This window comes from Crocodylus siamensis, chromosome 2 (assembly GCF_052110815.1).
Source record: "Crocodylus siamensis isolate JL-2025a chromosome 2, ASM5211081v1, whole genome shotgun sequence".
Lineage (NCBI taxonomy): Eukaryota > Metazoa > Chordata > Crocodylia > Crocodylidae > Crocodylus > Crocodylus siamensis.
Window position 1 is genome coordinate 210,653,756 of NC_143396.1, and position 115,009 is coordinate 210,768,764.

The following is a 115,009-nucleotide window of genomic DNA, read 5'->3' on the forward strand; positions in this document are numbered from 1 at the left end:
TGGGAACAAAAGGTTGATAGAAGTAGAATCTGGTGCCCAGCTTCACAAGGGAGTGCTTTGCCCTCTAGCCAAAGAAGAAGTTTTCTGGCTCAAACCAGTGCAAACTGTTATACCCTTCCTGTCAGCTCTTGGAGCCTAAGAGAAGGTGAATTACTCCAGGATTTGCTAGAGTGAAACATTTACAACTATTTCCATTACAAAACCCTGCTAAAAGTCAGTCATGAACATTATATCTGGGCTGACACTTGGCAAACAACATTTCAGTTCTAGAACATGAAGACAAATTAGATTAAAATGTACCCTGCCATGATTAAAGTTTAGTGTGAAAAAGGTGTTGCAAATAAATCCCTGTTACTTGCGCATCACAGAGCATAGACCCTCCTTATTACAAATTGAAGTTTACTTACAAATTGCATATTGCTTCACACTTAAATAAGGTGAAAATATGAAACTTTCATTCCACATTCAATAGAGTTTTACTTTATCCAGAGTTACTGAATGCAAGTTCCACTGTGTATATGAATAGAGAGGTTACTAGCTGTCTGAAGTCAAGCAGAAGGCAAGGCTAGGTTAATCTCTCAGGGTACATACCAGTGCTGCCCAGTTTTAAATATGAAATTACTGTATTGGAAGATCAAAATTATTGTATTTTCTGAAAAACTATCATATGCTGAAAAAAATGTGCAAATACGTCATCTTTTTTAAGTAACATCATGTTACCTTATACTGTTATCGTCACATCCTGTGCCACTCTACTTGATACTGCCCAGTATGATGTTTTCACTTTTCTCCTACTGATTAAACTGAATTTATTACTATGCTTATTTTTTTCTCTTTGTTTTATGGTTCAGGTCTGTGTATTGTAAATCATTATGTATTTACTTTATATTGCTCACTGTCAATGTCCAGTGAGTGACTGACAACTGGGTCATCGAAGTTGAAGCATTTCTTTATTCTGAAGCAAGTATTCATAAGAAAGTGCTGATAGTGAATCTGAAAGTTGGTTAAAGTTCCCTGAGAGTGACTTGGGTTTTTCATATGTTACATCAATTAACTGTCTAAAAAATTATCATACATTTTGAGCACGTTTAATATGATCTATTGTACATCATATAAGGCTTGAAATTATCTTACAAATATAATTATTGTATACCTGGCAATAGTGATATGTACAAGCATAACCAAGGTTAGGGCAATCTAAATGCCTGGGTATGCATTTTTAGGTTGCCTTAAAAATATTGTGTCTGTTCTAAAGTTAGTTCTTGTCATACATGAATTAACTTTAGATTGGTATGGACTTAATCTGAGATAGTAAGGGCTAACCAGGCCTTGTGAATGCGTGTATACATTCCCAGGAGAGCCCCAATGGTTGGGAAAGCCCAGCCACTCTTCAGAGGTTATATTTACACCCCTGACTAGCCCTCCCCCAGACTGGGAAGCCTCTCCCAGACCTGCCAGCACCTCCCCACTTACTTAATTGCTTCTGGCTGCCTGCACCTCCTCCCGGCAAGCAGTGAAAGCTTGCACACACAGATCTCAATTCAGATTTAGGTGGCTTAAACTAAACTGCCTAAACCTGATCCAGGTTCCATGAACTCAGGTTTGCACCATCAGGGTGTGGATACATGAATGCTTGGGGCCCTTTCAGAGGCAGCAGCTGGTATGTTGTAATTGTTATATGTAACCAAGCTGGGAATGTTTTAAAATCAGCAAAACCTGCTCCATTTTTAACCATGGACAAAGCAGTGTTAAAGTTGGAATGGTTTTGCTGCATTTGAATCGTTCTCAGCTTGTTGATCCCTACCAATTAGAATACCAGCTACTGCCCTTTTGAAAAATCCTCTTTTTGAAAGGGCTGCCAGAGTTCATATGATCACACCCTAATGAGCCATTCTGCCCTGCTTTCTGCCCATGGATATGCTATGCGTGTCTCCATTGTATCACAACTAAGAAATATTGAAACAAAAGATTTTTTGACTTCAAAATATTTTAATTTTTTTTGGTTGATAATCAGAAAACTTGTAGTGTTTTAAGTATAAAGCTTTCTGTTTTAAATGTTTGCTTCTTCAGAAAAAAAAGATTGACAGAAAGAGATTTTTTCCTGCTAAAAAATACTTCCTTTAATTAGGAAATTCCAGAAGTACTGCATGTCCTACAAAAAAGCTACTGAATTCCTTTCCCCAAGAAAACTCTATTTTCAAAGATTCATAGATTGTAAGGCCAGAAGGGACCTTGGAAGATCATTGGGTCCAGCCCCCTGCATCAAGCAGGAAAGATAACTGGGGGTCAGGTGACCCCAGCAAGGTGACTGTCTAGTCTCCTCTTAAAGATTTCTTGGGTAGGTGATTGCACCACCCCTTGATGAAGCTTATTCCACCGTCTGGACACACTGACTGTGAAGAAATTTTTCCTAATTTTGAGCCTGCATCCATCTTCCAGGAGTTTGTGGCCATTACTCCCTGGTTTCCTCCTGGGGTGCCCTGGTGAACAGTTGTTCACTGACCCCTAGATGTACTCCCCTAGTGTAGTAGTAAGCTGCTACCAGGTCCCCTCTCAGCCTTCTTTTCTTCAGGCTGAAAAGTCCCAGATCCCTCAGCCTTTCCTTTTAAGACTCTGATCATATGGGTGGCTCTTCTTTGGACTCTCTCAAGCTTGTCCTTGTCCTCATTAGTGTGGTGCCCAGAACTGGACACAGTACTCCAGATGCAGTCCCACCAGTGCTGAGCAGAGTGGAAGAATCACCTCCTTGGTTTTACTGGAGCTGCATCGATTAATGCATGCCACACTATTATTTGTCCTACTGGCTACAGCATCGCATTGCTGGCTCATATTCATACTGTGGTCTATTATTACCCCCAGGCCCCTTTCATTCATGGTGCTAGTCAGTTTGGTGCTGCCAAGCCTGTAGGTGTGTTGGGGGGTTGCTCGTCCCAAGGTGCAGCACTTTACATTTCTCGACATTGAACTTCATCAGATTCCAATCCGCCCAAGTTGCTAGCCTGTCTAAGTCTGCCTGTATCTGTAGCCTATCTTCAAGCGTGACCACTCTCCCCCATAACTTGGTGGTGTCCATGAACTTGGCCAGTGAGCTCTTCACCCCCACATTCAGCTTGTTAATAAAGAAGTTGAAAAGTACTGGACTGAGCACCAACCCCTGTGGAACACCGCTGCTCGCTTCTTGCCAGGATGAAACAGATCCGTTCACTACGACTCTGGGTCCCATCCTGCAGCCAGTTTCTCACCCACCTGACTGCTTCTGAGTTAAGCCCACAATCCTCTGATTTTCTCACAAGGACATTGTGGAATACTAGATCAAAGGCCTTTTGGAAGTCAAGGTATACAATTTCAACCTGCTGTCTTGTATCCAGGTGACGAGTTACCTGGACATAGAAGTAGATGAGGTTGGTAAGGCAAGATCTGCCTACGATGAAGCTATGCTGGCTGTCATTCAGAATTTTACCTTCTACAAGCTTATTGCAGATAGACACCTTGATGAACTTTTCTAGGATTTTCCCTAGGATGGAAGTTAGGCTGATTGGCCTATAGTTACCCAGGTCCTCCCTCCTTTCCGTCTTGTGGATAGGTATGATGTTGGCCCTCTTCCAGTCCTCAGGGACTTCTCCAGAGTGCCACAAATTGTGGAAGAGTTTTACCAAGGATTTTGCACGACTTTGGCCATCTCCTTCAGTGCTCTCAGATGAAGATCGTTCGGTCCTGCTGACTTGTATATCTCTAATTTTTTTACACCAATTCTACGGCAATAGTAGGAAGGCGATTATTCCTACTGTGTTCATCCTCTACTCTACCTGGTGTGGTTTTCCCCTTGGTCCAGTGAAAGACCAAGGCAAAAAAGTCATTCAGGAGTTCAGCTTTCTCCTGGGTACCGGTAACCTTGCTTCTCTGAGTTGTTAATGATCCCACACTCCATTTGTTTTCCTCCTGTTTCTTATGTACCTAAAGACGGACTTCTTTTTGTCCTTGATTCCTGTTGCTAATTTAAATTCTATCACTGCTTTAGTCTGTCTTATCAGTTCCCTGCAAATGCAGGCCATTGTGGAATAGTTCTCCTTGGGGCCTGCCCTGAGCTTCCATTATTTATAAGCCTCTTTCTTCTTTCTTAAGAGGACCGTGACTTCCCTGTATAACCAAGAGGGCTTCCCAGCCCTTCTGTTACCTTTTCTCCACATGGGAATGGACTTCCTTTGTGCTTCAAAGATTGTGTCCTTAGAGGAGTAACCATTCTTTGTGCACATCTTTTGCCTTCAGTCCCTGTTCCTGCAGCACTTGTCCTACTAGTGACCTAAGCTTGTCGAAATTTGCATTTTTGAAGTCCAAGACTTCAATCCTGCTATCTGATTTGTCTGCCTTGTGTTGGACAGTGAACATGATGGTTTCATGGTTGCTGTTGCCCAGACTCCCTTCTATATTTAAGTTGGTCACCAGGTTGCCTCCTTTGGCCAGGACCAAATCTAGCAGAGCATCACCTCTTGCCCCATGCACCTCCTGAGTCAGGAACTGCTCCTCAGCACAGGTCAGGAAGGATTGTGACTGATCTAACTTGGCTGAGTGTTCCTCCCAGGAGACGTCTGGATAATTAAAATCACCCATGATGACCATGTCGTGTGCACATGTGGCCTCAGTTAATTCTCAGGTGAACTCCAGATTGAGTTCTTCCCCCTGGTTTGGTGGTCTGTAGTATACACCTAAAGTTAAGTCTCTCTTGCCATACCCCGCCCCCCCCTCCCCTGCCTACCCCCACATCTTGACCCAGAGGGTTGCAAGCTGTCTATTTTTGGAGCCGATGTCGGCCTCCAAGGAGGTGAATACTCTTTCACATAGAGATCAATGCCTCCACCTTTCTTCCCCACCTGGTCCCTTCTATGCAGAGTATAGCCCTCTATAGCTATGCTCCAGTTGGGTGAAGAGTCCCACCAGGTCTCTGTTATCCCTACTAGAACATAATGCACACTGGAGAGTAGGAAGGCTAGCTCTTCCTGCTTGTTCCTCATGCTCCTAGTGTTAGTACATAGGCACAGAGTCCTCCTAGTAAGGCCCCCATCTTCCTGTCCTTCTGATGGAGAACTATTCCCTCAGTTCCCACAAAAACGGTATTCCCAGTGTCCCTATCTACAGGGTTTTCTTGTATGTTGGTCCCAGGATATTTGAATTTGTGTATCCCTGTCTCCCAGCAACCTTAGTTTAAAGCCCTGTCCAGAAGATTGGCCATCCTGGCTGCAAACAGGGAATTACCTTTCCTCATGAGGTGGATGCCATCCCTTCCCAGGAGTCTTCTCTCCCTGAAGTGTGCTCCATGGTCGAAGAATCTAAAGCCTTCTTGGTAGCACCAGCATTGGCTGGTTCACTTCCTCGATGCATCCTTCCCTTCTGGGACCGTGACCTGAAACGGAGCACAGAACAAGACACTACCTGGGTCTCCTTGATCCTAGCCTCCAGAGCCCTGCAGTCACTCATGACCCAGTCTGGATTACCCCTGGCTGTGTCATTAGTTCCCAGGTGGATGAGGAGCATGGGGTAGTAGTCGGAGGGCCGGATGATGCTAGGAATCCTCTTTGCTACGTCTCAGATGTGAGCTCCTGGGAAGCAGAAGACCTCACAGGCTAGGGGGTCCATATGGCAGATGGGTCCCTCAGTGCCCTGCAGGAGGGAGTCCCCCACCACCACCACCTTGCGCCTCCTCTTGCGGGTGGCAGCAAGCTGCTTACCTTCCTTCTCTACTGGTGTCACTCTATCTCTCTTAAATATTGAGATAATGGCCTCTAAATCCTAGCTAAATTGTGACTGCAAAAAATTCAGCCCAGTATACTTTTTGGGAGAAATTCCACACTTGAGTGGGGAAAGAGGAAATATTTTTGTTTCAGGTATTTATTTTTATTTTTCTTAATGGTAGCTATTTGAAGCTACTTTGTAGACTGGAATTTTAGAATAAGTCCAAGGAAAATGAATTAGTGGACAGGTAAGGTAGACAAAATTGCATGTGAAATGCAATTTATTGCATGGCTTTACAATATATCAGGTAAGATGACATACGTGTGATCAGTTGAATTACTACATACCTCTGGCTGACTCTCGTGAACTATGCACGCATCTGTCTACAATCCTGGAGTGCTTGTAATATTCCAAATCTCTGCACAAGTTTATATAACAATATGCTGAGAAATAGTTTCCAGCCAATGTCCATGCCTATGTGGAATTTTCCCTAAAATTATGATCCAGGATCCAGGTTTTCTGTTTGCCACAGAAAAATACACTAAAACCTGGACTTTTAAGGGCAAAAGCCCAGATTTTCTCAATTTAAGGAGAAAAACAAAGTTTTTTCTCCTTTAAAAGAGAAAAATGCGTGGAATGGTGGGTTTCCCCTTGCAGGCTGGCAGAGTTCCAACCTGCGAGGGGCTGGAGGAAGTGGAAGAAGGGTGATCAGGTACGGGGCGCCATGTGTATGTGCGCGTGTACACATGTACATGGCTGCCAGGCAGCTTGGAGAGCAGCTCCCTGCAGGTATGTCTGGTGGGGGGGGTGGAAATTGAGGCCCCCATTGTGAGGGAGGGAGTTGGGTAGGGCTGGGGCTGAGGCTGCTGCCCAGCCCGGGTGGTGCATGGGGCTTGGGACCTGAAGTTGGAAAGTGCAGCTGTAGGGCCTGGGTGGGGAGTAGGATAAAGTCCCAAGTGGCTCATGCTGTGGGAAGCTGTCTCCCTGCTGCTGAATGCATTCCCAGGGGAGGGCATGGGGGCATACGCTCCCCAGATCTGTGTGTGGGGCGGGTTGCCTGTTATGAACTCAGGCTCCCTGCCCTGCTGCCCTCCCCGCAGGGCCTCCGCAGTCCAGTGGGTGGGACCTGGCATGGCAGGGCAAAGTGGGGTGAGAAAATAGTGGGGGTGACAGCATGGAGTTCTTCCCCTTGCTATTGCCCAACAGGCAGGTGGTGCTTTGCCATGGTGGTGTGGGGCTTGCAGTGGTGGCATTGAGCTTCCCCACCCCGCCCTGCTGGGTCCTGGCCCCTGGGCTGTGGAGGCCCTGGTGGGAAGGCAGCAGGATGAGTAGTCCCAAGTCAGGGTGGCTAGGAGCTGGAACCAACTTCCAAGGGAAGTGGTGCTTGGTCTACCCTGGGGGTCTTCAAAAGGAGGCTAGACATTCACCTAGCCAGTGTCGTTTGACCCCAGTATTCTTTCCTGTCCATGGCGGGGGGTCAGACTTGATGATCTGATTAGATCCCTTTCAATACTACCAACTATGAAACTAAGTCTGCAGCCGGCAGCCTGCCCCCAGTGTGCAGCCCATGGGGAAGGGGGAGCCAGGATCTGTGCTCTGCTCTTCTGTAGCGGCCACCACCTCCTGAAGGCAGCAGCCAGGGCTTGGGCACTGCTGTGGGGGGGCAGGTGGCTGTGGACCCAGGTCCCTGGCCCCATAACTCTGGCAGCTGGGGGCCCCCTCTGGCAAGGCTGTAGGGGCTGGGGGGCTATGGGTGGGGAGTGAAGGGCACCATCAGGGGCAGGGGTCTGTGGGTGGGAAGTGAGGGGCAGTGGTAGAGCTGGGGAGCTGTGGGTGAGGAGTGAGGGGCACTAGCAGGGGTGGGGGGGCTGTGGATGGGGAGAGTGGGGCTGTGGATGGGATGAGTGGGACAGGGCACCGGCATATCAAAGCTACTCAGCACCACAAAGCAGTGGCCAGCTGCAGCTGCACCCACATCCTGGTGAGGAAGCGGGGCAGGAGGAACTCATATTTTCCATGATAAAACCCCCCAAAATCAAGGGGCAATATGTATAGGTATTTAGAATGTATTTTATTATAGTGATTGGGGCACTGGTAGGCTTCCAGATTGCTTTAAATTTGTAAATGTATCAATAAAACATTGTGTTCAACTGATACCTGTATATGTAAAGGCATTTCATTTTAATCATGGGAAATTGCAGATTTTGGAGGGTTTTAATGAGAGAATTTATGATGTTTTTCAGGGTTTTTTTAATCAGAGAGTTTGTGATTTTTAAACAGAGAAAACCGGGATCCCTGATTATGATAATCTGAGATGCAGGACAAACAATATTCAGGTCTGGGTGATTAATGGAGTTTTGATTTGATGATATCAAGAATAGGACTGGGAGTTAGGCCATTAAAAAGTCAAGGACCCCATTTCTAATAGAATAAGGCAGTGGGACAGATGGATCTTTCAGCTGCTGGGAAATCAATGTATTGCCAATGAAGTCAGTGGAATTCTCCATTTTACATTACCTATGAACTGGGTCTTTTGTTTCTAACATGGGGAAACTGAGATTTAGGACATTAAAAATGATAATTCAACTGTCTAAGAAAATATGTCATGTCATTTCAGAGGGTTCTAAAATTAATTAGGTAATTTTCCCTTCTTCTGAGTCTAATCTAGTTAGCTAGGTAGTGCCATCTTGAAAAAAGGTAGATAATATGTGAAGGTGCAGATATAACTAATTTACTCCAAGTGATATTAAGTGCGTACCTACTTTTGAAAATCCCACTATGTTCCTATCTGAATTCTTAATTACCTTTGAATATTTGACCTGTTATTTAAATTTAGAGGTAGAAGAATATGAAAATTATTGTAAGACCTATAAGAAATCCTTTTTTTTCCCCTATTGAAACAATTAACTTAAATATGTGACCAAATTAACAGAATAAAATAGATTTATTGTATAAGATGCATCAGAAAAAACTTTGGTGTTTGAAGGAAGACATCCACTTTTACATTACCCCACCAGATACTCTAGATCTGTTAAAACAGAAGGAAGAAACTAAAAATTGCTAAACTTATGGAAAGTTGGGAGGGGGGCCAATGAAGAGTTAGCCAGCTATGTTTAAGTCAAAAGTCAAAGAAAAGTCAAAGTCCTGAAATGCTCTTTGTGTAAAATTCTTATGCTTGTGGCTGGGGGAGGCCATGTTCTTTATTTTTCCATTGCTGGTATTACAAGTTAATTAAAAATATTTTTAAAGTGTGGAATTGCTGGTTCATTGGATTGGTAATATGATATAGAATCTTTCATCTCTAAGGGGCTGACTGAATTCCAGCTCAGATCACTAATGAACAAAAGTCATTGCCATCTCCTGATTGTTAAGGTGATAGATATATTCTTGGTGGTCAAAGTGTAGTTCCAAGAAGACAGAAGTTTTCTTTGCAGTAGCCAGTAGTATAAATCACATCTCAGAATAGAGATCAAGGTATGGATAAACTGTAGCAAATTGTTAGGGTAGAGTGGTGGTGGTATATGCTCTTAATACCCGTGTTGTACTTCTCCCTTGTATAATGATCTCCAGGCCTTTCCCTGCATTAAATTATAAATGAACATGTGAACTTCAAAAGCTGCTGTACTTTCACTGACTTTTCTATTGTCTTTAGGGAATGAGAAATAAATAATCCCTTCCTTTCTACCCATACAAGTAATGAATCACCCCAACACAATTCCTAGATGTCAGTGGCACCAAAAAGCTCTCTGTTGTAGCTGGCAGTAAATATCAACTTTGTAAGAGCAGCTTCAGCCCAGAGGCTAAGTCGATAATGGGCCCTGGAGAGACTGACTGTTCCCCTTGTACCTGGAGATCAGAATGGAGACACATAGGCTAGGGACAGACATTGCACATAAACTGGTTTAAGTGATCAGAAACTGGTTTAAACTTGTAACAGAGCATACATTCAGTGCACATAAACCAGTTTCAAAATGGCTGAAACCAGTTTCAGATTAACTTGGTTGAAAGTAGTATCAGACTTAACTGATTTGGCTCCAACTGGTTTATGCAATGTCTGTCCCAGAGCTCTTCCTGGTTTAACTTAAACCAGAGTCCCCCAGCATCCTGGCATGCTCTCTGGGCTGGGTTCTGTGTTTAAGCTCAGCAGTGTTGTCCCTGCCCCTCTGCTCCCCAGTTGGAGCAGACAGGCAAGGATGGGCAGGGTCGGAGGTCTGGTCAGAGAGGGTATCATTCCCCCTCCCTTTCCCACCAGCAGGGTCCCAGGGCAGAGAAGCTTCTGCCCCATGTGTGGAGCTCCAGCTGCAGCTCCCAGATGCCTTGGAAGGTGGAAGGCACCAGGGTGGGGGGCTTCAGTCTGGGGGCTGCTGCTCTGGCCAGTTCAGCCAGGGCTGGCCGTGCCCCCCCAGCACAGCTTCCCTGCAGTTGAGGGTGGGCTCTAGCACCCCCAGCTCCTGGTCTAAGCAACTGCAGGCATGTGCCCGTATGTCTGTGCAGTTACAAAGCGGTTCAGCCTAGCCAGGTTTGACTAACCCACAAAGGTTGAATCAGTTCAGGCTCCGGCTTTTTGAATGTCTGTCCCTAGCCATATAAAGGGATCAATGAGCATGTCTACCCAAAACATTTACTGCCTAATTAACTGCTCAGTAAATGCCTCAGCCTCTACACATGCAGAGCTATTAGGGTGGAGTAAACTAATTAACTCCACCTCAGGTTAGTACTTGCAAACACAAGTACTAACCTACAGCAGAGTTTTTTATTCCGCAGCAACACATGTATAGATGCTGTTGCAGTTGGCTGGGGCATGAGGGTGCTTCAGCGTGGGGGCTGCCTGCCAACTAGCTCTTCAGTGGAGCACCCTCATGCCCCAGCCAACCCCTCCGCAGCATGTTGAGCTGGGTCATAGCAGCCCTGGACTGGCAGGCTGACCCCCCTGCCAGCCGGAGCTGCTTTGACCCAGCTCAACGTGCTGCAGTCTTGGGTGCACGTGAAGATGTGGCACCCTGGAGCAATAAATTCTGGCACCCTATGCACTGGAGTTTATTGCTGCACATTACTAATGTATGTAGATGTACCTAGTGTGAAGAAAACCCATGACCTGTGCCCCACATCACTATGAGAGATTAGTGCTTTTTCATCAGTGATGAAATGAGAGCTGGGTGAAAGAAAAAAGTGTTATTTAGAAATATTCAGAGAGTTGTAGACATTTTTATGGGTTTTGGTCACACAGATATGTTTTTATTTTCTTATTTTTTAATCTAGATGGTAGAAGTGGAAGATGATAACACAGTTGCTTTCTGAGCTGATTCAAGAAAGATTGTAAAACAATTTCTACCAGAGAAGCACTAAGCTGACTTTTACTTGTACTGCTCTGAGTAAAAGTGATTTGGTGCCTCTAGAAGTCAGCTTTTGCTGCTTACTCAGAAGTAGTAGCCTCCCTTTGCTCAGTCACTTTTTCTTTTTTGTTGCAGCATGGGTGTGACTTTCAGCTCCCCCTCCCTGTTATGTCACTACTTGAACTCTTTGGAATCAGAATAAAAACTGCAGCAAACTTCCGAGTCATTGACTGCAGGCTCAACAAGAGTTAGGGCTTTTTGTCTTTGTGCAGCTTGCAAGGATCTGTCGAGTTTTTTGCAAAAGTAACTCTGAGGAGACAATGGTTAAGTTACTGTTGTGGGCAACTTTTGGATTATGTTTTCTTAAACTTTGTGAAGCACAGACACGTAAGTACTGTATGAATGAAAATGCTAACGTCTGCTATTAAGTTTTATGCTTAGGACAGCGGCAACCATCCAGCCAGCTGGTTAGCAGCCTCTTTGCCACATGAGCATGTCTCTTTGAATCAAGTTTTATTGTTTTTAAGTTATTCTCCGGTGAAACTGAGACAGAAATGTAAGCTGTGCTGTTTTTCTTTTTACTTAAAAGCTAACCAGTATTTGGTAGCATACAGCTGCTACAAGTACTTTGAAAACTAAACTGTTACTCAAAGTTTATACTAACAAGTATGATAAGGAATTGATCTTTAGCAGAGCTGTTCAAATTCAACAATAGAAACTACCATCATGTATGTACATTGCTGTACCGTTCTTGTAAAACCGACAGTTTGTAGGAGGTGGGGGGGAACCCCTCTTGGCATACAATAGCTGTATTCTTAGGATCACACAAGCTGAACTAAAAGCTATTACATACTGGATTTTAATGCAAAAGCTAGGACAGGCAGGAAATTCAACTTCTATGATGAAATGTGAAGAGGTTTTTATAGTAATGCTCCATGTTTCTAAACTATATTTAAAGAATTGAGGGTTTTTTGCTTTCAGGTTTTTGGGGAGGGCTTTTTTTCCTTTTCCTTTTTTCTCTTCTTTTTATTTTGGCCCTAACTGGTAAGGTTTTCAAGCAAACAACAGAGTTTGATGGAGCTGGGCAATTCAGTTGTTTCGGTATCAGCTTTCTATAGTTCTGATGTCTGCCTGAAAATATGGGAATAAATCCCTTGTTTTCACAAATGAAAGCACATCACATATGACAAAATAAAAATCACATGCCCATAATGACAAAATGCTCTTAATTTTTTATGTGGTGCAGGCACAACAGTGTTTGGGGGAAATTGCTACGCCTTTAATAGTCTCATAGTAACAGAAACTGCCTTGAGGTGCTTTGGCAGAGAATCAATTATTCTTCTACCTTTTTCCATTAACCAGTTCCTAGGAATCTATCAAAACACATATTTTTATAGACATTGCCAACGCAATTTTTTTTCTTATACTGAACCTCCTGCTTATTTCAATAAGTAAGTATTAGAATGGTTCCTATGGCGCAAGATCTATGAATGGGTGTGTCAGATCGAACAGTTCCAGACTCATCCCTGACTTCTGGAAAAGTCACGTTGTATTACAGTCTGAAGTATTCTTCCCATGATACTAAACGTAAGCTTCATGCTGCAGTTAGATACCTAGACAATGCATGTATATTCAGGGAGGAGCGATACACTTGTAAGGTATATCTGAGGTGTGGCTAGAGCCTTGCTTAATGTTTATATAGCATACGCATGTTCAGTCAGATTTTGTTATCACTTGCTCAATTCATTTTTCCTTTTATGAACTGCTGTAAACAGGAGTGCCATAAATAGTCACCGTTTGAAGTTACTGTAAGGCTAATATTTTTACAGTAGGAGAGATAAGGGGAAAAAAATCTAGTCCTCGGTATAGTTAACACAAAAACATACCAAGCTTAACATATACCCGACAGAGAATTTTCTTTCTAGGCTTAGCAAGATATTAGATTAGAGCGGTGGTATATTTTAACTTATATGCAGTGCATTCCAAACTGACTCTGTAGCCGCTACAGACTTCACAACTACAGTTGATATTTTAAGGTGTCCTTTTTTACAGTGCATCACAAAGTACTGGAAATTGCACTTGGAGCTTGATTTAAAGGGATGGGCCCGAAGCACAAAATTCAGTTCTTGTCCTGATTTTTTTTTTAATTCTTCAAATTTTTGGAATGATTCCTCCCAGGAATATTGGTTTCGACTCACCTGGGACATTCCAGGTTGTTTGGAAGGTCTCAGATGCAAGTTACAGAAGGTTCAGCCATTCAGTTGGGAAACTATTAAGCAGGGGGCTGATTGACCGTGGAGCAGAATTAGAATCCAGTTAGAGGTATATATGTTGGTGAGGCCATGAAAATGCTCTAAATGACAAGGCTAAAGGACAGGTGAGGGTCATGAGTGATACCTGCTGAGAAGCAGGGTCAGTGGTGTCGCTAGACTGCTACTGAGATCTGAGCTGGGTATGACTTTAGCTGTGCCCTTAGCTAGCTGCCTTACACTTGATCCAATTTCCAGAACTAGGAGGAACGGATGTGGGCGTCACAGTTTGGGATTCTATGGCATGAACTGCCACTCCCATTGTGCCCATATAACGCTATTACCTTTACGTTTTTGGCTGTAGTTGAGTAACATAGATGTAAGTGATGACAGAATTTAATGCAGTAAGTTAGGGAGATCTATGAAGGCATCAGTGAGGGAGATTTCAAGGGAACTGAAGGGATGAAAATGGAAGCCTGTGAATGCCACTGAGGGAGAGAGCATGCCCATCCACATAGAAATGCTGGCCAGAGTGGCAGCCCAGGCTGAGATGACAAGATGGGGATGACATACTGCCTATGAACTCAAGAGAAAGGGATTGTGTTCTGTCTGTTGCATCTTTTATACAAACTTACAGAAAACAATGTGAACAAACCCTTTGTGCTAGTTTATTTTCATAAGGATGTTACACTATGTATATTGGCTCTTCTCCCAAAGGTTGGAAGTAACACCATTTTAATGAAGTTGGGCTGGCATTATTTAACAGGAAAGGTTCAAAACTGCTATTGAGCTGTTCCTAGCAAGCTGGTGAGCCATGGCTTGTGATGGCACAGTAGTCTGGAGGGAGGTTATTGTTGGTCCATTGGTGATGGCAGGTCTCACACCCAGTTTTGGTGGTGTGGACACTGGGGTAAGTGGCTGAAAGCCTAGAGGTCATAGCAGAATTATTCACAGTGCGGCCATGTCAGATGCTAACAAATCTGTGAATTCTGCTAAATACCTTGTCACAAGCACAAGGAAGGAAGTCTGTTACTACAATGCCGTGGCAGCACATGGTAGGAGTGGAAAAGGGGCTCAATGAGGAGGTGAAAATGGCATTATAGAAAGGGCCAAAGGCCCTTTAAACATTATTAGGAGGGAACTGAGCAAGTTAGCTAAGCCTAAACAAAGTGACAAAACAGTATCCTCGGTAGGGGACTGTTCCAGTGTTTTTAAGTGCCAAGAGTAGAAGAATTAACACTTTTGCTATTGTTCTAGCACTACAAATGCACAGCAGCTTCTACAATAGTGAAAGGGTGCTAAACAAAGATCAGATACCTTGTCCTGAAAAGTTTCTAGACCAGAGGGAACAACAGCATGTGGAGAAGTGTGGGTGGCTATCAGCAGCTACCCAGAACCTGGGCCGGCTGAAGCTGGGAGGGTGCAAACAGCTCCTGCCTCCCCGCCCTGGCCCCGTCTGTCTCCTGGCCCTGGGTTCCGGGAATGCAGCAGGTGCCAGCACTGCACCCGTCAGGGCCGGGGCAGGGAGGCAGCAGCTGTTTGCGGCCTCCCAAACAGCTGGCCCAGGCTCTGGGGTAGCTGCTGCCAGCCATGGTGCCCGGGCTACTTGCAACAGGGCTTGCAGCCTCCCAGCTACCTGCTGGGAGCAGCCTGAGCTCCTGGCTGGCACCAGCTGCCTAGAGCCCAGGCTGGTGGTGGCATGCTGAGCAAAATGGCCTCACATGCCATGCTCGGCACGCATGCTGTGGATTGCCGACCCCTACCCTAGGGGGTACGTATGGGCAGGCAGTGATGGAGCACTGCCACCCACCACCCCACGCCACCGCCTCCCAGGGCAGGGCCAGGGTGAGGGCAGTGGTGCCCCCCTGTGGGCCACTCAGGCACTGCCTGCGCAGTCAGACAAGGGTGGTGCGGGGGAGAAGCTTGCACATGGCGGCAGCTGCCACCACCATCCACCACCCCACGCTGCTGCTCCGCGTCTGGCCACGTGCTACCCTCGCCTTGTTCCACATCCAGCCATGTGCCACAACCTCCTCTTTGCGCCCCCTCCCCCCCTCCGGCTCCATGACCAGCCACTGGGGCTACACTTATTTAAAACGGTTGAAAACTCCTGCACTATAGGATGAATTGTAGCAGTAATCAAATTAAATTATAGGTAGCCTATATCGTAATCAGTAAGAATAGAAAAGAGGGGGTGGATTTTGGTTCATCATAGAAAACATGTTGCTAGGATTTAATAATGTGCAGAAGACTAACAGATTAAGGCAACAGCCAAGCCAGGAACAAGTTGCAGTGTTTTTTTCCAGAGACAAGTGAGTATAGATAAAAAGATAGTACACTTAGTTCTGAATGTGTTGAGTATGATATGGTGGTAGGATATCCAAAAGGAGACATAAAAGAAATGGGTAGACTTAATAGAGACAAGGAAATGAGGACTTAAAAATCATCAACTGAGCCCATGTATTTGAAAGATGTGTTAATGGTTTTGTCCATTAACAGAAAAATTGACTAACAGGAATAGAGTAACTGTAAATGGAAATACCCTATCAGAAAATCTCATGTTCCTTTTGTTCACTGTTTATGGTCTTTTGTTAATGAAAACCCATCTGAAAATGCAGTCAGGATTGGAAAAAGTAAATCTAAACCTTATACTTTTAAAAATTCACAGTGAAAAGGCAGTTTTCTAAGAGCTGCAATCAGATATGAAGCACTAAGCAAGATATTCCATCAAAACTTCCTTTAAATTACTTTATTCAGGACCACAAATGAAGTTGTATAAATGCTTATTGTGAACTGCAATTTCACAGAGAAGATGGTTGTGGAGCAAGCACTGCCACCAGCAAAAGTTTCCCCCACATTAAGAAAAAACCACTCAGACACTGGTCCTAGAAATCAATGCCAAGGTCCAAATGCAGCATAAAAAGACAGTGGTGTTCTTTATTGTAATCTACCATCAACCAGCCACTTTATACAGTTAATTTAATGATGGCCATAGCAAATAACTTTCAAAGATCAGCACTGCATGTCTGTAAACTGGTTCAGAGATAAGCATTCCAAGTTTCCTAACACATTTCAGTACACAAGAATGTTTTACCAGCTTTAATCAGATATGTTTTCAATTTCCAGCACTAAATTGATTTCTTAGATCTGAAGTTTAAGATCTAACTTCACTGTGAAAGTCAGCAAGAGAGTTGACTAATTAATGGAGTTGGACAGAGGACCTGGAGTGATTTCTCTGTAGCTCTATTTTAAATGTAGCCATGGTACATAGTATAGCAGTACAAAAGATAATTTAGGTCTCCTGTTTAAAGATTTGATGTCTTGGTCACAAGACTCTCCTTTCTCCACAATACATCTGGTTATTGCAGTTCATAAAGATTCTCTAAAGATTACTGGCAGTTGGTATCACCAAACCATCAGTGGGGTAGGGGATGGGGTTGCTATAGTCATTTCTCACATAAGTCCAGCAGTTCACTGGACTATTAAAATACAGTTGCCTGTCACACCTAGAGAAGCAGTAATCATTTCAAAGCAAGGCTTGCAGCAATGGATGCAATACTGATGGCACAGAAGAAATTGACAATTTTGAGTGCTTGTCAATTCCTTAGCCTGCAAATCACAGTTGGTTTCAGCTCTGTCGGTAGCAGTTGGCTGAGATTTTCCCTTCTGCTGCTGGAACTGATCCCACCCAATGCTCTAAAGCAGCTCCAGTCTGAATGAATCTGTGTAGAGCAACAAGGGACACATGACACAGATTGGGGGGGTTTCTTAGAGAATCTTCTCTGTCAGATGGAAATTCCAGCTAATTTCAGTGTTGGCTGATGTAGTCCATGACACATTTTTTTTCTAATGAAGTCTATTGATATTTTTTTTAACTCTGTGTCCCATTAACAAGGTAATAGAACTCTCTCTTGCAGTTATTAGATGAAGATCTGGTTTTGAAGTTTTTCCAGTCCTATGTTATGTCTCTGGTTGTGCTATGTAACGTGATACAATTTATTTCTGCACTCTTTCCACCCGTGAAGCAGAGAAAAGCCGTACTGAAAACAGGGTAGAAGGTAGATTACAGCATAAAAAATATCTGCAATTAAGTTAAGGCAACCGTGCCGATTCAAAGTAAAAGTCATAGGGAATGCCTGGATTTTTAAGTATGAGTTTGCTTTTCTTCTTTTCTTCCCAGCTCATGAGCAAACTATATTCAGTAGACTTTGAAGCTCTGTGATCATTGGAACTCTGTGAACTACCAAATCAGCGGGTTGCGACATTGTTTTGTGAGTTTGCAAAAATAATATCAGGAATGCAGTGGCTGAAGCAAACTTCCACCTCTGTTTCTGCAAGGGACGTTGTTCCAAAAGCAGTGTGAGATGGTTATAAAAGAGACTACCATTGTGCAGGCTGACAGCTAACTTGGAAGAGACTATTAAACAGCCATTGTCAAATACCCCATTAACATCTGGCTTTGTAAATAAACATTAAAAAAGCCCAACCCTAAGATACAGAATCACAAGCAAGGGCCTGTTTTTACATTGTTTCTGGAGACAATATACACATCCACTTTTGGGAACTGCTAACTGGCTGAAGTCCTTGGGGGAAAACAAATTACTAGCACTGGGTTTACCCAAAGTTGGGGTTTTTTTTGAGGGTTTAGGGTGTTTTTGATTTTGGTTTTCTTTTTAGCAGTGGTTGGATGTCTTTAGTGCAGTAGGATGTGATATGTGTGAGTAGGTGTGCTAAATGGTTTGTTACAGGATATTCCCATGCAGAAGTAGATATTTCCACAAGACCAACAGATGAGGCAAATGAAGCCCTGATATATTTAGTGGGTATAATGGTTAATTATACCTGTGTGTGTTTATTGTCAGATTTCAAACCACTTTATAAAAAAATCTCCAATTTCTTCAAAAATTCTTTAGTTCTGTAAGCATCAATTTCTGCACCCTGGGCAGCAATGGCAGCTGGGTCAGAGGTGGCTGCCATTCTTATGCTCCCTCTGAATTGGCACCTGAAGCTAGTGCTTCCCTTGCATAGTTACATTACTGACAGTCCTCATTTATAGATGAGTAAAGTAATGTAGGGAGATGTGAAATGCTACCACAAGTTAATGTGAGAACCAGATGTGGGAATGCAGGTGCCGTGACCCCTGTGCTCTGTCTACTGGATGAAGCTGCTGTATTAGGAATATAAATAGCTAACAGGGGCGGGGTTGAAGGGAAAATATTACTTTCCAGTCTCTAAATAAAAATGATTCGTTACCAATAAATGTATCTAGGGTGGGGCCGCATTTGTCTCCCCTTCCCATTTTACTTTAACGGATTTCCCCATTCCGCCTCCTCCTCCCGCATTGCTTTTGGATGTCTTCCATAAATAGGTTCATAGTTGGTAGGGTTGGAAGGGACCTGAGCAGATCATCAAGTCTGACCCCCTGCCATGGGCAGGAAAGGATGCTGGGGTCAAATGACCCCGGCTAGGTGTCTATCTAGCCTCCTTTTGAAGACCCCCAGGGTAGGAGCCAGCACCACTTCCCTTGGAAGTTGGTTCCAGATCCTAGCCACCCTGACTATGAAGTAGTGCCTCCTTATGTCTACTGTGAATCTACTCTCAGTCAACTTATGGCCATTATTCCTTGTTACCCCCGATAGTGGTAGAGGGAACAGGGACTTTCCCATAGTCTGCTGGTCTCCCTTGGCTAGTTTATAGATGGTCACCAGATCCCCTCTTAGCCTTCTCTTGTGGAGGCTGAACAAGTTCAGGTCTTGTAGCCTCTCCTTGTAGGGCCTGCCTTGCTGCCCCCTGATAATGTGAGTGGCCCTCCTCTGTACCCTCTCTATGCTGTCCACATCCCTCCTGAAGTGCGGTGCCCAGAACTGGACACAGGACTCCAACTGTGGTCTGACCAGTGTTGCATAGAGGGGGAGGATCACCTCCTTGGACTTGCTTGAGATGCATCTGTGGATGCATGACAAGGTGCAGTTAGCCTTACTGACTGCATGTACACATTGCTGGCCCATGTTCATCTTGGAGTCTATAATGATTCCAAGATCTTTTTCTGCCTCTGTGCTGACGAGAAGGGAGTTCCCCAGCCTGTAGGTATGCTGCTGGTTCTTTTTCCCTAGGTGCAGTACACTGCACTTGTCAGTATTGAATCCCATCTTATTCTCATCCACCCACCACTGTAACCTGTCCAGATCCAATTGCAGCCTGTCCCTCCCTTCTAGTGTGCCCACTTCTCCCCACATCATAGTGTCATCTGCGAATTTGAACAAGGTGCTTTTCACCCTCTTGTCCAAGTCGCTGATGAAGATGTTGAACGGTGCAGGTCCAAAGACCAAGCCCTCGGGGGGGCCCCACTGCCCACATCCCTCCAGGTCGAAAAAGACCCATCCACCACCACTCTCTGGGTGCAGGCCTCTAGCCAACTGGTGACCTATCTGACTGTAGGCATCGACACCACAATCTCCTAATTTTTTAATGAGAATGTTTCTCTGTTTTCCCTTTCTTGCAGTTTATCTGGCTTCTTAGTACAGAGCCACTCCTCTGCTTGCTGAAACTTCTTCAAAGCTGCTATCACTGGGATTTCCTTCCCTTTTTCTTTAAGGCTGCTTATCGCAGAAGGCTGACTTAAAACAAAGAGAATATTCATTGGAAACAGACAGGGAACTGTTTAGATTGTGAAAGCAATTCAGGAGAACTACTTCTGCACAGATTTATTATAAACATGCCAATTAAACTATTCTCCTGCATGAAACCAGCCTGTCCAGTTTCCTGCTTTATTGCACGTGATAATAATACACATCACTAGCACCCTTCAGCTATTTTCCAGTCACAATCATTGGATACAGGGACCCAAGAGGTAATATCCTAAAAGTATTCTGATCCAGAATAGTCATTTTTCTTTCTAGCAAAAGCTAGAGCGTTAAACTGTAGCTTCCTATAGCAATCCAGGTTGTAGCTGTATTGGTCTAGCGGCAAAAGCAATCAGAACTATACTGTTTGGTACTCTTTTCTGCGTGCGCCTAGAATATTAAAATATTGACTCTTCCATAAATAAAATAAAAATTGCCAATATTGACCCTCCCAAATTGCATACCCTGAACTCTATTGCTATCAGTTTGAAACATTTTAAAACTTTCATGACTTCTTCAGGGAGACTTGTGGCTGCTCCTTGGAATTGCTCTTAGCTGGTGGCTTTGCCATGAATAGGGTTCTACGTGACTAAATCTAGAAGTCTGTTCTCCTATTTATATTGCCTGCGTTCTGATCCTTTCCTTTTTTTCAGTCTCTCTCTTTCTTTCTTCCCCCTTTGCATGTGTATTAACCTGAAGCAGTCTGATACATCTAGTAGGTTGTTATATGTCATGGTAGTTAACAGAGGACTAAATCCAACCAAGTCAAATTGAGGTTTTGGTTAGCATCTTAACTCTATTTTCAGGGGAAGTACAAATTGATCAGGCTGAGTACTCTCAAAGAATAACCCTTCAAGGACACTAGAACTGCAGGAAGGCCTACTGGTCAAATAGGTTTTGTAATGTGTCCTTTTTGTCTCTTAACCATTATTTCTGTTTCTTTGAATTTTAATCAGTTTGTACATGCAGCTTTGACTGTGGAGGCTGTAAGACATATATATGTCTCCTTATATGTCTTATAGGCTGTGGTTTCCTGTGCCATATAAGATGGATGATAGTGACATATCTGAGTGCAACACAGGAACAAGACCTGTTTTGGACATTTTATGACATGAAATCTTAAAGCTTTCAATTTTTAGCAAAGGAAACAAAATCTCTACCACGAACTATTACTGACTGTTATCATAGCCAGTGTGTAGCCATTTCATGTAATCATTTACAGTGAGCAGCTGCCTGGAAACTACAGTTAATCAGTGGATGTCTGCAGGTGGCATTTAGTTCTGATAAGCTCGCAAGCCACTTCTATGATTGAAGGCATACACAGAGAACTGCGTAACAGTCACAGCGTGGCTTTCCTCTATGCTTCTGCAAGGTGTGTGTTTTAACTCCACGATACATTGAATCTAGTTGTCTGGCATCAATCAGCATGTTACACAGTAATGATGTTGTTTCCTTGAATTTCCTTTTGATATAATATCCCCTTTCTCTCTTTTCCCCTGTTCCCTGGCTCTTGGCAGATAGGAAAGGGTCTCCAGTCTGTTTTCTTAGTGCATCTCCCAACCATGAGTCCACCCACATTTTGAAGAGCAGGGCCTTGTTTTCTCCCTGAGTGACTCATTCACAGGAGCACCCGGCAGACTTGAGACTTCTAAGCAAGCTGCATAGAGACCTCTGAGGAGTTACATGCCACAGACTATGATGTCTATCGCAGCTCTTCACAATATCAGAATACTATGGCTTTTACTCTGGACATAGAACCATTGCTAACCATTCTCTGCTTCCTGTCTAAAGACTCCAGTGCGCAGGATAAGGAAAATAATGCTTGGCTGGTCCTCTATTAGGTGGCATACTGCATACTGCAGGACTTGAACACTGTCAAGATCTAAAATATTTATAACAAATATTGTATCTGGTTTGTTCTTTGCTAACCTTTTGCTGAGGATACAGTTTTGCCAGCAGGTTTACTTTTTGGGTAAAGTGTATTTTAATCCACGAGTGTTGCTGAGTCTTTTAGATGCTATTCACTAGAACTGAGGGGACGTGTCTATATATACCTTAATGTGCCATAATTATTAATGACATGAATTACCTAAACGTGCCATACTTGGTGCTGCATATTAGCGCCAGCACATGCTTTCTTTGGCGATGCTGATGTGCAGTAGACTAATTCTGTTGTGCATTTGTGCAGTAGCATGTGTTTTGCCTGCCACACTAGTGCACCATAGAATTAGTCTATTGGGCTCTAAGCATCTCGTGTAGATGCACCCAGGCAGGGGGAGTCAATTGAAGATTAGGCTCTGTCTTCCTTTATGCATATATAACCCTTCTTCATTCTGCCTTTCAAAAACATGGTGTGATTATATTCCAGGGTGTGTTGTATGCAAGAAAAGATGTTATTATTTGGGTGCCTCTCAGTATAGGATATAGGCAACACTGAGTTTCCTAGATTCTTCTAAGCCAGGGGCAGGCAATTATTTCCAAATGGAGAGCTGCTTAATGAGTTTTGGTGAGTTGTTGAGGCCTGCAAAGGTAGCCCTGGCCCTTGACAGATGCCCTGCCCTCTGGTCACCATCTTGAGACCAGACGTCCTGCCCCTAACCCCTGACCTTTGCCATCAGAAGTGCCTCCCCTTGCCCCCCAGAAGTACTCCTTTTGGGAGAGGAATATTGCCATCTTGGAACCAGAAAAAAGTCAAAGCATACACTAAAAGTCAAACACCTACTATAAAATATTTTAATTTTATTACAAAAAACATTTTTGTTATGATTTGTGTTTACATACTGTATCTAGAGGTGACTGCATAACAACTCAAAAATAAGGTCTAACTCTGTATGGGGGATGTGGTTGGGGGTGTATGCAGGGGGTATGTGGGGAGATGTGGCTGTGTGTGTGTGGAGAGACAATAGGGTATTCTATGGGGGGTGTATATGTGGTGGGGTTATAGGGGCAGGATGTGGGTGTGTGGCATTAGTGGGTGTAAGGGAGGGTGTGAGACATGTAGGGACCCACCACACCCCCTCCCATGGTGCACAGCCCTCACTGCATGCAGCAGCAACAGGAGACAGGGGTGCATGGGGTGCTTGTGGCCTGTGCAGGCACTGTTGTCTGGTGGTGTGTGGTCCCAGTGGCAGGCTGCACATGGCAGCTAGGAGCACAGCTAACTACCCTGCCTCTATTGCTCAGGGCTTCATGTGGTGCATGTGCAGCTCTTTTACTCATGCACTACTGAGGGAGGCCCTGTGATGGAGCTGACTGCTTTTCCTGCCCCCTGCTTTGCAGGTCCCAGGACTTCACTGGAAGTGGAGGGGAGCCCCAACCCCTGCTTCCTGGCAGAGTCCCAAGACCTACACAGCAGAGGGCGGAGAAGGCAGCCAGCTCCATCGTGGAGCTTCCCCCAGTGGTACACGAGTGTGGGAGCTGCACGTGTGCCTCATAGCATTGCGCACAATAGAGGCAGGCTACCTGGCTGTGCTGCATCCCACTCAAGTGTCTGTCTAACCTGCACTTAAAAACATCCAGTGATGGAGATGCCACAACCTCTCAGGGTAGCCTATTCCAATGCTTTACCACCTTTATAGTGAGAGAGTTTTTTCTAAGCTCCAACTTAAATTTCCACTGCTGCAGTTTGAAACCATTGGGTGTCTATACACAAGCTGTGGGGTAGAGGTTAGGGTGATGTTTCAATAAAAGCAGCTCCTGGAGAGCTGCTCTAATTAAAATGCCACAGCGTCGTGTGTATTAAATATCCTATGTTTCAAAATGGTCACAGGGCATTTTAACTAAAGCTCATTTGATGAGTTTTAGTTAAATTGTCCTGCAGTCATTTTGAAATGTGAGACACTTAATACACATGATAGTGAGGCACACTGGAGAATTCTAATTATTCTATTTGGATTAATTGAGTCTGCTCCAACACATTCTAATTAGAATGGGTAAAGCACATGTATAGGCACCCATTGTTCCTAGTCTTGTCCCCTCTCCTATGGCCATGAAGAATAGTCTACCTCCATTCTTTTTATGATTGCTAGGAATGGGCCAGAAAGCTCTTGGTGTTTTAGCAAATAACCCAATGAAGAACCAAAACTTCTTCAGAAGTATCCCACTTCACCAAGAAAAATTAAACTGCGCACTAATATATGCATGATATATACCAGGGCTGTGCAAAGCTTTGGGTGCTGATTCAGAAGAGATTTGGCCCAATTCAGTGGCCAACTCTCTGAACCTGAATCTAACCAGGAGACCAATTAAAACTAATTTCAGAAAAGATTTGGAGAGCTTCGGCAATTTGCGCAGTTCCCATTCACTGCAGCAGAGAGTTGGACCTGGAATCTGAACTGGTAAGTAGATGACTGGAGGAGCAGAGAGGGGACCACCGGGGGACCCCCCCCCCAGACCCCCTGAGCACTCCCCAACCCCTGCTTGTTCTCCCAGACCACACCCCATGGCTGCCTACCCCACGGGCTCTTTTAAAAAAAAAAAAAAACAACTCACTGGCTGCTGCAGTAGCCTTAGAGCTTCTTGGGGCTCATGGCAGAGCCCCCCGCACAGCACAGGGCAGTGGGGATCACCCCCCTGCTGAACAGGAGCCGGTGAGTGGGGGCTTTTTTTTCCCCCTAAAGGGCCAGGAGCTGGGGTGGGCAGGGAAGCTATATCAGAGCTGGGAAACTGGACAGGGGTTGGGAGGTTTGTGGCAGAGCCTGCATGCAGCGTGGGGCAGCAGGGGGCAGCGGGGATCACTCCCCCCACCTGGTAGCAGCCAGTAATTGGGGGCTTTTTTTTTTTTTTTTAAGAGCCAGGAGCTGGGGCTGGGAAAGTGGATGGGGGCTCATGACAGAGCCCCTCAGGCAGTGCAGGGCAGTGGGGGGTAGCAGGGATCACCCCCCACTTGGCAGGATCTCATGAGTTTGGGACTTTTTTTTCTTTTTAAAGAGCCAGGAGCTGGGGCCGTGTGGGGCAGCCATTGATGGGGCTGGGACAGCAGGCATGGGATGAGGCTTGTCTGATTTGGAGATTCAGCCAATTCAGCAGCAGACGAATCTCCAAATCAGATTCGGCCAAATCGATTCGGGACAGTAATTCAAATCACTGAATTGAATCACTGTCCCCTGAATTGGCTGAATCTGAATCCAAATCCAAATCTGAAGTGAATACTAGCTGCTTTGCACAGGCCTAAAATGTACTTGCCTATGACCTTCACTTACTTCAGTCCTTCCTGGCTGAAGGAAGAACTTAAGTTCCTATACTTTCTCAAGGCTTGCTGCAGCTACCCTCAGTAATGGCTATGATTTTCCTGTTTGTTCAGTTGATGAACTTTCCTTTCTTTTCCTTAATGTTGTAGTTTAAAGTAACTATTACATCAGGTGAGTCAGAAGGGAACTTCTGTGATCAAAAGCTGGGTTGAGGACAGCCTGTAGGTGTATAAATTACCAGGGAGCTTGGAATTTCATCATTAGTTCAAAGTATGGGGGATTTGTTGTAACTATCTAGAGGGAGTAAAAGTTTAGATGGAGAAAAGTGAATGAGTTGAAAAAGTATTGAATAAGGGCAAAAAAGCATTTTTTATCAATAGAATACAAAGAACTTTCTAGTGGAGGTCACCATCATTATCCCCATTCTACACATGAGGAAGCCAGGGGGCAGATATGGAAAGTGATGTCACACACTGGGCACATCTACATGTGTGCATTTACTATACAATAACCAAAATTACAGCACAGTATGGGCTCATGTCAACATATACATGCCCATACTGTGCAGTAAGTATGGGGACTTAATGCCTACTTTAGTGTAAATTTGATACCTGCATCATGCCCAATTCGTTACTGCACAGTAACATGTGTAGATGCCTTACTGTGCAGTAACACTGTGTGTGGACTGACTTTGGACTACCTGAGCAGTAAATTTAAGCTGGTGTAAATGCACGTGTAGACACACCCAGTAACAAGTACAAGAATAGATCCCAGGTCTCCTGACTGGGGTTTAGTGCTCTGTGCATTAGCTTACACTCCCGTTTTCAATGAGAATAGAAGCTAGAACTTCAAACATCAGCAATATAGGAAGGCCTTGAGCATGCCTATTAGTGCTGTGGAAACTAATGTAATTAAGATAGAACCAGGGATATTTTCTGGGCTGTGCTGTCCTTGAATTCAAACTAGAAAGGAATCCAAGAAACAGAGCTATGTGGACCAGATTTATGTAAACTATCCTTGGGTCTTACTTATGGATATCGGTGGGACAATCCAAATGAGAAAGTGCTCTCCAAAACAAGTGTGTACTTCAGAAATAAATTGCAAGAGTGTGTCTACAAGCAGCAGTACAATAAATGCTGGTTGCAAACCTCTACTTGAATTGTTAGCAATACCAGGCAGCTAAACTGTTGACAGATTTTGTTACTCACGTAGGGGAGCTCAGGTTGTTCTTTTATCAGCACTGCAGCTCACAGTTGTCTAACCGCTGATTCACAGGAAGTTCAGCCATTTCAGGAAGACATCACATTTTTCACTAAGAGATGTACTTGTGAGACAAACAAACCCTACAAACAAAAGTAACCATGGCAATGCTTGAAGGTACTGATGTGACTCAGTCTCTCACCCTTTTAATAAACTGGTTTTATAACTTAAGTTCATGATAGCTCTTTGAGTAGCTTCCACTTTTGCCAACTAAGCACAGTCAGTGTCACTTGAACTAACAATTTTGTCAGGCAGCACCAGTGGTAAAATACCATCAGTGACATACTTTCAGCTTGCACAGTGTCTTGTTGGAAAGGCAAATGTTTCCCCTTTACAATTACTAATACTGGATCCTCTGTAGAAATTGTTTCATTCTGAAATACCGGTATTAATTAAATGGTAATCGTAACTGGTCAATTACTTTGTGTTCATTTTATACTTAAGGAGATTTATTTGAAGGTGGCTTTGGTCAGGTACCCCTGACAATTGTTTTCTTTTAGTTTAAATTTTCTAACTGTAATCATTCTGCTAAGCAGAAGGTTTAAAAATTATACAGATATTCAGTTTTCTTTGGACCAAGAGTCCTGCTGATGTTTTGCCACTTTGGGGACTTGTTCCTACATAGCTCAGTATTATTTGGCATGGATTCTTATTAATATCTAGTGATTGTTATGCATAAAGATATTATTCATGCTGGATTCAGTTGGTTCATTTCATTGTAGCTAGGAGTAAGCTTGAGTGCCTGTTTTAATATCACTTTACAAGTTCAGGAAATCTCGTGTATGATCTATCACCACTGTTTGTATGCCATTCAAAAAAGGACTTTATTGCATATGTCAACTATTTTGCTGATGTGTCTGTCATTCAATGTAATGCTTCCTAGGGGGATAAAACAGGATTCAAAAACACCCACAAAAAGTTCTTTCCCCTCAAGATGAAATTGGTTGATCCTACTCTTTGCTGGGGATAATAATGGGTTACTGCTGACTGATTATTAGATAAAGGCCCTTGTAATAGCTTTAATTTATGGCTCATGAAAGCAAAGGGTGCCTGTAGATTCATGGGATATCTGCTCCTGAATGCTGTAATAATAGCACATTGGCGCAGACTTGATTAATCAAGTCTGGAGTGTGGTAATTAGCACAATCCAGCAGCCTTGGTGTCTCGTTTATTCAGTGTCCCTGCATTTCAAAATGGTGGCAGGGGTGCTTTAACTAAAGCTCATTCAATAAGCTTTAGTTAAAGTGCCTCCACTGTCATTTTGAAGCTTGAGACGCTGAATACATGGGATGCTGCAGGTGCTTTAATTAGAGCAGCTTCCAAGAGCACACGTAAAGATGCCCTGAATTTCCAATTCTAATCCACCTGTTTTAATACCAGTCTTCTTAGTTAAGCAGTTCCCATCTCAGTTGAATTATGATCTGAACATCTAAACAGAATATCATCATCCCATACTTTTCCTCATGATGAGAAGAGTTAGCTGAAGTGCCAGTTTGTTTCTACAGGTATTTCTGCTTTTCTTGATCGGGGTAAAAGCATAGAACCTATTGTCTGTTATATTAGGCCCTGTCTACACATGTTGGTAATGGTGCAGTAGGTTCTAATGCACAATCCATACAACCACATCCTCTGTTGTGCATGGCAGGAGGTGTGATTGTGCCTTATTGCTGGTGCTAGCTGACAGTCTTCTCTGTTGCAAGTCCCAGCCCCATCTGAGGGTGGCGCAGCCCCAACAGCTTGTTGCCAATGTAGGCTGAGCTGGAGGGGAGACCCTGCTATATGTGCAAATTAAAGCTGGATAGCAACCAGCTATAAAGTTAGTACATATTTTTGAGGTCCAACTTTATAGCTGGTTGGAGTTTTTTATGGTGTGATAACTACTTTGCACATGCAGCTGGTCGTAAGGTAATCACTCAATTAACCGGTTAATTGTGTGATACCTGTAACATGTACAGGGGCCTTAGTGTTATCTCTTTTTTCTTCCATTTCCCCATAAGTGAGATTTTGGACTTGCTTTCTTTTTAACTGCTATATACATTTACATATATAACATATACTGTATATTAATGTATGTATGCAGTTTTTACTACAAAGCTTATATGAACTTAAACATTAGATAAAATGACCCAGGTTAAAAATAAACATTATTCAAATAAAAGCATATAATTATTTTTGCCAGGTTTGTAGTAGTAATTTCCTAGTAAAATTTTTGTTAACATTTTCTAATTATTATAAAAGCTTTAATCCTGAAACAATTTTAGAAAACAGCTAAACTAGGAATATAAGGAGTCTTCATGACATCTAATTCAGTCTGTTCTGTGGATGACAAAAAGGCTACAACTTTCTTAGCAAAGTGTCTTGCTTGATAGCATTTTCAACACCAGTCTTTGGAATCTTGGAGGCATACCCTGTATAAGATTAGTGTTAGTGCTACTTTCTGGCTGCTTAGCACCACTGAGCAGAGGCTTGCTGAGTGGTGCTAAGCTGGGAGGTCCCTCAAGATAGTGGAGAGATACATTCAGAAGGATCTGTCCTTATACTTGCTGTCTTTTAGTGCTAGGTATGTGTTAGGGGAAGAAGTGGTAACAGCTCTGCTTCAGTATGAGAAATCTGAGCTGAGTTAGAGCACTACAAGAATTTTCCCATTGACTTCAATAGACTCTGAATAAGGCTTTTTTTTCCAGCATATTGTGCCAACAGTCTTATGTGAAATTGCATGTTCCCAAATGCCTTTTTTTCTTTGACTTTCTTTGGTTTTAGTTCCAGCAACAGCAGCTCAGCTCAGGTCTCCAAGCGGGTAAAAAGCTCAGGCTTCACTATTCAGCTGCTGTGCTCATCCAAATGCTTCTATAGTTCATTTCATGGTCTACAGCAGACAACACTTAAACATGTGTATTTCATATGTTTCATGTTTGTGTGGTACATACACTGTGTGCTTCCAGTTTTCCAATGAAATTACCATTGATGCCATTCCTGAATTGAAAGCATTCTTATGCCTTAGTACCTCAGATATTTTGGTCTATTGTGCTTAAAATCAGCATAACTATCAGCTCGCTTTCTGGTTGTTGAGTACAATGATCCATAGGTCATAGATCAATAGGTGCACATGGAAATACATCTCAGTTTTCCCTCAGGCCCCTTCAAGATTGTTTGTGTATTTGAGTGCTGGGGGTGGGGGGCAGTAGGTAGGAAAGTGGTGGTGGGTGGGCTGGGGGGTGGGGAACTGCAGCTGGGCAGGAGCATGGGGCTGGGTGGGTGCACAGAGCTTGCACTCGGGGTGGGAGGGGCGGCGGGAGCACAGAGTTCAGGTAGGCAGGGTTTAGGTGTGTGGAGTTATGGGGCCTGAAGGAGGGTAGGGGGGTGTGGGGACCTCCCCACACACTCCCCTTCATGGTGCACAGCCCCCATGGTGCACTTGGGGTGTTCATAGCCCACACAGATGCTGCCACCCAATGGTGTGCAGCTCCAGCCAGTTCTGGGAGATGCACGTGGCAGCAAGGAGTAGAGCCAGGCTGGCCCACCTCTATTGCATGGGACCCCCCACAGGTCACATGCAGCTCCTGGCACTCATGCACCACTCCGGGGAATCCCCGTGTGATGGAGCCAGCTGCCTTCCCCACTCCCTGCTGCAACATGCAGCTGCTGGGACTCCACTGGGAAGCAGGGGGGATCCCTTCCACTTCCGGTGGAGGTCAGCATGGACTGTTTGTCCTTGAGTATGTTTTTCTTTCTCAGACATATTGGTTAGGTACAGATGTTACACATAACATGTGTTAAGTGCACAGAAAGGACTTTAAAGCTGTAACAGAACAGATGTTCACAGCAGTTAAAATATTGAAAAATGGCAGACCCCACTCTAAGGGTGCATACAGACATTTAGGCAGCCTGTTGGGGAGGCACTCTAACTATGGCACTTTACACAAAAGCACCATAGTTAGAGTGCCATTGAACCCAACAGGCACTTGCCTGTTGCCTGTTGAGTGGGGGTGCTTGGAGCCTACCTGCACTGGCCCTAGCCAGCAGGTGGGAGCACTCCAGCAACCTCCAAGGAGGCTGCCAGACAGCCCCTCTCCTCAGCCCCAGCCCCCCTCACCAGCTGGCAACTGTCAGCAGTGGCTGGGGCAGAAAGTGGGTGGGTTCAGAGCCCCCTGCTGTGCACCCCTCTCCAACTACCCCTGCTGGGCTCTTGGAGGGAACTGGGCCAGGCTGGGCCCATAAGGTGTGGGCTCTGTTCCCCGTCTGCCCCAGTACCAGCTGTGTGCTGCCGCTGTCAAGAGGCTAGGGAGGGGTGTGAAAGAACAGAGGCCCCCCTCCTGCATAAGTCCTGCCTGCCTCCCCCCAATACCCCAGCCAGGGTAGCTGAGTGGGGCCTGTGAGATGGAGGGACTCCCTTCCCCCACACTCCCACCTGAGCCTCTTGACAGTGGCAGCATGCAGCTGTTGGCTTGGCTTGGCTTGGCTTTCCCATGCCTGGAGCAGGGGTGGTGGGGGGAATGGAGCTTCCCTACTAGACAGGCCTGGCCCAGCTCTCCCAAATACCCCAGCAGGCGTAGCTGAGGGGAGTGCGTGTGTGAATGGGGTGACTGACGTCTGCACCCCACCCCTTCCACCTCGCTGTGTAGAGAGGAGACATAAATTTTTCTGTCTCCTCTTTGTGACAGCCCTGGAAGTGGGGTTGAGCTGGTCGTCACCTATGAGCACCAGCCCAGCCCTACCAAAGCCCCTGGGATGCAGGCAGAATTGCCTGAAATTAACCTTCAAAGTGAACGTGTATACTAGTTTGCTAAGGCACTCTGCCTAGAGTGCCGTCATGTGATACTACATCAGATGAGGGTTAACTTTGTGTGCAATCCACCATTTTTAAAGCACTGTGCAGCCCTGAATTTCTGTTATGTTATGGCTACAAAGCACTTTTGGTAGCCTCATCTTGTGAAAAGTGTGACTTCTATACACACCCTAAATTACCCCTTGATGGATGTGGTATTAGACTAATGCACTTTAGGTTAGTGTGCTTTTTTTAAATGTCTATAGTACATCCTCCATGCATCTATGTAGGTCACATTCTGCCACTATCCTAGGGGTCCCTCCCTGGGCAGCTTGCTGGCTCATCTGCTCTGGGTGACCAGTCTAGCCCCTTCCCTAGGCTGTCACAGATAGGGAACAGAAAAGGCTCTCTCTCTTTCCCATGGGTGACTGGTGCTGCCTTAGTCCGGGGCGGGTACATGACCTGTGACCAGTCCCACCGACTGGGGGGGTGGGTCCCCTGTGGCTGATCTTGTCAATGGGAGGGAGTCCCCCTATGGCCAGTTTTTCTGCCTGGGGGGGGGGTCCCCCTGCAGCCAATCTTGCTGTCTGGGGGGGACCCCCACAGCCAATCCTGCTATGGCCGATCACTGTGGCCAGTCGCTGCAGCCACTTCCAGGTATGGCTGCGGCTGCTTCTAGGAGTGGCTGCAGTGATTGGCTGACACTTGCAGGCGGGGCACTGGTGCTCCCTCTTGCCCATAACCTAAGTGGTGAGTGCAGCCAGTCAGGGGGGTGCACTAATGCTCTCAGAGAGTGCAGATACACTCCCGTGCATGCCCTACTTGTTGCCACTGCTCTTCCCAATGCAACCTCTCTGCCATGCAGATTATTTTCCACTAAGCTTGCAGGTTTGGGGCTTGGTGGAGACCAGATCAGGTCTGCACAGCAGAAGAGGTTCTATTTTCTCCCCATCCCCAGCCCCAGTTCCAGGAGCAGAAAAAAGCTGGGTCAGACATCCCTATACTGCATGTTTGAGACCAGCATGTTTCTGTAGTGCAGTGGTTATCGAGTTTGTTTCACATGTGAAAGGCCCCTGGTTCAAAACCAAATCTTTAGTGCAAACAGCTAAAGTTATGGGGTTGGACTAGATGAGCTCCTGAGGTCTCTTCCTACCCTAATTTTCTATGATTCTGAATGCCGTTACATTAGCAGGAGGCTAGGGTGGGGGGGTCGCCCCCCAGGGTCGCCCCTCCCCAGCTTGCTGGCTGGGTTCACATAGCAGGGTGGCTTTCTTCCATCTCCATTTGATTCTCCTGACAGCTGCAGCCAGGAGCTGCAGTGTGAGGCTTCCTGGCCCAGCTTTTTGCCACACCAGGAAGTGAGGCTGGGGAGGGGTTTGGGAGTCCCCCAGCCATGTGGACCCAGCCTGGCCCCCTACTGAGACCCCAGCCAGCAAGCTGTGGGGTGGTCATCATGGTGGAGGGGCTCCATTCATCACCCTCCCCCCCCATAGCTTGTTGGCTGGTGTGTTGGTGGGCTGGGCAGGTCTTCATGGGTGGGGGGCTGTCTTTCCACCCCACCCCTAGGCTCAATTCCCAGAGTGGTGGAAAGCTGGGCCAGGCAGCCCCATGCTGCAGCTCCTGGCTGCAGCTGCCAAGAAGCCGGTGTGAGGGGGGAAGGGAGCCCCCTCTGCCATGCAGATCACCCCTGAGACCCCAGCCAGCAAGCTGTGGAGGGACCCTTCAGTGGCGGAGGCTCCATTCTCCCCTTCTCCCCCCAAACACTTCTGACAGTTACTAGCTGGCAGGACGCCCCCAGCCTGCTGGTCTTGGCCAGTGCAGGCAGGCACTAAACCTTCCACCAGGGGCTTTCTGACCATCTGTACTTAGCCATTATCAGCAGTCTTGTTCATTTTAATGAGCTGTTTAGGCTAAGCTTGTATATCTCTGGCTGTTCTTCAAATTGTTAAAAGGAGATTCCTTGAGTGCCCTTTTGCTTTTTTTAGTTTGTAGAAAAATGGCTTTTAATGTTGCTAAAGCCAATATATGTTTCTTTGTAGTCATTTTTAAAAAAACTTTTTACCACTGTCTAGTTTTCCTTTAAAAACTTTCTTTTCCTGAAAACATTGACAATACTTTTTAGAAGGCTTCATATAGAACTTGGAGGAAGCTATGTACAAACTGATCCCATCTTTTTTCAAATTTACGTTGTAATGTTATTGGAAATAATTCCCAGTGTCATCAATTATATCATGTTGTAAAGATTTAAAATGGAAAATCTGTTTTACGTTTATGGTTGATCACTGATATTTCCAGTTGCACATCTGGGCCACTTGACTCAAAAACCCAGAGAAGAGGATGATAATTATGCTGCTTTTAACCACAGTTTAAAAAAAAGATTTGTTGTATTACCTGGTTTGGTCTTCTTGAATGAGCATAACTCAGCTGTTTTCCTATGTGATCACCTGTATCACTTTTGCGTCCAGTTTCCAGGTATGGGAACATCAAGAAGCAAAAGAAAGCTACCACTTAAGTCTTTTATAACATTTTTCTTTATTAGATTTCAAAAGACTTTATGAAGGAATTCATTATCATTATTCCCATTCAACAGATGGGAAAGCTGAGGCACAGAGGCAAAATGATTTTCTCAACATAGCCCAACAGGACAGTGGTAGAGCTAGAAAGGGAACTCAGAATTTATGATCCCCAGTTCTGAGATCTAACCATTGGAAACACTGCCTTCCCCTTCCCCCTCACCAAAAAAGAAGTTGTTTTAAAACGCCAATAAGTGTGGACAGATGTTCTCCGCATCATTGTTCACTCACTTCTGAATTTGTGTCAGTACCTCCACCCGGAGCTAATGGAATCAAGCCTGACAAAAATTTAGAAGTCTGCATGGGTTACTTGTCCGTACTCCCTTATTCAGTCTTTGGGATTACACTAACTATGTGTTGTGGAGTTTTTCTTGTGTCAGCCTTGGTCATTATGTTTTCACCATCTCAAGGGGACATATTTGATAACTGTCTAATTCCAGGACTATGATTTCATCGCCTTGAGCTTTTCACTTTCCCATTGAAGTATTTGTCTCAGCTGCACAGCTGCTCCATGTTCCGATGCAGCCTGTATATTGTCATTCTAAGTCTGTCTGAAGCCATTACAAATAAAATAATATTTAATACAGCCAACAAGGAAGTTTACCATAAGTGATGACACTACATAGGCTTGCTCAGGATGTTTACTAGAGCAACTGTTGCCAAGCAGATAAAGCATGGTTAGAAGTTCCATTAACAGCATATTTCTTTGCAGCAGCTGCTAAGGAATGAAATAAATTTCTTGTCCTTACTTGCAGTGACTCAGTGGTTGCTTGGCTTAATGATATTCATTTCATTCCTATTTTTAATAAAGCTATTTTAAAAGTCATTACTGTTGCCAGATTAAAAGACCAAAGCATTTTGTCTACCCACAGAACAGATATAAAACCAATGACTTTGGAAGCCTGAAGTCAGATTCACCAACAAGGACAGTCCATAAAAACAGCTCTGTGCTCAGGTCACATTCCACATCAGCATTTTCAGTGTGGAGCTATTAAACAAGAGACTAAACAGCAGGCTCAGAATAGTACAAAACTGTTAAAAATACTCCAGGCAAGTATTTCTGAGTTCTCTGGGCAAATCTGGAGTTATTTGGGCATATAATGTATTTACTTAAACACAAGCTGAGTTCCCCTCCCCGTTCTCCTTCCCCACCCCCAGCATAGGGGAAAAAAACCCTTTGTCTTACATTTGCATAGAAAGACACACCACTAAGTACACTGTCTAGCTTTGAACTGCTGCTGAAAGCAGCATGTGCTCAGTAATGGGAACCAACTATGAAGCTGATTAAATGCAGCCAGTGCTGGGCATGACTATAAAACACATGGCCTACATTGGGTGAACATGCCTACGGGAACCTTTTTTTTTGGCCCTTAAAAAAGCTGGCAGGTGTTCCCTCCACAGGGGCCAGGCCTGGAGGCACTGAAATACCAGAGCCAACCCTGACACCCTCCCATTGGTGCCAAAAATACAGAGATGCTGATTGGAACCTTTTTTTTTTTAAGCACATTTTCTTAAAAACACACTTATCTCCCTACACTTACATAGCTTCAGATTTTGAGCACGCTTGTTTTACCAAAATTTCATATAACACAACAACTACATCTCTAAAAACATGCAGCTACATATATGAAACCCTTAAACAACATACATCAACTTCCCACAACAGAAACTCTTACAGAACTCTTTTTCTTCATACAGAAACCCACAAAAAAACTATTGCTTCAGTAACCACCTGAAACTCTCCATCCCTCCCATCAGTCCTCTCTGTTGGTTTAGTGAGACAAGTTTAGCCCCCCACCCCTTCTTCATATTCTGATGTATACTTTAGCACCCTTTCAATCAAAAGTCTATCTCTAACTACTATATTTATATTTCCATGTATAATACACATTTTACATCTCCCCCTCGCAGTATCTTGACTCTGCTTATGACCTTGTCTTTTCTTATTCTTTGTGCTGATGGTTCCATGCTGCACACAAGTAGTAGTGGCAACATGGGGCATGCATGCATTGCCCCATATGGATTTTAAAGGCCTCGCTTAGATGCTTATTAATTTGGACTTGACTGTTCACCTCTCTATACAATAGTCTTATCTGACCTATACATTTCTCTGGGAACCCCATTTTTCCTAGCACTTCGAATATGTAATCATGATCCATCCACCCTGTCATATGCTTTATCTAAATTTAGGTTTGCTCTAACTGTTTGTTTTCCTCTCTTAGATATGGGACTGTGTATCTCTGAACAGTCTGATTGTTTCAGAAATCTTTCTACCTGGTACTGTGCATACTTGGTCTTCATGTATTATCTTCTGGAGTTGTTTCCTCATCCTCAAAGCCAGCATCTTGGCAATTAATTTATAGACCATATTAAGGAGTGTAATTTGTTCCTTCTTCCCTTTCTTGAACAGTAAGATCACAATGACTCTTGTAAAATTTTTCGCTGCCTCCCCTGCTTCCACTATTTCCTTGAAAACTTCCACTGTATTCCTCCCTACCCATGGCCAAAACTTCTACTAAAATTCCATAGGTAGTCTTTTTGCTCCTGGTGGTTTCCTTCTTTTAAAGGTTTTTAAGCACTTCTCCACTTCCCTTAAGCTTATCTTTTCTTACGTCTTCTTTGCTTCTTCCTCCTCCTCTACTCTCCATGCAATCTCTTACAGCAATCCTTCATCTTCTTCCTGTCTATTTCCTTTGTTTGATATAGCTCTTCATAAAATCTTCTTATTGCCTCTAACGTCATCTCCTGCTTTTCCATCTGGGTACCGTCTTCCCGCACCACTTTTAATTCTTCTTTCAGTCTTCATAATTTCAGAAGGTCAGAAGGGACCTGAACAGATCATCACATCTGCCCCCGATCATCAAGTCCAATACCTATCTTCACTCTAGCTTAAAAGTATCAGGACCACTCTTCACTTTCTCCCACCTGGGGTGCTTTTGCTAAAAACATTTTCTCTCGTCTTTCTTTAAACCAGTTGTCTATCTCTTGCTTTGTTTCTTTTAGTTCAGGAGTGGACATTTATTTGGGCTGGAAGGCCACTTAGGGAATTTTGGTGAGCTGTTGCGGGCCAAGTCAGTACCTCCTCCCCCATGCAACAGCTCACCAAAACTCCATAAGTGGCTCTGCCGCAGACCTTTGTTTCCACTTTTCATTTCTCTTTCTACCTTCTGGTTATCAGCCACCACTCCTTACCATAACACCCCAATGATCTCTTTCTGTGACCTTAAGTCATTGATCAGGCTCTCTACTGATCACTTGGTCTTAGCCAAAAGACTAAGATGCTGATGGAAGCCTTCCGCAAGATTAGGTTAGTGTAGCCCACATGAAAACGATACATGGTAGTGTGCATTAAGTGCAGTCCCCCTCAGGGCTTTCTCTTTTTCAAGTCATAGTGAACCACTACATTTCATCCATTTTTACTTCCTCTTCCCTCCTATAGCTGAGCTGCATATTTCTTTCCCATTTCCAATCATTCCTGTTTCTTCACTAATCTTAAGTGGAAAAAAATCACCAAATGGAACCCAAAGGGTTCACCTAGAAGCCTTCTGTGGGTCTTTCTCTCAGCCTGCCATGTATGATTAACATGGCCCTGCACTCCATGAGGTAAAGCCGGACCAGGTTGCCCTATGACTCATCTGCATATACATTTTTGGAGGATCCCAGGACTCATGACAAGAACACCTGGTTCCAGTCATGAGTTGGGCCTAATTAACACATGGCTCCTTTGTGGGGGTATCTGGAGTACACACACATACTGAGCAGTGCTGAGCTGTGGGGTCACCATGGCTTGAAACTGTTGTTTCTGCTGGGGCCCAGCCCAAAGAACCATACAGTAAATCATGAGCCTTTTGTCTTTGGACTAATATCGTACATTGCTTGTTCTACATACAAGTAGGTGCCGAAGTGCTACTTAAAACTATGTTCATGGAGTACCTCTGCTAAAACTTAGAGCAGTTTCAAAAGAGATAAAACTGCATCAATTCTGGATGAACTGAATCAATATACAAATTATTAAATGCTAAGTAGCACAGCTATGTTTATTTCAAGGTCAGATATTTCAATTTTGCTTCTCACTTCCACATGCTCAGAGAGAGCAGGGTCTGACAGTAAGGTGCGGGGGAGAGCAAAGGAACTACCTGACCCCCCCCAGATTGATTTTCCCTGTTGTAGCAGTGGGACGGGGATAACCTCCAATAATTTTATTCTATACCTGGAAAATTATATCAAAGTTATAAATTTCCCATATGTAGAATATAATTTGGAGGGTTGTCTTGTAATCAGGATCATCTTATACTCAAGTAAATGCAGTATGTGTCACATACCAGCACTATAGACTAGAGAGGCCCAAGCCAGAAATTATTTCCTGCCTTACAAGTATTTTCAGAGCATAGGTGATTTTCCTGTCTTGAATTGGGAGGAAAATTTGAAATCTTGAGAATTTAGTAGACTGATAAACTGCATCTGGATTGAATCAATAAATATAGTTTGGTTCAGTTCCACGTTTTTACACTTCTTAATCTTTCTTAAATGTAAATGAATTACATTTCAAAATGAAGAGGGGTTTCTATTTGTACCCTGGGTGACCCCCCTCTTAGCCACCCTCAGTTTAGGAGACCTCCAATTGTTAGATTTTGCTGACATTTTATTTCTAAAATATATGTTCAACATGCTATAAAAACCCTCATATTTTATTTCAAACAAAATTCATATCAGAGGATTCTTGTGAATAGTTTCCCTTTTGAGAAATCACCAATTTCTACTGAAAAATATTTTATCAGAGAATTCCCAGTGGGCTTGCTGAAATTCTCCATATCACTATATTCCCAATCAGGATCTGAAGAGACCGCTTTTGTAGGTAAGGATGTATCTTATTATCTCGTTTATTAGGGCTGAAAATTCTGTTAGAGTGCCAAACACTAAGCAGGGTTTTTCTTCCTGCTATTAGACAGCAAAGTAAAATGTATCAACTCATTACACTGAATCTCCCCCAACCCCACAAAAAAAAAAAAATGGCTGTGTCTAAACAATATTCTGATTGTGGCTGAGCCCATAGTAAGGCTAAGAGAACCACCATTACCATCAGCTAATGGAGATCTTATTAATTTCCAGTAGTAAAATTCAGAGATTTTGGAATTCAAAGAGTGTGTTTTTACAGTACTGTAACTGATGGAGGTTAACCGTGGCAAAAAGGTTATTAGGCACTTTCTTTATATGTATGGGGGAGGCACAGAATAGCTGTCACTGCAGCAGCGGCTGACTATGCCACCACAATCAGCACTTGGGAAATGCTGTCCCTGTGTATCATGGCTGCTTTGACCGTGGAGCTGCCTAGCTATGCCTCTGAGTTTCTATGTAATATTTGATTTTGCAAGTAGTCAAGCTAATAATTTTCAATCCCTACTACCAATGTTGTTGGATCTGAACCAGAAAGCAAGACATCAATATTTCAGAATCTCAACTAATTCCATGTGCTGTCCCACTCTAAGGAAGTCACTATGCAATGTGTCTGAGAGACCCATTTGTTACTTTCATTTCGGAATCTGAAGAAGTTATTTCACTTTCATTGCCATGTGGCCTTCAAGCCTTTCAAAGATTTCCTGCCTCATCTAATCTCTGCTGTGCATCTAGCATGGTCCACTGTACCATACATCTGCTACCTCATAGAAATCCTACAGATTGAAATTGTCTCATAAGTAATGTATAGCTGAATTTGATTTAGTAGGACTGCTCACTATGAGAAAAAATACATTCTGTTTTGCCCTCTTAAATAGAAAACATGGTTACCCTTAGAGCTTGAGGATCACATTGTCTTCTACTTCTTCAAATGAGTATTCTATGATGATTTTATATGAGACTGTTATCTCTTCATCTTTCAGTTTGTTTTGTCTGACCCTCTACTCTGCTTTTTCTTATTTATTAATATTGATAGTTTAATATTTGATCACACTAAGGATATAACTCCTTTTTTCATACTGTATGTGCCCCCCAATTTAAAGTCCTAAATTATCTAAGTAGTTATGTGCCTGCTTAGTTTAATGCCTCTGAGTAATCCTACACCTGTTAAACAAAGCTTTTAATTAATTTGGGCATAGTCCTGTGATTTGATTTCAAGGTGGGCAAGCACATGCTTAACATTAAGTTACACATGGGCTTTCCTGATAATGGTACTTACTCTGCAGTACCATCATCCTCTGTATCATAAGTATTTGTGAAAAACACATTACATGCAACAACCCTGTATTGGTATTTTATCTTAGGACACTTTAATGACACCTTACAAGAGCAACTCTGTAAATGATGCAAGTGTTTTTTTAGTCCTATTTTATTGGATAGTTAAAAAGACAGAAGTTAAATTATAACCTTATTAACATAATAGTCTAGTAACAGAGTTAGAGCGGCAAAACGTAGAGTGCCTACTGCCTGGAGCCCTTTGTTCTTCTCAAAGCTTGCTTTCTGGTTTGTAGTGAATTAAAAATATTATTTTCTGTGTGCTACCATTTCATGGATTTAAGTGAGTGTGATGTTGCTTAAAGGTAATAGATTTACAGTCCTAGATCTGAAAATCTCTCCTCTAGATTGTACGTCAGGGTGATGAGTGCTATGTGACGATTTAAACTGGGCTTGGACAAATGTAGCAGTCTCAGAAAGGGAGCGGGGGGAGCTGGAGTGCACAGCAACTATTACACTGAAACTGTCCCATCTGCTTGGGCTTGTAGTGGAGAAATGTAGCAAAACCATTTTACCTTTAAGCCTGTTTTACCCACAATGTTGGATTTAGCTTACTTGTATTGCTACAGGATCATCCAGACATAACATTTACAGCATAACCATTACTGCTTCATGCTCCTGAGAAGCATTTCGTCCTCCCCTTTTGAAGTTGCTACTAATGTACGTTTGCCTGTACCCAGACTAGAATAGCTACAAATCACGGGCAGTACAGGCAGCATAAGAGAATTGCCTGTTGTTGCTCTGAGTACCTGGATGGTGGATAACCCTTTTTCCCCCTTGTTGCTATCTTAGACAATAATTTACTTACTGAGTGATGATCATCATATGTACAAATGCCAAAGTGTTCATATATGGAGGCTAGTTTGATCTGTACTTTTCTATTGGGTAATAAAAGAGAGCTACCTCTTTGATTGGGTGCTTCTTAAATTACTGTGGATGCTAGTTTGACTCTTGAATTTTGATCAGTATTCACATACACTCTGGTAAAGTTTTCCTTTGCTCATTAGGGCCTACAGAATGCAACCCTGAGTGGTGTGTTGCAGTGTGGAAGACACCCGTCTACTAGTTACTGAACCAAGAATAGGGATTCATTTCAAATAACCTAGCAAAAGCTATCAGACAGCTTTCAGCCACTAGGGGCTGGTCTGGCTTTATTCCAGCCTCTGATATAAAGGTGGAAGTTTTTGTATCCTGTTACAAGCTGACTGAACCATGGATTCCTTTAGTGAATGGGCTTTACTAATGCACTTTAAAGAGCTACTGGACTACTCAAGAAATAATAACATTAAAGGAAGCTGAACAGCATTCAGACCTTTCTGCATCCTATTGTAGTAAGTAATCATTGAATGATAGCTTTATTTATTGAAATTCTGCAAGCAGCCAAAACTAACAGCATTCAAAAAACTTTAGTATTTGTGCACGCGGAGAACATTTAACTTCTTTTTAATATATCCAGATGGCAGGGGATTTTGTCTTTCAAGTGTATTTCCAATAGCATGATGCCTTACAACAGCCATTTTTATCTAGTTCTGTAAACAGTTCTTTAAAAGCATGCTAGGATAATCCTTGAAAAATATAAACACAAGTTAGAGATGGGTGTAGAGAATTTAGGGCTGAATCCTCAAGACTCTAGGACATTTTGCAATCCTACAGCCCCCAACAGTTGTCTGGAGAGAGAGCCTGGGCTCAAAGTACCTTGAGCCCATTGTTAATACATATCCAAATAACCAGTAATACTTGAAATACAAATACAAATAGCTAAACGAGTGCAAGCTCCTCCTGAAAGATGTGTCAATACAAAATGCTCAGTACAAAATGATCTGTATTATCAAAACGGAGGAAAAGAGCATCTTTATTCAGGATGCTGTATTGTGTGACAAGTGCATAGTTGATGCTTGCATAGTTGCATAAATTTTAAAACAAAATCAGCACAAGACCTGTTTAAAAACCCCTGGCAAAGTGATTACAAGATCCTGAAAAATAACATCTGCATTTCCTTAAACTGAATATAAAAAGAAATTGCAGCTGCTATCAAAACCCAAGCTTTATCTCTTTTTACAGCCTTCTTTCGTTGCCTCTTGGTTATCAGTCATCTCAAACCACACAGCAGACAGGAAAATCCCCAAGAGAACAGCTAACAGAGCACTTCCTGATTCCATGGCAACAAACACTGTGGTTTTACCAAGAAGCTTTCCTTACAACCTTGAATGTCTACGCTCCATTTCACATCCAGGTTTTCTGTGAAGTGAGGCAAAAGTGCCTGTAAACAGCCTACTGCTCCAATCACATTGTTGAGTCTCTGTAATTTTCAAAATCTTGTATTTTATGGTGAAAAGTAATCTCCTACCTTGGTATCACAGGTCTAGGCATTGCATCTTGAAAAGAAAAAGCAAAGACTAAAGTAAACCACCCACAGGGTGATCCATAACTTTTATGGAAAAGTAACTCGAGTTGGGGCACTTGCATGCATAAATGTTACTCACTTGAGTAAGGCTTGCAGAATAAGAATTGATCAGGACAATGCACCTGGCTTGGCTGTGTGATAGCAACAGAAAAGCCATTTGTGCTTATGAATTGGATACGTCTCAAAACCTTCATGAAAAGGCAGAGCTTTTTAGCTTTGCTCAGCTAATTAGAACACAGATGGGCACTAGATAACAGTGTATGTCTGCAGGGCAGTGCTTGAGGTTTCATTTCACAGGCATTAGAGGTGGAAGGGACATCACAAGATCATTAGGTCCAGCCCTTTCAGTCAAGAGATGTTCAGCTCTCATCACAGGCAACTGATCTGGAAGTTGAGTGGTCAACGCAGCTGCTAGGCAAGAGCAACAAAGCTGAATCAGACATAAATAAGCCTTTTTGACAAGCTGCACTGACACATAAGACGACACGGACTGAGTTAGATACAGGAGGAGGCTACAGTAGGGAAGAGCTGGCCAAGAAAGAATTAGCAGCTGCTTTCTGAGTACCATTGGATATCAAATGGTGAGGAAGGAAAAAGAAGCCTGATTTTCCAGGCGAAGCAGAGAGAAGAGAGTGTGTATGCATGTGAACATTTTCCATGCTCATTAAATCAAAAACATGCTCAGGGGCATCCAGTGACTTTGAGATGAGTCACTGAAGTCTCATGGTCTGGGTGAGATTAGTGATGATGACAATTAAGGCATGTTGTGCAATTTTTGCTTTTTTTAAGAGCTGTTATTAAACAATACGATCTTTCAGCTAGAGTACGTCACATGGATGTCAGGGAAAGAACATGGCCATGCCAGGTCCTAAAGCTGCCAGCTGTGAAAGGCAGAGCAGAAGGGAGTGCTTTGGTTTGATTCTTGCTCTCACTGTAAGCAGGTTTACATTTGGACTTGCTGAGACTTCCAACAAGTTGACAGGCTCTATAATAGAGGCGTCACATGCTGCTTAGGTGTGGAAATGGGCCAGAATTGAGAGTAACATTATCTCCTTGCATATCAGTAGAGTTACACTAGTAGAGAATTTGATCCCAAAACTCAGGATCTGAACGCTCTTTGACTTTGGGAAGATGGAGTCTGGAGTGGCATCCAAATCCAGACTTGGCAGCCCAAGTTCTTCTTTCATTCAGAGACAGACTGGAATTTTTCTCAGTAGCAAAGAAAGAAAAGGACACTTTGTCACTTTAGTTTAGAACCTACATTTTATTTTCAATAGGGTTTTACATTGTCTCATACAAATAAAAGCATCTTGGGAAATCAGTAAAACACTAAATAAAGAGCAGCATTGTCTCAAAATTAGGATATGGGGCCATAAAACAGGACCTCCTGGATTCTAATTCTGGCCCTGCCACTGACTTCCTGCTTTGGGCAGGGCACTTAACCTCATTATGTCTGCATTTTTACATTTTGCCATTTTTAAAAAAAGAAGAAGAAGAAGAAAGAAAAAGGGATAATAATACTGGCTTGGATTGGATTAGTTAATATGTGCCCAGCATGTTGAAACTGTAAAGCATCATGGACATGGTGAAAGTAGCTGTACTGTGCTTCTTTCATGAATATTGTATCCTGAGCAGAGATGTTTGTAATGTAAAGTTTCTTTCCTCCTAACAGCACATGAAAGTGCTATAGGCAAAGTAATCAGTGTTCTGGTGGATTTTGTATTTGAACATTCCCTTGTGGACGAGTCCTGTAGAATTACTGGGGATGGAAACAATCCTTCAAATACATTAAGCATATGAGTAGTGCAATTGAATCAGTCATTTGAATGGTTGCAGTCAAAATAAAATGGGTAGATTGCCCAATACAATGGGGCTTCAGCAATGATGGAGGCATGTGGCTCCTAATGTCATGTATGTAATAACAGTATAAAACCACAAATTAGCCAGACTTTGATCACTGTTAAGCCAAGGTTCATTACAAAGAAGTGAATTGTAGTCAATATTTTAGTGCACCTAGACTAAGTTTCAAGTTTGAAACAGTCTCAAATCAGGCAAATTGAACATGATTTTGGATTTCCTAGTGAAAGTGTCCTAATCCTCTTTAAAAGTCAACAGTTAATAGGCCTGTGAGAGTTGCCAGCGATCTGATCCAGCTCTGGATCTGGTCACTTCGGATGCCAGGGATCTGATCTGGAGCTCTGGACCGGGTTTCTGCTTCAATCCAGCCGAAGCAGCTCCAAAGCTTCGGAGCCGCCTCTGAGATCCGACCATAGGGTATGATGGGGAATCAATGAAATATCTGTAACTTTGTTGTTTTTTGTCTTGTTTGGATGAAGCTTGCAGAGATGGTAGCCTCTCCTGAGAGAATGAAGCCTGCCAAGTTCAAGAAGATCAGTGCAGGGGTTTGGGGGGAACTCTACCCCAAATTCTTGAAAGCAAAACTCCCATCACGTCTATGTGTTACAACACAGGGGGGTCAAAACTGCGGGGTGGTAGCTCTCACTGAGGCCACGAAACCTGCCAAGTTTCAAGAAGATCAGTGTAGGGGTTTGGGGGGAACTGCACCTGAAGCTGCAGACAAGCAAAACTCTTGACATGGGTCACACTGTGTGTGTTAAGGCGCAGCAGGTGAAAGCTGCAGAGGTGGTAGCTCCTGCTGTGACCACCAAGCCTGCCAACTGTCGAGGAGATCGGTGCAGGGGGGTTCTGGATTCTGGGGCCCTGCACCCCAAGCTGCTGACAGACAAAACTCGTGCCATGTGTGCTTGTGCAACCGACTGTTTCTGTCTTTGGGCAGTTGATTGTTTGTATTGATTCTTTCCTCTCCTTAGTCTGGTTTTGTAGGTGTTAATTGATGGTAAATAACTGGCTACATTAGCTAGGTCCTGTGTATAGAGCTGTTCCCTGAGTGAATCATGATAGATTGGTAACTGGTAACATTATCTTAGCAGCCAGGCCTGCAGTAGTGTCTCCCACACCCCAAGACAGAGACAGATACAGTTACACAAGCACCCACCTCACCAGTTTTGTCTGCCAGCAGCTAGGGGTTCAGGGCCCCAGAACCCCCCTGCACCCATCTCCTCGACAGCTTGCAGGCTTTGTGGCCACAGCAGGGGCCACCATCCCTGCAGCTGTCACCCCGCTGTGCCTTAACACATGCAGGGTCACCCATGTCATGAGTTTTGCTTGTCTGCAGCTTGAGGTGCAGTTCCCCCGCAAACCCCTGCACTGACCTTCTTGAATCTGGGCAAGCTCTGTGGCCTCAGTAAGAGCTACCATCCCTGCAGTTTTGACCCCCCTGTGGTGTAACATGTAGACGTGACAGGAGTTTTGCTTTCAAGAATTTGGGGTACAGTTCTCCCAATCCCCCTACATGGATCTTCTTGAAACATGGCAGGCTTCATGTTCTCAGCAGAGTCTACAATCCCTGAAAAATTTGTCCAAATGGAACAAAAAACAAAGTTATAGGTATTTTATTGTTTCCCCATTATACCCTATGGCCCGCTCTCCGAGGTGGCTCCGAAGTGCTTCGGAAGCTCTGAAGCACTTCGGAAAGACTAATGAGGCCAGCGCTTCGATCCGGACATGCTGCTTCCGACGCTGAAGCGTCCGAAGCTTCTCCGGATCCAAAGCTCTGTCCAAAGCCTCGCACAGCCCTAACAATTAATAGAAAACATGTCTTTGTCCACAATCATAAGGCTTGTTACCTGGTCTTGATGAATACAGAATCAGGATGAGAGGGGTGTGACCATGCTTCCTTTGGAGCTCCACATATGCTGTGAACTCTGAGCTCGTCAGGTGATCAGTGTAGGCCCTGGCTGGAGTCTTGCTTTCACACAGCTCCAGCACAATGAGATGGCCTTCGCTACCACCTTGAAGTCCCTGCAGAGGACGGACATGGGATGCCAATTCCTTAGGTCTCGGGGATCTCCCTCTTCAGCAGGAGGGTCAGCAGGGCCCTCCAGCATGACAGAGGGAGCTCTCCACTTCCCTCGGATTCAGCCCAGTCTGCAGCAAGGTCCGGGCCAATGGCGTCCCAGAAAGCCCGGTAGAACTCCGAGGTTAGCCCGTCAATGCCCAGAGCCTTGTTGCCAGGCATCAGGTGGAGAGTGGACAAAAACTCAGCTAGAGTGAGAGGAGCTTCCAGCTGATCCCGGTCACCCATGCTGACCTGAGCGAGTCCGTCCCACAGGGTCTGACAGGCCTTGGTATCGGTTGGATCCAGAGAGGAGAGCTCTTCATAGAAAGTGTGCGTGAGCTGGCGCATCTTGCCTGGATCCATGAAGGGGGGTGCCGTCACCTGCCAGAAGGCAGGTGATATACTTCTTGGCCCCCCGCCTCCTCTCCAGGACATAGAAGAAGTGGGGTCTCCCTGCAGGTGCTTGTGCATAGCTGTGGTTCCCCTGCCCATGGGGCCATGTTGGTGGGGCCTGAGCTAGGGCCAGGGACAAGTTGAGTGGGTGTGCTGGCTGGTGTAGTGTACCTGGTCCCCTCAGGTGCTTGTGGTCTAGGCTTTGGGTAGGGCCCTTGCCCTTCCCACCCCCAGCTGTGCAGGGGGCTGAAGAGGAGGCCTTCCCACTGCCCTCATCCTTAGTCCCTGATGATGGGAGAGGGGGCTTGGGAACCCCTCTGGGGGCCTGGTCAGGGGTGACCCCCAGCCCTGCTGGCTCCCTACCGAAGTCCCACCTGCCTCTGCAGCAGATGTTACAGGCTTCTCCCCCCCTGGAGGGGGTTGGTTGGACTCTGCCTCTGGGGTGGAGGCTGCAGGAGCATGCATCCCCGTGGGGGCTTGGCTGGGATCCACCCCCATTGTGGGGGCTGTGGGAAGCTCTGTGGGGGCATCTGCCCACTCAGAAGGTTCCTGCCCTGCCATTGTTTCACATGAGGGCAGAGAAAACAATAAAGAAAAACAAAATATCCTGCAGGGGCAGACTGCGGTTGTGGGGCAGAAGGGGGATAGGGAGGAAGGGGGTTGAAGCTCACTGAGCCACAGCCCCACAGGAAAGAAAACAAGAGGCCTATGCTTTGAGAATAAGCGGGGGGTAGGGCAGAAGGGGGAAAAACAAACCAACAAACAAACACCACACACAAGGGCTGGGGAAACTCAAGCTGGCTTACTCAGCCACACAAATACCAGGTCAGGGGGAGTGGACCTCAGGACTTACCACACAAGGGCAAAAAATACCAAAACACACGGGGAAGGCTGCTGAGGCAGGTGCAAAAGATGGCTGGACAGTGGAGGGGCTTTGCTTGTGGAAGATCTGTCCAGAAGACCCTCAGGCCTCCAGCCAGTCACTCAGCAGCAGAACAGACAGCAGGAAGACAAACTGGGATCAGATGCAGTGAGGTAGCTGTTGGGGAGGGTACGAGCAGTCAGTCAATTAGGAGGTGATCCAGTGCAGGTGTGGTGTCAGGTGGTGCGGCAGGGACTCTCCCTCTCTCCTGAGAGGGGGCAGCAGCAGCAGCCATAGTGATGGTAGGAGCCGTCCAGTTCAACCACTCATGTTGTGGTTCTGGTGAAAGTGGAGGTGAAGGTGGGGGGTGGCCTGGCAAGGCAGCTAGGGCAGGCAAGGTTCCTTTAAGCTCTGGCAGTGATGGTGGGGGAGGGGCCTACAGGCAGCGCAGACTCCCTCCCCAGGCTGTCCCTTGACTGCGGCTTGGTGGCGGGCTGGGCAGCAGACCAGAACAGGGGTGCAGGAGCTTTGGTGCTCCACAACAAAGTGCATGTCCGAGCACATGTGCCAAGGCAAAAAGCCCTGGCTCAAATTTGCACCACTTCTATTTGAGCTGCTGCAAGCGAATGTGCTTGCATGCATGGATGCACCCTGTGAGAGTAATGTCTGAGACTGCTGTTGCTAACATCTGAGACTACTATACACCAGCTTCTCCTTAATCAGCCTGATTCAGTCTTCTTGAGCTTTGCTGGACAAGAAATATTCTGAGAAATTAAAATGTATTTACTGGATTCTCGTCTGCTTCTGCATTATATTCTAGCTCCTCATTCTTGCTTTCAAAGGCCCACACAACTTGACTGCCATTAGAACTGGTCCAAGTTTTGATGGAACCATTTTCCATAGGATAGTATTTTGGAAATTCCAGAGGACTTTGGAAGTGGAAAGTTTCATGAAAAAATCATGTTGATTCTGGTAAAAGTTATTTTCACGGGGGAAAAATAAAAACAGGAAAAATTATTTTCCTTTTGTTATTTTTAGAATGTCATTTTGTATTGGAATACTTTAATTGGCTGTTATTATACAACATAAAAATGAAATGTTTAAATTTTGTCAAAACAAAATGTTTTGATTAATGCAAAACATTTTTGGCTTTTTTTTGTATGGAGAATTTCATGCAGACAGCCACAAAGTCTTATTTTTATAACCAGTGGCGATGTGTAGAGGGTACACAGGGATGCACGTGCACCCCTGGAGAGTGGGGAGTGCACTCCCTGTCAGGCTGCGCTCTTTGTTTAGGTGATGGGCGGGGGGGGCAGGTGGGAATGCCAGTGCCCCCTCTGGAAGCGCCAGCTGGGGAATGGGGTCGCCAGCAAAAGTGGCCACACCACTTCCAGAAGTCACCATGGGACTTCCAGAAGCAGTGCAGCTGCTTTTTGGCGAGTGAGATTGCCCATGGGTGGGATACCCCTCCCCGGTCAGCGCAATCAGCCACCAGGGGACCTCCCCCTGACCCCTGGTCACTGACTGGTGTCGGGGGGGAGGGGCATGTGCCCCCCGACTCGAGGCATCAGTCACCCATGTTTATAAACTTCATCCTTCTTTTTCTACTCCCATTCCATCTCATATCCCCTATATGCTTAGAACCAAAGCGACAAAATACTTACTACCTGGTGCAATGCTTGTTATTGTCATAATGACTGCCTCCAAGAGTAAGCATTTTCTAATGTGCAATTGGGCCCATAGGGTGGCTGTAGATGTGCTGGAGGCTGCTCTGATGTGCTGTAATTACAGCACATCAGAGTTTAACTGAGTCTGCTGGAGTGTGCTAATTAGTGTGCTCCAGCTAGCCTCTATATCTCATATATCAGTGTCTGCGCACTTCAGAATGGTAGCAGAGGCTATTTAATGAAAGCTTGTTTGTTAAGCTTTAGTTAAAGCACCCCTGCTGGCATTTTGAAGTGTAGGGATGCTGATACACAAGATGCAACAGGCATTTTAATTAATCTGTTTCTCAGAGCTTCTCTAAGTAAAGCCATCTGTCCCCCCACCTCCCTCAGAGCATGTGTAAAAATACCTATATATTGTAAACTCTAAAAAATTATCAGAGCCATGGCATTGCTACTCCTATGTAAATAATAATAATCCTTTTACATTCTGTACAGTCTGCATCTGATTTACTCTTCCATTTTCTTATTTGCTTCCAGTTCCATATGGAAGGAAATATTCCATGTCATTTACAATGTTAGTGGTTATGCAGCACTAAATCATTGTTATCTCAGCTTGCTAACATATAATAGCAACTGCAAAAGGAATTAATTCTTTTACTAGTATTACTTATTTTTGATGTGTGCATTTTTAGAAGAACTTCATCAGTCAAGCATATGGCAAAAGAACAGACTTTAGAGAACCTTCCTATTACTTCTGTTGTATTTTAAAATGTTTAGGAATTGTATTTTGAAGCTTATAGCAGAGAGATTATTGTGTAGTATCTCCTTAAAAAACTTGACAAACAATATTATAATATTTGGAAGAAACTAGATTGGTTTCTTCTTGATGCACATAGAATTCTTGTTAAAATTAATATGAATCATTCTCTGCATTTTACTGGGCATGTCTGCATGTGTGCTTTAATGCATAATAGCCTATTTTACTGTGCACTGAAGCAGTGCATTAAAAACTGTACTATTATGCTAATGTGCATCAAAATAGGCTACTGTGCATTAATCATCACCTAAAAAGCATGTGCTTGCGTTATTGTACATTAGGGCAGCCTGATGTGCATTAATTTAGTACCTCGGGGTACCTGTACACGATCAGAGAAGCTGCTCCAACACACTTGAATTCCATCACATCAAAGCAGACCTGGTTAATTGTGCTAATTAATCGAGTCTGATTAATGACCATGCTCCATCAGCCTCCTGTGTCTCATTTACCAGTGTCCCTGCACTACTTCATAATGGTGGCAGGGGTGCTTTATAGCTCATTTGAGATGTTCTGGGCACTTTAATTAGAGCAGCTCTTGGAGATACTCTAATTAAAGCACCACCCCACCCCAACTCCCGGAGCATGTATATAAACACCCTCACATTGGAGATACTAAATTTAATGTGCATTAATTCACGTGTAAACATGCCCACTGGAAAGAAAGGCTTAGTCCATTTTTGCATGCTATGGGGATGGCATTTTAGTCAAAAACTGCAATCAAGTTCCTTCTTGAGAGATGGGTGGAGTGGGAGATGAGTTAATTTGCGTTGCTTTGAAGTTTTGTGAGTCTTTACTCACCTTCCAGTACTATAATCTATTTCTTCTCTATGTCATTAAGAAAGATGCTCATTGTATACATTTTCTTTTTCTTTCCTCTTTTATTTGTTCATGTGCTAATGCTGTTAGGATCATACAGTCTTTCCCACACCCCCTACTCTACACACAAAGATATAGGCTGATCTTTCGAGGAAAAAGATCTCTTTGGAACCTCTTGTCGCACACCCTGTGTCAGCTGATACAGTCTGTACAGAACAGTGTAGTGCTCTTCCCTCTGTTGGGGGCTGAATGTACTGCTTGTTCAGAGTTTCATGGCCCCATGCCAGAAGATGAACTTTACAATGTGGTCATGATTTTTAAAAACGGGTCCCAAAGTACAAGAAAAACTTAGTCTTAAGATGGAGCTCAAGGAAAGGCCTCAATCAATTTGTGGCTTTAAAAAGGAGCCCTTTGGTCCTGCCTTTTGGCAGGGGCCAATTTCTTGTTTTTATTTATGTTTTATGAGGCATTGAGGGAGGTACTGGAAGTATGTGATATAGTTCGGGACGTGAGGTTGAGTTTGGCAGAGGAGTGGGAACAGATTGGATAAGGTGGATTGCTTTTAATTTTTTTCCCTCTCAATGGAAAACAATATATATATTTTAATATATGCAATGCATTTATATGTTTTAGTATTATTTTAATATTTTATTTTGTTTCTATAATTCTTTTTCTTTTGTATTGTAAGCCACTCTGAGTCTTTTTGGGAAGGATGGCAAGTAAAGCTAATCAATCCATAAATACATTTATTAAAGGAATTATGTGATGTGGTTCCCTGAAATTATCCAGGAGGTCCCTTCCAGTCCTACATTCAAGTTAGTCTTCTGATCTCATATTTCAGTACCTAAGTGTACTGATTTTTCAGGTTCCTAGCAGATACCTTTGAAGGCAATAGCAAGTCAATGAGGGAAGAAGTTGAGTGGACTAAGGAGGGGTTTTCCATTTGTATATTTGTTTGCAAGTTTTAATGTTGTTTAGGTGCTTAAGCTTTTGGGAATCTGGCCCAAATACAGAGATCATCCTAAATGACTCCAACTTGATGTAGGTTGACATCATTTGCATGTCACATTCCAGCACAATTTAGAATATGTCTGTATTACCACTTCATAATGGCAATGGGTGTTCCCGAGTGTGCTGCCAAAATGCATGAATCTGCCAGTCCACTTGCTTCACATACATCAAACCCAGAAAAGAGTGGTGAAGCTGGCCTGTGAGCATTTTGCCACTGCTTCTAAACATGCCAGAAAGAGAGATCTTTAGACAGGACATGGCATATTCTCTCAGCAAAGCTTCCTTGTCTCACCTGTGGGTTTGGCACGTGGGGAGCAGGAGTGGGTGGGCATGATGTTTCTTCTTGGTGTCTTTAAATAAATATTTTTGTGGTCACTAAAATTACTTGCGTCTTGCGCCATAGTGCTTTCGGGAACTATCTTCCTCAAGAGATGGATTGAAGTTGCTTCCAAATGAAAGTGAGATCAGGATGTCTGGGGGAGGAGGAAGGGAACTTTCTGATTGGAAGGAAAGATTTGCAAAACTAGGACAGAGCAATTTCATTCACTTGTGCACTGAGATTACATGTATGTGTTATTTCCCAACCATTCCTGGCCAGCTGAATGAGCATTTAGCAGTTTAACGCTTGTGTGTTATTAGGAATTCTGATGCAGAGTACTTTCTTGCTTTCTACAGCTGCAGTAACTGATAGTCTAAAAAGTCTGTCTTTATCGAAAAGATCTAAGCCTAAAAGGAACACAGTTCTTGAACTCTTGCTGAAATATGCTAGTTCTTGCTTGATGTATATTTTAATTTAAAAAATCAATTTTACAGTGACCAGAATAAGACAAATTAGAATAGGGATGGATATTGTACATCAGGAATTGACAAGTTTATAACCATTTTCACTTTTTTCTCTTTGTTCCCTTTGTACATGAGGCATTTAGATTTAAACACATTTAAAATGGACCTGGATTTTCAGATACCATCTCTTTAGGTACAGAAGTAGGCTTATAAATACTCGCAAAGCATGCTTAAATCATCTGCAATTTTTATAACTGTTTTCAAATACACCTCATAAAAGCATAGAGCTGCTGATCTTAAAAAGGTGAAGGAGTTCTGAGCTGTTTGGCCAAAAAAGGATCTGAGGGAAATTTGGAGCACTATATTTAGAGCTCATCCAGTATGATTATCTGATCCTGAGGTTTCTCTGTAATATCAATGTACTTGGAAATAAAATCATGCCAGGATTTCAGCGGAATGCCATGTCTCATCAGTCTAATCATGTTTCTTTTTTCTTCCATTGCCAGAATTTAATATAAGTTGCAGATATGCTGGGGTTTTCCATGTTGAGAAAAATCGTCGCTACAGTCTTATGAGAGAAGATGCAATTGTGCTCTGTAGAGCTCTCAATAGTACCTTGCCAACAATGGAACAAATGGAAAAAGCATACAAACTTGGGTTTGAAACATGCAGGTAAGATGGTTATTGGGCAGTAACATATATTCCATAGAATCACAGAAAATAGGGCTGGAAGAAACTTTGAGTCCATCTGTTTGCCTCAAAGAAGAATCAAATATAACTAAGCCATTCCTGACAGATACCTGTCCAACTTTCTCTTAACAACCAATAGTGATGGAAATCCCACAGCCCCCCTTGGTAATCTATTCTAGAATGTACCTACTTTTATAGATAGTTAGCTTTTTTCCTAATGTCTCAGCTAAATATCCTCCATTGCATTTTAATTCCCTTACTTCTTGTCCTAACTTAATTGGACATGGAGACCAGTTTATAACTTTCTTCTTTATAGTAAACATACATCTTTGAAAACTTATCAAGTGCCCCTCAATCTTCTCTAAGACAAGCAAAGCCAATTCTTTCCAACTTTCCTCACAGATCACATTTTCTAGACCTTGGATCGTTTTTGTCAATTTCTCTTGAACTCTTTCCAATTGTAGCATTGCTGTTGAAGAATGGTGCCCCAAACTGGACACAGTGCTCCTCAGTATGCTTCAGTTTGTAATCTTCTATAAGTAGGGACCAACTAAAATCAGGCAGGAAGACAGTCAATTTCATGGGCCAATGACAGGCTGACTGCCATTTTCACAGGCTTATCGCAGTGAACCCCCTCCCTCCCCAGGCTCTGACTGGCTGAGGGGCCCTGGTGGTCCCACCCTTCACTGCTTGTTGGTGGAGATGGATGTGAAAGGCAGACCTCTCAGTCAATCAGTTGGTGGGGGGTGGGGAAAGATTGCCATCTTGGCTACTCCTCTTCACACGCCCCCCTTCCCTCTCCCCAACCAGACTGAGAGACCAGGTCACAGCAGTCATGAAGACCGTTAGCTCCCACTGGGTAGCCAGCATTTTATTTTTAGTAAGTTTTTTTTTATTTTGAGGGTTTCATAGACAAACACTAATTTCTCAAACAAACACCCAATTTTGTGACTTCCACAAAATCTGCAAAATTGCGAATTGAGTAGGTCCCTACCTATAACCCCTCGGTTGTTCTGTTTAAACATCCTTATGGTTTGAAAATTAGTAGGTATTACTCCATAGTTGTTATACAATGGGAACTACAGCTGCTTTTAAATAGGCATTAATTAGGTGTCTATGTCACTTATGAGTGGCAAAGCTTGAATGAAACTGTGTAATAAGTATATCTGTAAATAGGGAATCACCATGGGAAGGTAAACTTATTATGGAATCACAAAGCAATTGTTTTTTATCTCTACAAAAATTAACATTTGGAGGAAAACAAAATAATTCCTGATAATATTTGCAGGTGTCACAAAGATTTCAATTTCAGTATATAACGAAGTAAACAGGTCGGTGACACAAAATGATCTGAATTGTTTGGTAAACTGGGCACATGCAAATGATATTTGGCCATTTCAGCCTGGCCAAATATAGGAGCCCTGCATCTAAGAACAGAGAATGGAGGGCCCACTTACAGCATGGGGAACTGTCTTGCAAAAAGACTTAGTGAATAATCAGTTTCACGATAAACTTTCTGTGCAACACTGTGGACAGAAAAGGCTAGTGCAACAACCTTAGGACGTATAACTGGAAAGGATTCAGAAAAGAGCGATGAAAATTATTTAGACTTGGAAGGTATGTCTTGTACCAAAGACACAAGGACCTCAATCTATTTAATTTATCAAAGGAAGAAAATTAAGGGATGACTTGATCACAGTTTGTAAGTACTTTCACAGAGAATGATTATATGGGTTGTAGAAGACAATGATATAACAAACTCCAGATAGGGTGCAAATGTATACCAATGTTAGTAATAAGATGCTAGAACAACTTACACAGTAACTGCAGTGGATTCTTTATCACAGGGCGTTATTAAATTAAGACTGGATGTTTTTGTAACGGCTATGTGCTTGTCCAAGTAGGAATTAATTCAGTGAAGTCTTGTGGCTTTTGCTATGCAGGAGCTCAGACCACATTGTGAAACAGTCTCTTCTGAATCACATAGGTCATGTGGTCATCAAACAAGCAGGTATAGAAAAGATTCAGAAGTGAAAAACAGAGAGGGTTTATCAAGCAATGTAGATTCATACACGTGTAATGGTTTTTAAAGCTGAATGGATCAAATAACTTGAATAGATTTTCATCCTTAGAAAGAGCTGGTAAGAAACTAATAGCATTTTCAGGATTTGTTCAATAATTTATTATGGTAGAAAACCTCAGTGGGCTTCTCTTCATCTCCTTGAAGTTTGCTGCCTGAACTTTTGTTGGTGCTGTACTGTAATAACCTGAAGAAAAATGAAACCAAACAATACTGTTTAAAATGACTACATGTAAGCTCAAGGGGAATTCATCTGGTCTCAGTTTGAGTTGACCCAGTTCTATTTTACTAAAGCCTTTAGCTCTTTTCCCCCTTTGCGTGAGGACTGAATGAAAGTGCTTTCAAATTAGTCATAGAGACAAAGATTATATTTACGAAAGATAATTGGTGTAACAAGTATAAAAAGCAACTTGTTAATTAACATTTGTGTAGTACTTTGAAAACATTTAGCTCTGACAGTGCACAAGTCAAGCACTGTTTTTACTGTTAGCCCACTTACAAGCAGGGGGTATGCCATAGGTGTATAGATGGTGGAAAGCCAGGGCTAATGGGGCTCAGCCCCCCACCCCCCAAACAAGGGCAGTGGCTAGGGCCACAAGTCAGCCAGGCTGCGGGCTCCAGGAGGCTGAAGCAGGGGTGGGGAGGGGTGCACATGCAGCCAGGATGTCAGCCCTGTGTGCAGATCACTGGCTGCCCAGCACAGCAGGCAAGTACCACTCGATTCTGTGAAAGAGAAGGGGGTGGCAGGGCAGATCAAGGCCTCTGGGGTGAGGGAGGGAGGCACAGGCAGGGCCAGAGGCTTGGGTGAATGGGGTCCCAGCCAGGTCAGATGGTGGGACAGTTGGAGCCTAGGTGGCTTTTCCAGGGGTGTGGGGGGACTCCTGCTGCTGCGTGCATCCCGGCAGAGGCTGGGGCGGTACGTGCCTCCTGATCTGTGTGTGGGGTGGAGGTGGCTGCTGCTGCAGGCTTTGCTTTGCTCCCCACTGCAACTGCCCCAGGAGTGGTGCGATGCCCCATGCCTGCCGCTGCCAGGCTGTGCTGAGCCCCCTGCCCGTCCCGCAGCGGGATGCACATGGCATTGTGGGGGTGTGGAGGCAATGAAAGCTGCAGCAGGGCACAAAGCACAGCCTGTAGTGGGAGCTGCCTCAATCCCACAAACAGATCAGGGGGCACGTGACCCTGGGGCCTCTGCTGGGGTATGCACATGGGTGGGAACCCCCCTGCACCCCTAGACAAGCCACCTGGGGACCAATCGTCCTAACACCCAGCCCCACAGACTTACCTGCTGAGGGGTGGAGCACACATGCATGCATGCACACACACTCAGCCCCCGCAACAATTTTTTCTCCCTCCAGCTATGCATAGGTGGCACAAGCAGCCTGTCTGTGGTATGCAGCAGATCATCAAGGGGGCAAGCAGCACAGTGAAAGATAGGGCAGGAAGAAGAAAGCAGAGCAGCAGATGGGGCCGGGGAAGTGGATTGGAGTGGCACTTAGGGAGGGTGCAGGGCTCATTTGTGACATGCCTGCTAAAAAGTTTGGCCCCTGTTACTTTAAAGGTTTCCTGCAAATCCTAAGAGCTGCTATCCAAGTGCTGTGTCTTGTGCTTGTTCACAGGTGTAAATCAAAGAAATACCCACATGATTTTGTCAGATAGTCCTGTGGAGAGAAAGGATAACCATATTATCAGAAAATATCAGGCAAAAATTCTTGATAGTAGGCGTTACAAGTGAAGTGGGAGCATCATTTAAAACCCTGCCAAATGAAGGACTAAAGAGACTATCTTCTACATGCAGGGAAAAGCACTGAATGCTCTGAGAGGTGATTTCTGTCTGATATTTGAGCTGTGTGCACTCTAGATAGGTAAGATGAGAAGATGGGAAAGAAAGTATAAAAGGAATAGGCAGAACTGGTTTTCACAGTAGAGGGCTGTGACCTTGCTTTTACATGGGGACAGCCTAAGATAAGTAACTCAGGGTTGGGGGAGGGGGCTGGCAGGATTGGGGGAAGCTGGCGAGTCCAGGGGGGCTTGCTGGGTCCACAGGAGGGGGTTGCCTGATCCAGGGGGAAGGAACTCAGGGAGCTAAAGACAACCTAGTCAAGGTCTGGGAGGCAGGGTATGAACAGAACAGTCCTGGGGCTGAGACAAGTGGCTGGGCTTTCCCAGCCCCAGTACTGAGCTGTGAACGTGTGCAGGCATGCACGAGGCTGGGTGGTTAATCCTTCGTAGCTCAGGTTAACTCTTTATCCTAATTCCTAATAACTGAGCATACCACATTTTGGGTGGTATAAGCCCTGTGAACACCAGCATGCCTAGGCATTTAAATCAACTTAACTCTGGTTACATTGATCTAAAACTAATGCTTCTACACACTGTAATAGAATAGACAACCATATATCTGTAGGCATTTTAAGACCTGTTGCTGATCAGGATGGATGCTGGAACTGTTTCATCTGCATGACCCTGCAGCAATATAAGTGAACCAAGTCACCCCAATTTTGACAGTGGATGTAGCAGAGTTAAAGTTAGAGTGGTTTTGGTACACTTGTATTGCTACAAACTCATTCAGACATACCAGTTGGTATCAGTAACTTTTGATAGCAGTATAGTTATGTCCATCCATACCCTAGGTGTTAAGTTAAAGTATCTAATAAAAGTACGTTTTATGAACAGTAGAGATTTAGGATTATAAATATCAACCATGCACTTTCATCTAGTTAGATGTGAATGACAGATGCCAGCAGAAAAAAAGCTCAGGGAACCATGGCTGGGATTGCGCTGGATTGTGCCCCCATTACCTCTGAGAAGTAGCAGCTCTTGAACACACATACATGCACACACGTGCATGCGCGCACACACACACAACACCAAAAAACAACCAAAAAAGCATTGGGCTTGCAAACATTTTTTCACCCTACCAGCTAAATAGATTTTAGGGAAACTAGTAAATTCACAGAACTTTGGGTTTTTTTATATTGAATTGCAAAATAGGAATGACTTGTTGTACAGCTGAATTAACCCTAAAATCGTGTGAAATGAACAGGCTTGAGCGATGGTAGCATTGTAGCATTTTTTCTATGAAGGAGATAGTAAGTATTTTTAGCTAATATCCTATAGGTGGTACATTTTATTATTTAACCATGCTTTGTACTTTAGAAAGACTAGCATATTCTTCACTGTTGCTTCACATCTTTAATTCTGTTTGATCTTCACTGTTTTGTCAGTGTTGTGGTATGCAGTTTCAGTGCAAAATGGCAGTGAGCTGTCTGTTACACCGGAAGTAATAAAATGTCACCCACTGTAAGAAAATCAGGAATCTATTCCTTTGTGCTGCACCTAAACATCTCTTTGAACAAAGAGTGTGTTAATTTTTTCTCCTTCGTTTTCACTGCAGCCTGATGGGCCCACTCATTTTGGGCACTAGTGTTGAAGTTTACATGCAGAATGGCATTGGCCATAGACAGTTGCTGGTAGTTAATGATGCTGTGAAAAAGGAGCCAGTTCCATGACAAGAATAAAGATTACTATTATTCTGTGGTGCAGTGCAATTCTTATTCTGTATGCAATGCTGTAGCTGAGTTGCAGGTACCTTAAGCAACGTATCTTCCATATGTTGTAATATATGCTATTTTTCATTTTGTTCTCCACAGGTACGGTTTCATAGAAGACAAAATTGTACTTCCACGGATCAACCCCTATCACCTTTGTGCAGCAAACTATACAGGGATTTATATACTTTCATCAAATACAACACAGCACTTTGATACTTACTGTTACAATGCATCAGGTAGGTATTTATTTTAGTGTATATTTGAGAACAAATCTATCGGGAATAATGCAATATCTCACTCAGGTTACTGAAAACTAGATTTTGTGTTGAATTACATCTGTTTTGTTGTTTCCTTGTTAAATTGGAGGAACCAGTACCTTTTGTCAGTCAGTAGAATGGTGACTGCTGATACCAGCACTGAATTTTTCTAGTTATATTTTGAACTAAACAATTTTTTGCTCTCATGCTGAATGTGTGGTTGTAGGCCTCAGGGCCTTGTACAAGTGAAATGCAGTACTGTGGATATAAAGGGCCATGTGTAGAAGAAACAAGAGACCTGTGTGCATGAAATTTTAAAGCACGCTAAATGCTTTTGCACCGCTTTAATGGAGTCAGTGTTTGCATGCCTCTGTGGCGTATTGCGCGTTTATTCCAGCCGCGGTAAGGAATTCCGCAGCGTAAATGACTTGGGGCACAACAAACTAAAACTCCTTCAAGGAATTGTAGTTTGCTGCCCCTACAGCCATGGAGCAAAAAACCAGGCTTTGGGCAGCTCCATGGCTCTGCAGAAAGCCCTGCAGGCAGCCTGGCAGCAGCCCGGGAAGGCAGGCCAAGACAAGTGGCAACCCTGATCTTCCTCCCCACCCTCCTCAGAGCCTGCCTGCCTGCCTGAGCTGCGCAGGGGTCCGGTGCTTCCCTCTGCAGTTTCCCCTGAGAATGCCCAAGCCAGGTACTGCCTGCGGGGGGGGGGGGTACTGCCTCCTCCCTCTACAACCCAAGGACCACTCTGCCCACTGGCAGCTCACCTTCCCCTCCCCGCTGGAAAGGCAGGTAAGTCAGCAGGGTGTGTGCATGACACAGGGCTTTAATCAGCCCTATATTGAAGTGGTGTTTTTTAAAACCCACTGCTTCAATTTAGGGCCCCTGTTTCATCTACATACACGCAAGGATGTGAACTTTTGAATGCCATGGCTATAATGAGTGCTGTCTCCAGGGGCGACTGTAAAGCCCCTGCAGTCCCTGCAGCCCTTGCTCTCACTGGGCAATCACCCTTTCATCTCTCCTGCCATGCCTTGATGACAACTCTTATTATATAAAGGAGGCCGCCACAGGGCTTCCCATTCTGTCCTCCTTCTGGACTGTCATTGCCTTAAGGGCTCATTGCATGGCTCCAGTCTGTCCCTATACCATGCCCCATGCCTCACAGGTGTTATCACTTGTTGTTTTTTTCCACTTAGCCCCTCCATGGGCTATTGGACTGTTTGTGGTCCCCCAAACCTTGGCCCCTCTCTGGGCTATAGGCCCCTGGCTCCTGTATCCCGACCTGCCACTTCCAAGGCCCCGCCTCTACCCTGAACCCTCTCTGGTCTGCTCCAGGCCTGTTGCTTCCAAAGCCTGGCTTCCTCCAGACCCGTGTATTCCAAGGTCTGGGCTCCTGCAGGTCTGTCAATTCTAAAGCCTGGCTCCAAACCCCTCCCTGGGTCCCTAGGAACCTCCTTCTCCCCTTGGTTCCTACCCAAACCTCCAGATTGCTGGCTGTATTCTCCCTGCTGGCACTCAGAGCTGTAGTCCTCCTGCTGGGTGATGTCCTCTCACCAGCCTTCAGCTCTTAATACTGGCTCATCTGTGTGCCTGGGCTTATATCCTCTGTAAGCCCAGCCCTTCTCCTAGGTCAAATGACTGCAATCAGCCCAGGCCATGACTGCAGGCTGCTGCAGCCATTGCTTGTCTATTCTGAAAGTGGCAGGAGCACCAAGCATCCTACCACAATGGCTTCCACTCTTTACATTCATGCACTCGTATATTTCTGGAGCAGGTAAAAGTGAAATCAGCAAGCTCAAGGAAGAGTCCTGGTTTGCCTTCCTGGTGTACTTGAAGTTTTAGGCATGGAAAAACCCAGGTGTTTATCAGTTGTAGAACAGAAACAGATCACTCCCTGTGTGGATTTTCTTGATGATATACCACAGAGGTCAAGGGGCATGATTCTGAATTGGGATAGGTAAAAGCAATATGTGGCTCTAACTCATCTGCCTGCACACTGGAGCTGGCTGCATGTAGTGGATCCTAAGGGACTGTTCTGCCAGATAAGAATTAACTTATTTCATTAGGAGCTAGATATCAGCACAATACCTTCTAACAGCTCTTCTCCACCTAAGAATCATAGGTGAAGAGCTGTGCAACTCCTACATAGTTCTGGGTAGTAAAGTTGGCTAAAAGGCTATCTAGGAGAGTACTGACTGAATTAGTGAATTTGAGAAAAAATGAGCATCTTTTGCACTAAAAACATTACTAAATTATTAACATATAAACTGCCATTAAGAAAGTTTTCTTAGCATGTTGTGCATAAATCTGTGGCTCTGATCAAACTTTCAAAATAAACTGATTTTTTCTTACTGCTGGTGACTGAACTTTCCTGTTTTTTCCCCTTCTCTTTCAGAAACAAGAGACAAAGCCTGTGAACCTATTCAAAAGCTAGATTTAAGGTTCGATAACTCTTCCCTTGCTGATGAGAACCAAATAGGTACAGTATTGCTTCCAGACATTTATCCCACTTTCACCTATACTAAGTAGCTCTTCACATATGTGATGGATATGTTCAGTGTTTCAAACAGGTCCAGAGATAGCGCTATTCTACAAGTAATGTAAACAATCCTAATTTTAATTAAATCTTTCTGATGCTGCTTTGATCAAAGAAAACTTTATTTAAGCCTTTCCTGTCTCACTAGGGGCTGTTCCTTCTATACTTTACCTAAACCAGTGGGTTTAGAAATCAATAAGGGATGAAGCCAGACTCTCACATGGCATTCATTCCATCAAAGTCACTGGTAAAACTCTCATTGACATTAGTGGGGTCAGCATTTCATCTTCAAAGTCAATCCAAATTTTAACCCATGTACCAGATTGAAACTTATATAAGCTGACAAATACTCAGGTCAGATCACCTAGAAATAGCTTAATGATAGATAAACAGGCAGATAGCAAATGGCCTGACTGATGTTAAACATGACCACCACTACTGCCATTCTACAACTCCAGTGCATGGGTCCCAGATACAAAAGCTGATCATTTTCTCTTTCCAACAGTCATTGATAATGCAGATGGCTCACGTTACACCGATGGTGTGAAAAACCCTGACCCAACACCAGCTGGCTATGATAATACTGTGGGTAGTGGTTCATCACACGACACAAGTACAATGAATCATGATGATCTTTCATTGGATTTTTCTGGAGCAGGCAAAAAGGAATATACTTCAACAGACCCTGGTAAGAATGATGGATTATAACCATTATAGTTGACATGGTTTCTTCAAATAACTGAGTGAACAATTTCACTGAGGGAAAAGGGGTTCTGAGGCAGCAAAATCTGCAAAGCACTAATTTCAGCTCTAGAGCTCATTGTTATCCACATTTAGGAAAATGTTTAATTCATTGGCTTTTAAACAGATATAATATTTGCTAGAAGTATTCTTATGACACTTTGTTCCTGCTTCATCATTTAGCTTACAGTGGCCCCAAAATACCAAGGCAAGCTAATGCCAACTAGGGCTGTGCAGAGCAGGTAATATTCGATTCAACAGCCATATCAAATATTAAACTGGGTCCCACTTCAATTTGCCATCTGCTTCAAGTCAAAGCGGGTGCGCTTTGACTCGAGGCTGAAGTTCAGTCGAATATTTGAGCTGCTTTGATTTCCCCATAGGCTATAATTGGGAAGGTCAAAGCAGGCTATAACTTTGGCATTTCTTGTCTGATCCTGATGAAACTTGCAGGAATGGTAGCTCCTGAGGAGCCCACAAAGCGTGCCAAGTTTCAACAAGATAGGTTCAGGGGGAAGTGCACCCCAAGTTCTTGAGAGCAAACAGCCTATAACTTCTATGACCTTGCTCGCATTTGCAACTGGTCCCTTTTGCCTCCAATGTTCCAGGGTGCCCTGCCTCTGCTGTGGGGGGACGGGGGCTGTGGAGCGAGCGGGGGCTGTTCCTGAGGCAAAGGGGTGGTACCTGCGGAGATGATTCAGCGTCCCTGAGGTGATCATGCGCTTTGTTCCTTTGCCTCAGCTGATTTTGGCTCAGGAGTGCACGCAGATAGCAAACGCGGGATCATAATGAACCCAGACCATGCTAGTACTAGGCTTTTCCCTCTGGTGTGCAAGTGCATCTGTGGATGCTGCTGAACTCTCCCCCTCTTCAGCAGTCAGAGGCACAGCAAGAGAAAGAGCAGACTCAGCTGAGCTGCTTGCCTTCACCTGTACAGAGGCACCTTCTGAAGTGCCTTCTGGGAAAGACCTCGTGGCTTGAAAGGAAAAAACCTGAGGGGTGTCGAGCACAAACTTGACTGATTCTCCCTGCTTCCCCAGAACTTCCCTTGCCAGGGCACTGAGATCCAGATCCCGCGCCAGCTCTTCTTCTGGCTCTGGAAGGCTCAGCACAGGCAGTGACACAGGGGTGGAGCACTGCTGTGCTGGTTCCAGTTATGGTGGGAGAGGTTGTGGCTGCTGTATCTGGACATGGGAGAGTCTCAGGCACAGGCAGTGGCTCTGGTGGCACTGCTGCTCCCCTCTCTTTACTGCTTGTAGCAGCCCTTGTAGTGGGAGGAAAGAGGCTGCGTCTGAGTTTGGTGGGGGGAGAAACTGCAGCTCTCCTGCTTGCAACCCCCCTTGCTCCCCTTCGTGCAGGCTGGCCAGTGTGACCACCTGCCTTTCCACCCCGCTTCATAATGTGTTCCTTTGTATGTAAACTGGAACCTCTAAGCATGCTGTATGCCGCGGATTAGATTTCTGGATGTTATGTAAATGTGTTTTGTGTGTGTAGATAATATATTGAGAAGCATTGGTGTGGTGGAAAGAACAAATGATGTATAAAAATATATATATATATAAACTAAATTCCTATATATAGAATAGATCCTAGCTACTACTAACCCTATCCAATATAAGCATAAACTAATATGAAAAGTAGTTATAAAATAAAAGCACCAAGTTCTCAGAAAACCCTGTTGCTAGTGTTGCAAGGAGGGAATCTGTTGAAGATCAGGGCTTTCAGCTGTATAAAAGCACCAAGTTCTAAGAAATCCCTGTTGCTAGCATTGCAAGCAGGGAATCTGTTGAAGATCGGGGCTTCCAGCCATCATGGTCTGACGCAGAGGTGCTGGAGAACACCAGCAGCTCAGAAACTGAACCCAAGGCAGAAAGCAGGGGAGCTGAAAAACTGCTGCCTTTTATACATTTTCTCTGGCCCTCCCCCAGAGCACTGGGATTGGAAGGAACTTCAGAGAATGCTGACAGGTCACTGGCCAGCCACACATATCAGTCATGAAAACACTCCTTCCCGCTCTCCCTCCCCCTCCCCTTACTTTCCCTTTTTTTTCCCTCCACAGGGAATCCAGTATAGGCAAATTGAATATTCGACCCTTGTCGAATATTCGACCTGCGCTGTTAATATTCAGCTTCTGGTATTCGATTCGACACCTATTCGAACAGCTGCTATTCGACTTGACTTTCACTTTTCAAGGTTGAATATGTCGAATATTTGTCAAATCGAATATTAAGTCGACGCTTTGCACAGCCCTAATGCCAACTTTCTTGCTCTGGGCATGGAATTAATTTCAGAGCAGCACCCTTGGAATATTTCATGCATTGCTTTCCCATTTGTTCCTGTGAGAGTTCTCATCTGCTCTGCTTACAGCTACAGTCTCTTGTCTGGAGCAAAGCTTAGAAATGATCTCAAGCCATAAGTTCAGCCAAGGGTGCATCATCATCAATGCAATGTAAATTACATGACCAAATTGCTGCCATGTAGGATCACTAGGATGCTGCATATTCCTCCTTTCTTGAGCAATTCATGTTAGTGATTTAGATGTCAGGATTAGAAAAGCAGTGCTCTTTCATACTGAACCACAACAATAAACAAATTTCCCTTTTCTTTTATTCCTCCACCGAACAAATAAATGAAAGGAACAGGCTTGCTATAGTTACAAAAGTAATAATAAGAATTGTATAAATAGCATGAAAAGATTACAAATGATTCATTCACCCATCATCAAACAGGTGATGAAAACATGCCAATGGGTACTACAGCTTCTTCTATTCCAATGGGACCTAAGGATTTTCCTGGAAAAGACAGTAGCGATCCCTACAAGCAGCATCCCACAAGTTCTAGTAAGGCTAACAAATTACAATAACCTTACCTAATGTAAACTGTATTGTATTCAAGCAGAGTTTCTGGGTAAGTGACTGATAAATGACCAGGTATGTGTGATGGAACATCATTCCAGGACACAATTCTCTGGGGCGGTTGTATCAGAAATGAGATTTGTATAGTATGGCTGATGAAAAGTGAAAAGACGACGAAAATGTTATATGCCTACCTCAATGTGTATGCTTTAAATTAGTAAATTATTCTCCTTGATCCATACATATATTTTGCTGTTTCCTCATGCTCTTCTCTCAGTTTTCAGGCACTACAATTTAATTCACTTGAGGTACTGTGGCTGGCTTATATGAGAAAAAGATAGTGAATTTTTTTCTCCATATGCAGAGTGTACATATTTTGATACTTAATATCAAAGAACAAGCATGATTTTTGCTTGTTCATGGATGTGAGGCTGGCAACACAAATCAAAATCCTGATGTATCTCACTGTGGACATACATTGAGAGTGTGTTTGAATGAAGGTTACAGTATCTGTGCACTGAAAAAGAAGTTATAGTACCTGTAATTAATAGCAGCAAGAAGATACAGGTTCAATGCTTATGGGGCCTTTGAGTGTTTGAAGGAACATTAGCTTTTCCCTAGGACTCAACACAATACAAACACCATTTTCTGCCCTGCATTGAATAGCTGTGCTATGATGTATAGAAACAAATTTCTCCAGGTATCTTCCCCCAGTACCCAGCACATGCATGCAATACATGGTAGAATCTTACCACTAGTGTGATGGCAAAATGAAATGAGATCGGCTTTAACTGTTTTGAACTTAGGCTTTATACATGATGAATTTCTTAATTTTAAGGTGATGGAGGTTTGTGGTGGTGGGACAGAGGGGTCTGCGGCCAGAGGAAGAATAGGTGAATGTAATGGAGGACGTTTTACAGGCTTTAGGTAGCTGGCCGTTTGAAGTAATTGTTCAATTGTCATCATGTTGATTTTGATGGGATTTTTATATTTCATCTTGATCTGATATTTAATTTTATGACTTCATCCTTCTTGCACAGGGACTTTTATGACTTTCAAAACTGGCATTTGATCTCTGGAAGGGGGGTCAGGAACCATTTGTTTTCCATTTTATAAAAATGCATTGATTTAAATGGTCTGTGTTCTTATTTTGTGTTCACAGGCTTCCTTCACTGATGTACCTTGATTTGGGGGGTAGAAATTTAGAGTTGGCTGAAATGCCAATAAAGAACATTAAAAGTTGGTAAAAATATGTTGATATTTCTATATCAGTGCTAGTGTTGTGATGCTAGCAGGAGTGCTGATCCTCTAGAGATGGTGTGACCTGCTGTCTCTCAGAAGGTTTGTTTCAGGGACATAGCTTCTTCACTTTTCTTGCTAAAACTGTCACTAACCAGCATTGCCTCTAACTCGGAGCAGGGCCTGGCCTGTATCACAATGGAAAGGGTTTCATTTTCCTGCATTACAAACTAGAAAAAAGCAATGTAGGGTCCCTTTCAGAATTGTTGATAGTTTGTTGCTGGGTATCTTCCTGAATTGTCTTCTCTCAGGTAATTCTGTGGCAGAAAGTTACAGGCTAAAAGCTTGTGGTTGTTTCCCCATGGGCATGCCTGCACATGCAGTTAATTCAACTGAATAAACTCTGGCACACTCTGTGCAGGAGTTTATTGCTCCTGGATGCCGTGTTTACATGTGCACCCAGGACTGCAGCACATTGAGCTGTTGGAGTAGCCCTGGCTGGCAGTGGGCTCCGGGGTCTGCCTGCTTCCCGGGGCTGCTTGACCCAGCTCACCATTCTGCAGAAGGGCTGGCTGGGGCACGAGGGTGCTTGAGTGCAGGGCTAGCCAGCAAGCAGCCCCCACACTGAAGCATCCTAGTGCTCCAGCCAGCCCTATCAGTATCTACCCATGTTCTGTGGTGGAGTAAATAATGCCACCACAGGACAGTACTTGTGTTGACAAATACTATCCTACATACGGCAGCATTTATTAATTTACTGTGGCCTTATAGGGCTGCACGTGTAGCTTCTGAGACATTCAATGTGGAGCTAGTTAGGCAATTCCTCAGTAAATGGCTCATGTAGATGCACTATACATGCACACTATTCAAACTCTTCAGGCTCATTGTTATCCCTTAACCATGATTCATCTCCCAAGGCAGTTGTAAAGATTGGTAAAAAAAATCACACCATGCAGAGCAAACAAAACAGAATCAGCTTTAGTCCTATTAGTACAGGGGTGGGCAAAATGCAGCCCGCGGGCCAGATGTGGCCCACCAAGCCATTTTATCTGGCCTGCAAGGCCCCTAAAAATTTAGAAAATTAATATTTATCTGCCCCTGGCTGCCTGTCATGTGGCCCTCAATGGCTTGCCAAAACTCAGTAAACGGCCCTCCGCCCGAAATAATTGCCCACCCCTCCATTAGCAGTAAGCACAGAGCACCAAACACAGATTTTTAGATGGGACAGGCCAATTATATATTTGAATACTGTAGCGGCAGGAAAAAGAGAAGAAAAGAATGGCCATCAATACTGCATCTACCTGTCTAATTTGTTAGCTGAAACCTACACAAATAAATACAGGTACCAAGGTATCCACTAGCTGTAAGTGGATCATTTACAATGCATTTTAAAATGGCAAAATGCTATTGGCACTCTTTTTACTCATCTATAAATATGAACGTTATCACTGGGGTGCTCATTTGTCTTCTGTAAATTAAGGCTGATAGATGCACCTGGGTAAACGGCAGATTTGGGGTGTTGGTTGTCTTTCCAAATATGGTTACATATTGCTGAGCAACATTTTAGTGATGCTGTATCATTCCAGGTCTATTTGTGGGGGACTAATTTCAAGAATGATGTTAATATTACACTTACCTCTATCATAGCTCAGTAGGGAGAGCAAGGAATCAACATTCTTCATCTGCACTCAGATTTTAAGAAGTGCTTTATTTAGGGTTCAATAACTCTTCTGAACTTGTTGATCCAGCACTATAATGCATCAGTGCAATGATAAAATATTGCATCATTTTAAAAACATGTCAAGTAGTTATTTCCTCTAAAAATCTTGTACTTGTTCCTCAGTACTCAAACTGACTCAAGCATCGCTACAGAATATGGCAGTGTAGATATATTATCTTCCTAAGGCTTTACATCATGAATCTTACCACTTACTAAATTAAGGCAGGTTAGATTTCTTACCAGCTGGTTAGGAAGGAAAAAAGGCCTTCTACTGAAATCATAATTGTCTGCTTCAGAAACTATTTCTTGCTGAGAAATGGTATGACACAGAATTACCTTATTTCTAACTGTGAGAGGGCTGATAGTGAGTGAACTTCGGGTGTGTGGCTAACAGACTGGTTTAATTTTGTGGTTCCAGATACCTGGGAAGTAGATCAGGTTCACAAAACATTGGTATCTGTTGTCTCCAGTGCCTACAATAATAGGTGGGCTAGACTACATAAAATAATGGTTCAAAATAAGATGCAGTGAAAAATTTCCAAAACAATTATTTTCATTTAAGTACTGAGTTTGATTGTACTTGCATAGGGATGTACCGTATGTATCATTCTTTGGATTCTGAACTTTGACAATATGAACTGGAGAGAGAACATTTTCAAAAACAATTAACAGTCAAATCCAACATTTAAGTCCATAAGGAAGTCAGTGGGTGTTTGCTTGCATAAAGAATGCAAGGATTTGACCTTAAAATTTTACTGTTGGGATTTTTTTCAATTGGTGGTAGTGACAGGGCTTTTCTATAACTTTGTTTATCTTTGAGCCACGGCTTTGTGTCAACAAATACTTTCAGCATATGCTATATATTTTCTGGTCAGGGATTTTCTTTTTCCTTGCATTAATCATCTGCAACATGTATTAATGCTAGTGACCATGGCTTTATCTTGCATTCCTATCCCTCTCAATATTATCATACTTATTTCCCAGTTCCTCTTCCTGTTAATTCAATGGTAGAACTCCTGGTAACTCCAGTGGCGATGGAATCAGACCGCTTTTGGTGCAAGTGTGCGCAGATTTGAAACCTTATTGGTAATGTGAATATGGTGGTAGAGCTTTTGGGTACCTCTTAGCTTGTGTTTGTAGCCCACTAATGGCACCTTTTCCACAAAATGTTGCGCTCTCTCTCATATTGATAGGGCCTTCATTTCATTGCATGACAAGAAAACTGCAATTCTATTTTGAATATATTTCATTGCAGAATGTATTATACGTTCTATTGCTTGTTTCCGTGATCCATAAAATTACAGTTCCAAAATAATAAGTTAAATGCCACAGTAACTTACCTTGATCCTGTGCCTGTGAGCAATACAGTTGTGGTTCGAATTAAAAGTGAATTAAAGGAACAGTCAAATAACTGCTGTTATTGGTCTGCCACTGTTGCTTCGGTAGCTTTTTTTGTTGTTGTTATCTTTCCCATTCTTTTCACTAGTTATTTTCTAATGCACGGAGGCCAAAGGGTCATATCTTTACTCTGCTCTCATATTTATTTCTTACCGTCATTATCTCACTTCTAGGTGAAGGTGCTGGTGGATTTTGGCTTTGCTGCGCAGACACATTTGGTGGTGGCACTGGTGCTAGTTGGATTATTTAATATTTCAGTCTTACATCTTTGTGCCTCAACAACTGTATCTTTAGTTGCTTCATACCTCAATGCATTTCACTGTGGCCAGGTACAGACATTACACTTTTACTGGTATAAGTGACTGAAAACCAGTCTACACTTATAACTGAACAGAAGTTTGGCATATAGACTGGTTTAAAAATGGCAGAACCAAGTCTAAGGTTTGCTCCCCTACCTCCAAAGGGCAAATGTATGTTCTTTTGGCCACCAATCTAAACTATACCACTTACAGAAAACTACATAACAGATCACAAAAAACTGTAATGGGATAATATTATATTTTCCTTTTCTGCATTCATGAACTGTTCTCTCCTTGACAACTACAAAATTCTCAAATAAAGAAGGATACAGTGATAAAATTAAGTTTCAGTCACATACAGCTACATGGATTCCTATGAGAACAGTTTGTAAAAAAACTGGCTTCAGTCAAACCTAGATTAGAGATGCAACCACAGCTGGTTTTTTGGCTATGAATTCTGTGTTATTCTGTATTAAGACCATACCTTTCAGTAAATAGGAGGATGGTGTGGAAGGAACAGATTACAAAAACAGTTATACTTTAAACAAACCAGAATTCCCATTCTCTTCTCTTCAAGTTTCCTCCCTATACATTTGTAAAAGATATATTTTAGGTATGGAAGGGAGAAGAGCAAAAGCTGTATGGAAGGGAGAAGTGCAAAAGATAAATTTTGGTGGTGCCTCAATTAGAAAAAAAGTTACAACTGATTGAACCGTTCCCCCACAGCTGTAGATCTGTATCGTATTGAACCTCAGGAACCTTCTGTACCATCTCAGTGGAGTCCAATCCATTGGTCGTGGTCCCATCAACATCCCCAGGAACAGGAACCAACTCAGGCATCAGGGGGTAAAGCGTATAAGTCATTTTAACTGCTATACTATGTATAAAATCTTCTGATAAATCAAGAACCAATTGTGATTCCAATAATGGCACATCAGTATTTAATGAAAGTTCTACACCTTTCTTAATGCTGGATAGAAAAGAATACCTTTTTCATTTAAGTTCTGCTCTCGGAGAGCAGGATTATGTCTTGAAGGCACAACCAACACTGGAGAAGTGTGGTACCTCTCTGCTGCAATGAGAGGAGCCAAGCAACACTTGAAAGGAGTATGCCCACTACTATTCCCCTCTCCTTGACATGAATATCTCTCTGAGACCTGGTCATACTCACTTATGTCCCCAGAATCTGTGTGCTCTGACAGTTTTGTGTCTTCAGTTAACTTTGATTTAAGAAGGCAAGTAATCCGCTTCATTATTTTGACTCCTTTGTTGGGGGGCACTTTCTTTCCGTCCTAGTTCCTTGGTGCAGTATAGGACTAATGGGTAAAAATTACATACTGCAACAAAAAACTAGCTAAATGAAATAATGAGGTTAATGGATGGCAGCCTGAAAGCTGGTGGCATTTGTCTGACAATGAGATGACTTGTTACTGTGTTATGTAAAAAATGGAGTGTGGATTCTTTGGAGAAGGGAGCATGTTTCCAGTTATTTATGTGAGAGGTGAGGATTTCTTAGGGTGAGATCTTTTATAAACTTCTTATCTACTATAATAGATCTTTATAAAAGATATCATCCTAAGAAATCCTTGCCTCTCACAGAATTTCTGGACCAACATGGCTATGAAATTATTATTACACTTGTTATTTAATAACTATTAGTTATAATTTGATAATTATTTAATAAGCTATTGGTACTTTATTTGGGGCATTGGAAATTCTGCAAATATGATTTATTTTTACAATAAGCATAAGTAATAGATTTTGTTTTGTAAAGAAGGTACCTCTCTCTCCAGTCCTTTTCCTGTGCTTAATAAACCACTAAAAAAGCAGAGCATACTATAAAGATGGGAAGGAATAAAGATGACATGTTTTGGACTGATGGGTCAGCAAATGAGAAGTTTATAATAGGTTTAACATAATCATAGCAGATAAGGATTTAGACGACAGTTATCCAGAAGAAGAAACTGAAGATCCATTTAGTTCTGATTATGTTTCTGGATGGGATGACGAATACAAGGAAAAGAGTCCTTCAATTACAAGTAAGAGAAATTAATTCTAATAATGTTATTTCCTTAATATGTTTAAAGCCCATCAATATACATCAATAAAATGGATATCTTCTGCCATTGACACATTTAAGCAGCTATGTTACATGGCACTCATAGCACAGACATATGTCAGCTAGAAAAGTAGTTATGGTAGTTATGGTCCATCAGTGACTAACAATGGAAAATGAAGGACATTAGAATAGTGAAACATGTTTATTATCTACCATGTTCATAATGGAACAAGCCTGTTGTGAACTGGTGCAATGAATTTTCTACCACACAAAATTTACAGCAGTAGTGATCAGCTATTAAAAAAGTCTCCTATAAAATACCCTTGGCATTTCACAGCATGGCCTAAGTTAGAAGATTAAACATATTTTTTTACACAGCTGTTAACACTTACTTCTGTACTTAGTTTAGGTACATGAAGAAAGGCTTCCCTGGTGGGTTATTTGGCATGGGGGGAGGTAGTGTCCTTCTAGCAATGAGCTTCATTAGCCATTCTTAGGAGAATGTATTGTTTTTTTTTGAGATGTTTGTTTTATTCTTTGCCAAAGTTTGGGGTGTTTCTGATGGGGATTTTCTTTGGTTTCATTTCTCCTTGTGTTGCTGGTTTAGTACATATTGTATTTGTGTGCATGCTGGTTTCTGTGACTTCTTTGCTGGTTGCATGGCTACAGCTGGGAGAAATATTGGGTTACGCTACATGAGGGTTTGTCCATAATCCTTATGGACTTTGTCCTTGCATTAATAATTTGTAGTTTATTAAAATGAATGGTTTGCGTCCTTCTGCAGTGGTCGGATTCCTCCTAATTTTTCCATATGTGTGGTGATAGATTTTAACCCTGAAGGGTATAATGGGTGTAATGGTGATAACTGAAGACCTTTGCTTACTGTATTGTGCGTTAGCTCAATACAAAGACTTCTAACACTAAACTTGGCTTCCGTAGGCACATGGCAAGAATGCTTTATCCACATTCAGATCCATTGTGTTCTTTTGGTGCACCATAATCCTTCTAGCCTGAGTTAAGAGTAACAAGCTGTTGCAGCTATTATAATGGTGTTGTCACTATTTCCACTATTATTCTGTCACTCTTGTTTCCCTTAATATCCTTGGGAAACAATACAGCTTCTGAGAACTGTGAGATGTGTGATATGTGATGGATGAGAAAAACAGTGATGCCATGGTAAACACTAGGCTTCCATCTATATTCATCTCATATACATTAGCAATATATTGCTGATGTATAAAAAAGACTAATAAAATATGGGTGGTGGCTCAGCAAATCCGTGTTGCCATTGAATCCTCCATTGTCCTAACAGCTATGGATTCTCAAAATGCTATATTTCTGAAAAACACTACACAATCTCATTGGAGACCTGCCTATATAGAGGACAAGGAGAACAAGCCTACCTCTTCCAGCAAGGGTAAAAAATTTAAATAATATACAATTCAGCTTTGAGAGATAGTTCTTGAATGTATAAATTCTATAACTCTGATGTTACGGTGAAGCCAATCCTAATGCTGCCAGCATTATCAATATTTTCATACTTTAGCTTGGTATGACAACTTTATACTTTGTGGACTAGAGCCCCCAGAGTTGGTATCTATATATCAATTTAAATATATCTCTGTAATGTGTTCGTCTATGAGGCTGCTGCTTCTGACCTATATCATGAACAATGGTGTTAAATGTGAATTTCTACATGTAAAATATCACTTACCAAGTTAAAATAAGCCTCTTTCTTATCCACTATAAAATGTCTGCTGTAAAGTCATCATTACAAACAAAAAGTGTGAAAAATGAGGTCGGTAGTTCAGGAAATAAAAAGTAAAAAATGTACGTTAGTAATTACTCATGCATATATTTCTCAGCAAAGTTATAGTCTCTAAACCATCAACAAGATTTTAGTGGGTAGGAAAGTGATTAAATCAGGGCCTTCTTTCTTGCTATCTATTGCGTAGGACATGTGAAATTAGGGCTTCTTTTAGGCCCATATGGGACAAAAGCTGAGAATAATGGAGGTACCAATTTTGCAAATAATAAGTTCACAATCAATTCAAACATATTCAAAACAGATGTGGACTCCCATGGTGATGCAAAGCAAGTAGATTCAACCCAAGATCCTTTGTTGCATAATGTTCATCTTGGATGGGACGAGCAGGAGAGCAATACCAGAAATAGCACTGTGGATACTGTGAAGCCTACACTTTTCCATGAAGTGGAAAGTGGCCATTCTTCTTCAGGTATGACAATAAGTAATAAATTGGAGACAACATATATTTGCCTATAGGAATAGAAAATTAATTATAATAATTTTATTTCTTTGTAGCCCAAGATCTTTAGGTAGACACTCAGTAGATACAAACTAGCTATAATGGAACTATGCCAGTTTATACCAGCTATGAATCTGACTCCTGATGGCCATTTAAAAAGTGATTTCTTAGGAACATGGCTGATTTTAGTTACTAGTAGATTATGACTGATGTTATAAGTATAACCCCTCTTAAAAGAGGGGTGTACGGTTGTGGAGACTCAGTTTTTCACAAAAGTACCTCAGTTTAACAGGAGGAGAAAAACAAGCTTGATTTGTGTATACACATTGGCATCTAAACTGTAACCCAGCATGGAAACTTGATAATAGTATTACCCCTTTCAACTGTATAACTTCAAAAGCCAACTCCAACAGTCTCACTAGGACCCCTTGGGGTGAACCTGTTCACCTTGCGCACAGCCCCAGCGGTCCCAGATGGCACAAGGACATTTACTGCACTACAGTCACACTGACAGCATGAACTTTTGTAGCCTTTTAAGTACAACTTGCTCAAGCCCTGCTCTGTCACAGCAGATACTTTCTCTGATGGGGACTTCTCAGTGGGGAAATCAATCCTTCTCTCAGTTACACTCAAACCAGGTTCCTCCACAGTCTCCCTGTGGCCTCTTTCAGTGGTACATGGAACATACAAAGAGCAGGGCTCCTCCACACAGCTTCAGGCCAAATGACACTCACCTTGAGCTCTTCTTTCCCTCTTCATCTCCTGTAAGCCCTCAAAGCAGTCTGGGGGCTGTAGTTCAACCCAGCTCTCTAGGTCTGGTTTTCCTAGACTTGGAGAAAAACCAGTCCCTCATGACCAGAGACAGGGGTCAATAGAGTATTCTGATTATAAATAGAATAAAGAAATTGGCCTTATAGTAGCTTCAAAGATTCTGCTACTTTCCAATCATTACCATTACACCACGGCTCGTGACACATGTTATGTTTCAGCGGTGATTAACAAGTTAATTGTGCTTTCAATAACAACTAGCCACACATGTAACTCAGTTTAAGGACTTATAATGTAGTGAATGAACCACAAAGCTGTTCCACATTATATGTGGAAACGCTTTGTGGCTTTTTTGTATCATGCCTTAAATTGAACATGAGCCTGGGGCCTGTCAAAGGCCCATGTGCCACCCAGATGGACAGGTTCTGGTACACGGGGGGCCTTGCACTGGGTTACTGGTACCAGGCTTCTCATGTACAGGGAGGTTTAAAACCACATGTGTCACCTAGTGCACAGGAAGCATGGCACTGGTGTGTGGCAGCCTGATGCCTGACTCCCCATGCACCTATCTGACTGTCAGCTGGGGCCAGGGACAATCAACTGATTAGTTTCATTTTGCTGGAATAGTGGGAGCCTAGGCTCCTCCTGTACCAGGAAGTAAGGCACAACTGGGATCTAATCCAATTGCCAAAATCATGTGTCGTGTCCTGTCCTGTCATGCGCTGGACATGCAATTGTTGAGATTGAAGATTAGATTCTGTCACACCTAAAAGTGAATATATGTCAAGGGCCTAGAAGATCCTTTTTAAGCTCCCTTGCAAAATTTGAGTGAGGATTAGTCCTGGGATTTCTTTACAGATATTCCGTCCTCTAATCTTGTTTTGTTTTAGACAATTGTTTGTCCCTGCTAGTGTACTGTCAAGAAATAGCTTTCTCTGGAATATGTCTTTTTTAATGTCAAACTCATGTCAAACTTGAAAGTTTGCTCATTCTCATAGATAGGTAGAAAGAAAACAGGAAGGAAATATTACTACATGATATCTAAAAGTCTGGAACACACTGTATTTTCTGTACCTAGACGTTAATGAATGTTTTGGACATTTATTTTGAAAGTTGGAGTAATGACATACCAAAAGCTATTTCTCACACAATTTAGCTTCAAAATACCGGCTTTGAGGGAAACAGGCAGATGATTATCTGTATAGTGATGAGTGCCTCCCTAGTCCCTTGTTCTGTTAATATGTGAGCATGTGAAGAGGAAGAAGCTCTTTGCACATAACAGTATATTCATCTTCCTAAGAAACCATTTCTTTAGATAGTTGAATTTGAAATTAAATCTGATACTCTGAGAAGCTGAGAGCACCAGCATCAGGACAGATGGCAATGAGCAAAATACATTCAATAATGCTTTAAATAAGGATTTATGTGATGTACCTTACTGTTGACTATAATATTATAAGTAGTTCTAGTTAATGAAGGTTGTGTGTCTGGAGAGTGCTGCCTCTGATGGTCTTGGTTGCTGATGACATGATCCTTGTTTAGAGGATGAAAAAAATCTAAACCAACAAAAAAAAAACCCACTTAAGAGTGCAGTATTTGTTTCTTAAGACTTTATGTGGTGGGTTCTTCATGTCTGAATGGCCGTGGTGTAATTTTTCTGGATTACCTCTTTTTGCTGCCATTTTAACTTCTATTGCATGTGCCTTAGGCCATGAACACATGAAATAGATATCCCAGGAAAACCTTAGCAGTCTGAGCCAGGAGGAGGAGGGATTGCGATAACATAATTTAGCACAAAAAACTGAGAGAAATCTGTCCTACTTCAGGGCATTTTATTCTGCTTCAAATTCAGAGACCTTTTTTCTTGGAGCAGTATAACTACTTCCTGGGATAGCTTTTCATTTGTGTAGTTACCTCTTGGGTTTTGCTTTGAGGTTTCCCTTTCTTGTTGTGTAGCCATGGCTTTGGCAAAATGCTAGTATCATTACTTTCTCATTTCTGGATTCTGCCCAAAAAAATGGGTAGGTTCTACCTTTATTCTGTAATCACATTGAACTAGCCATTCCAATCATGCCATCTGGTGAAGGTGCTGATGATTCAGAACTGAAATGCAAATAGTGGTGGTATTTAAGGACATTTTTTGCTGCTTCTGTCTGTAGCTCAATGATTGCACGTTTAATAAAGTATATAATATTTTCTATTACACCTCTGGGCTCTATAACATTGACTCCAATAAAAAACATGATGTTGCTTTTCAATCTTTTCCCAACTACCTTATCAAAACTACTTTTTCATTTGGTGCAGACATGAGCAACTGTTCTATAGAAATGAGTATAGCCCCAAACCAGGAGGGTGCTGGCTGCATGTTCTTTTATGGATCCATATTAGAACATTGTCAATGGATGATTGAGATATCAGATATTCTGTAGAACAACAGCGAAGGCATTATTCCTGCTTTAATACTTGCTACATTAAGACTATGATAGGGTGTATTTTAAAAACAAGAAATGAATTTCAGGATAATGGTGGTGGTTCTTTTGCAAATATGAAGTTCAAAATTGATCCAACATTGTTGTAGCAGCTGAGGACTCCAGTGAAGAAGAGCCAACCCAAGATCCACTGTTCCTTGGTGTTCATCCTGGAAGGAATGTTATAGACCACTCTCTCAATGCCACCAATGATAATGTGCTACCTGGAATTACTCCTCCAACTAAAAGTGAACATTCTTCTACAGGTATTAGTATGAGTAACTAAGTGAGATCATGGCAGCACTTATACTTTCTGCATTAGATCCATTTTGAGTTCAATAATGTCTGAAACTAAATGTCAGTACATTTATTAGGCAGGGATACTGTTACCCTTAGGGAATGGAGAGCATTGTCCCATTGTTTTTGCTATACAGTTAATTAATAATGTTGAGTTAATTAGGTTAAATATAAAGCTGAAACAGAGCTTTGGATTTTGAGAGTGTTTAAGCATCTTGTTCCACTTCATCCCATTAAGGAAAACTGCACAAGCTATACAGTACCCAGATTTTTATTGACTATGGAGATAAGAGCTATATTTTGTTGGGGTGTGTGCAGAAATGCTTTATTCTACTGGAAGCCAGAGGATGGAGTGTGACAAGTGCAGTGTGGTAGGCAGTGTGGTAGCCCTTTGGATGTGCATGAGAAACTTCTTAACAGCCTGTTTGAACATGGTAAAAATGTTGTTTCTGGCAGTAGTATGTCATGTAAATAGCATGAGATGGGACAGTTAGAAGTGCAATACTTTTTAATTAGCTGCTTTATTAATAGGTGCATTGGTTTCTAAGGCCAGAAATTACTGTTACTATGATCTAGTCTTAAGTGTTGAATAAGAGATTAAATTTCAAGTAATTCTTCCATTGAACCCATATTAGTGTGTTGAGCTAAAGGATTAGTTAGTGAAGTTTGTATGTATGTAAAAAGACCTTTTATGAAGAGTTCATTGCTTGAAATGTGGATTTTGAGGAAAGCATGATAATTCCCCTAAAAATATCTGAACTTTTTTTCAGTATAGTTAGTGCAATTTTCTCTAGCTGTCTCAATCTTTCTGATGATGGTTTATCACTTATTGTGCAGGGAAGTCTTTATTCTGTGCTTCTAATTAATGAACTTTTAGTTCACCATGACCCTGTCACCTATGGAATGCATTTAGTCAAGGCAAATATTCTTAGACTGTATTTAGACAGTCGTCTTAACCCTATATGCATTATGTTTTCCAGTGCATCTTTGGAAGGCTTTTAACTTTGATGGGTAAATCTGGTATGGTGGTGGTACTTCAAGACATTTCTGACTGCATCTCTTTTTGTCTAAGCAATAGCAACTTGAACAATGATCAGGGTATGCATTTATTTTATCAGCAGGAATTTACATGCCAAAATATCAGCATAAATGTGCCTTTTCGGTTTCACATATGTTTACACATCTATTATAATTATCCAGCCAAAGTATGTGTAGCACTCCCACAGTCAAAGGCAACTTCCCTGGAGCCAAGCCTACAATTAAGCAAAGAGATACTGTCTCAAAAGAGAAAGTTAATTATTACTTCCACATGTATGAATCCAGAAGTTACAGTCTCTGTGGGTTAATTGGTATCTATCCAAGATGAATTAGAGGTGCAAGTTGTTGTTGCTAGTTTTTCTTCTATTGTGGATACCATAAACTTTTCTGCAATTGCCTTCTGTCATGTGGACATTCTCCAGTGAACTTGCTTTCTGAAGATTAGGGCAGTACTTATCAGAAACAGAGAATATCGGGATGCTGAGGAAAAAGATGTGTGGCTACTTTTCTTTTCTCATTTTCTACACTATATTCAGCAGTAAAGGAACAGGAGTTATTATGTAGAGAAAAAGAGTATAAGGTAATAATATGGATGATAATTCTGCAAGTTATGTTCACATTTGATTCAAACATCATCATAACAGTGATCGCCAGTAAAGAAAAAGAACCTGAAGATTCAACCCAAGATCCGTTGTTTCATGGTGTTCATCCTGGAAGGAATGTTGTAGATCATTCTCTCTCAAATGTCACTAAGGATAATGTACTATCTGGAACGTCTCCTCCAAGTGAAAGTGAACATTTTTCAACAGGTATTAGTATGAGTAACTAAGTCAGATCATGGGAGTGGTTTCATTTTCTATGGCATTAAAACTATTTTGAGTCCGATAAACTCCGAGACGATACCAATTCATCTATTAGGCTAGGACATAGTTCCTCCTGAGTAAATGAAAGAAATATTGTCCCCTTATGTTTAAGTTTTGAATTACAGTATGGTTACATGTCAAGTGCATACGAGCTGTGTATTTTGAAAGTTTTTAGGTATATTCTCCCATGAAAAACAAAGATGGAAGTCATACATTTTAGATAGAATCATAGGAAGTTAGGGTTGGAGGGGATGTAAGGAGATCATCTAGTCCAGCCCCCTGCTCAAAGCAGGACCATCCCCAACTAGATTGTCCCAGCCAAAGCTTTGTCTAGCTGGATCTTAAAAGCCTCCAAGGATGGAGCTTCCCTCACCTGTCTAGGTAACTTGCTAGCACGAAAATTCTTCCTAACATCTAACCTAAACTTCCCTTGCTGCAACTTGAGATTGTTGCTCCTTATTCTGCCATCTGCATATGGATACACCATACATGCATATGGATCCTGAGCCTGTCTTTTTATTTGGTTACCACTCAGAGCTAGGTTATGGAGATAGGAGTTACTTATTGATTGGGAGTTGAGGGGGAAGCTGGAAGATGGAGTGTGACTCATGCAGAATGGAAGTTAGTGCTGTTGTGTGCACTGTACCATCCCTTTGGATGTGCATTAGAAGCTCCCTAACATCCTCAGAGTTTCCTGTTCTGGAATGGTAAAAATGCTTTTTTCCTTAAATTGACACCATGTGAGTGGCATCAAAGGGGAAAGCTTCAAGTGCAATATGCTTTTTATTAAAGATTTGTATCTAGGTACTGTATTATCTTAGCATTATTAAAATTGTTTTATGCATAGATTCATTGCTATTTAAGCTCAGAAAAACTGTTAGGATGGTTTACTTCTACCTGTGTTATAGCTCATAAAATATCGTTCTTGGGTGAAGGTAGTGCAGTTTTCTGTAGCTCTTTCAGTCTTTATGCTGAATGGCTTATACCACATCTCTTAGAGTCAGCAATTATTGAAATATTTTTATTTGTGTGGCCTAATTTGTCATTCAGAAGTGTTGCATAGTGCATTTTCATAATTGAAAAGTATGAGTTTAAATGTTTCAGGGAATACATTCAAATGATCATGCATTTAAGAGAACATAAAAGAAATAGATTATCTCAGTTGTCAAAATTTCCCCATCAGACAAGAAGCACAACAACTTGTATGAAGCAGCAAAATCTCTAATAAGCAAATGTATTCATCACTGTCACACTGAAGGAACAGAATACTTATGTCATGTGACCAGGTTCACATTTCAGTTACAAATAGGCAAGTTGCCACTGCTGCTCATTTCCACTCTTACTTTTATCGCCATTGTCACTAGTTTTCTATAAAAAAATGTTTCAGAAAAGCTACAGAGCCTTATATAGAAAGATGAAGAAAACAGCAACAGTGGTCAATACAGAATGTAACGTCATCTTTGAGTTTTTTTTCTTATGCTGTAAAGCCCAAATTCAAACAATGCTAAAGAGTGTTTTTAAATTTAAGTTCATTGAAGTAATTAAGCTTATGTTAAAATGATTGCTGAACCACAGCCTAAATACAACAAAAAGAGGTCTTTGGTAGAAAGAAAATGAAGGTGAGAATAATATACATAATGGATGTGTAAATAATAAGTTCCCAATTCATAAAACAACTATTTTAACAGCAGAAGACTCAAGTGAAGGTGCCAGACTTGAAGGCTCAACCCCTAGCTCACTGTCCCCTTTTGAATCAGGATGGGACAATAAAGACAAATATCCTGCAAATACCACTGGGGATAGCATGCTACATGGACTTATTCCTCCAAATATGAGTGAACATGAAGAAAATGAAACTTCTCATTCAGGTACCAGCTATATGACTAAAATAGGTTGCAATGGAAATATCACATTCCAAATGCCAGGCATTAGTTAATTCTGTCTCCCTACGTTATACGGAAAGGAATTTTTAGAAATACTTTCATGACAGCCTGGTTTATTTCGTAGCATTTCCCCTCTCTCCTTTACTGTTAGTTTATTGTAAATAGCATTAACAGCAGTATAGAAATCTCTTATTTTATTCACAGGTCTAGAGTGGTTCCCTCAATGGAGTTTATACATGTCAACACTAAAATATACAATGGCATTCAAAAGTTGAATTTCACAATAACTGCTAATATGTGACTAAGAAAAAATCCTCCATATCCTCCAAAAATGATAAGGGCATTTGTTTGTGGTCCCGAAGTCAAACTTCTTTCAACTGGGCTCATGTTAGCCTTTATTATATCACCCTTGGGTTTTGTTATGGTAAAACTGTGGTTTAGGAATATACATTTGGGGTGTACACAGAAGTTACTTCTGTTGCATGATCAGGCCTCAGTGCCATGACTCACATGCATGGCTGCTGAGTGCTTTAGAAGTGTCTGATTACATAACATATTAATCCTCATCAAATGAGAGATCAGATGAAGGCACTCTATTTTAGAGAAGGCACTCTACTTCTGTTCCCTAGGGTCAATCTCTGGTGCAGTCACCCAGCCTTACTCCTGGGGCTGTCTGCAGAAAGGGAGGGGGAAGGGAGGAGGGCTGAGCTGCGAGCTGGGGTTTGCCTGGCCTGAGCTGGGGAGGGAGGGAGGGGATGGTGAACCGGAGCCCCCCTGCCTCATAGTTCCCCCCCCACACACACACACACCTCCTCTTCCAGCTCAGGCTGGGCAAACTCCAAACTGCAGCTCACTCCTCTTCCCTTATCTCCACTCCCATCCTGCAGAGAGCAGACAGCAGTGGAGCTGGGAATAGGTGGTGGGGCTGGGGGAGAGGGGTGGTCCCTCCACTGCAGGGGTTCCAGAGACAGGCTCCATCTTTCCCCCATGCCCTTGACCCACAGGCAAATGTCTATTTGGTTGCGGGGGGTGCTTTAACTCATGGTGCTTTATGTAAAGTACCATGAGTTAGAGCAGGGGTCTGCATGTCTGTCTGCCCCTTTGGTGGACTGCTGATGGGTTATTGATTAGCTTTTCCATCACCTTGTCTCTGTGGTGTGGCAGCAATCCTCTTATAATAAACCACTGTTTAGATAATTTAGGCAGTAGATTTCCTATTAAATCACAGCAGTAGTATGTTTCCAACATGCCATACATCTTTCATGTGTGGTATATTTATGTCTTTCATGTCAGTGAAGGATCTTTTCTCCAGTTCATAGTTGGAGTCTGTCTGTTTGGACATGAGTTACTGTAACATATATGAGGCAGTGAAATCTTAAATGAAAAAAAACTATTACTGTTGTTGCTGTATTTACATAATGGAATCATCCTGTTCACTGTGGTCAAAACTGCATTACAGAGATAGTGGATGCTGTTATTTCTCTTGTCTTGCTTTTGTGCTGTCCATTATAAGTGGAGTTCTCTTCAACTGAAATACTGCCAGTAAAGAGCAGAATGGTCTTAGTTAAAAAGGTAGGAAAACTGGTGATAACATGGAACAAAGCAAAGAACTCTTCTTCCTAGTCTTCTTCTATATTCTAAATAAGAAATGTCAAAGAGCAAAGCTTGTTATGAACAGCACAGAAAATGAAGATGAAACTTGTGTACGTGGTGGTTCTGCAAACATAAGTTCACATTTAATTCAACCATCATTGTAGCAGCTGTGACTTCCATTGATGGTTCCCTACGTGAACACTCAACCCAAGTTCCACCATCTGTTGTGGATCACCTAGGAGGCAGCACTGAGGAAAAGTATCCCACAAAAACTACCGAGAAGAATGTGCTATTTGATCTTACACCATCAAGTGAAAGCAAAAGGGAAGATCAAGCTACTCAGAGAGGTACCTTTAAGAAAAATGAATTACATGTATTTTAGCTTCTATTTTTGGATGACATTAGTCCTTCTATATCTGGGTTATATTATTTTTTTTTCTGTTGTTGATAAATGTAAGAGGCACATAGAGAAAACATTTTATTTATACCACAGGAAATAAGAAATGAGTTGGTTGCATTGTGAGCTCTTTTTGTTTGGTTCCTTAACTACTAGATTTTTGTATTGGAATATAGTCTTGCTTCTTTCCTGCAGCTAAGACATACACATTCTTGCTTCAGAAGAACTGCTTTTTACCTTACTAGCATACTAGCAGTTAACAAATGAAAATGCCTAACAGAAATATCAGATAAATAATTTAACCTATGCTTTCAATGACATCCCCAGAGGATAATCCCCCATGTTTCAAAAATAAATCTACGTCCTTAATATTGTGTCTCACAGTAGTGTGTACCCTTCTTGGTATCACTGTGATGGGCTATTCTCATTTTGCTGTTGAATCAATTAGTTGTTCCTTCTGTGATATAAAATAGAAAGGTTTACTAAGTATATTTCAAGCTACACAGCTTGATCTTTCCCTTATCCTAATTTAATATAGTTATAGTTTTCTTTCAGTTTTAACAGAGTTTAAATTTGGGAAGGTGAATCTGTTGGTAATGTATTATTCATGACTTTTCCTAAATGTTTAGTCATTTGGTGAGACTACAATTCATAGTAAAGAGCACTGTCTGGATTATATGGTCAGTGATTTTATTTTATGAGAAAACTGGCTTCTCTCCTACATTACCAGGAACCTAAGAATTTCTTTTGTCATTGCTTTACTTAAGTTGTAATCTGGAAGTATAAATTCAAGAGAGACTGCTGCTGTTGGGTAGCTATTTTAACTGCTACTCCCAGGGTATGTCTACATGTGCATTACCTAAATGCACATTAAATTTAGTACCTCCGGGCATTTATATACATACCTTTTCATCCCATGATGTGCCAGAGCTCTGGCGGGTTGAAGCAGACTCATGTGCGGAGAAGACTTGATTAATCAAGTCTTCTCTGCACATGAGCTGGTGCGTGCTGCTGTTTTGTAAGCGGCGAAATACGCATCAGTGTGCAGAAAATCGCGGTGGTGCACTTTTGAACTAAAACACCTCCAATGTGTTTTAGTTCAAAAGCAGCTGCTGCCATTTTCTCAGTGCTGATGTGCAGTTTGCCACTTATACAATTGCATGCTTTGGAGTGCTGGCCACTTTTAAAAGTGTCCAGCACTGCGGCACAAACGTGTACAAATACCCTCCATTGTGACATAGAAAACAAATGCACGTTTGGGTGCCTTAATGCTCAGTAACAAATGTACATGGTTTTTAAGTGACGCTTAATGTGCAGTAGTGTATTTTACTATGTATTACTGTAACTACACAGTTTTTACATGACACTTTCATATGCATTAAAGCACATGTGTAGACATGTCCTTGTCTGAGGTTTAGGGATTTAACAGAAAACTGAGATCTAACAGAAAGTGCGTATTGCTGCTTTCCCCCTTCCCACTTCTACCTAGATACTCCTAGCAAAAGTGTTAATCCCCAGTTTTCAGGTGGGGTTGGACTAAACAGCTGAGAAAGCCTATGCTGAAATGAAACATGCTTTCATGATTAAAGACCTCTGCAAAATGTTAACTGGAAAAGGACAGGTATAGATAGAAAAAACAAATGATGAGAATGAGGTGGCTAGAAGCTTTACAGTTATTAAGCTCCCAATTGCTTCATCGTCATTGTAACAGATGTGACCTCCAAACCTGAAGCCTCAACCCAAGGGTCGCTTTGGCATGATATTCCCCCTGAATGGGGAAATGGAAATGAGTCTTCCACAACTACCCCCAAGGATGGTGTTCTACCTGGAATTGTTCCTCCAAGGGAAAGGGATCATAAAAATGACAGTTCTTACACAGGTACCTGTAAGAATAATGAACTGTTGTTCATTATTGTTGCTCAGTATTGTTATTACTTCTCCGTTATGGTTGGGATGGCTTCAATTCTTGATGTTAGTGCTTCTTCTATAATAGGTTAAAAATCTTCTGGTGAATTATAGCAATAAGTGCCAACCTGATGTCACAACATCTGGTTATAGGAAATCAGTGTAACAAAAATTTGTTCCGTATTATGGAATTGTTTGTTTTGATGTTTTCTGACTTTTGTCAGGGACATTATTAATATTTTTTCCCCTTGTTTTTTCCCCCTGTGTTTCTGGGTTAATACTTATTACAGATAAAATGCTGTAAGAAAAAGGCTTGGTTTATATCGGGGATGGGCAAAATGCAGCTCGGGGGCTGGATGCAGCCCACCAAGCCATTCTGTCTGGCCCATGAGGCCCCTAAAAAATTAATATTAATCTGCCCTGGGCTGCCTGTCATGTGGCCCTTGATGGCTTGCCAAAACTCAGTAAGCGGCCCTCTCCCCAAAATAATTGCCTGCCCCTGGTTTATATCCTAATTTTGCCACTAATCTTTTATTTGGTGTGACTGGTAAATTGCAAATGTATATAGTGGATAGTTCTCAAGTTAATTCATAACTCTGCATGATTTGAATAGTTTCTACTAGCTATTATAACAATGGCTGTTTTCACTGCTTCGTCAGTTTCTGGATACTGGTGTGATGGAGTTTTCCAATTTTCCCTCTCTTGACTTTGTATTAGATGCTTATCACTGTAATGTTGTCAGCTAGTTCTTTAGTAAGGCATGCTTACTGGGCTGTATGCCGGTCATTTTGCAAGATGGATGGCTTGGTGGTGGCAAACTCATTCACTAGCTCCTTTATTCCGACTAACCTTGGTGTGCTTGCAATTAAGGAATGTAAATCTGGTGAGTGGTGGTATTTTTCAGTGAGACTTTCTGACTGTATGTCCTGGTAGCTCAGCAGCAATCCCCTAATACAAGAGTGCCTTTTGGCTAATGAGGACAGAGGGTTTCACAGTAATTGTAGTGTCATGAATATCATGAATTCTCGATTCCGGTGGTGCTCAATCTTTCCAAGGTCAGGGCACCACTCCACTGCTTTCTAAAATATAGTGGCATCCCCAGTTAAGAACCACTGTTGGTGCTGCCTCAACTTACCTCAGTGCTTCACAACCAGGTTCTGCTGTCTCCAGATAAATTTGCTCCACAAGACTGCTACACAGCCATCTTGGGAAGGGCTGTGGCAACCAGCACAGTGCTGCTGCGTTAGGACTGTGATCAGTCTAAAGTAGGCAGAAGCTGCCTAGTGCTGGGTAGTTCTTCCCAGTCCAGCCTCTCCTATGCTCCTCCTGGAAACAGGCATGCAGATAGAAGGGACCAGATCAGAAAGGGCTACAGCCAAGCTTGCTCCTACCTTTTTTAAGATGGTCACAGCCCTAATGCAGCAGGAATGCACATAGGACAGTTTTACCTGGCTACTGCCATAGCACCTACGAGAGGAGGCTCTCAGCACTCCAGGTACCCAAGAACACTGGTTGAGAACCACAGCTCTATTCTCATTGATCGTAGTCTCTTATGATATATGTGGCTTTTCTCAGCACTGTGGCATGTTCTAAAGAATGCCACTATGTAAATCAATGTTGGCATAATGAAAGCACAATAAAATCTCAATCAATAAAATCTCAAAAGTGAAATCATTACCATGGTTGTTGTATATGGTGCCAGTATATTCCATCTCTGATCACTCTTAAGCTACAAAGTCAAAGCATTGCTGCAACCTGCTTTTTTCATACTCTTTCCTTTGTGCCCGCTGTCCCTACTCTAGACCCCTGAGCAAGTATGGGTTAAAAACGTGAAAAAAAACCACACAAAAGTAGTATAAAGAAAAAGAAAAAGTCCCCTTTTTTCTCTTATTCTGCTTTAAATATGGTGGAAGTGTTGTAAAAGATGATGATCAAATGTGGAGAGAAGAACTGAGGATGAACATATTGTAGGTGGTAGTTTTACAAATATTACATATACAGTAAACTCAACCATCATCATAACAGATGTTGTCTCCACTGATGAAAGCTCAACCCAAGATTCCCTGACACCAGCTCATAAACCAGGATGGGGACCTGAGGGCAAACATCCCATTAGTACTTCGAGGAAGAATGTATCACATGAAACTACTCCACCAAATGGAAAAAAAGAAGGAGATGAATCTTCTCATACGGGTACCAGTAAAAATAATGGACTGTGATCATTTTACCACCTTGTGTGAAATGAGACATTATTTCTTCTGAATACGGCTTCTTTTGCTATTAGACCTATTTCAACATCTTGCTACTAAGCTTCATTTAGACCAAAATGATTGCATGGAATCAGCTAAAGAAAAAATTCCTGTCTCCATTAACTTTTCCATTCCTTTTTTCTTTTTGGACGTGGTAGGATGGTGGAAAGGTTACAATTATTGGCTTTTCTTCTGCCTTTTTGCTTTATACTGGGAAGAAGTGGTTGAATAGTGGTAAACAAGATTCCCAAGTATAATTATTTGTGGGTCCAAGCATTATATTCAATTGATAAATCTTTTGTTATCATGTTATTGTTATTCTGAGGCAGCCAGGGATTCACTTAAACCAAAGACATCCCACATGCCCTCAATTGTCAGGTTGCCTTGCAAGTACAGCAGTCCTAACCCAGTGGTTCCTAAATGCCATGACTTTCTCCTGCATTGCCAAGAACCTAAGCCTTCCATTTCTTGTCATCATGCCTTAATGGTGGTGTGATCTGGTTGAGTAAGTCCAGTTAAGCATGCTGCTGTATGAGAGCTATTTTGGCTGGTTCCATTGACTTGAGAAAAACCTGAGGGTGGAAAACGATACCGTCTGTCGTATCACAAATGTCAAGAAAACACACATCCATGCCTCTTCTTGCATCCCAAATGCCCAAAGCTTGTGGCCGTGACAAAGGTGGTATTAATTTGTGCTGCTTGGCCTTTTTGCCAAGGTATAGTGGGGAAAATGCCAGGTGTGTGGGTGGGGGAAAAAAAAAAACCTAATGGAAAAAATAAGGTGTCCAGTGGCTTTACAGTTATTGAGCTCCCAATTGCTTCATTATCACTGTAACAGCTGTGACTTCCACACCTGAAGCTTCAACCCAGGAGCCTCTTTGGCATGCTATTCCCCCTGAGTGGGGCAATGGAAATGAGTATTCTACAAGTACCCCTAAGGATGTTGCGTTACCTGGAGTTACTCCTCTAAGAGAAAGAGATCATAAAAATGACACCTCTCATACAGGTACCTGTAAGAATAATGAACTGTGATGTTTTTCCTTCTGGATGGGATGTTTGTAATACTCTGTTTGAGCTATGTCACAGTTACAGTACGTTAAAAACCTCCTGATAAATTTTCATCAGTCTCACTGAGTTGGTTTCACTGTATCTTAGGAAACAAGCTATTCAGGGATTTAATTTTTTTTTTAGTTGATAAATGTTGTTTCTTTTGCTGTTTCCTCAGTGTTTTGGAGTTATTTGTTTGAATCTTCTCTTATCTTTGCCCTGTGTTACTGGATTACGTTTATTTAAGTTAAGTTGTAAGTTAATTTGATTGGACTGGGCACCTGCAAATGTAGAGCCTGGACTTCTAAACAGGTCCCATGTAGACTGTTTCATAATAACCTTGTAGCATTTGAAACTGGGTTTCCCTCGGTACTAATAGGTATTTTAACTATCACTGCTCTTGATACTCTATTTCTTGGAATTGGTGTGATGTAGTTTTCTAGTTTGCCTCTCTGTATTAGATGCTTATTGCATGATGACTTCTTAATAAGGGTCTTGGGTTGTTTGCTGATCTGTATGCAAGGTGTACATCTGGGCGATGGTAAACTCGCTTCCTGCTTCCTTTATTCCTGCTAACTATCATATGATCACCACTGAGTTTATGCTTTCGTGTACTTGCAATTTGAGAATGTTAGTGTGGTGCAGCATTGAGGACTTTTCCCTTGCCTTGTCCCCCTATCTCACCTGCAATCTTTTTTTATTTTAGAGTACTGTTTGCACAATGAGGGATGGAAATGTTGTAATTGATGTGAAATTCTCCATTCCAATTCATTACAACTTTCATATTGTGTATGCTTCCCATATCACCCAAGCATGTTTTAAAGGCTATCATGTCCATTGCAAAAATGATTTGATGAAATCTCAAAGGAAAATCACTGCTGTATTTGTTGGAAGTGATTCTGCAGCACCATAGCTCTGATCTCTTCTGAGTTTTTGAATCAAGTAGATTCATCTTTCTGCTCTTTTGGTCTTTCTTCTGTGGGCATTGCTACTGGGACTGTTCTCAATAATGCCACTGCCTGAAATCAGCAAAAAGGTGTTGGTTAAAGAACTGAGAAACCTTGAACAGTGTGAAAGAACACATAAAGCCCTTTCTTCTTTTTCCCACATTTTGTGCTGTAAAAACAGTTGAAATGTTGTAAAAGATAATAGTGAAATGTAAAGAGAAGAATTAAGGGTGTAAGAATTATAGGTGGCATGATGGTTCTGCAAATATTTCATTCACCTTCATTCAACCATCATCATAACAGCAGTTTTCTTCACTGATGCCAAACCTGAGGACACAACCCAAGATTCTCTAACACCAGCTCATAAACCAGGATGGGGACCTGAGGCCAAACCTCCCCCTAGTACTTCGAGGGAACATGTGTCACATGAAACTGCTCCACCAAATGGAAATGAAGAAGGAAGTGAATCTTCTCATACGGGTACCAGTAAGAATAATGAACTGTGGTCATTTCACCACCCTGTGTGAAATGAGACATTATTTCTTCTGAACACGGCTTCTTTTACTATTAGATCTATTTCAATATCTTCCTACTAGCCTCATTTAGACCTCATTGCATGGAGTCAGCTAAAGAAAAAATTCCTGTCTCCATTAACTTTTCCATTCCTTTATCGAAGGAGGAGAAGGAAGACCATGGGTTATTCTTATGGGCCTTTCCTCTGCCTTTTTGCTTTATTGTGAGAAGAAGTGGTCGAAGTGGTAAACAGGATTCCCAAGCATAACAATGTGTGGCTCCAAGCATTACAGTAATTGATAAATCTTTTGCCATCATGCTATTTTTATTCTGAGGCAGACAGGGATTCACTTAAGCCAAAGAAAATCTGTATGCCCTCATTGGTCGGGTTATTCTGTGAGTACAGTCCTAGCCCAGTGATTCCTAAATGCCATGACTTTCTCCTGCACTGCCAGGAACCTAAGACTTCCATTTCTTATCACCGTGTGGTGTGATCTGGTTGTGTAGGTCCAGTGAAGTGTGCTGCTGTATGAGAGCTGTTCTGACTGTTCCACTGACTTGAGCTCAGAGATTCACAGAAACTTGAGTTTCAAATGGAAGCTGGTACATTGCCTTCCCCCTTCCTGCTTCCATATCCATACTCAGAGAAGACAGGTTAAGCCCCAGAGTAAATTAATCATCTGAGTCAGCCAGAGTTGCTGTAAATCTGATGAAAAGGCTCTCTCTGCCTTTCTCCTCTTGTGTTCTAGAGACTGCAGAAAAGTTAATGGGAAAGGCCAGGTATGGGAGGGAGAGGAATTAATAACAAGAATAAGGTGTCTAGTGGCTTTGCAGTTACTAAGCTCCCAATTGCTTCATCATCGCTGAACAGCTGTGACCTCCAGACCTGAAGCCTCAACCCGAGAGTCTGTTTGGCATAATATTCCCCCTGAAAGGGGCAATGGAAATGAGTATTCTACAGCTACCTCCAAAGATGTTGCGCTACCTGGAGTTACCCCTCCAAAGGATAGAGATCATAAAAATGACACCTCTCACACAGGTACCTCTAAGAATAAGGAACTTTATTGTTATTTCTTTGTCTTTTTTTTTTTTTTGGATGGGCTGGTTTTATCCTAGCTAGTACATTGTAAGAATAGTTTTAAAATCTTCTGAAAGATTTTTGTTGTCCATGTCAAGCTGACATCACTAGAGCAGACTGCAGGACATCACATACTGAGATTATCTATTTTTTTATTTGGAAAATTAGGTTTGCATGGTGTTTCCTTGACTTTTTTATGTTGTTTGTTTTGATTTTCTCTTTTTTCTCCCTGTCTTGCTTTATTGACACTATTATAAATAGAATATTATCAAGAAGCCTTATTTATACGTAATTTGGACCCCAATAATATTTTATTACCCTGGAACAGTCAACTGCAAATGTGATCCTTGGACTTCTAAACGGGCTATAAGTAACTGCATAATAAACTTGTGGGACTTGAGTCTGATGCCTATGTAATAATAAACTTTTTTAACAATTGTCCTTTATTCTACTCTCACTTTTCCTGCATAATAGTATAATGTAGTCTTCTAAGTCTGCTTCTTGCACTATGTCCTAGATACTTATTGCCAATAGTGTTGCATGATAACTTCTTTATTGAGGCCTGCTTCTTGGGTTGCTTACTGACTTCACAGCTTCCTGGTGGCAAATTCATTTGCTGGTTTTTGCATTCCTTCTTTCATATGATCACCACTGAGGCATAAGTCTGGCAAAGCAGGGATGTTTTCAATTAGTTTTTCTTCTTGTTTGTCCTTGTGGCTCGACCTCAATCCATTTGAAATTAAATTCTCCCTTCAAATTCATCATAACACCTTTAAATCATGTGTGCCTTCTGTGCCATCAAAGCATGTTCTGAAGGCCATCATCCAAGATCAATCACAAAAATGGTTCGGTGAAATCTAGAGGAGAAAACCATTGCTCTATTTGTTGCATGGGGTTCCAGTGTGATCTTCGATCTGTGATCTTTGCTGAATTTTAAGGTCAAGTGGTTGCTGCACCCTTTTCTATTGATGGCCTTTGATAGCTCAGCATTTTAATAATCTCATGTGGAACTGATGTCACTATAGCAGGTATCAGTAAATCAGCTGCTCAGAATCTCTTTTTTTTTGGTAGGGGTATAATTCCTCACTTTGGTGTTTTCTTGACTTCAGGAAGAGTTGGTTCTTTTAGATTTTTCTCATATTCCTTTTCTGGTTGGTAGATTGAAAAATATTGCATAAAATGCTCTTAAACAACCTTGACTTGTATCATAATGTGGCCATATATGTTTTGGCTGATTTGCCAAGTCATTTACAAATGTGAATGCTGAACGTCTAAACAGTTGCAAAAGTAAATATTTTATAATAACTTCAAATGATTTGGACCTGTAAATCCCAGGTAATCCTGGGCATTTTATTAGTACCTCTTCTCATTATCCTCTTTTTATTTCTCTATATTGGAATCATGAAGTTTTCCAATATTGCCTCTCTGGACTTTATATTAGATGTTGATTGCTGATAAAGTTGGAGAATAAATTCTTTAATAAAACCTATGTTTGGTTGATGATCTTTACTCTAGGTGTAAAGGTGATGGCTAACTCTGATTTCTTCATTCCTTCTACTTTTGATGTGATTACCAAGTATAATTTAGTACACTTGCAAATAAGGAATGTAAACATGGTGCAGGGGTCATGTTTTCGGTACGGTGTAGCAGCAGTGTTTGGATAGCTGATGCCCGTGGCTTAGCAGCAACCTCTTTACTCTAGAGCACCATTTGAATAATGAGGGAAAGGAAATGTAACAATAATTGCAATGTTAGGAATTTTTCAGTCCAACTTTTCTTATGCTCTTTTATTTATGTACCTTTCATCCACTAAAACTTGTTCTTAAGAATATCGTGGAAATTCTGTTGCTAAATGAATCGCTGAAATATCAGTATAGGAAATAATTTCCTAATTTGTAGATGTCATTCCAATGTGTAGCATGTCATCAGCCCTGAGCTACAGGGTTAAGTGGTTGCTGCTTCCTGCTCTTTTGATGGCTATTCTTCTGGGTCTATTGTAACTATTACTTGTCTTCTGGCTGACACCAGTACCCTGAGAATCAGTAGGAGGGAGTTGCCTAAAAAGTTGAAATAACAATGCAAATGTGAAAGAAAATGGAAAAGCCTTTCCTGTTTTGCTGTAATGTTACCAACATTTGAAAGATATCTGTCTGTTCTATAAGCGAGGAAGGAAAAAAAATGTGAGTGGTAGTTCTTTAGATGTTAAGTTTAAAATTGCTTCGAACATAATTGTAACAGTTGTGGATTCCACTGATGGTTCCAAATATGAAGCTTCAACTCAAGAGCCACTGACACCTGGAAGGGATAAGGAAGACATATATCCCACAAAGAATACAAGGCCTGCTGTGATACCTAATCTTTTTCCCGAAATTGAAAGGGATCCTGGCAGAAAACCCACCCCTCCAACTACCAGTAAGAACAACAACTTTCAATCATTTACCCTACTCCTTGATTTTTCCTGATTGTCTTGGGCTGTATTTGTGTACCTACATTTATAAAATTTGGGGAGGAAAGTTGTGCTCAACACAGGGCGAGCATGGTTTGGTTCGGTTTTGTTAGCAAGGTACATGACAAGAAAGTATTTAGTTAGTTCTTTATTAATTTATTATGAGTGAGATGATTTAAAATTAGTGTTTCTAAGAATTCTTTTGGCAAGACTTTAGTAGCATTTCTTTTTTTCAGCAATTATGGCATCGTCTCAAAAACTTCATACAAATGCATATATTACAAGACATGATTACAATTACTTTTGTCTGCCTGTGGTGGCACAGACAGTATGGTAAATACTGGCTACTATACTTTTTTGAGAGGTTAATACCATCTTTCTGCTTTCTTATTCTGTCTCTCTACTCAGTTCAGTTTATTCACCCTCCAACAATAGCTGTTTTGAAAGCTAACAAAATGACATCCATCTATCTCTTTTTCTCTGTCCTTATACCATGAACACACCAAGGAAGCTAATCTTCACTATAATATTTTTCCCTTTGTAATGTTTGTTGTTGGGTAACCTGTTTTTAATTATTTCCCTCTCTGTATACTTGGAGGTAACAAGCTTTACAACTGTCAGCAGCTTCTGTTTTAAAAGCTGGTTTGGGACATGAGAATGTGAAAAAATACATGGAACACATCCATGAACACAACCGTGTTGCAACATGAAAACAATATTTTGGGGAAAATTAGGGACTTTTCCTTAGAACCAAAGGTACTTTTCATGTAAATCATCAACCCAAAGACTAGGATTTTTCTAAATGTTATTTCTTTTCACACGTGCTCAGCCAAATTCTCTGCTGTCATAACTTTGTGCAAGTCGATGGAGTCGTGTCTCATTGAATCTAATTCACAGCCAATCTGTGGTTATTTTTTGCATGTAACAAGGAATATGAAAATTTATACATACAGCATCCTTCACAACAATGTGTTACAAGACAGTCTATAAAACATAAAAATTAAAGAGAGTCAGAATTTGCCTCTAATAAACTCCTTTTTAATTTGATTTTCAAAAGAGCCTGAATCAGTCTACTTCAATCAACTACTTGATTGAAGTAGATTTCTTCTATAGCAGTGGTGCCCGGCCATGGTGCCTAGCTGGGAAACTTTAAACATACTATCCTTTTGCACCAGTTTAGCTCACGTGTTACTACACTGACTTTGGTCACTCTTAATTTATCTTGGCATTTTTCAGATTTTAGTGAAAAAACAATATGCATGCAATGCAATGAAATAAACCAAAACAAAATAAACCCTTAGAGGGAAAGATCTTTAAAAGAGACACCATAAATATAAATTTAATGTAGACATATTCTATAAATGATACTTCGTTATCTATTTATAATGATTCAGTATGTAACTCACTCATGTCTCTTGTTTTCTAGTTCCCTGTTCTCCCTGACTTCCTAATGTACTATTCAGATATCAGACCCTAGGTAGAAGATATAGTTAAACTGCTCTTCTGAATGTGTACAACCTGTAAAAAGTCAGAGGGGATGTCATTTTCATGATGAAAAGCTGTTTTGCAGTGTCGGTGTCATGACGTCAACAAGGCCCTATAAAAAGTTGGTGGGGAGGCTTGAAAAAATAAGTCCATCTTTTTCTTAGCAATGGCTGTATCACAGCAGAACAGTGGGTTTCATGTGTATTACCATGGGGAATCGGCGTCTACTTTGGGGGTTCATTTGTTTGCAAGATGTGTCCTGTGTATCATGAATTGAATGAAAAAGAAAGTTCGCTTCACATAATAATAGAACGTATTTGAAGGTCTATTCTGAGGAAACTCTTTGCTCAGTCAGCTGTGTCTCCTGCTTTTGTCTGCTTTTTCTCTACAGTTATGTACAGCTATGAGCTGCCATCATAAAAATGACTGATCTTTTGCCCAAAAGACGTTAGCAGGAAAGTGAAACTGCATTTCAAAAATACAAATGCAAAACTCTCATAAGGAAGGAATAGTAAAACGTTGCTATAAGATGAATATCACAGAAGCTCTAGTCCCCCCCACATCCACTTTTGGACCCATTAATCCTGGGCATTGTGAAAGTTTTAAGTGTTGGTAATAGTACAGTCAAAATCTTTGGTAAATATTTACTGAGCAATAAATAACCATTGAGTTCCTTGGGGCTTTATGGATGGAGAATTGTGTTGCCTTCCCTCCTGGAAAACATTACAAGTATCCTTCACAAAATCCCTTCAAGACTGTGTGGTACATAAGCCAATATAATAGTATGTTAATCTTTGTCTGTGTTTTTGGAAACTATATGAAATCTCCCAGCTGCTAATTTCAGTGCTCAGCCATCAGTGTTGAGCTATGAATTTCCTGTGGGGTAGCATGAAGCAGTGCATCAGTCAATGAGTTTCTGGACAATTTTCAAACTGCTCTGTGGCTGAATTCAACAGTAGAAAAATATGCTGCCTAGTTTTTGCATTTGGCAGCTATCGTTAGAGAATGCGGTCTCACCTTCCCTGGAAATCTTCAAGAGGAGACTGGATAGGCACCCGGCTGGGGTCTTATGACCCCTGCCACCCCCAGTGCTCCTTCCTGCCCATGGCGGGGGGTCGGACTCAATGATCTGTCTAAATGCCTTCCGACTCATTGATTCTATGATTCTATGAGGTCAAAGATTTTGGCCACAGAGAAGTTGTGAAGCACCTTGAAGAGCAAGGAAAATAAATTTCAGTGAAGCATATGATGGGATTGAAAATGAGGGCTGGGAAAGGAGAAGGGAATGACATGATCTATTTAGTAGGCCACAAAGATAATTTTATTGGCTAAATTTAATCTGACTGGAATTGGTACCAGTATGCAAATAGAGGAGGGTAGGGTAGATTTACACTTTGTAGATTAACTGTAGTAGATACATATACAGTATAGCACAGCTTTCATAGGCTGAAATTCCAGCATCTGATAAAGTGAGTTTCAGCACATGGATGTGTGCTATATATGCTCACACATGTATGTAATTATATATATAATCTACTTTGGTTAGTTTATGAAGTGCAAATCTATCCTGCCTGTTACTTGCCTTCAGACGAACATGGCTAACTGTCTCTGCAGAATAGAGGAGGCCAGAGATGCTACTTTCATCAAGAATAAAGTTCATTGTGGCATGGCCCAGCTGAGTGCTACTTTATGAGAAATAGGACAGACTGGGGGTAAGTCTGGACTGCAGACTTAATGCTACCTCCCAACCTAATGTTTTTATGTGTCTCTCTGGGCTTTTGCTTCTGAGACCTGCCACTTCTGCATATTTGAACTATATCAACAGCCAAATAGTGTCATGTAATGTCTGAAAGAATCACTTTGTATAAAACTAAGAAACTGAGTTGATAATGGTCCAGTTTTGCACAAAAGAGCACCTGCCCCACACCTCATCCTTTGTCCTTGTCTCTGTTATGTGGTCAGTTCATATTGCCACATGTTGTTTGTGCCCTTACATGCTGCTTACATGCAAGAGTACAGAAAACCTTATCCCCAATAGGAACCACATCCTAATATTTAAGAGCCCAGTTCATGAAGTGGTTATCGCATTTAATGCTGACCAGAAAGTAAAAATCTGTTTCATGAAAAATGCTGAAGTTTTGAAATTTGATTTTGTTCTGCATTAGAAAATAAAACTCTTCAAAAAAAAAAACTATCCTTATATAATGGATTTGTGATGAAATGGCTATTTGCAGATCTAAATAGTGAAGGTTTCCTTTGGTCTTTCTTTTTTCTCTTTGGGATTGACCAGACATTCCACTTTGGACCTCAGAAACCTTCTTGGCAACAAGCTTATCAATTCATTTTTTCATTTTTCTTGAAAAATTTAAAACCATCTCTAATTCCATTTAAACCATTACAGTATAGAATGATCAAAAATGAAATCTATCAAAAACATGTCAGTGAATGTCATGGAGAAACTGAATCATGTGGTTCATAGAACCAACGCTACTCTTACTTGGACCAAATGGGAAAGTACTTTTATGAGGTGGAGTCTGCATAATTTTTTTTATATTACTTTAGGGTACATTTTGTAGTTTAAATTCCTTCTTTCTGAAAACATACCTGAGATCTGTAGTTATGTATATTTAATTCTAAATAGACAAGTCAGTGCTTAGTAATTCAAAATATTTCTAACTTGTTGTGCATAATAGATGGATTTTTTTTCTAGGCTTTACAACTAATAGATCTGGCCGCAGAAGACCACACATAGGAGTTATGGATGCAACTTCTTTTCCTGGGCAGTCCACAACAATAGCAGTAATTTCACAACCAAGATCAGCAAAGATACCAGGTTGGTTTCTGAAGTCATTGTCTTTGAGATCCTGAGCACAGAATAATAAAAATAAGGGACTGAAATATTTATTATAGAAATGTATACTATTTATTTATTACTACCAATGTATGATTATTTCTGATTGCCATCTTTCCTAAACTTTAACAAACATGTATTGGAACACATGGGAGTTTTGCAATAGTGAAAATAGGACTCTAGGAACTATTGCTTGACTACAGTATTCCCATTGTATCATGCCCAGCACAATGAAAATTCAAGTGCTTCCATAAAAATATTTAAAATCACAGTACTTCACATTTCAGTAATGTGTGGGAGCACATGACAGGTAGCTTTGAAAACAAACTAAAGCTCTAGACAGCAACTGCTTTAGAAGGGGAGGAAAAGTTCTTGCTAGGCAGCATGTGTCAGCTGTTTCAATGAAACTGTTATGTCTGGATGCTCCGGGACATAAGGGACACATTGGAGTTAAATCACTATACGTTTAACCCTGAATGAATAGGGATAGAGTCGCAACACTTTTTGTACACTTGTGTCTCTATAGGAGCATGGATATGTAACAGGTGCATCATACCATGTTTTACTAATGTCATTTGATACTAGTGTAATTGCTAGTTCTGTCTATACCCTTTCATTTTTTTATATTGGAAAAGATCTGTCATTGGGAGAAGTGTGAATGAATGTAAAAGTACCATCATGCAAAACAAAAAAGTTAAGGCTAAATTTAAGTGGCCATATTATTCCTCAATTCACAGAATGGCTGATCATAGTTGCTGCTCTTGTGGCTCTGATATTGATTCTTGCAGTCTGCATTGCTGTCAACAGTCGGAGGAGGTAAGGAAGCCCCTTTGTATCTTTGGTCATCATTGCTTTGGAACATATTGCTTTCCTGCCTTTACTGCTGTGAGTCTGAAGATTCCTGGGAGCTTCATAACATACATACTGTGGCTGTACAACAGAGAAAAACTCCTACCATAATGATCCTCAATAAATAGTGTGTCCCTTCTTTTTTGGATAAACAGTTTTTATCTGATGCCCCAGTTCTGCCTTGAGCTCTGTGTAGGTGAACCTGAGTACTCATGAGAAGCCACATGAAATTAGTGAGTGGATCCTCACTTCTTCATTTGCTCACTGACAAAAAATTAAGTTGCACACCTAGAGAAGGAAAAACCTGCCTCTACCTATTATATGCTAATTGCCTGCTGCTGTTCCCTCTGAGCTCAATGAAATATGTTACATAGAGATGGGCAGAAACACTGACAAGGTAATCACCAGATTAATTAAGTAACATTACACCATGTGGTAGTATATTACCTAAAAGAGTACAACTACTATTTGTGGTAGTCTCTCTGTAGTTTCCTTCCAGAAGGATGCAGAGACAAGATTCACCTGCTCCCTCTAGGTAGAGGAAGGATCAGTTGTCAGTAATGTAGGGAGGGACCTGCAAGCAGCAGGACTGTGAGGATCAGCTGTGGAGAATCAGGTCACCACCATCCCTTTTTGCAGACTATAAAAGGAGCCTACTGTGAAGCCCATGAGAGATGGTGGGAAAGACTTTGAGTTGATGAATAGAACTGAGTAAAAGGTTAAGGGGAGGAAGAAGAGGAGGGTATTTTTCGCTTTGGCTGGAGCGAGCTGCAGTTTTGACCTTTGATTTAAGATTGGTGGAAAGAAAAATGAAGAGGAAAATTTTAATACTCAAGAAATTGTTTGACAGTGTCAACAAAAAAACATTGTTGCTGAAGCTTCCCTTTCTGCACCATGTTCTGTATGAGGATCTCAAGCTGCTTTATAAACTTTAATCAAAATATCCTTGTAACAGCACTGTGAGGCTTCAGACCTGGTGAAACTGAGAAAGGTGAAGGAAGTCTGTGAAAGAGCCAGGTAGTGATGTAACAAGCAGAGTTGACATCCAGGGCAAACCCTGAGGTATAAACCCTAGTTTATACTGAGCCTTATAGTTGCTGGAAAGATATCATTACCTCATCTCTAACAGGGGGGCTAGTATGCCCCCAAAAGGGTGAGCTATTTAATGGACAGGAGATAAGATCAGGATGCCCATTGGCATGTGACTTCACCTGTAGGAGACTAGTGGAAATTAAAGTTGAGGGAAAGAATCTTCCTTGTCTTTAGCAGGCTTCTCTGGCGTATCAGTATCCAAAATCGATGAATGGAGACTGCAGTCCAAGGGCCAGAGCCTCAGTTGATATACTGAGATCAACAAAGATATCCTGATTTCCATCAGCTCCTGTCCATATGACTACATTCATGTTAACTGTCATTCTCTAAAATATCAATTACATCCCTCTTGTTAAGTGATCCAGGAATTACAGTGTGAATGTTATGGTTTATTGATTCATTTGTCATTTTGCTATATTTATTGCAGTCAAGCCTGCTTTTTTTTTGCCGCCAGATCACCATAGAAACAGACAAACAGAACCAATTATGATTAAATGCAGATAGTGTCTGACCAGAAATGAAGCAATCTGGAAGCTATAAATTATGGATTACATCTTGTTAATTGAAAACATATTTTTGACTTGGAGTTAAATGACACATACAGCATTGGGTTATATCTGTGCCTGTGTCTAGGTACATGTGAATTAAACCCTAATATGTACTAATGATCCCAAAGAGAATTTTATAAAGTGAGAAGTTAGAGGCCTGATCATTTTCTACTCTGTTGCCACTCAGGCCCCAAGTGAACAAGCACAGGTGCTGGAGAAAGTGGGTTGTTAAATCAAGAATTAATTTTTTTCATCTACTTTGAGAAATGCCAGTTGATTTTTAACTATTTAGTGCAATTCATGCTGCATCATTAACATACCAGATAATTTATTATTTTATATGTGCCAGAGGATATATGTTGTGGAATCTTAGTTTCATTAAACTGATCATTTATGACACCATCACAGGAACTTTGTTGTTAGATTGTTGATAAGAAACAAAATAAGTAATTTGAGGGTGCTGTAAGCAAACTGTGTATGCACACACATATATGTATGTGTAGAATTGTAGATATATGTAGAATTAAGAAGGATTTCACCCATAAGTGGCTAGTTAAGTTGTGAGGTTTCCCAAGAGTCACATGACTTTTTAAATAAACCAAGCATACAATTTTCCAGTTCTCCTCTTGTATGGGCCAGGTAGAATGGGAATTGTATACCGAATCCAGTTTTCATGAGAAATCTTTAATCTGGTAGTATGACATTTACATCTTTGAGTCTATGCTCGGTAGGCTTAGTCTTTCTAGTTGTAAGGCCAGTGTACTACAGGACCGTATAGAAATCCCAGCCAAACGATGAAATCTTTTTGGTGGGTGCCAAATCGCTTGGTTGTATTACTTCAGTTTTTCCTTTTTTCCCCAGCTCTTGAATGAGTTACGTGTTTAAAAATCTGTAGCCCATGGCGCTGCATGATTTTCAGCACTCCACAAGAAGGGTTTTTTTTATAACATGAGAAATCTGCCTACATAGCTTCTTGCAAAATGTTCATCTTTAAGACCTTCCCTTTACAATTCTGGAAAAGTACAGCGCAGTTCGGGCACTGTTGCAGAGAAGTTCTGTTCTGTCTTCTAAGCTGTGTGAATGACTTACTCTCTCTCTCTGTATTGTCTCTCTCATTCTTCTGTGTAAGCCAGGGCAAGATTTGTTCCATTATGCTACATAAAGTAAACATGGTGGATCGAGACAAGGCAGGTTTACTGGCGGTCACTTTGGCTAAAACAGCTGTCATATGTCAGTCTGCTGACACAAAATATGCTTGATTCCAAGGGATAGTAGCAAAACTATTTAACTGACAAATTAGTAATTCAGACAGAATTTGCTTAAGGAAACATTTTAAAGTACATCTGCACAAACACAGTAGCTATTTTTGTCCATTTTAATAACCTATATTTGGCTGTGCAGAGGTGGAAGGTCACCTCCTCAATGCAACATAGCCAAAAAGCTGAATTAGTGTGATGGGGCATCCCAGACTGGTAATAGATCTGCATAGATAGCTTTATTATTCTACCACCACAGCACAATTATTTTCCGTCTTCTACTGTTTTAATGATCTGAACTGTTGACAGTAGAGTTATAACCCTAAGCTGTTCACTTGGTTCAGTCCTGGCAAACTAAACAGAAAAATTAAGCAGTCCTCTTAGATTGCTAGAGATGGGCCTTAACCCAAATTTACAGACGTTTTGAAAGTTTAAGAATCTTAGGAATTCAAGCCAAGGGCCAGAGTTTGTTTGGTTCCATCTCCCTCGTGTAATAAATTAGCTGTACATGAAGGATGATATGCTTGAAAGCTCTAGGTTCATATAAGGAGAAAAAGGGCAATAAGAGCCTTTATAACTCACCCCTGAGAAACCTTTTATCTTTCGCAGCCTTACCTACTGCATTGCATATGTCTCCATTGGCAGATTCAAGTTCTTTGCTTCCTGTGAACACTTTCCAAAAATATGCAGTCAGTGTTTTGTACTTCCTAGTATCATTATCTCCATTTGTCTTTATTTTTTTGCTAGATGTGGACAGAAGAAGAAACTAGTGATTAATAATGGCAAAGGGGCAGTGGAGGACAAGAAGATAGGTGGACTGAATGGAGAAGCCAGCAAGTCTCAAGAAATGGTGCATTTGGTGCATAAAGAACAGTCAAATGACCGAACGGAACCATATGAATTCCTGACCACTGACGAAACACAAAATCAAGAGGCTGACATGAAGACTGGGGTGTAATAATGTTGGCCATCTTGTAGGTCAAGAGTTGGGGAAGTCAATTTCTTATGGAACTGGGACTGGAACCCACAGATGCACCGTGCTACTGATCTATTTTGAGCGTAATTAAGCGTAAATTTCCTGCGTGTTTTTACATTTTAAAAAATCATGTCCAAGTTATAAAATTGACAATGCTTTCTTAACTAAGCCCCTGGGCCATGCATAAATCTTGCAGATTCCAGTTCCTACCAGGAAGATGCTTATCTTCTGTTGTGTGTTATGAGGGATGGAAGTTTATATGATGTTTTCCCCAGTTGTAATACCTTCACTGAGTGAAGGTCCGGAAATATGTAGTCACTTCAACTTAGGGGCATTTATGGTATTACATTTATCATGGTAGAGGCATAAGTGAGGAAGAACTATCTAGAGAAAAAAAAAGGTTAAAGGAAAAGGCCCATAAAGGATTCTATAACACTAGAATCCTTCAAAATTGCCTCGTGGCTCTGAAAAGTTTGGTCAGTGAATTCCAGAGTTGCTCTTGTTTGGGGCAAACTGTGGCATTTTATGATATGTAATGCGAGAACCCCAAAGCTTATTTATCTCTTCATTTCTAAAAATCCATGGACATGCAATGCCAATAATTCTTATTAGGAAGTGGGGGTGGAAATGAAGACATGAAAACTTGAGTTGATACATAATAAACTTCTATACTTTTTATCTTTAACGATCTGTGGAGTTTCTTCAGTTTTGAAGCTGTATTGCTCTTCCCCATTGATCATAGTTTCAGTATGTTTTTTTTAATGCGCTTTGTTTGTTAGGATGATAAATAAATGCAACGACCCCAGCTGAAACACCCATTTAGAAATCCAGCAATAGGAAATGATCAAAGAAGATAGGCAGTGTTTTGTTTCCTGTGCAATAGGGCTGTATCTCTCCCTGTACACAGTTTTTATTTTGAGGCGCTGAGTCTAACACACAGCTTGTTTTTTGGCATAATTATTGCATGTTGCACCATTTTGCTGATATTTTTAAAAGCCAAATTAAATTTATGTGATGTTCTTTTCTACTCTGAATTCCACTTCATCCATCTTTTTTTTTTAAATTCTGTTTATTAAAAATGCCAAAAGAAATATTGTTCACTTGCTGGAACAAGAAGTTGGAAATCTCCAAAAGATCAAAGGAATTAAAAGCAGACAACTCTAACAACATAGAATAGTTGCAGCTGCATTGCCACATGTTTTAATTGTTTTCCCCTTTGTATGCCCATTTATGTAAAGTATTTGTTTTAAGCTAAGATGCCATGCAGTGCAGTATGTTTCTTTGTGCAAATATGCAGTCAGCGCAGTCCAACTGCCATTAACAGCCTGTGCACAACACCATTGTCAAGGAAAAAATATATAAGGAGTGAATTGTGCTCAAAAGTAATATTAATCAAAAACAACCATCAGGTACAAAACCAATTAGGATTTTTATGCTTTGACTGGCTATAAATCTCTTATTTCACTTAAAAGTGCTCAGCTATAGTCCTATTTCTTTTTCTAAAGAAACTTTTGTCAGTAAAGATATTATTAGACAATTTGGGTATTGGCTTTGACTATGGTAATAAGCTTTATTGGCACTACAACCTGCCAGATTACTGTGGCTGTGATTTATTTTATTGCAAACCATTCTCTAAATGTTTGCTTATGACATACTGCACCCTTCTTCCTATTCTTAGGCAGATCAGCAAGGGTTAAGTTCACCCCCATACAGAGTGGCCAGCACAAATATTGCTTAAGTCTCATGGACAGGGCTTGTGTGGTGCATAGGCCATGTGCTGATTCCATGTGTAGTGATATGTTTCATCTGTACGCTGCCATATGCTGATTCTCAGAGGGTGAATATGTTCCACCACGTTGAGGTCAGTGGAGTTGCAGCTGTTGACATGATCAGTAAATTTAATCCATTTTTCTCATCACTTCTCATAACCTCTTATATTACTAAGTTACGCTGTACGCTTTTGTTTATTTCATGCATTGATTTTTTTTCATTCAAATAGTATTTTGAAACAGTTTTTCCATTAGTAATTCTAAATCAGCATGATCTCTTGAAGGATACAGTTAAACTGGCATAGTGGCTATAATTCACAGGGGTGCAGAGCCCCAGGAAAAGACCTATTCACCCCCAATTAAACAGGCCACTACTGAAAGGGGGTAGTTCTCTTATTGTCTCAAAGCAGAGTTCTTTCTGAGTTCAGGCTTTGGTATGTTACAACCCAGGTTGATGTTGGGTGGAGTATCTGCCATGTCTTCTGTTGATTACTCCATTTTACATTCAGTAGTTATTGCACAGACAATACTGGTTGTCACCTTCTGAGTTCATTAGATAAGGTAATGCCTAAATTCTTATGCAAAAGCAATGGCCTTCTTTTATACTGCTACAGTGATTCATTCTAAATCATGTCATATGATGTATGTGCAATTAATTAATTTGCATTATAGTTTCAAGCCTAGTTTATCATTTTGTGCATGTAATATAACAAGTGTTTGTACTGGGTTGATTTTTTACAATAGATAGGTTAGGCTTTTTTTCAGAGCACTCTTGATATATTTGTATATTTATTTAACAGATAAATAAATAAGGCCTATTTTCTCCTTATACTTTCTAAAGAAGTATAAGTATAAGGAGAAGAAAGTATAAGGAGAAAATAGGCCTTATGAAGAGATGCTGAGAGACATGGGACTCTTCAGCCTGGAAAAGTGCAGGCTCAGGGGTGACCTGTTGGCAGCCTGTAAGTACATCAGGGGTACGCATCAGGATCTGGGGGAATGCCTGTTCACAAGAGCGCCCCAAGGGATGACAAGGGCCAACAGTCACAAACTCCTCCAAGACCATTTTAGGCTGAACATAAGGAAAAACTTCTTTACTGATCGAGCCCCCAAGGCCTGGAAGGTGCAAGCACCTTCTCTGGATTCCTTTAAGAGGCATTTGGACACTTGTCTTGCTGGGATCCTTTGACCCTAGCTGACTTCCTGCCTTTGGGGCAGGGGGGGCTGGATTCATTGATCTCCCAAGGTCCCTTCCAGACCTAATGTCTATGAAATCTATAATTTCTATACTGTAACCAGAAATATACTTGCTAAAAATATTGTAAATTAAGCTTCTAAATTGAGAGGGAAAAAAAATAGGATGGCATCAGTATTATGATGGTGGCTAGCAAGTTAGTTGTTTTTATGGTACCAATGACCCATCAGTCTATTTTCTTGGTTCAAAAGTCTAGCACCGACCAAGATGAAACGCTGTGTGATGGTTGCATCCTTAACAAGCATTTTGTAGGCCTTCCTACAAAGTATTTTTAAACTAGAAAAGAACTCAACTTTCTAGTTTCAAAAGGGGTAACTTCTCATTACTAGATATTACATGAGAGGTCTTTTTCTTATCTCACTTAAAGCTCAGTCCAGATAGACACTGATTATTTCTGATTCCTGTTGAGGTAGCTCAGCACCTCATAGAATCAAGTGTTTTTATCAGTATCACCTCAGTGACTTTACATTCGGTATGCCAGATGAGGTCCCAAGTTACACTGGTGCGCACATGAACAAAGAACATCCCAGTGGTGTCCCATTTACTCAAACAGCACTGAAAAAAAGAGGCATAATTGAAAATTGTCCTTACATGGAGATGTTCTCTAAAGTATTGAAGGTATAGAGGAGTGTGAGAAGGTTGAGTATTGAGTGTGAGAAGGTTAAGAAGAGTGTTAAGCCTTTCTGATTGATTGACTACCCCCATATTTTCCTGATGATCCTAAAAAGAATAGTTTGCTTGAAGGAGATAAGGGTGGTGTGCTGCCTTACATTAACAGTCTTCATATTAAAATGCTTTTAAAATCCGTTCCACAGTGTCAGGGAGAATTTTGAATTCCCACAGGATCTAGGAAGCTTTTTCCCATCTCAGGGATATCTTCTATATGTAATATAACAGTACAATAAACTTGTCCTTGCATTAAGTAGCTTTGAGCATGCTAATTCATCTCCCAAAGAGATCCTTACCAGAGCCTGATTACTAGCGCTGTGAGAAGCTTCGGTCCCTGATCCAATTTGGCAGAGATTTGGCCTCATACAGTGGCCGAATCTCCGAATCTGAATCAAATCAGGAGACCCTTTAATCTCTCCAAATTGAATCAGAACCCTCCAGATTGATTCGGAAAGATTCAGAGATTTGGACACAGAGACAGCTTTGAATGTTTTTTTTCTACATACCTCTAGATAGCAGGGGCTCGTGAATGCTGTGATGCTGGGGCGCATGAAGTATCCCACAGAAACATGGGGGGCTCTCCAGTGCCCTCGGCAGCAGACCCAGAAGTGGACAAGAAGCACTTTTGGTTCACTTCTGGGTCTGCCCCCCCTGTCCCGTACCCCTCTGGCTTGGCAATTGGTGCCTCCTGGGTTTAGGGGGGCACCTGGGGACCCCTGTGCCCAGATCACTGAGCCAGGGGGAATAGAGAGGTCCCCCAATGTGCTCCCCAGCAGATCCAGAAGTGGACTGGAAGCACTTTTGGTCCACTTCTGGGTTCACTGCCAAGCACATGGAGGGCCCCCCTGCATGAGCCGTGTCTGGTATCTCAAGGTATGTGGAAAAACAGTTAAAGCTGTGTCTGTGGCTGAATTGCTGATTCTGTGAATCAGCATCGAATGTTCAGATTCTGATTCGGATGAATCAAATCAGGGACAGTGATCCAAAGCAATGAATCAAATCACTGCCCCTTATTTGGCCTGAATCTGAATCGAATGCGGCCTGCTTTGCACACCCCTACTGATTACCGCCTAGTAAAGGAGCTGACCACAGAGAGAGGCTCCACTCTTGGTTAGAGTACTATAGGCAGCTGCTAATTAGCTCTTCTATAGCTGTTGGAGAGTAACTGTTTCCTTCTCACAATTGTAATCAGCATCCATAGCTGTGAAACCCAGGAGACTTAGGGTGTTTCACTGAGCCAGCAGTTATGGGAGTTGTTTTGGGTTAGATTGGACCCTAGGGAGAAATTACTCTATTCAATAGCTGAAGCCAAGAGCTATTATTTTATCTTATTAAGCTGTTCATGGCCTTTACTGTTCTGGCTGCAGGAAATTAGGTGAATTAGATGTATTTTCTTAGAATTAGATAAAAAATATATAGGCCTTTTGGATAGACCAAGGTGGTGATTAGCTTTCTGATGTAGGGAAGAAAGTGTTGGAACCTGAAGTAGCCTAAGGTGAAATCATTTCTCCACTGAAGTCAAAGGCAAAAATCACATTCACTTAAGTCAAGCAAGTATTGTGAAATGGTGTTTTGAGGATGAGAGCCCAATGTGCTTACAGAGGGACTGAGAATGCTTAAAAGCAGCAAGAAGTTTTTGATACATAACTGTGAGATGTGATACAGCAAGAATGCAATGTTTGTTCTACTTGGTGGGTAAATTCCTTTACCGTCACTAGGAATTTGCAACTCAGACTTGAAAGTTTTATAATTCAAAAAAAACCATGATTCAGTCTTTCCAGGGGAAACTTTTGTTACTGTGTACAAACTGTTTGTGAACGCTCAATTTCTTTCTAGCTCTTACTGTGGCAGATGGGAAGCAGCATATACCCAGAGCACATTTCTGCTGTTGAGAACAAATTGCTTTCACTATTTAGGGTAAGGAGAAACAGGGGAACATTTAGTAAAGTTGTATAATGATGTTCAGATTGTTCTTTTGCTTTCATTAACTTGCCTGTTTGAAGGTCCTGTTGCGGATGTACTTTCCCATGCATACGACAGGGTTTCTGGAAGTGTCAATGTCAAGTTGTTCTGGCACAAATATATTTTACATTTTATGCAACATTTAGAGGCTTTACATTCATTTGTTTTTTGCTCTTATTATGGAGGAATTATAGAATATTTGCCATGTAATATGGAATGAAAATTTACCTTTGTGTGTATAAACATTGCCTAGACTCTGCAAACTATGCCTTTTTGGGAAGTGGCTGTTTTTGAAAAGTATCCGTAATAGTACGTGAGTTTAAGAAAGCCATTTGGATTTAAGTGCCTTCTGCCTTCAGAAACAAGCAAAGCTCTACCTTTGCTATTCAGCTGCACCATGCCAGAGAACCAGCATTATAATAGTGCCTGCCTATAGAAAGATTAACACTTTTGATATAGAAATGCTGCCAAAGATTTTTGAGATGTGTTGAATATAGGCAACCCTTTTGCCTATATTTGAAACCTCTCCATTACAGGGATTGGATAGCGTGATTTAAACACTCTTGATTCCAACTGCTGGTTAGGAGCAAAATAAGCAGAAAAAAAATCCACTGTTAAAATGAAGGTAAAAAAATCAATAAGAACAGTGCAAAAAAAAAAAAAAAAGAAACAGTGAATAAAAATTCACTGAATACAGTTCTCAAGAAAGTAGATATGCAGTGTTAATTCCCTGCACAGGGAACCCAGTTGTGCCAAACTACATTTTGGGACTATTTTTATATTCCTCTAGCTTCCCCAACTAAGAAAAATAAATGTTTAAAAATAATTAAATCACTACTGCAGAAAAGGTTTCTGTTTAATGTTCAGGAGAATAAAGCTTGCAAATCAGACCTGGTTTTAAGAATCTTGCAAAGCCCAAAATAATCTTTGCAAGATTCAAAACACTTCCTTTCCACATTGCTCACCAGTCCCTATTTTTAGCTTAACCGTAAAAATTTGTTCCAGCCTGAACTTGCTGAAAAGAAATACATTGCAGAAACAATTGGAGGTGTTTATTTTTCCTTCCATGAGATTTTCAGAGGGAAAATGGTTTGGTAATTTTTAAGGTAGACTATTGGATTAAAGACTGGATTTTCTTTTATCAGATTTAGAAATTCTGGTTTCTTTTGTAGTGTTCAAATTACAGACATTTTGTTCCTTAAAGGGAAGAAGCCAAATTCTTATCTCATCACCCTGAATCAAAAGCATTTGCTTAGTTTTAAGTGAAAATTGGGGAATAAAATTGGACACCTCATACTTTTTTGCCTGATGTACTCAGACCTAAGACTGCTGCATAGAACGACCTTAATTCTCTAATTTTCAAGGTCCAAGCTGACATCCCAAAGAGGCACTAAGGGGATTTCTAAGCCATACAAGACAGCACTCATGCAGAGGTGTCCGTGGAAGCTCTCCATGTGCAAACTCTGGAACCAAGAATAGTATAGCTATGTTAGCACAGTACTCTACCCAGACTAATTAATTCATGTCCCATCTAAATCTATGAGGGATTCACAGACCAGTGGCCAACCCAGTCTAATATGTGTGTCCTGAGCATGCCCGATACACCCCGACAGTACTGAGCTCAGCACAAAGCACAGCAGTTGGAGCCATTTTCATTAAAAAGCACAGCCGAAGGGGGAGGACCTGGTTTTGCTCATCTTTTGTATAACGGTTCAAGTGGGAGATCTGGGTTCTGGGCCCTCCTCAGCCTGATTGGGTTTAAACAAATATCTCTCAACTCCCAGGAGAATACTCTAACTTCTAGGCTACGGTTGGGTGGAGATACTCTTCAACCTGCTGTTGAATCAGTGCCACAGTGCAGCCAAGAATACAAGATTCATAGGGTTAGAGAAAGAGGAAGCGTGAGGTGTAGCTTAGTGACAAATGCAGTCCCCTGGAGCAGTGAGTTTGGGGTTCCAGTCCTTTGAATCAAGACTGCTCACGCAATTTATCTAATGCCCCTCCAATGCAGAATGAATAAACAGTGCTGAAACTTGAAGAATTGAATACAAGCTCAGAGCAACCAGGAGCACTTCATGTACGTGGTTGTGTAACTCCCTGATCTATTACTTAACTGTAACAATAGAAAAAAACATAATGGTAAAATTAGATCCATTACTAGTAATGGATCCTGCATGCACAAGAAATATGGCATATGTCAGGTAAGATGGCCAGAGTAGGGTGAAGAAGTTTAAGAAGCTCTGGTTCTGTCTGGAGAGGATTCTTCTGGTGCAGGAACTAGGGTAGCAACCCCTCCTGAAAGCACTGAAGACAGGAGTAGGAGGCACATCATGTTGCACAGTGGCTTGGGAAGGTACTTTAACGTAAGCAGGCTCCTGAGACTCTGTAAGCTCTCCAGCTTCCCTCCTCCCCCCTGCCGAGCAGCCAGGACCAGGAGGGCTCAATGTTCACATAATCTCATCCATACACACTTCTCCATGGGCTGTGAGTTTTGTGTTGTGGCTTTTCCAATCCCAGCCCAGAGTACCAGCTTAGATTTTTAGCCTCAAAAACAGGGGAATTCAGTTTTGTTAGCTTGATTCTGGCAACTGGCATGACTTTCTCACAGGGTTTGTTGGTTTTTTTTCCTGGCTTAATCTAAAAAATACTTAGCTCATTTTCAGTGACCAAGTTTTCTTTGCATGCTCTCAGCCCAGAGCAGCCAGGACTAAACCAAATACATTTTATTCCTGTTCACACATTAAATCCAGGACTGTATTTACAGCATTGGCCCACCTTCCATGTACTACAGAAAGTGCTTAGCTTGGGCTGCTGCAATGGATTTCTATCAGTGCATCTCACTTTAGCTACTTCAGAGAGCCAGTTTCAGTTGTGGAAAGGTTCCTGTCCCAGCTTATGGAACGTTTTACTTGATTTTGTTCATGCTGAGAGGGCTTTAGTGCAGTCTCCCTTGAGTGGAAACAATTCTCCACAGTATGCTGTAGCTTCAACCAGCATCCAAGACACAATGGTCCCAGTAGAGTTTTTGTTGCGATTCCTCAACTTCCTGAGGGAGTGGAATTTTTTACTATTTTTTTTTTTTTGCAAGTGCTCTGGATTAGAGCCCTAAACAAGGGCAACATCACAGCCACACTCTAGAACAAAGGTTGGTTTACTGTACTTTTCTTTTCAAGATCCACCAATGATTAAATGTTTAAACTTCAATCTTGTAACACAAGGGTTTTCAACCTTTTTTAAGGAGTGTACCCCTTCTGGAGGTGGTGGCTGGATGTGGAGCATACTCCAAGTTGACAACCCCTGTTGTAACGATATTAGTCTGTACAAAAGCTTCTAGTATACATGTATTATAGTTTGGAGATATTTTGTTCTTTTGGTTTTGTTATGTTTTCTTAAAGCTCTGCTCTAAACTTATGGATGTAAATAAAAGCTTAGTTTTGTCTTACTGAATTGGCTCATCTTATTTGCCAGAGAAGACAGAGGAAAAACTTAAAATTTGCAGGTATCCAAAAGGTTGTATTCTCTTCTTTTCTCCTTTTTGTCCTTTGTGGCTAAGTTTCTAATAGCATTTCTTCTGCTGAGCAGCTGAGAACAAATTCTATTCAAGTTTTTTTCCAAAGCCAGTGATGTAAAAAAAATCACAGCAGGTCTAAGATCACTTGTTCACAAAGAATGAAATTCACCCCCTGTGGAATGGGTCAGAATGAAGCCTTTGTATCTGTTAAACATACCCTTTTGAACCATAAAAAATGGTTTACATGGGATTGAAAAGTACACCTTTATGCTACAAAAAGATTTGCCCCAGAAGGCTTCTAATTGTTTCTTAGAGACCAGGAATATTGTCTCTGGAAACCAGTGATGATGATCATGATGATGATCATGATGTAAGCTATAGCAATGATTCTTTGATCAATACAAAAAAAGAGCACTAAGAACTTTGAAAGGCCACTTCTGTTGCCCTGATTTATGAGACTAGGGCCCCTGGTATATGTTCATTTAAAGGTGCCCTGGGATCTGATTCCTCAATCCCAACAATTCTCTTTCCTGCCATTCCACATGTGCATGACAGGAGGTGCAATCTGGGACTGGTAATACAATTCCAATCACACCCATTGTATTTGCCAGTGCAGGAAGAGTCAAGATCATAAGTTGAAAGCTAGGTCCACCACATGTTCAAGAACCTTATGAAGTCCCAAACCTGATTGACAGCCTGGATCCCAGAACTGCCACATGTTCAATTTAAAGTGCCATGCAAACCAGCCATAAACAATTTCTGCATTATGTATGGAGCATTATTATGGCTGTTTTTGGTGCCTTGAATTGGGTGTACAAGTAGCACCCTTGTCATTTATGCCATGATCAACAGGTAACATGTAGAAGATGCCCTAGATTTCTATTCCACCAAGCAACTCCTGCCATTAGTAAGGTTTATGGGCTATTTTTTTCAAAGGGATTAAGTCAACCTGAAGATTCTTTCACTTACAAAACCACCTAAGTAGGTTAGTTACTTGATTTTAATGGGAATTAGATGCTTATGATGCTTAGGGGCAGGGGTGGATGGGGGTGGAGGGTGGAGTGGTACAGATTTCTGGTCCACCCAAACATGAAAACCAACTGCATGAGAAGGGAAGTGGCATTTCTATTTATTTAGGCAGCACTGAGGGAGTCAGTTGAATTCAATGACTCGTTATTATCTACCTTGTTCCTGCTAATTTCTCTTCATAAATGTTAATGACAGTCTCTCCTTTTCCATGGTCTTGATGTTCCACTTTTCAAATTATGCTTTCTTCTGCACTTTTGCTGCCTGTTAGCCATTCCTGGTAATATCTCTTTTAGCTCTAGCTAAAACCCTTAAGGCATGTGTGGTACTAGTAGCTCAGGTGTTAATAATATTAACTCAGGTACAGAAATGAGTAACACTGAAGCATTACAGACACTGCCAAGGTGCTCAGGAAGACTAGATTAGTTTTATGAATTTGAGGAAGAGATGAACATTTAACTATAATTAATACAAAACTAATGAAACAGTATCTTTTGACTATTTTTGTCTAGTTTTATGTTTTTTAAACTCTCTATAAAAACTAGCAAATTAGTTAACATTCCAATGAAGTTATATTTGTTTTTGCTTTGATCTTATACTGAATAATGTAGTGCTAGGCCTCTAGCATATTAGTAAAACTTCTTGTTTTTCTTTAATGGAGAAAAATCCCCACCCCCGCCCCCTTTTCCAAATCCTAGATCCACCTATGCGTAGGTGCTTCTGAAAAATCCCACTAGATGCCTGACTGCATATTTTGACACTTTGACCTTACAGAAATAAGTTTGCTATCCCTTTGTCTGAATATATCCTGGAGGCGGATGGGAGATGAGTTTTGATGTCAGTACACCAGCCTTAAATTTTCCTTTGCTCCAAATTCTGTAGATAACAGAAGAAGAGCTTTATGTCATTCGTGGCATGGTTAAACATAATTGATGGCAATACGATTTCTAAATGTTGTGCACATCATAATAATTTTTTCTCTATGTAAATCATAGCCCTGTATTTGTCCCTTTTCCACTTGAGAAATAGCGGAAGTTACTCTGATTTTTTTTCTTTTCCCAAGTATATTTAGTGATCAGAGTTTAGTTTGGATTAGATGGCTGTCAAAGGTCTGGAGCAGTGACTTTGTCATATCTGGATGAGGAACCTAAGCAGCATTTATTAAAGTCATGACATATATGCCTCTAGGTGAACCTATAGCATATAGAAGAGTGTTTTGCATTCATGCAGTTGTGTGTGTTATATTATTTGAGATTATAAGATATAGATATCCAATGCACTCTGGGGAAAAAAAAAGTTTTTTGCAGAGAACCAAAAGTGTTAAGTTGAAAAGCCATCTGTGGCTTGGGGCTTCTGTCCAAAAGGTCTGGAGTGAATAAAGAATTCTCATGGATACGAATTCTAGTGAAAACAGATTCTCAATACATAAGCGTTTGATATCTTCACTTGGAGCTATTATTCTGAGGTGCAGACCACTGAGTCCTATATGCAGTAGTCCATTTGGATTTGAATAAACGGTGAGCTGAATCCACGACACATCATCATGCACTTTAGAGCTAAGTAAAGCAAATTAAATAAATTAAAATGAAAAGCCCTTAGTTGGACAAAACCTGGGCATTAAGCATTATTTCACCTCACATTCTTTCACTCCTAGTCATATTTTAATAAATAATTTAGTCTCACAAGAATTCCAGGAAATGCTAGCCTTACTGAAAGAATATTGCAACTTCAACGAGCATGCGTTAGCAGATGCCCTTCAGTTCTGTATACTCTTTACTTAAGACCTTCTTTTGCAATGTGAGGAACTGAAATCTGATGGACAGAAAAAGTTTAGAAGATGGGTTGAGTAAATGATTATGTTTCTATTAGGAAAGGCACCAGATAGCAAATAATTATGCATGAGCGTCTAGTCGTATTGAAGCCAGGGAGAGATGTGGAGCTTGACAGGACTTCA

The 115,009-nt window shown here is 41.7% G+C and overlaps 1 protein-coding gene across 2 annotated transcripts; it reads left to right on the plus strand.

The window, feature by feature from the left end:
- Positions 1–11,127: 11,127 nt before the first annotated feature.
- CD44 (CD44 molecule (IN blood group)) lies at positions 11,128–111,965 on the plus strand. 2 transcript variants are annotated; one of them, XM_090032932.1, is made up of 23 exons: positions 11,128–11,447; positions 53,126–53,291; positions 59,040–59,176; positions 61,596–61,679; positions 62,242–62,424; positions 65,207–65,317; positions 70,715–70,834; positions 71,917–72,027; positions 73,360–73,464; positions 74,117–74,284; positions 77,661–77,816; positions 79,530–79,694; positions 81,437–81,616; positions 83,389–83,571; positions 85,333–85,500; positions 87,552–87,719; positions 88,614–88,781; positions 90,073–90,255; positions 91,154–91,321; positions 93,599–93,772; positions 98,002–98,124; positions 98,880–98,958; positions 102,635–111,965. In XM_090032932.1, the coding sequence occupies exons 1-23, from the start codon at positions 11,381–11,383 to the stop codon at positions 102,843–102,845; spliced, it is 3,378 nt and encodes a 1,125-aa protein (XP_089889058.1). In that variant the 5' UTR covers positions 11,128–11,380; the 3' UTR covers positions 102,846–111,965. The 2 variants fall into 2 exon arrangements, with proteins under 2 accessions (XP_089889058.1, XP_089889059.1); XM_090032933.1 differs by lacking the exons at positions 70,715–70,834; positions 71,917–72,027; positions 73,360–73,464 and having other exon boundaries at positions 11,132–11,447.
- The last annotated feature ends 3,044 nt before the right edge of the window (positions 111,966–115,009 follow it).

Bases quoted from the DNA above. Each gene is read 5' to 3' on its own strand.
- CD44 (XM_090032932.1), top strand. From the start codon at position 11,381: ATGGTTAAGTTACTGTTGTGGGCAACTTTTGGATTATGTTTTCTTAAA. The intron at 79,695-81,436 runs GTATTAGTATGA...CTATTTTAACAG, and splicing joins AAGTGAACATTTTTCAACAG to CAGAAGACTCAAGTGAAGGT. The intron at 93,773-98,001 runs GTAAGAACAACA...TTTTTTTTCTAG, and splicing joins ACCCACCCCTCCAACTACCA to GCTTTACAACTAATAGATCT.